This window comes from Uloborus diversus, chromosome 1, assembly GCF_026930045.1.
Source record: "Uloborus diversus isolate 005 chromosome 1, Udiv.v.3.1, whole genome shotgun sequence".
In the NCBI taxonomy this organism is placed as follows: Eukaryota; Metazoa; Arthropoda; class Arachnida; order Araneae; family Uloboridae; genus Uloborus; species Uloborus diversus.
This window is the reverse complement of record NC_072731.1, coordinates 125,508,722-125,652,900: the sequence shown is the minus strand read 5'-3', so window position 1 is coordinate 125,652,900 and position 144,179 is coordinate 125,508,722. Positions and strand designations below refer to the sequence as shown.

General features: G+C 33.4%; 2 protein-coding genes across 2 annotated transcripts; both read left to right on the top strand.

Annotated features, from left to right (window-relative positions):
- The first annotated feature begins 45,685 nt into the window (after positions 1 to 45,685).
- Positions 45,686 to 49,913, top strand: LOC129231867 (negative elongation factor E-like). The gene has a single exon (XM_054866257.1). The coding sequence runs from the start codon at positions 45,868 to 45,870 to the stop codon at positions 46,756 to 46,758; it is 891 nt and encodes a 296-aa protein (XP_054722232.1). The 5' UTR covers positions 45,686 to 45,867; the 3' UTR covers positions 46,759 to 49,913.
- A 9,173-nt stretch (positions 49,914 to 59,086) lies between these two features.
- Positions 59,087 to 139,417, top strand: LOC129234812 (uncharacterized). The gene is made up of 27 exons (XM_054868746.1): positions 59,087 to 59,214; positions 70,029 to 70,142; positions 88,072 to 88,130; positions 93,474 to 93,586; positions 93,671 to 93,771; positions 95,457 to 95,495; positions 95,639 to 95,766; positions 98,242 to 98,312; positions 101,650 to 101,714; positions 103,039 to 103,186; positions 104,414 to 104,531; positions 106,922 to 107,022; positions 112,436 to 112,507; positions 115,142 to 115,248; positions 118,596 to 118,668; positions 120,156 to 120,260; positions 122,526 to 122,687; positions 128,037 to 128,171; positions 128,334 to 128,418; positions 131,070 to 131,158; positions 131,252 to 131,314; positions 133,099 to 133,191; positions 134,953 to 135,012; positions 135,520 to 135,617; positions 136,335 to 136,398; positions 138,061 to 138,234; positions 139,325 to 139,417. The coding sequence occupies exons 1-27, from the start codon at positions 59,087 to 59,089 to the stop codon at positions 139,415 to 139,417; spliced, it is 2,658 nt and encodes an 885-aa protein (XP_054724721.1).
- The last annotated feature ends 4,762 nt before the right edge of the window (positions 139,418 to 144,179 follow it).

Here is a 144,179-nt window from a genome sequence, read left to right as displayed (position 1 = left end):
TATCAGATAAAATGTTGAATCACCTTTTTCTAGTTTAAATTTAATTTTACAGGTTCATTTACTGAGATATGCTGATCAATGCTTATTCTCAGTGAAGGAAAAAAAATGCATTTAATAACTATCCATTTATGCTGTTTGTTATTGAAGGTTGGTCGATTACATGCATTGATCTAAAATGCCTTCAACGCCAGTAATTAACAAACACGATCTACCTGTAGTAATGACATAGTTAAATGCTAGTTTTAAAGCTTTTTTCTTTATACCAAAGTAATTACAAACATTTTTATGCTAAAGATATGAATGTGTACAGTACAACTTTTATTGAGAAAAAAAATATTTTAACCATTAATTGACTAGCTTGGTTAATTACTAATGCTCCAGATCAGCGGTTCCCAACCAGCATGTTGTGACTTCCAAGGGAGTCGCGAAGAATTTCTTATAAGAGAACACATTCAAAAACATATCATTAAACAGTTTAAAAACTAAAATATGTAGAGGAAAAAAAATCATCTTTAGAGAAGCATCAATACTTGAGCGTAGTGGCGAATTTAAAGAGCCTGATGATCCCTCAGCATTATTACATTTTGGTTTACGGACTTGCATCCCTACAAATTGCCGCGAAAGAGTCGAAAAAAACCTCCCTATAACATTATCTAAAATTGTCTGAAAGTTCGTTTTTGGAACTTCAATATCGAATTTTTTTGTGAGACAGTCTCTTAACCCCAACTCTCATCCTGAAAGATGTCATGTAATTGCGTTTTCAGGACTTAATTTTGGAAATATTTCGAGAAGTTCCTAGAACCCTATCCCATTCCCTAAAAATAGCAATGAAATGGATTTTTAAGCTTTCAATTTCGGAAATATTTCACAGGAGTGCCTTCTATTCCTTTTGCATAATTAAAGACCGTACAAACATTCCTTTTCAGGATTTAAATTTAAAAAAAAATTCCGGGGTGAGGGTCTCCGATCGTTTCGCCTTGCCATCAAAGATAATCTACTATTCTATTTCTGAAACTTAAATTTCCAAAGTTTCCTTCATATTACCCCCAATCATTTCTCCCCCCCCCCCCCCCCCCAATCACTAAAACTTGATTAAAATACGTTTTGGTAACTTCAATTCCGAAAAAATTCCGGGGGAGAGGCTACCTATCCAAACATTTGCCTAATATTTAAAGGAACAAACAAAAAATACGAACAAAAAGACTACTTTTTTTAAAAATATTTCTAAAATCCAGGGGGTTCCAATGGCCCCTCCTCACCCTGATTTCCCTAATGACGGGACCTGAAATAAACTTTGAAACGAAATCCAGGAAGGATGGATCGTTTTATTGATTTTTAAAATATTTTTGGGGGAATACCCCATTGGATCTCTCTTTTTGCTACATATTTTCCTGGTTTTAACCTCTCTAGCCCTTCCGAAGAATGCTCGTAGTCATAGTATATATTCCATTCTCCTCCAAATAAAAATGATGACAATCAAATGACTACTCATCATCGAAGGGGGGGGGGAGTTCACTAATCTTGCTAAAACAAAAGGAAAAAAAATCAGTATTTAGTTAAAATTTCATCACGTTTGGGAAGCAGAGAAGTGCTTGAACTAAATCCAATAAGTAACTTTTCTAACTTGGTTGTCCGTTTTCTGCTCAAGTCATTGTGGCAAAACAAGACGCATGTTTTATTCTGATCAACGTTTTGAATACAACCAACTTTAAAACTATAATACTCAAAAATATACTGTCGTGAAATGTATGATAAATTTACATTTCCCCCAATCAAAATTTAACATTTATATCTCTCATATACAGTCGGCTTCCGCTCCAAAGCGATTCAACTTACGCCAAATGCCTATAACGCGAGTTTTTCTCGAGTAACGAATGTTAGAGCTAACGCAAATTTCTCACCCACAACACGAAAACTTTTGGAAAGGAATCGTGGCGCAAAATGACGGCTTCGCTATTTACTACTAAATATTAGTTTCGTGAATATACTTTCATCCTTTTAGCATCACTAACTGCTCTAGTTCCCACCCAGCGCTAGTCAAAACATCGCTTTGTTAGTGTGTATAAATAACAACTCCACAATTTTCTTTTAATATTTTAAATTCTAAATATGAAAGGTGATGAAATATTCTGCACCAAAGCACGCTGTTTCATGCTATGTTTGTGAAGATAGAAAGAAAAAGTGAAAATTTGTGACAAGATAAGGAATTCTTGAACGCTTGAAACTCTAAAAAATGGTTCGAAGGCAGTGGCGGATTTACCAGGGGGGTGGTGGAGACGACCGCCCCCTCCGTAACTGTCATCTTCGAAAACAAATAATATAGAATTAAAGGAATTACTAGCTTTCGCTATTAATTTCAATCAAGTACATTCCACAAATTTGCTTTAAATTAAGTTGAGACAGTGTAGTCGAAGATGGACAGCATTACCCACTTTTTAATTTGAAACCGAAGCTCGCCCCTCCCCTCTTTTTTGAACATTAATAATTTTTATATTTCTATATGTATCTTCCAACCTTTTTCTTCCATGGACTACACTATACTGGTATGATGATACATTTTGCTATGATTTAGAACAGTGGTTTCTAAACCTGGGGGTGATAGCCACCAAAAGGGAGATTTAACTCTTGAGGGGAGCGATAAGTTTGTGAGGGGCGATAGGGGGTGATTAAAATTTAAAATACAGGCTAAAAGGGGGCAATTTTTTCCCTCCCCCCTACATCGTGGGTTGAGGGGAGGAATATGGCTTCCACGTTTTTCAACCGCCACCCCCTTGAAAAGAATGTAAATCCGCCACTGATCGAAGATAGCACAGCAATACTGTATAGTACTATTACAGTGTAGTGCTTTATTATTACTGCATACTGTATATGTACCGTACTGTTTTTTTTTTTTTTTTCATGTCTCTCTCTCCCATTGATAATTGATATTGTGCATCGTTTGAATACTGCTGTTTTTTTTAAAATACGGTAAAAATTCAGCTGTTTATGCAAGAAACGGTAATATATTGTTAAGAAATGGTCTGGAACAGTTAAAAGGGTGTTTAAAAATGTCTTAAATAATTGGATAAGTTAATACAAAATTCGTATATTGTACACGTATATTTGTATATAACACACACACAAAATCAACTCCTTCAAAGTTTCAGTAACGATACTAAAGTTAGTTGAAATCTATGATGTAATAAACTTTAATTTTAAAAGCACCAGCTTTGATACGGTGCTCCAAAACTTGAATTTGTTTATATATATATATATATATATGTTTTTGTTTTTTTTAATTATAAAATGAGAAAAACTTACTGATGATCAATTGGGTGACGGAGAATTAAAAACAGCAACAATAGTGATAATAATAATGAACAGAAATTTAAAATTAACTTTAAATTTCTTTCTATTAGAATTATGTTGTCTGAAAATTAATTTTTTTTCTCTCTTTTTTCTTCAAGTCCTTATTCTATTATACCCTTCTCAAATAGTTTCAATTATGCGTGCTCAGTCATTTAAAACGAGGGGCATCATGACCGGATAATTGGACAGTTCGGGCAATTAGAGTTTGGATAACTGGAATCCTACTTTGATATAACACAAATGTAATGTATCTTCAAACTCAGAAACCTGTAATTCTGTTATGGGGGAAAAATTCACTTCAGAGAACTCATAATTTAAAAATATTGATTTTATTTTTAAAAAACCATTTTTTGTGAAGTTATTTCTGAAATTAGATTTTTTGGAGTTTTAAATAATAAAAAATGTAATAAACATCCATGGAATGACACAACCAATGATTAAAAAAATTATAATAACGAAAATTTAAAAAGAATCGCCGTTTTTGGTTCTGGACCAAAAATGGCAGCCAGGGGGGGGGGGGATTTTGGAATGCCTCCCCTTTGTAAAATTTTTGTTTATACAATGTCTACAAGCATGCCGAGTTTCATAATTTTATCACAATTTGCAGTTTCTTCCTCCGTAGCCCCCCGACTATTTCCAAGTTAGGCGAAAACTAAGATCGATCTCGGGGGGGGGGGGCTGTTCCTCCCCCTCTTTGCACGACTGGGCCCTGTTAAATGCCGTAAAAAACTATGTTTTCTTCTTCAAAATTTTAAAAGATTCGTACCACCAAGTTTTCTCTGTAATTCCATGGTAATTTTTGTGGACCTTTGTCATGAACAAAAGGTAAAATTCCTCGTAAAGATTAAAAAAATGTGACCTTTCAAACACAATTTTCTTTTAAACTGTCCAAGTCTGATTTAACAAACTTTCCAGTCTTTTCTATTACTATTTAGCAATTTCTATAAATGCAGCATGAAGGAAACAAAGCTTCTAAAGATTAATATTTAAAAAAAAAAAAAAAACTACATTAGATTGACAACTTTTATTAGTAGATTTAATAGCCAAAAAGAAGACATTTCTAAAATATGTTGCGATAAATTTACCGAAGTTTCCGCGGTTAAAAAGATGAACCCTTAGTATAACGAAATCATTTCTGATCTAAACTTCAAATCGAAGCAAAAATGCTCTCATCTCATTTCTCTGCAGCGGTTTTGTTTGCTTTTCCGATTCCTTCGCGCTGTCAATGCCTGAAGGCACTTGAGGGGTGTGTTTCGAACAATGAAAGACATTCCTCACTGACTCCTCTGAAGAACAATATCTCCTCCACACAAATTCCGGTTTGTCCCCTTTTCTGGATGTCGCGTAAATCCTGTCAGTTGTAAAACTAGTTTGCGGCTAAAACGTACAACGAGCATGATGCTTTCGTCACAACCAGGGTGCAACATTTTGCGCCATCTATTGGGTAAAGGAAGTTTTTTTTCATAAAATGGGACAGTCTTAAGGGTGATCGACAAATTCAAAAACGTTCTGGCGCGAAAGCACGAATCCAAAAGATCCAATGAAAAATAATCTAATGTTTTTTTCTTTATTAAGACTATTTCTATAAGCTTGGTTCTCACTAAAAAGTATGGAACAAAATAAGTGTAAATGATTTCTTGATTGCAACACTCAATAATTGCAGCTAATCTTAAAATCTTAATATTAAGGTTAATTCTAAAGCAGACAATAAAATTTAAATTAAAAATTTAGCGAAGAAGAAATATAGGTATAGTAAAAGCTATTCGTACAAATTTGTATAGCGGCCGCATTTTGTGTAAAATTAGCTCCTGATGTATATGTGCCCTATTTTCGTTGAAATTTGATTGATGAAATATAATTTAAAATATATTCGAGAAAATTTTCAGAATTAAAGTATTTATAAACTCTGAAATTAACTTTGGGTGTCATCCACCTGATGGGTGTCACCCAGGGAAAACCACCCCCTCTCAAGAACTTGGATTTAGAAAAAAAAAAAGCTTTTTTTCTCTCAAGTTACAGCTTTCAAAAATTGAAAGCACACGATTTGATCAATATCTATTTGTTAAACATTAAAGGGGGCAAATTGCAGATAATCCTTTTCAAATTTTTTAAAAGGGATTTTTAAGTCATCTCACTTCTTAACTCGTAACTGTTGGAAAATTTGATTTTTAAATTGAATTTCTAAAGTTGTATGCGTCTTGGGTTTACAATAAAAAACAAAATGCGAAATTTTCATGAAAAGGAATCAATATTTCAATCTCTGTTTAGAGGTTTTCCCCCTTCCCCTGAAGGGAGAGAGGGAGTTGAAAAAATACAATTAAAAAAAATCAAAAACATCCGGAGTCGGAGTCGGAGTCGGGCGTTTCAAAATCCAGGAGTCGGAGTCGGCCATTTTCCTTCCGACTCCGCAGCCCTGTATGAAACTACAAAAACAGCAGTTGGTTTATTTCAAAACGTGTTTGGCATACATTTTTTGGCATTTTTTCAACAAAAATGTTTATCCTCTTACTAACAATGCAATGAACATTTTCAACAAAAAATGTATGATTATAAAAAATCAAACCAAAGAGTACAAACGTAATGAAAAAATAATACCAGTAACAAACTAATTGTTTCTTAGAAACAATACTCATTTCGAATCCCAACACTTAAATAAAAATTTCAATAAAAGCTGATTTCATCAAAAAAAAAGAAAAAAAGATTTTAGAATTGAAAAATTAAAGAAAATTTGTGAGAAACCTAATTGTATTTATTAAAATTCAAACCTTTTAAGCAACGAAGGAACTGTAAAAGTCTTATTTTAGAAAAATAACATCGTCTTCCAAAAAAGAATCATTCTTGCACGTTTTTATTTTTCAGAAGTATAAAAGCAATAAACTAGAAAAACTGATGAAGTAGTCAGCGAAACAATAAAACGAAACTGCCGTAACACTCCACAAAAGTTAAATGGAACTAATACTAAAAAAAAACTATGACCTACTGTTTCGCCGATGTACTTTTCAGTTTTAATCATGTCAAATTAATAATTCGAATAAAACAACTAATAACACTAGTCAACACCAACAATGCATTCGGCTCAAAAATATCTATTTCCGAAGTATTTTGCCCCGCTAAACACGAAAATCGCCATAAAAAGTTGAGATCAGCTCTAGTTTTCAAGACACAGAGCCAATCAGGATAGTGAATTCTCACTCAGTGGCGGATACGAGGGGAGGGTCATGCGTGTCATGAGCCCCCCTAAACCGTCGACACAGTATTCGTCCCCATAGTGTTCCAACTCGGTATGCATAAAATGTAAACTACAGTATCTCTTCAATTTATTAAAAGTAAATATTTAAACTACAACTTCGTTTAATCGCTTAAGATATTAATTTGCAACGTTTATACCCAATTCCGTGTCTTATTTCTGGCGATTTGGTGCTTTTTATTGAACCCCAAGTCGTTTCAGAAATTTTTCGTGCCAAAAACCGTACGTTCGTTTATGGGGAGGGGCATTCTTCAGCAAGACCTTCCCTAAAATGGTTTTCTGTATCCGCCCTTGTTCTCACTGATGCTCTTTTTCCCTAATAAATAGAAACAGCCGCCTCCCCCCCCCCCCCCATGGGACTGACTGTCTTCTAAACTTCGACCCTAAGTTGGAATAGAAAATCTCACTACATTAAAACCAGTGATGTAAAATACCCGGGTGTTTATTTTTAAGGGTAAAGCGTCCTGGAAAAAATCATTACATTACTTGTGGAATACACATTGTATAACCAACAATATACAAAGCAATAAATTTTTGCCCAAAAATTGTATTTTGATCACATAATTAAAGAATTAGTGTGTGAAACAACTTGGCAATCTAATATGACATTCACATTAAATGTGTTGATATGCCTAATCAATGTTGATAGCCAAATTTCAGATATAAAGAGCCATTCTACAAAAAGTAAAAAGCCTAAACTGGTTACAAAACGAGCTGATGTGTGCATCACATGACTTCCTTTTACACCAATTTAATGTTATTTCTCTATTATTGCAATTTTAATGTGATTCTCTCTCTAACTCTCTAAATATCACCAACAATGGCTACATTAAAACCAGATTTTAAAAAAAATAGCCAAATTTGTCGCCAAGTTGGCGAAAAAATTTGGCAACAAAACGGCTACCAAAAGACTGGCGATATATCGCCAAGTGTCCGCCAAATTGTAACACCACTTGAGTTTGCATCGAAATTAACAATGAATTCCCCCTAAAAAGGGGCAAAAGTCCCCGTTAGAAACACCCGAATGCAACCAAAAAAGGAGGTGCACAACTAAACCTCACTAGGAGTCTACGTACCAAATTTCAACTTTCTAGGACATTACGTTCTTGAGTTATGCGACATACATACGCACATACGTACATACAGACGTCACGAGAAAACTCGTTGTAATTAACTCGGGAAACTTCAAAATGGATATTTCGAGCGTCTATACGTTCTTAGGTACATATGTACGTGTGGTCGGGTCGAAAAAAAAAACTCAGCATTCATTTGGGGGTGAGCAAAATGGAAATTAAGGCCGATTTTTGAGTGAACATTTTTTCGCGAATACAATACTTCCTTTTTTGTAAAAGGAAGTAAAAAAGAGTCACCACTGAGCTGAATATATGTTTTTTTAATCTCATTCTTATAAAATAACAAATCAGGAATGGCTAGGTATATTTGGCAGGAGAACAATTAATTTATAAGAAGCACAAAAAAAAAAAAAAAAAAATCGTCGCCAAGTTGGCGAAAAAACTTGGCGACCAAAAGCTTGGCGATACGTCACCAAGTGTTTACCAAATTATAACACCACTTAAGTTTGCATTGATATTAACAATGATTTCCCCCCAAAAAAGGTGCAAAAGACCCCCTTAGGAACATCCGAAAGCAACCAAAAGGGGAGGTGCACAACTAGACCCCACTACGAGTCTATGTACCAAATTTCAACTTTCTAGGACATACCATTTTTGAGTTATGCGAGATACATACGCACATACGCACATACGCACATACGCACATACGCACATACATACAGACGTCACGAGAAAAGTCGTTGTAATTACCTCGGTGATGGTCAAAATGGATATTTCGCGTGTCTATACATTCTTAGGCACTTTTCCGCATGTGGTCGAATCGAAAAAAAAAACTCAACATTCATTTGGGGGTGAGCAAAATGGAAATTAAGGGCGATTTTTGAGTGAAAATTTTTTCGCGAATACAATACTTCCTTTTTTGTAAAAGGAAGTAAAAAAACAAACTTCATCTCCAATTATGACATTGAAAAGGAAGATTCTTTGGTTCACGATATGTTTCTTTCATAATTTCACCAAGACTTTCAATAAAAAATATTATTAACTGTGTAATACATATGTATGTATCAGTTTTACCAATTTTTTCATATTTAGATTTTTTTTTAATTCCCATTCATTTTTTGCAAAATACCCAGTTTTTGGGTAATTAGTGAAGGGGATCGGGTACATCCCCCCCCCAGGGTAAATAAATATTTTTTAGGTATTTACCAGAGGCCTGGGTAAATACCTAAAAAATATTTACCTACCCTGGGGGGGGGGGTATTTACCCGATCCCCTTCACTAATTAAAACCGAAATGGACTTCAAAAATTTAAATTCTGGAAAGAGTAATACCCAAAATCTAGTAGATCCACCCATGTCTGCTTTCACCCAAGCTCATTCTGCTGGGCATAATGAAGAACCTCGTGAAAGCTGCGAACAAAGACAATTTTCCAATACCCTAGACAGAAATTTCCAAGATATATTGAAATGAAACTAAGGTTAAGGAGAGATTTTTTAATGGTCCTTTAAATACGTGCAATTAAGAAAACTACTGTTTTTGAAAAAAAAAATGAGGGGAGAAAAAAACGCTTAGGAAGCCTTCAAGGGTTATATTACAAGTATATTTCTAAGCAGCAGAGAAAATGAGAACTAAAAATAGTTGATCAAACAATCCCTACAGAAGTTCTGTGAGAATTGATGAATGATGTGTCTCTGAAACTCTATTTTATTCACTTTTTCCACGATATTTTGCTGAAAAGCTAAAGCTATGAGCAATGAGCATGAGAAAAGATTTCACTAAGATATCTTTACAATGGAACACAAATATCATGGTCACTGGGCTGAGTTAATGCTCACCAAATGCTGCTGAAAAATTACAAGAGATGGTCCTTCTTTGACGTACAAAAAGCGATCGAAAATGAAGCGTTATCAGCAATAAGCCAAAAACAACCACTGCTTTCCGAAAAATAAGCATTGTTTAATAAAACAGGACCCATTTAATAACATTTATGGCACAGGATTTTTTTTTTTTTTAACAGTACCTTTGAATCAATGTGTGGTTGCTCTGCATCTTTCCCCAGTCGGCTTTTATGTATCTTGAAAACAAGAGCTAAATAAAAAAAAATCCACTACCATATTCGTTTTTTTCGACCCAAAAGTAGTAGGAATGGACTATTTAAAACCTGGATGCAGAAAAAAGTTACTTTTTGTTGACTAGTGTCATGTGTGAATATATTCTTTGTCAAATAAGTTCTTTTCGAGTTCTTCCATACATGCACCTTTATTTTAGAGTGAGTGTTAGTATGAGTGGCAATCTGTAAACTAAGACAAAATAATCAGTCTTTGACTTTTTGTTACACTCATTTTTCTCTTTTCTCAAAATTTGTTTCATTTTTATATGTGCTCATTATTCAAATTTTTGCAAATTTGCACACAAAAAAGCATTTTAATAAACAAATTTCATGTTCAAAAGCGCTGAATTAAAATGATAGATAACACTACCTCGTTACATCGCGCATTCGGATACATCGCGCTTTTCCATTGTTTCATGAAAAAATATCTTTCCAAAAAAGAAAAAAAAAAGTTTTATTCCTCAGAAAAAGCATTTTCTCCTTTTTTTTTATGAGTGAACAAAACTGGCATGTTTTTCATACACTTAAATCGTTGCAGCTTAAGATGAAACGTCCGATTGGTACTCCACCATAAAACAATATAAATATTATATGATTAAGGCTAATTCCGTGCCTGAAAAGAGCGTTCAACTTAGACAGGTGGTCGACTTACAAGGGTGGTCAACTTCACAGGTTTTACTTACAACAAATTATTTTATATTTTATTTTCAAAGAACAATTGGGAGTCTAATTTTCTTTCTTTTTTTTAAAAAAAAAGTCGTCATAATATGGTAAAAAAATTAATCGTGTTGTAGATGCACAATGTCATTGATTTGTACGTTAATTGAATCGTTATTTTTTTACTTCGGTTATATCGCGTTTTCGGATACATAGCGCTTTTTTGTTGTCTCCAGAAAAGCGCGATATAACGAGTAGTTACGAAAAGACGCTTGAACTGTTCAATTATATTTCTAAGCAAAGTTTTTAATCATAGAAGTAGCACCACCATTTCATTGAACACAATTTTACTTTCACTAACGTAGAAGGGGGTGACTATGGTACAGTTTTAGTACATTTCTGACTGTAATTACTCAACATTCATTCGATAAAAAAAAATAAGTAACGTTATTATTATAATTTAGACCTTGATTTTCGATTCCCATCCTGAAATAATTTGGAACTTTACCCGCACAACCTCCAGAGCAGTTTTTCTTTGTACTATTCTCACCCTCTCATTGCGGGTGAAAACGGTACAGCATATATTTCAACGTTTTCATACAGGTTTTGGTGGTTTGTACCATACTCTACCTCTCTTATATTTTAGAGTTGTAGATGTAAGTTATGCTGAAAATTGAATTTTGGAGAATCAAGTACATCATAAAATCAAGATAAAACAAAGGCTTTATTTTCTTCATAATTTTTGAAGATGGATACCAAATCTCATCATCTTTTTCAGGCCACTGCCAAAATTTACCTCGCTTCAACAATGTTGAAACTTCTAACTCACTTGCATCTACACCCATGGTTTTTCCTGGGTACTTTTTCCCCTGATAACCCAACTTACCCTCCAACATTTCGACTAATTGCTGTACCACACTCACCCTCCAAATTGTAAACTTGACACATTTGTAACTATAGCAACATCAAAATATTTTATTTTGAAATGAAAATTGGAGGTACCTCTCTTTATGTGATACTAGTAGACCCGTGCGGAACTCCGCACTATGCTTCGAATCGTTTCATTAGGCATTTCGCTTTTTAAAAATTTCAAAGGAAGAACATTATGAAGAAGAAACGAAAAAAAAGTAAGCGCAGTTGAACTGAGTCCGTTTTTTAAGAGTAATTTTTCGAACGTAGACAAAATATATTTTTTTTTTCAGCAGAAAGCAGAGGAGTAGAAAATGATTTCTTGCTAATGAAGTTGATAATAATTTTAATGCTTTATATCGTATTTGCGCGAATAAAAAATTAAAGGTTTACTGGGTGAAACTCGTAGTTTTAATTTGGCGTAGTATTTTTTCATTTGTACAAAAGGTTGAACACTGCTATTAGAAACATCTACATTTCAGCATACAATGAAAATGTTTTTCTGCACAAAAAGGATTTCCTATAGGTAAATCTAATACTTTTTATGCTTATATTATGCTGAGTGATCTGGATGTAGTCAGAGCTTAAAAAAAGGAAGAACACCCTTCGATTAACAGTCAACTTATCTGAATAATAACTGTAGCTTGCATAAAGGTGTAGAAACACCAAGTAGCATTCCCACTGCATTTATTTTATTACGTTTGTATGTTATGAGTACATGTAATGCGTAATACTAATATACATTTGATATTATTTCGGACAGCCCAAGCTTGCCCGAAGTTCAGATAGTTTATAGTCGAACGCTCTACCGAAAAAAACTTATCAATTTACCCAAACAACTAATTCCAGTGCTTTTAAGCTTTATTAAAATATGAACACACACACACACACAAGCTTTTTTTTTTTTTGCCGAAAGCGACGTAAAAAATTAGAAAACTGCATTAGAACTTTGCAGAAAAAAAAAAAAAGGGAAAAGAACTACAGGCAGCATCAAGGTTTTCAAACAGCAAGGTGCGTTTCCGAAAACTTGATTTTTCGACCGTAAGTCTATTTTTCGTCATTAGTCAGCCTGATAAGTTTTAAAATGAGAAGGGAATAATTTATAAGATAAGATATTGAAGAGAAATGTTTTTATTTTTGAAAATTTTTACAATTCGTTACCGCAGGCTGCTTGAACCGTTATAACTTAGATGGCAGCACGCGTTCATCATTTAACAAAACGGTTAAAATACAAAATAAATTGAACTATGCTCTATTTTAAGCATAGCTTTTCGAATGTAGTAAAAATGTGATAAGCTATTTTTTTTTTTTTTTTTTGCAAAAAGAAGAAAAAATATATATTTTACCCTTCAAATTGAGGTAGTATTTTTTTTATTTGTACAAAGAGTCAAAAACTCATTAGAAGAATATATATTTCAATATACGATTTATTATTTTTTTCTGAACAAAAAATAATTCTATATTGTAGTCTGAAATCTTAAACCTGTTACTTATATTTTCGCTTACATTATGCTTTAATTTTCTTACCAGAACCAAAGCTTTAAAAAAGAAAAAAAAACGCACAATTCCGAAGCAATTGAGCACAAAGTCACATCAAGTTTTCATAACAGCAAGGAGCGTTTCCTTCTCATTTGTTCTATTCCCTCATATTTGTTATTGACTTAATTACGTGTTCATGCAATGCGCAATATTTCTCCAATTTTTTGATGCAGATTGTCCGGACGTGGGCCCGAACACTCATTCTCCAGGTTACGAGGAAAACGCTCTGCCGATCAAGCTATTCAGCTCTGTCGGTCATAGTGCAAGTTAAGGTTATAAGTTTAACCGAAAACCTCATTCTGGTTCTTTAAAACAGGTTTTTCGGCTGAAAAAAAAAACTATTTTCAGAACGTGTGTCTATTTTTCGTCAGTAGCCAGCACCATAAGCTTTAAAATAAGGTGTAAATGAAAGAAATCGATCAAGAATTGAGGAAAATCTGGCGTAGAAACCAAAAACAGGCTACAGAAATAATATATAAGGATGAAAGCGAAAGGTTGATTGGCTGAGTTGAAAGGAAGCGAAAGTTGAAGGCTGAAGCGAAATTGTGATTCTCTTTGCACTTTAAGTCCAACATAAAATTCCGAGCTACCAACAAACACGTAGCACCAATTGTTCAGCACAAATAAATTCACAATCACCGGGTTATTCGTCTGGCGGGTCGTTTTGACAGTGATAACCTCTCACTACCAGAAAAGGTTGCACAATAGTTCCTATTCAAACTGGGCTAGCCCAGAGTGCACTACGAACACTTATTACGTCAAAACTGGGGTTTGTATCATTCTCACCCGCTTTTACGGTACTTTACTAACAAAAAAAAAAAACCTCAAATTTTAGGGCACTTACCTTTTTTTTTTTTTTTTTTTTTTGAGTATTTTTAAAATTTCTAGTATTGTTAAAGAATCCATAAACTGTCTTTTAAAACGAATTTGACTTTTCTAAAATACTACTTTCAATCAAAACTCCACTGTAAATATTTCAAACTACATAAAAAATACAGTCAATCCATAAAACGTAAAAGAGGGCAGCAATAAAATTAAACGAAGTTGAAATACTAACCTTTATTAATGTTTTCCAACAAATGACAGTCTTTCTTTGTGCGGGGTCCAATCACGTTGTCGTTCTCATCTACGGCGATGCACATCTCATCCAGCAATTTAACTTGTACTGGATCAAAGTTGGACAAGTCCTCTTTGAAGCCAACTGAACTCTGCACTGATCTTTCGAATACTCTCTGATTACAAGCATGGGCATTTTTCAAGCTCCCTTTCACAAAACTATACACAAGAAAAATAAACGAGAAACTTACTCAAAAGCGATAGTACTTGATTAGATTTCGAACACTGAGTCTTCAGAAAAGCAAATTTAAATTCTTAACTTTTAGTTAACCTCCTGCAACATGAAAGAGATTCCTAAAATGGCTTCATGTTGGTAAAGTCATCAAAGATGCCTCTCCACCTTTATTATAAGCATAAAATTAGTTTTCATACAGGGCCATCCAAAGAGGGGCAATGCGGGGCTACCGTTCTGGGGGCCATGATAGCTAAGGAAAAGCAGGGAGCTCTTATATTAGTTAATCCTACACAATATAGTATGTCTTAGGTCAAATTCTGTCAATTTGTAAGTCACTGGCGCAGCTATATAAAATTTAACTTAATTTAAAGCTTTAAATGGCTAGAACATCGTTACTGTACTTGCTCAAAATCATATATCTTATTTATGTTTTGTCCTTACAAAATGTTAGTTTAGGTTTTCTGCTTGAAATATTATTATGACATAAATTTTCATCAAGGTATTTAAGAATATATCTTGTGGGAGGAGAACTAAAATAATTTAAATTACTTTTGCCTTAGGCAACGTCAGTTTTCAGGACTACTTTTTGACAATCCTAACTCTTTAAGCGCTTGTTTTTATAGAAAAGACAACGAAAAGAGGCATTTCTTCTTCTTCTTTCAGCTGTAAAAAAATCCTTACAGAAACCTCTGTTTACCCATACTTTTGACTGTTATCATTGAAGTGTGCATGTAATGAAGAAAAGGTGATTCTTGTCTGTTAATGATTTCCTTGCTGAAGCATAATACTGTACTATTGCAGACAAGAGTGGATCCAGCTTATGGTTTTGGAGGGGAACTCATTTTTCCCCCACACCTACTTACTGAACAAAAGCTGAACATTTGAAAAATATGAGTATTCCAGATTCACAAGTAAAGTTTTAATCATGCTACATCCAGCATCAATTAAGGGAAAGCGCTTTTTCTCCCAGCATTATTACTTTCTGAATACTTAGATCGCTAGAATTCATCATGACTTCGTGCAATTCCATGATAAGGTCAACCAGATGATCAAATTTTCAAAATTGAAATTTCCAAACTAATGAGGTGTCATTTTAAAGGTAAAGAGTTGTATATTTTGAAATGCCTGTCTAAAATTTGATCACTTCAGTTATAAATAAGGTACAGGAGGTTAAACTAAGGTTAACATCTTGAGTATTTTCAAACCATATTTGGTGACTCTCGAAGAAATTCTGTTTTTTCCAAAAAATACATATTAATATTATGAATTAAGATGAATAACTATTTAAAGATACAATGTGTTGCTAGTGATGTTGCAAAAATGTGTCAAAATATAGTTTATTTTGATTTGTAAAAGAATGCCTCTGGGGTACATTAAGTGTTTTACTTCTGACACCAAAATGTGCAGTTAATTATGCTGAGCCAACAACTTTAAAGCTACATACATGTATTTTTGGGTACAAAGTAAGAATTTCAATCTCTTTGATGTAACCTATTTTCATTTTGTAACAAGTGAATATTTTTTACTACAATCTAGGTGTCGGACGTAAAAAATTTTTACGTCCGACACCGTTTACGTCCAACACTGTTACATTCCTTTAAACAACATATATTTTCAACTGTGTTTCTCCTTTTTATGCCTTCCATTTCAAAGTTAAAGTGAAACATGCATAAAAAACAACTTAGTGAATTTATTGTATATACATTTAGGGTTGATAGGGGTAAGTAGAGGGTAAGTAGGGGCCCTTTTGAGAAAAGGTGTGTTGAATGAACGTAATACAGTTGATTAAGATCAATTTTGGCAAATTTGCCAAAACTATAAGGGGAAAAAGAAATTGGAAACACTATATGACTGCGTCTGTGTAAAGTTGGCTGAGGAAGAACCATTATAAACATTCAACCCATATAAATCTTGATGGTTTTCTTTCAGGTAAGTTTCACAAATAACTAATCACCAGCTTTTGTAGCTGAACTATCAATTCCTACTAAGTCATCATAGTTGTTGTGTATTTAACTAATACAAATATTTCATCAGAGTTGCTTTTGATTTTCAAATCCTCACTGTTATGGGGGGAACCACTTACCTAATAGTGTGGGGACCTCTTATACCCAAATTGTGCAGGGTAAGTGGGGCCCCTACTCTAAAACAGTTTTTAATAAGATTTCATTTTACTCAAAAATTCTGATTGCAGTATGCACTTTAAGTTAAACTGTACTTGAATGTTTAATGATCATAAAAAAATAAATGCTAACCGGGAAACACAACTTTGAAAAATGCTGCTTAAACTCGCCAAAAAATATTTTTCAGATTTTTTTTTTTTTTTTTTGACTAATTTCTCTGACCTGGAAAAAAATTCCAGGTAACCCAAATATATGCAAAACTAATCATTGTGATGAACCATGACATTATCAATGTAAAAAAGTATAAAAACCATATGGATATTTAAGTTTTTGGGGGTGACCCACTTACCCCAGTGTCCCACTTCCCCCAATCAACCCTACTTTTGAATTTGCTTCATAAATTTTGTTTCAGTATATGTAACATATAACTTACATATTTATAACTGTAATCATTGCTATGTATTTACATTTACGTCTAAAATGAAAAATTTACGACCGACACTGAAAATTTACGTCCGACACCAAGCGAAAAAAAAATTTTTTTGATAGTTTTATTTTTTATAATATAATTTGAGAACTGAGAAATATGCTTCTGTCATAAGTATACTTTAGAATTATGCTGTTTTTAAAGTTAAAATGTAAGCCAATTCACAGACTTTTAATAATTTTTAAGTGAACCAATTTTACTATTTGTGTGTTTACGTCCGACACCAACTCTTTAAATTTTTTTAATTTATACTTTAGGGATCTATTTTGAAAAACTAACATGAATTTTTATTCAGTGGGATGTAGTAAGTATCTTGCAAATAAATTTGATCATTTTGGAACAGTTCATGTCTGGTAAATGGAATTAAAACTGAGAAATTTTTCTTCATTTTTCACGTCCGACACCATGGAATTGCCCTGTCGTAAAATGGAGGAAAAAAATGCATTTTAAAACAAGTGGGTAAAAATCAACAGTTTAAAAAAGGTGGATCTTAGCAAAGGATTAGATTTTTAATTTCAACTATAAATACGTAAATTTATAAGCAAAAGGTTAAAATCTTCGGAGAAGATCATTACCAAGTTGGTACTAGTGCTTTAAAAACAAAAAGCTCTTGAGTTCGAAGCAGAAAATTTATCGATGTAGAGAAAGCGCTATAACAGTGGTTCCATCAGTTTCATAGACCAATAATTCCCATCAGTAGTAGTCATCTGCTTATTGAAAAAGCAAAAGAAATTTAGATGAAGCTAAATGGAATGCAATATACATAGTTTTCCTCAGGGTGGCTTCACAAAAATTAAACTGTAACAAGGCAAAACAAGAAGAACTATAACTGAAGAGTCTGAAACATTTTTTGCGAAACGGTGGGTGAGTAGATTCAAAACCAACTGACAACTAATAAAAGGAGATGAACCAAAGGACATTTTCAATGCAAATAAAACATCTTTTCTTTATAATCTTCATTCATCTACAGTTTTAGATGTGTCGTGGTGGAAAAAAAAGAGCAAAGTGCAATTAAATGTGTTATTGAGTGTGCCAATGCAGATGAATCTAGAAAATTATTTCCTTTGATTACTGGCAGAACAAAAATGCCTCAGCAGCTGTTTCAAATGATTAAACATCCTTCGTACATAAATACCGTTGAAAACATATAATTTAAAAACAAAATATGAAAAATAAATGAAAGTAACATTAATTCCTTTGTAACAATAATTAGGGATGTACCAAATACTGTATTTTTCCAAATAACCGAATATTTATTCGGTTAGAATTTGAAACAAATATTCCATGAAATACCAGACACTTGGTTTAAAAAAAAATTAACTGCAATATTTGAATTCTATGCCAATTTAAAATGAAAAATGTTGTCTATTTTATATATCTTTGTGAAATGTAAATGTACTTCCATTTTGGTATACCATCATAAATTTATCTACAATAAAAGCATAATTATTAATTTAAAATAAATAACAAATAAACAAAAACAATAAATCATTCCAAAAGTAAAAACAAATTAACTAATTTTGTTTGTTTGTTTACAGTTCTGTACAGATGGATATTTCATTTTTTACTGGTATTATAATTTGATTATTGATAATCAACATAATGTTATGTTCTAAATAAAGAAACTTGCATTTACTTTACATACAAATACAAACCCAAGTTGTTAAAATATCATTGCATATTACAATTTGTTCAAATGATTTTCTGCTATCTAAAGTCACTTCAGGAACTGATAAAAAATTTTAACAAACTGAAGAGTGAAATTCAAGCATTGCTAGTTTTTTTTTTTTTTTTTTTTTTTTTTTTTCTTTGCCTTTAAGTGCAAACTAACTTTGATTAAAGCAATTAACTTTAATTTAGTTGTTTTTAAACAATATGGTGCAAAACTTTAGGGGGAAAAAAGTGTTTTCATTATTTTTTATCAATCACATTTTTAAATATTTGGCAAATAGTAGAGGTTTTTTTTCTTTTAGCTACATATTTTATTTAAAAAAATTAGCAGCTAATGTGAAGTAGTAATAAATTGACCACACATACATTTATTACTATTTAATATCATGAGCTCCTTTCAGGTTACTGTGTCATATTTAACTGAATGTAAGAATAATATGGTTAATGTAATTTGTGGTGTCATAGGATTAAGGAAAAATTGAAGAACAGCAAAATTAAAGTTTAACATCTGAGAGTTTTATCTTACAATAAAATTACTTTGAATGTCATAATATTGATAAGAACAAATAGTATTAATTTTGTTCTGTGTTACTATACTATCACTTCCACTCACTGAAAAAAAAAATTGTTTACCAATCATCGAACATTAAAATGTTTACTATTCAGTTGCCGAATATATTAAAATTTTCAGCGGAACCAAATATTTGGATTGTCTGCCGAATGTGCATACACCAAATTCAGACATTCCAAATCCAGACCTAACAGAACATTCAGTGCATATGTAAATATAACAATATAGGAAAATGCACAACAATGTGATTCAAGCATGCAGTTACTATTTACAGAATTTAGTTTGTCGTAATCGAAAATAAGATAGATATTATTGCATGTTAACCAGATTTCATTTTATCCGATAAATTATTGACTGATAGTTTACTACAGGACCAACTGAGTATTTTATGCATAGCGATATTTCATGTCAAGCGGTTTCACGTTATCAGGTTTGGCTGCATTGGATACTTTTAATATTTTGGAAAATATCAAAACATTTTCAAACCCTGTGGAAATATCTGATCATCTTTCCATTTCTCTTGTATGGAACATATTGAAAGAAATATTTTTAAATATTTATATAAGTCTTTTGTATATGCATTGGTCATCATTAATGTAGGGGCACGCCCATAACTTTGCCCCCCCCCCCTCTCTCTTTGGAAAAGTTCCAAATGACAGCCTGCATTCATGAACAATATCAAATCTCAAACCTAGCTGAGTTTTAGAAAAGGATTTTTTGAACATTCTACTATTTTGTAGAACAAGTATTATTCTAATCATGAAACAATCTTTTACTCAAATATATTTGGCTAGTTCATATGTTTGATTGAACCTGGCAAAAATTGCAACATCCATAACCACTCATTTTCTTGTAACTTATTCAGGGCACGTTTTTTTCCAATCAAAAACATTTCAGTTAAAAAAATGTGGTGGAACCAGTGGCCGATTTCCCATATCACGAATGCAAGGGGCTCTCAAGACCATTGAGGCCCCGAAAAGTATCAAAAAGTTCACATGATGTTTTACATTGCTCTGTGGTAAACAGATGGGCCCCCTAAACCTCTAAATCCATCGCTGGATAAAACACTTCCACAACTTAATCAGTGTACAGCAGTATAATACCGAAGATCATTTTTCTCTGACGCTTCAAAACATTCACGGAACTGGGGATAATTGAACAAAATGATCTCTGACATAATTGATGGTTGAAAACTTCAACAGCAGTTAACAATTCTGATAACTGTAAACATTTTACACAACAATTAAGTGTTGATGATTGTTTCAATATATAATCAGTTGTTTTTGAACCAATGTCTTTTTCTAATGCCTTTATAACAAGAGCAACGACATCTTTACATTGTACATATGTATTACAGCTGCCATAAATAGTTATGCTCTTAAAGTTATTCTATTGCAGAACGCTTGAATGACATTTTCAACACCCTTTTAGGCATGAGTACACCAAGCCTTTTTTTTTTCCTACAGCCAATTGAAAAAGTAGCCTCAATTGAACCCACTTGCTCTCAATTAAAAAAAAAAAAAAAAAAACACCATCTTATATAGGGTGCCTCAAAGGGTTAAAATGGTCATCTTGACTGGTCATGCTGTGGGTGTTGTGAGGGGTAGAAATTCTTAATTCATTCATTTTACAATTTTTATCACCTAGATTGGCAACATTATATACTCTTCTAGCTATTTTTCGAAAACAAACAAATATTCTTTAATACATTTGCACTTTCTGGGCGCATCACTTCTGGTGTTCCAATGATGTACTACTGGAAAAATTTTTAAATCAATGCAAAGCTAGCTGTTCATGCTTTATCCAAAGAGCCACACAATAACTTGAACTAGCTGCTTCCCCTAGTTCATTATTTATTTTTACAAACAACACCTGCTGAGAATTTTGGTTGCTCTTTAGTTCGAATTTCTCTAAATTTCAAATGATTTTAAATTTGTTTAGCGTTAACTTCACCCTAATGTTCAATGCTGTATTCCTTTAGGATTGTCATGGTCTCTTTGCATATAATACGGATAACTTCACTGTGTTTTCAATGACAAGGTATGGATGTAACTATTTATCCCTTATGATTTGCTAATTTCTTCTTCTTTATAACAAGACTACATTTGCAGGAGCTCCCAGCTGGGAAAACATGGTCTTTGTCTTCAAAGAAGGGCCCTTTCTTACGACTGAAACATTAGGAAACTAAGAACGTTTGAGCTTTTGCAAAATAAAAATAAGGATAAATCTGGTCCACTCCTTATCACTACCTTTGTTTTTTCTAAAAATAACTGGCTAATTTATTTTAGTTATATGAAAAAAAGTTCACCAGATGGTTGCAACTGTTATACAAATTTGCTTTAGCACAGTTAAACTTGCAAAAATCAAAGTGATTTCTTGATACATAAAATACACCGCCAGCTCATACTGAGCTAGCAGTGTATTTTATGTATTTCTGCCTTAGCCCTAGTTTAGGGTGCTAATTTACTGCAAAATGATTTCTTGATGTTTTTATTATCATTTTTATTTATATACAGTGAAATCTCCTTACAACAAATACCATTATAATGAAATATCCATTTCAACGAAATGAATACAGTAGACTCTCGTTTTACACGGGTTTATTTTACGCGATACAAGACTTGACATCTTTATTTCATTTTACGTGGATGAGTTTTGGTTTTACGCGTATGCGGCAAAGCAAAAAGATAACATTTTCCTCTCTTTCAAAATCCAAACTCCTAAAGATTGCATATTACACTTAATTGCATTTTGGGGTGCTAATAACTGAACTTGGGCCCCTGGAAAAATTTTATGCGATTGGTTCCAGAGCTCTTTCCAGAAGTAAAGTTATTAAACTTACACAGTTCAGACCTCACTAGAAGAAGAGTTTTTAAGAGTGACAAAGGAGGCCAAAACCAACGAGAATACCGACCAAAACCAAAAAGGTTCTTATTGAAATTTTTGAGCCATTCCCAGACAATAGAAATGGTCTTTCTGATTTGTTAGTGAAGGAAGATTCTATCATGGAAATGATGCAAGTGATCATGGATGCGTTAATGCTCTGCAAAGAATTACAGAGGAAAATTCTTAATGACTGCCAAAAGACTATCATAGCCAGCTCTTCCTTATGAAAAGAACACAAAATTAGTTAATCTTTTCTTTATGCATGTCTTGCATAAAAATCGATGTAAGTATACAATTAGCCATCACTAGAGTAAAGTTTATTTATCTACGGAACCTAACCCCTATTTTAACATTAGTACTATTAGGTCACAATTTACGTGATTTTGATTTACATGGCATTTCCGTGGAACGTAACTCCCGTGTAAAACGAGGGTCTACTGTATTCAGTCCCAATTCCATTGCCACTACATTGTTTGAATTCTGTTTGAACGAAGTTCCGGTTACAATGAACAAAACATGTGGTCCCTTGAGGTTCGTTGTAACGATTGGGATTTTATTGTACTTCGTTCTATGTCAGTTGAAAGATGAAAACGGTGCTTTACTTTGATGATTTTCACATTTTAAATAAATATGGCTATTGGGAGATTAAAAAACTTATATGGATGAATTTGTACTCCTGCTGAATCTTATCTATTGCATACACAGAACTTTTATCAGACATTGGACAGTGGACTTGTGACCAGGGTTCGAAAATATGATATTTTCGAAAATATCCGATATCTTTATATATATCGGATATTTTGTTATATATCCGATATTTTTAAGTACCTCAAACTAAAGTCTTCACTCTTTAAAATAGTAAATGCACACATCCACAAATCACTTTATTTTCTTATATTATAATTACAATATGTAGACTTAAAATTACGGTTTCTTTCATTATTAATACCCAAAATTTTGTTTTACATTTCTACCAATTTTAATAGTTAATTTAGCACTCTAGCTGTTTTATTCATTTTTCCCCTGTCAGCTACTTTTACAGTTATATGATTCATCAGAAATGAATAATATGTATTAGTCGGTGCAGTCATAAGACATTTTCTTCTTTTCTGACCAATGTTTAATGGTTAATTAGGCACTTTTAATATGAATTAAAATTGCTACATTACTGTTAATTTTATGAATATAAAACACGAGTAAAAAGGAATATTGTATTACTTTGTTATATTATTGATATATTAATACATCATAATAATATAGTACATACTTTTTAAACTATTTTTAATAATAAATAAACAATATTACTATGATTAATATGCTTTTTATATTGAAAATACCAAAATATCATGATCTTTTCAAAATAAATATCGGATATTGTGATATATATCATGATATATATTGGCAAACTCTGCTTGTGGCAAATATTCTAACTTGGTTGTGTTAATAAGTTTTCATGAATCAGTCATGAGACCAACTTTTGCAATCTTGAGCAAACTAGCATTCTACAAGAATAAAAACTAAAATGAGAAGATCAGATGAGAAGTGGAAAGCTCCAAGGAGGAAAAAGTGATGTTATTTTTAAATAGGTATAGTAATGAATTTTTCTGACACTGGTTTATATTTCAGATATTAAACTATTTTATCACTCATTCACAGATATATTCTTAAAAGAATATAAAATGAATTCTAGTTCATTGGCCTGAAAAAAAGGTTAAGTTGATAATCACTACAATATGATTCAAAAACTCATTCAGGAAAGAACAGAATAATTTCAGTCTTAGTAACAAATGTGATAGAGGAAGTTTATCATATATATGATTACGAAAAATGAAATTCAGTTAAACCAGCTCAACTAGAGAATTATGAACCATTTCACTCAAAAACAGAGCTGTGATGAAAATTCAACTTATGCCGATTTTCAATTGCGTTAACTTTAGAAATTCCGACGATACAAAATACTTGGAATTTTTGTGAAATATTTCAGATCTCTTTTTTAACATACAGATCTATTATAAACATAAAAGAACAAAGTAGTACATAATAAGTCACCAACACAAATAGTATTACACACGAAATACACATATGTAACTTACTACAAATAGTATTGTTTACTTTTCGAATTTTTGTGGTTAAAGAACAATCAAAAACCGCACACAGAAAATCTTTATAATGTAGGTTTCAAAGTATATATTTCATCCATCAAAAAGTTGCTTTGATGCTTTAAATTATTTAAATTCTGAAATAAGCACATTATTGAAATTTTTAACATTATTTTCGTCGGCAAATGAACTTACTTGAAAATTTTCGTTAGAGACAACGCCATTTTGACAGCGCTTCAATACAAAAACAAATCAATCATTCGGATAACAAGCTTAAAAGTAAATAATTAAGAAGAATAAATTCACTGATTTGTAACAGTACCGTTGTAGATATCCCAATAAACTCTTGTCTGCTTATCAAGGTCGGCGTGGATATGTTTATAAACTTCACGAACAGTTGTACACCCTGGTGTCGAAATTTGTAGTTAGTGATGAGTTTTTGTCGTTTTCCTCCATGAGTTTCTTTCAGCTGGAGTCCCTATACGAAAACGAACGTTTTCATATAGGGATTCTATTTCGTAGTCGAAGGGAGAGTCACTGCTTAAATAATTTAAATCATAAGCGTGTACGTTGAGTGGTCATGAAAATTCATTTTATGGTACTAGTAGAATAAAATATATTTAACGGGAAAGCCCACACCGCATATGGCTTTCCAATCCCTTGAGTAAATAAAGATCTCTTTTCTAAGTTGAAAAATCCTTTTGTTTGATTAATATGTTTACAGCTTTTAACCCAAAATCCAAGCGTGTTCCGTCCTTATCTCTTACCCCCAAGAAATGGAGATTTAATAAAATGATACATTCCAGTTAGAACAAAACAAATATTTGTCTTCCGTTGAAAAAAATTAATTGAACTCTTCCATAACAAAAGTTCCAATTCAGAAACGACAACTGTCCCAACCTGCAAAGCAGTGGCGTACATAGCACCTCCGCAACCCCCGTAGCGCGGGAAGAGCGCAAGAGGGGAGCAAGCTCTAGAAAAAAAAACACTATGTTAAAATAAAAATTTATTGTGTCGGGGGACACGTTTTTAAATCTTGCGAGTGGGGGGGGGGGGGGGGAGCAGCGAAATCTATGTAAGCTGCTGCTACAAAATCTATTCTTTAGCAAAACGGCCTTATTCTCTCTGAAACATCATTTTTAAATCTGCGGTCTCTAAACGTAGATCAATAACAACTCAGTTATTAAAGTTATTAAAATGAGTTTCGCCAAGTAAGATTTAATAATTTAATTTTGTGCCGAATTTCAAGACTAAATACTCTACATCATTTCCTTACTCTATCTATGTGTGGAGATTACATCACGTGCAAACAAACAGACATCGTCTCCCTTATTTGATTTTCTCTGTTTTTCAATAAATGAAAAGAATTTTGCCTATTTACTGCGAAAACATGACATTTTTCTGAAAAGACTAAAAATTCCAGTCTCATCTTCTGCCTGATCCTGACTAATTGTGTACTCGAACATCTTCAATTTTAGTCGCCAAATGTTTTATTATATTATTATTATTATTATTATTATTATTATTATTATTATTATTATTATTTTGTGATTTTCGTTTGAGAGATTATTTCTCTAAATATGATTGCAAGGGGTCGACGAAGCCTTTGGGGTCAATAGGATATCGATGAATATTTAGAGGACGATAGGGGACGCTAATTGTGTATCAGTGAAAATACAAATCAAATTTAGCTTAAATGAACTGTGCATTTAATTAAGAAATAAGGACCATAATCCAAATGTAATTGCGCCCAGCAGAAAAAAAAACTGATCTTCGTGATCACTATTGAAGTTGTTTTTCGAATGGCTCTGTCAAGGTTCTCTCATAGTTTTAGTAGTCTCCTATCAAAGAGATCTAAAATGAGGGAATGGGAAAGGTAAAACCAAAAAACGTTTTTGAGGTTTTAGTTTCCCCATATTCTCGCTCTTACTTAGTGAAGTATGCTTGGTCATTTGAAGAATTACTTCTAGAAATCTAGAAATAGATTAAATGCTATGGGACGAGGTAATTTGTAAAGAATATTAAGTAACTTCAAATAAATACAGGCGTCCCTCGTACAGGACCGCGCTAAGCCTGATCGGCGCCGCTGTGCAAATGTCTTTTATGCGTTCTCCCGCTTACTTTTTCTGAAATTACAATTTTCAAAGCTCAAGTTTCGTCGTTCTTTGGTGTTATAACAGGGCTTGGGACAACCCTCCCCGAACATTTTTTGAAGTTCAAGACTTATAAACGCAATTGTTGACTATTTTCTAGTAACGTTAAGGTCTCGGCAATTTTTCGAAATAAAAGCTCTAAAAAGACAACCTATATCTAAGACTATCTTCAATGTTGTTAGGTGGCTCTCCTCAAATTGAGGACGATCTGTAATGATTTTATTTTGATTGGGGGGGGGGGGGGGGTAGGACCTTCCAGGGCTTGGCAGTTGAAAATATTCGGTACGGAATCATCGATACGGAATAAAAAGGTTAAAAAAGGGAGGAAATAATATTTAAAAAAAAAGAAAAAAAAATGTGGTTGGAGCGTAATTAGCTGACAAATGATCTACAACATGGAAATTTTTTATTAAAAGATTTATTTTAAAGAGAACTACGATTTTCCCTCAACATTTTATAAGCCGAAGTGACATTTAAAAATGATATGTTTCAACATTTTCCTATTTAAATGATTAAGAATATAATAAAACATTTCATGAGGAAAATACAGGAAGTTAAAATCTTAACTAATTGACTAATACTACTCACGAAAGTGTTTCATATGCATTTAAATCACTTTCAAGTATTCTGTTTGGTTTCAGTGCGAGGCGCATCCCTACTCTTTATTGACACTACGTACTTATTATACATATTAAACCGTTAAAGTAAAAAATGTGAACTAATAATACATACCAAATGTAACTCAAGATGGTGGTGGTCCTCTCCACATTTTTTATTTCAAAAAAATAAATAAATAAATAAATCTAATTTAAAGAATACATTATAATAAACGAATGAAAAAAAATTTCTCTGGTTTTCCGTACGTCCCAAAACTAGGAACATTGCAAATATTTTATTATGGAATACACTGTACATTTTTATTTCATATCTCAAAGTTATTTCGAGTTCAGTCAGTGCCGGATTAAGCCAGCGCGGGGCTCGTAGCAAATGTTACCAAGGGACCCTCGTTTTCATATGATAATAAACAGTAGCGGACTTCTTCAAGGAGTCGAGGGGGGGGGAGGCGTATAGGGCTGGATTCAGACTTAACGGGTTTCTAAGCGATTTCAGGTATGGGGCCTATTTTGTAGCCCAGACAACTGTGTTGGAGGCAAAACAGGATACCTTTATCGCAGTGCGCTTCTTTTTTCTTTTCACTGATACTGAACGTGTCTACCATCTTTCGCCCCAATCCCCAAGGGGATTTCTGCTTGAGAGTATGATGGATGGGAATTTCCCAGCGAGGGGTGTGGGGTATATGAATTCAAACTAGTTGTAGGGATTTTGGTTTAGGGGACAATCGTTTGAGGGAAATTTTATGCGGATTATTTTTCCCTGTTCAGAGCACGTACGTATTTTTACTCGGACTTTTTACTTATTTTCCAAAATCATTGTTCAGTCCGAAAATGGGTAAACAGCATTAGATTCATCGATTTAATCGGAGGGAAACTAATATTACACAACTAACATTTATACGGGATTCACAATAAATCCACGAATAGAAGGTACTGGAAAATGCACCAGCATTATAAACTGCAGAGTAAGGGTGGTTTTAAGTAAAGGACAATTTGAAAGTATAATTGGAAGTCGTAACCCGTTCAGAGTTTTTATTATGCCTAACGATTTTTTTGGGGGGGTGGGGGGAGTTTAGTGCCTAAAATTGAATTACTTTTGGAAAAAAGACGTAACTTTGTTCGTTGACTTACGCTCTTTCAACAAAAACTAATTTAATTGTTTTCCAGGCATTCAAAATATTGGTTTTAATTTTTTTTTCCTTCCGTGTGCGTTTTTGCCGATGAAGGAAAACATATTTTTTTATATTGAATGAGCCGACTAAGTGAAAGTGAGGCCCACAATACCAAGGCCCACAATAATTTGGAGACCCTTCTCCATTCTATCACTTTATGTCAACACAAAATATTGCTTAATTTCTCCTCAGTGGAGAGTCTTTTTTTTTTTTTTTTTAACACCATGGGGCCTTGTGCAGTCGCTGTTTGCCTATGTCTAGCACCAGAACTGCTTTTTTATAGTCATTTTATAAATTAATCCTATACTGCTTTTTTATATTCATTTTATAAGTATATTATAGCTCAATTAAATGGTGAAGGGGATATTGCCCGCCCCCTCTCACGCAAATATGCAAATGAAAAAAAATGGTCATGTACCAAACAGTTTTTTTTTTTTTTTTTTTTTTTCAGTCTTCTTCGTTATACTAGTCAGTTTATTAATGATAATAAACTTATACTTTGGATGAAATTTAAGGAATGAAACTTTCGTACTGATACAGAACATCTAAATGAGACAAATGCTAACCAAGCATCAAAGAAGTTTTTTAAAAAAATAATTAATCATTGATTTTCCCTAGGCCCAGGCATACTTGACCTGTGTGGTATTCAGGCCTTGAGAGGAAGTAGGAAGAAATCAGAAAGGTGCCAAGCTATTAGTGTATAAACAGGCCCGGACTGGCTATAGACTTGACCGGGACTTTTCCCGGTGCGCCCTTCTGTTGTTTTCTTATTTTCCAAAACAATGTTTTAGAAATATTTAAATAAAATTATGTGGAACCAAGAAGTGATTTTGCATGTGAATATTTTCACATGCAAAAGCAATGTTCTTATTTATATGAACGTTCCTTTTTATTACCCCCATAAAGGCAATTAGTCCCCTCTCGTATTCAAAACATATTCCAGTTTTTGTAAATAGATTTAATTCCTTCACTGTCTCATTGGCCAGATGTGTGCACAAAGGAAGGGGGTCACGGCATAACCTTTGGCGGAAATTAAATAAAATGTTAGGTTGAACTGCAAATCTTTAGTAGATATGTGTTTTTATTTCTGCCTTGCTCACCTTTGGTATATTTTTGTAATCATTTATGTTTTTCCGTTCATTCACAGAGAAATGTATGAAATTTTTTTATACAGTCAAACCTTGATATATCGAACCTCCTTATCTCGAAACCCTTGATGTCTCGAAACAAAAATTTTCCCAAGCATTTTCTTTAAAAACCCCTATGTATCTTCCATAGTTATCTCGAAATTTATTTTTCGAAACCCTTGATATGTCGAAATTTTTGCACAGAAACAAGTTTCAATTGTCGTTTTGCTTTGGCAATTTTTGTAGTAAAACCAGTTCCAGAGACAATTGCTTAACGTTTTTCATCCCTTTTCTTCGAAATATTGTGAATAGGGGAGTGTTGGCATGAAAGGGGGGCAGTGTTTTCCCCAGAGTTTAGAATCTTTGTGCCTTTCTCTCGAACATGTTGTCCACTTTGATGAAAGGGGTTCGATTTTTCGTCCGTCAGTCTTCAAGATAAAACGGAAAATGCGTTCCTCATTTTCATCATTCAACTTTTTTAACTTCTACAAAATGGTTGCTGAGAACTTTTTGAATGTGAGGTTACTGGGTAAAGATAAAATTAGAATTTTTAAATTTTTAGGTAAAAAAAACCCCAAGTCGAAATTGTTGTTCATTTTAAAATCTTATCCTGTGCACTTTCGACAATTAGAAATACAAAATACATAAATGCATATAGCGTACGTGTGTGTAAATGTGAGAGTTAATAGTGTAATTTTTTAAAAACCTTGATAACTTGAAAACTCGATATCTCGAAATTTTTCCTCGTCCCGAGCGATTTGAGATATCGAGGTTGTATTGTATTTCCAGATAAAAAATATTCTATATGCATTGAACTTATGTTGTACATAGAAATTTAAATAGAGCAAAATATTTTTTAGATTTACAATGTTTTTTATGGTGCAGTTTATTGATTAATTTCATTTAATCGACTGAATAAATTTACCGTACACCGCCACCGTCAATTTAACAGTCTCAGCCATTATTTAATCGAATTACATAAAATCGAATAGAACATTTTAACATTTTTTACTCTCAGTTTGACGCCACTATTCCAGAGTTGCCCCCTCCTCCAGGGCCGACGAGAGCCCATGTCAGTCCTTTTCGGAAGCTATTAGGAACCGTGGCCCGGCAATTCAGGTGAGGGGGTCCGGCTCGGGATCGGAGAAGTGAAATTTGATATGTTTTATGAACGAGGGGGACCCTACAACCAAATTGGCAAGGGCTTTGAATCTCGCCCCCCCCCCGGCCCCCGAAGAAAGAAAAAATACCTCTTAAAACAGCCCTCCCAAAAAAAATTTTCAACGGCGCAGACTATACCATAGTCCCCTTTTCCCCAAGGGTGGCACCGCCGACTATTCTATATAAGTTAATTCCTAGCTCCTTTGCATGATATGAATAGCCTTTGTACAGGAAGCTTTATTTATTGATATGAATTAATCGAATCAATATTTATTTCTGAGCCAAAACCGGTACCAACTGCTGCGCACACAACACTTTAAGCAAATTATCTCAAACGCTGGAAATAGATAATCATTTCACAACAAACCTGCTCCTTTTTCTGTGCCAATCCACATGTCATTTAATTCACGAGCACTAAAATTTAAAAATAAAACACAGCACGTGTTGGACTGCGAACCATCCAAAGTGCAGCTATCAAAAATAACACCCAAGGTCTCAAACAGAATCTACTAACACGATAGCGATTATAATTATCATTTTATCTTAATTCATTGAATTATGAATAGAACGGATGTCGTGCAAAATGGTTTGGCTCACGTTATTGAACTTTGGACAACAGAAATAATATCAGTGCATGTTTTAACTGAAACTCTATCTCTGGTCTTGATAAACTCTGATGAACTCAGTTTTCAGGAGGAGAACTTAATGTAAACAAATTATAGTAAAGTAGATTTAAGAGAAAACAAGATTCAACTCTTATCGGACATGCTATATTTTGAGATAGTCAAAGTAAAAGAAAATGTACACATTCTTTTTTCTCCTTTGTTTGAAGGTCAGGGCTATCTCTATCTGCAATGTACGTCTGACGGGACAATGAAAAAGTTTTAAACTGAGACCCATACAAATCGTGGAATAAGAAGCAAAAACCATTCGTTATGTGCAGAATTTTCAAAACAAGCTGTCCAACTAAAGACAAAATGAAACATTAGCAACCATGAATTTCAGTTGCTGAGGTTATTCACTGGATATTTTTGTGGAATAAACCAGTGATGCCCACTAGAAGGGACAGGTGAGGATCCGGAGCGTGGGGGGGGGGGGGGGGATCATAACCCGACCAAAGGCCATGCCAGCCTAGTCGGAAACTATGTGCCCGACTCTTGAGAAGGCCCGACTCAGAATCGTAGGCGAGGGGGGGGGAGGCAGTGACCAAACTGACAAAAGAGACCCGCATTGGCTACCTGCGGCCCTGATAATGACCTCTCTTTTAAATGACCTAAGGGTGCCTACAATTACGAACTTATGAATAATATTTCGAAAAATTCACCCCAGACCCCATACTAAACTTAAAAAGCAGGCTGAAGAAAAACTAACTGTTCATTCAAAAATTCTTAGAAAAAAACCCCCTAAATCTCAAAAATCTCATTTTTTTACAATAATTTTTTATTTAAACTCTTAATTTTCACTTAAATTACTTCTGAGAGTTACTTTTAGCTTTTCGCAGGTTTCTCTCTTGCACTATTTAAGCGGAAATTTCGTCAAGGGTCACTTGTTGCTCCTGGGTTTGTCTGGTTTGACCCACATTCGTAGCGACTAACGCATAGCGCGAATTCCTAGCTCATCCTCTCCGACTGACACATCGCTCACGGAAACTTAACTCATTTTCAGTTCACATAGTCCAGATCAGGGGCGGATGGGGCCGGCGGACATACGGGCATTTGCCCGGTGGGCCGCATCGAATTTTACAACTGAACAGCCCCCCCCCCCCAAAAAAAAACTTTCTTTATTTTCTTTTCTTTTTTTTATTTTAAAAAATACATTTAAATTTCTATGACAATATTATAATATTCCGGTTCATTTCTCAACGATTTACAAGAAAATAGCGACAAGAAAAGTAATGGCTACAAATGAAAAAAAAAAAAAAAAACTCTACAAACTCATATTGTGGACAATACGATATTTTTCTGAAAACGGTAAATTCATCGGATAATTTTGTTTCATAACTGCCCAGGGCTTTCTAAGGGTTCTGGGCTGCCTCTCGTTCGTAGGGGACAATGAACTCGTTTAGGTAGGGTCGTCGCCGGGAAAGGCTGCCAATTTTAATAGTAATGAACAAAAAAAAAAAAAAAAAAAAACGAGCTGATGTTGGCATCACATGATTTTCTTTTACGCCAATTTAATGATAATAGCGCTTTGAAGTAAGCATGAAAACACTAAATATTTTCACCCCTAATTTCTTGCGAACCGAAGCAAAAAAAAAAAGGTTTACTCAAATTTATTTCCCCATTATTGGCAATTTTAATGTGATTTAGTGGTTAACTCTTTAAATATCACCAACGTTGTCCAAATCAAAACCAGATTAAAAAAAAAAAATCATTTAATCTTTCGCCAAGTTCGCGGCCAAAAGCTTGGCGATATATCGCCAAGTGTTTGACAAATTACAACAGCACTTGAGTTAGCATTGAAATTAACAATGATTTCCCCTCAAAAAGGTGTAAAAGACACCTTTAGGAACATCCAAATGCAACCAAAAGGGAAGGTGAACAACTAGACCCCACTAGGAGTCTACGTGCCAAATTTCAACTTTTTAGGACATACCGTTTTTGAGTTATGCGAGATACATACGTACATACGTACATACACACATTTACACATACGCACATGCATACGTACATACGGACGTCACAGGAAAACTCGTTGTGATTACCTCAGGGATCGTCAAAATTAATATTCCTGGTGTCTGTACGTTCTTAGGCATGTATCCGCGTGTGGTCGGGCCGAAAAAATACTCAACATTCATTCGTGGGTGAGCAAAATGGAAATTAAGGCCGATTTTTGAGTGAATTTTTTTCGCGAATACAATATTTCCTTTTTTGTCAAAGGAAGTAAAAAGAAACGAAACGTTTTCGGTAGTAAAAAATTGAAGTATTAAAAAAAAAAAAAACTCGCGGAGTTCCAGTGACAAAAAGTATTTTTTATTTTAGAAGAAAATGCGTCGTTTGAATATTAAGCAATTAAATCTTTGAGTATTAGTTAGGAACATCTACGATACTTTATTATGGTTTCCCTAACTGAAGGCCGCTGAAATTTTCATTTCGAACACATTTTTTTAAGGAAAGAAAGTATTCAGTATGTAGTAAAAACACATGACAAGCTTCAGCAGAATACAAAAAGATAGGAATAAATCATGGGCTTGAATCATATGTTTCGTAGGGACCGCCGAAGCATGTTGAAAATGGAAAAAAAGTTTAACTGCACTAAGGGAGATTTAAAATATTGTAACGAATAGTCACACCAGTTTAGCAGTAAATTACCGAACCTAAACCAGGTCTACGGCAGAACAACATGCATTATACAAGACAGCTCAGTTATCACATCCAGAGACTGCAATTTGTTCTCGTTAGGAACATCAGCCTGGAATAGTGAATAACCGAGATAGCCTTCATTTACAAGCCTTGCCTTCAATTTGCGAGTTGAACCACACCATGCTGTGGACAGCAGCTGGTGAGATAAATTTACTTGCCAGTTTGTCTGCGCTCTCTGCTTCAAAGAAATGACGTCTGCCAGTTATTCACTATTCCAGACTGATGATTTCTAACAAGAACGAAACTGCAGTCTCTGGACGTGATCACCGGGCTGTCTGCTATATTGCATGTAGTTACACCAGCAGTTTTAAGAGTTTCAATGTACAAAACGAAAGTAAACCAAAACTTTATCCAGAGATTCTGGAGGAATGATATTTTAAGTAAAACAAAGTTAGGAAAAGAAAACCTACGATGTCGCAGAAAAGTTTCACATCAGTTCAAAATGCTAAAAGATTATTTTAATGAATTCCCAACGCCTTAACTTCAAACAAGTACAAACATTAGGCTGCAATTTAAAAATTTCACTGTTTAACATTACAAAGAACTATTTAATCTTACCAACGATCGGTTGAAAACTGCGTTTTAAAAGCTAAATCCGAAAATTTTTCGTTGGAGCCTCCCCAACGCGCTCGCCAGCATCATTAAAAGTCGTTTCAAATTTTGTTTAATGGGCTTTAGTTTCGAAAAATTTTCAGAGGAGATCTCCCGAAAATTCCTCTCCGTCACGTCATTGAAAGTCGACTAAAATAAAGTGTTTTAAGCTTCAGTTTCAGAAAGTTGTCGGTCTTCTTAACGTTATCAAAGAAGACCTACATTCCTATTTTTTAGATTTCAATTTCGAAAAATTTTCTGGGGAGCACCCCTGAACCTCTTCACTTCCTAACAGTACCGAAGGACATCTCGAAAGCATTTTTAAGAAAACAAATTAAAAACTTCCCGAGGGGGCTGGCAAAGGATCTTTGCTCTCATTAACATTGTCAAAAATAGACTAAAACTGTGTTTTGGAGTTACAATTATCAAAAATTTCCAAAGCGAGCCATCCTATGATTAACATACTTAGTAATCTAACAATAACCTATAAAAGTAACATCATAAAAGTTAACAATAACTATAAACTTATAAAAGTTTTTATGCATACCCTTTTCCACAACGCGAAATTTCAACTTACGCGAGGGGTCTTGGAACGCATCCCTCGCGTAAGTCGGGACTCTACTATATTCTCTCAAAAGTTTGGAGGATGAGGGGGAACTGATAGACATATGTACGAGTAACCATCTCATAACCTCCTATTTAAAAAAAACACATTAGTTTAATAAACTTTTTTTAAATGATTGATTTAAACTTTTTTAAGTATATGCTTTAATTATTATTCCTATTAATTTATCATTTCATGTTACCTTTTGTTGAAGACAATTACATGTGTTTATCGTTTAAGAACTCATTCAGTATTGTTTCTTGTACTAAGCACTTTTAGTCATTTTAATTAAAAAAATTTTATCCGCTGATTAATAAGTGGAAATTGGCGGATCATAGATAATCGGCAAAGTGGTCTATTATAGCCGACTGCCGATAACTCAATTAAGCGATGCATAACTGGTTGGAACAAAAGTCTCCCCTCCATTTTTCACTTTATTTGTTATGTTATGTATATATTTTTTTTAATTTAATTTTTAAAGAGTTTATTTTTAATGAGAAAAATAATATCAAATAACCAATTTCCTTGTTTGACGCTAATGCATAGACATGCAAACACAAAATGAAATTTTTCTGTTTCTTATGTAAAACAAGTACGCAACAGTTAATTTTCCCTTTCTTGAACGGATTCACATGTAAAACAATCTAAATTTAACAAAGCATGTTTAATAATTCTGAATGCATCAATGGAAACTCGCATGAAGCAAACTGCTGTTACAATCCGATCTCATCAACTCCTCATTTGACCTTAATTTAAGGGCCAATTACACCCACTGAGGATATCCTCTTTAATTTTTATTCGAAATGTAAGTCTGCTCAGTCACACAGCTCGGAATTTGCTTGTCGAGTAAGTCGAAACTAAAATCATCATAGTATTTTTAGAAAGCTGCTGAGTTTTTAAAAAATAAATACATAAATGGAAGATAAAATAGAAGAAGATGAGATTGTTTTGGATACTGAACAAACACCGAACCAACCTGAACCTGAAAAGGAAGACAAAACAGAAGATGCAATTGTGTTGGATATTGAACAAAAAACAAACCATACTAAACTTAAGAAGACATCTTGTGGAAGTAAGTTTTTAAGTTGAATACATTGAATATTCCGCGAATCCTGATTAAACGAAAGAAGTCAAGTCTGGTTATATCGATATTTTTTAATATCTTCCTGTTTTTAAATATAAACTAAGTTTTTAACTCTTTTATACTACATTATTTGTACTTAATACACGTTTTTGTCATTTTTTACTCATAAACTAAGTGTCCAATTCTTCTTCCACACAGCAGATATTAAAAAGGGGGGGGGGGGGAATGATTTCGATTGATTTTTCAAAATTTTTTAACATTAATATTTTCCTTTACTCACGTTTTAAATCCACGGTCTTAAAAAATTTTCGTTTGCTTCCAGAGGACATTATTGAAGCTAGAGGGGGTGGGAAGAGATTCAAATTCCTGCCGCTGCTGTAGAACGTAATACGAAATAAAAATATGCGTTAATGTATACATAGTATAAATAAATTGCATTAAAAGGTTTTTTTTTTAATTATATTCGTTTTTCATTCCCCCTCCCTCTCTGAAATTGTTATGGAAGTTTTTGCTTTAAACAAAAGCATTAGGATTAGGAATTGCGCCATGTACATAACGGCTTCTCCATTCCAGCCTGTTACATATATGCAGTAGCGTCACTACGGGGGCGGTCCACCCGGAGTGCTACCCGCCTGGGGGTGAAACCCAAAATGGATTTGCGAGCTTAGGAAAAGTATAAATACTTGACTCTTAAAAATGTTTCCCAACATTTTATTTTGTACTTAGTACATAATATCAACGCAGTAGCATCACCACTGGGGGGTAGGAGTGCACCAGTTGACAGTCCTGGGGGGGGGGGATGATTTAAAGATTTAAGAATAAAAGAGAAATATAGGTTCTTCCATTCAGATTTTTTTTCCGCAACGTCTTAAATGGGGTTGTTTCCCTTCAGTCAAAAGTAGTACTTTTAGTCACTGAAATCGATAGAATAAGCAAAAAAAAAAAAAAAAAGAAAAGAAAAAAAAAAAATAACATGGACCCAGAAATTTCTTTCATTTTCCCAACAGTTATTTTTTAATTAATTTTTTAAAATGTCCGATTTTTCAAACAAGGCGTGGTCTAGATGACGTCACAATGATGCTTTTTGGCGCATCTTTGTACCGCGTTTCCACGTTATGATAATCAAGAAGCTAATTAAAATTGCGCTCTGCGCTTGCTATCAACCATATTGTTGCCAATACACGTGAGTACAGATACGAATTAAATATTTTGCTCTGTGAATGGCAACTCAGAATGGCATTTCATCATTTGTGATGTCATCGGCAAGAAATGTAAACAATGAAAAATCACCGATTTAAGTAAGTTTTTAAAAATATTAAACTTAAACAAATTATTTAAAAAATGGTTAGATCCTATGTTTTTAAGCATGTTCTTTCAGAAAAATATACTTTTAAAATATTGGAAACGACCCCATTATGCAATATACCAGACAGCCCGCTTATCACATCCAGAGACTGCAGTTCCGTTTTTGCAGTGCAGTCTCTGGATGTGATAATTGGACTGACTGGTAAATTGCATATGGTTCTTTTCTGCCGAGCCCTGACTTAGAGGCGGTAACTTACTGCTAGTCTTAAACTATGTTTAATCAATCAAACACAGTAGCATCACTGCGGGGCAATTGCGCCAGCTGATTAGTGGCGCAGCCAGAAAATTTTTCTGGGAGGGGTTTTCAAAATCGAAAATTGTTGCTTTCCTTCCCATTCATTTACAATGCATAATTATTCAATATCGAAGAATTTCTACAGATTAGTAATTATTCATTCAAAGTAACTGCCTAAAAACAATTTATAATTCGTATTGATATCACTATGAAACGAAGAAAGTGGGAAAAAGCACATAATATTTACTATTAGTTTTACTTTAATCTTATATCCCTTTTTTTTGTGTGTGTGTGTTTTTGCGAGATCATTTAAAACCTCCTTCTCAAATACATTCATGTCTTTATGAATGTCAAATGCTAGCTAATAACGGTTTCGATCTTTCGAAGAGAATAGGGAAGTTGCAACCTATTAAATGTTCATATTTTGGCTATTGCATATTGTTAATTGACCCTCAAAACTAAAAAATTCACCATCGCCGAATTTTAAAACACCGTGGTTGATTTTTAATGAATTTTTAAAAATCCACGCGCAAAAGTGCGCTCTTCTGAAACGTCACGAGCCTACGTCACAGGGCGCGAATGGGCAGCCTTCCGCCGAAGATCCCTTGTTTTCGCTAGGGACATTTTGAGCGCGCTGATATTTTTATTTTTTAGAAATTCAGTAATCCTTTTGAACACACTATGGAGGTCGGATTCGTTAAAGCACAATCTAAATAGTCTTCCTCAAATAATATCAATGGTGATATTCGAATATTTCCGAGAGGATGAGAGGTTTAATGTTCCAGAAACGCGAGGAGATAAGCCTTTTACGTTTCATCTTCGAAGTCGAATGCACGTTCTTCGATTTCTCCCAGGACATGGGAACCGGTTCGCTAGCGTTTCTCTCCTATCGGACGTCACTTCCTATGCCATCTGACGTCACAGGCGCTTGAACTTTAAAAATTAATTTAAAAAAAACTACTTATTGTATCGCAAAAATTTTTTCACCTATGATGTTCATACATGTTACTCTATCATATAAAAATAAAATTGAAAAATCCAAAACTTCCCTATTGGTTAAGAGCCTCAGAAAATCCGGTGCGGAAGGTTTCCTCTCTCTAGATATCCCTAAAAAGGATTTGTGCAGTGATGGAAGTGCTGAGGGACCATGATACCCTGTAGAGCTTTACTGACACCATTTTAGCTATCTTATACCAGGGTGGACGTGGGTTGCTCATCATGAAATACAACTTTTATATTTAAGAATTGAAAAGTAATTTCTGACTACTTCCCGATCATTAAAAGCAGTAAGATATTTTGTTGAAACCTATTCTGCTAGGAAAAACTTAAATACTCTGTTTTTTTCCCTTGATTTTAACGGAGGAAATGAATGTACTTGTGTTCTGGAAGGGGTTTTAACCCCAAAACCTCTCCCGTGACTGCGACACTGCAGCTGATACACTTCTGGGAAGTGACCCCTAAAATACAATTAAAAATCTAACAAATATAAATACTGAAATTTTGATATAGTTTAAATTATATTTAATCTATCAAACACAATATCATCACTACGAGAGGGGGGACACGTCTGCACCACGTGATGACACTCTCTGGAGAGTGACACCCAAAATGTATTTAAGAGTTTCTGAAAAATATAATTACTGAAATACCAATATATTTTAATTTAAACTTGCCCCATCAAATGAAGTTCTTCACACATCATGTAAAATCATTTATTTCTCCCCCCCCCCTTGAATTTACTATCCGTTCAGAGAAAACGGGTGCCCTCCGATGGTACCAGAATACTTGAAGCCAATTTATTTATAACTACTTTATTTGTTTATTATTATTTTACTTCCTTTTGGAACATTTAGAATTGTGAGGAGTATTTATAAATGGTATACGTATAGATGAGTGGACTCCTTTTTTTCTTTCCTGTACAAAGTGGGAAATAGTGGCGTACGCAAGTCTCCAGGAGACGTTTGCCGCGGGCGACAGCACTGTCAGGGGGCGGCAAGATTTTCATTTATTTTCAGTTATATTGATGCATGGCCCCACTGAATACTTAAGCGCCAGCGCATTCAGTGGGTCCATGATAGATGTTAAATTAACGTTTCAAACACGTCATTCTCGAAAGATTGCCGGAAAATGAAGCTTTAAAGTCTCATTTTCAAAAAAATTACGTGATCCGGCTCCCAAACCTATCATCCTTCTACTAACATCTCCTAATACTGTCTAAACCATAGGTTCCCAACCGGTGGTTCACGAACCCCGGGGGGTTGGGGTTCGCGAGAGGTACAAAGGGGGGGTGGTGGGGGGGTTCGCGAAAATAATATCATAATGGCGAAATTTTAACGTCCGTTTGAGATTTAGTCTCATGTACAAGCGTTTTGTGTTCATCATTTTTCAGTTGTCTCGATACTCTTTGGATACAAATGTTAGCACGCGTGTTGATATTCTATTTTGTACATTTAAAGAAAAAAGTCTGTCATTACGAGACACGGGTTTTTACCGTTTTCGTAAAGCATGTTAGAATTGAACCCTTACCGAAAAAGTTCAACTTTTGATAAAAGCATATGAATGCTCCAGTTTTCTCAGTTAAATCGAAAAATTCAATTAAACTTGATGGAAACATTATGAAACATCTTTAATTTTCGATGTTTAGTTTCTTTTCCATTTGAGCGCGACGAAAAGCTATCGCACTTCTCTTGTGCTTCGCCGAAAATGCGAATGACACAAGTGCAATTGCGCTGCTGTTTATTTGCTATAATTTTCAATTATCAAGACTAAAACATACTTGAGTTTTATTGGTGAAAAAAGAGAAGAAATGGTTAGCTATCCCAAAAATTTAAAAAAAAAAATAAAAAATACGTTAGGAAAAGTTCGTGGGTGAAGCTTGCGTACGTCGTCAAAAAAAAAAAAAAAAAAAAAAAAAAAAAAAAAAAAAAAAACGGAACTAAAAAAATTAAACTTAATTTGCTCTGTATGTAAAAAAGGAACTCATGAAATTTTAGCAGAAAACTCTCTAATAATAAGTGCTGAGCATAAAAATATTTTTGTTGGCAAAATGTACCGTTTCTGTAATAGTTAAAGTTTATTGCAGGCTTTCCTATTATTTTTTAAGATGAAATAAAATAAATTATTTCGTACATTTAGCATAAGGATAAGAAAATTCTTCTGCACCCAAACGATTAATGTGCGCAATAGATCATTATCAAACAACTAGATTCATAGTCCTTTTCAAGAAGATGAAAATTTAGAGAACTTTCTAATTTTACTGGAAGAAAAAACATCATTTAGTAAATCCGAGGCATTTTCTCTTAAAAGATCACTTTTAGTTGAGTGATTTAGTGTTACAAATAAATGTACTGATGTGTCAGAAAAATACATTTTAAATTTTATTGCTCCTATTGGACAAAGTTTCCGAGGGAATAATGAATTTCAGCTTGTAGAGATAAATGCAGAAGGAAATTAAGTGCTGAACCTAATGAAAGACCAAAACAGTGAAGCAAAACATTGGAGCCAAACTTTTAAAATCTTCGCTGAGTTTGTTCTGTTGAATTTGTTTTGAACCTTTTTTAACAGTCATTTTAGCTTGTAGCAATGTTTGCACTTCTATGTTTTGCCATTATTATTTTTGTTTCTGAAACTAAGAACCTCCCAAGTTTTATTGTGTGGGGGTGGGGGGGTTGGTGCTTTTCACTTATTACTTAGTGCACGGGTTCGCCAAACTCATACAGAATTTAAAGGGGTTCGTAAGGCAAAAAAGGTTGGGAACCGTTGGTCTAGACTAATGGTTTTCAAACTACAATTTCAAAATGCTTATATAGAGTCTTAAACCTCACCTCCGCTTAACATCACCAAAGAACGTTTAAAATTGCGATTCTTAAGCTACGATTTGGAGAAATAGTCTAGGGTGTTTCCCTGAATACCTTTCCTTTCGTTACGAAGATGAACGATGGCCAATTAAATTGCGTTTTTAAGATTTCAATTTCAAAAAGGCCATCGAACTTCTCCTGTTTCTAACATCACCAAAGATCGTAAAAGTGCGTTTTAAATCGACAATTTTGAAAATTGCCTGGAGTTTTTCCATATGAGACTTCAATTTGGAAAAAAAATTCCGGTTGGACCCCCCTAACTTGAACCTCTCCTGTTCTTATCATCATCAAAGATCATCTAAAAAGTAGTTTTTAAAGTTACAACATTGCAAAATTGCCATCGCTGCTTTCTTGAACCTATTCTCTCCATAAATATTAGCAAAGATGGTTTACAATTTCGTTTTTTAATTTTTTTTAACTGACAAAATTTATCTAAAACTACTTTTTTTTTTTTTTTTTTTTTGCAACTATAACTCTGAAAATGTCCGAGGGAAGTATTCCTGACCCCTTATTTCTGCTCAAACCTGCAATTACAACTTGGATCATATTACTAATGTGAAGGAGTAATTGAACTTGTTGTCTTTGTAGTAAAAGATATATTAGTAATATTTTAATTTTTTTTCCTTCACAAAAGGCTATTTGAATATTGATAATTTTGAACTTGATATCAAAAGTAAATGGCGGTAAAAATTGTATTTTCCCCTCCAAAAAAGTCCTTTGTCCAAAAAAGTCCCATCGCTGGTATTGCATTAGCCACAATTTTAGATCTTGTTTACTTTTGGAGGTGAAACGGGTTTACATATTTTTTGGGAAAAATTGAAACTCCCCCCCCCCCTCTCTGGGGAAAAACTACTGATGGGAAGAGAGATACATTGGACTCAAAAGTTAAGGTACAACCGCTTTTTTGCGTCTAATTTGCAAATGAATGAATGTAGAAACAAAAAACTTGGAGGATATGTGCATTAAATAGTTTGTTATTGAATACGTCATAGAAGTTTATATAAGTGTACTGCAAAAATGATTTATAACAAAAAAAGCAATCTTTTCGGAAAAGTCCATTCTTGAAGGAAAAATGTCATAGAAACAATGAAAAAATCGGTTCTAATAAGGAATGTGTCCCCCCCCCCAACTAGAACGCATTGGCGGCATCGATTTTCCTTGCTGTTTATTAAGTTGTCGGGCACCGGAATAGGAGCGAAGACCAGACACAGAGTAAGCCTTGTTCCAGCTCGTGTAACGATCTTGGAGGAGGGTTTAAAGCTGCAACCTGTCTGCCGACATAGTCCCAAAGATATTCTGTTGGATTCAGGTCTGGAGATCGAGCTGGCCATTCCATTCGTTCCAAACCGTGGTCCTCAAAATGCTCCTCAATAATCCGAGCTGGGTGAGGTCGTGCATTACCATCCATTGGAATGAAGTCATTGCTAATAGCACCAGCATATGGGCGGACATATGGATCAAGGTTTCATCCCGATTTCTCAGACCAATCAGAGTTTTTCAATTAGTCTTGGCCCCACAATGTAGTCCCGTAAAAATTTTTAGGTACAGAGAATTTCTCTTTAGAATCTTGATTTGTAGATGTTCTAATGTGAGAATATCTTGGGTAGACATGTTGAATCCTGCACGAAATACTTTTACAGGCCATCAAAGAAAGCGGCCATTTTGGTTCACTTGCTCATTACGTTATTTGCAACGGGCGTACCTACAAATTTATTTTTAGTTTTGAATTGCAGTTTTTGGAGCCTAGGAAGTCAATCAATGCATTATTTATGTCATAAAAATCGCTCTGGCTGTTTCCACAATTTTACGTGGAGATATCTCTGACACTTGTTGTTGAATATTCTGATTACTAAAAAGTAAAAAATTAATAAATAATCCAGAATGCTCATTTTAAACTTGTGTTTATCACATACATGTTTCTTTAACAACAAAATAAACTACAAATACAAGATTAGTTACATTTAAAAGAGGTTACGATCTGTTTCTGCATTGCATTTTATTGCACTACGACGTCTGTATCTTTTGATGCCGCAACCGCTCTTTTTGAATCATTTCTATGAGCCCAGTCTATGTGTGGAACGATTCGTAGATCCACTTCTTCTAATGAGTTATTCTAATTAAGTACTTCAAAGATCTGTGTCAAGTCTTCTCTGAAAAGTATTGCAGGTTGCTTCTTCATTAACTGTTAAACCGCTAGCCATCGGTTAAGATGTCCAAAAATGCTACAAGAACTAGAAAACGGTCTTCCACAGTTGTTGTAGCTCGTAGTCCGCCTGGAACAAGTCTTCTGGGCACAGAATCTTCTGATTAGTATTGATCCAAAAGTCGCTGAACAACACAACTAGACACATTGAGACATCTAGCAGCATCAGCCTGAGACAATCTCATTTCCATGCATCCAACTGCCCGTCACCTTAACGAATCGGACAAACGACGTCTCTGAGACATTTTCTAAACTCTATTGACTATTGTTACCGAAACTGCCAACAGCAGTTTAAAATCAACGCAACTTACACGCAAAAGTACGAAAGCTTGATATTTGCATATTTTTTTCTCACTCATAAAGATACGTTCTTTTCTATAAAATAAAAGTGGCAGCTATCGTTTCTTTATAAATGGTTTTAAAGTTCGTTATTATCATTCATGCAAACTATGCATTTTATTGTTACTGAGATTTTTTTAATGGTGAGCTTCGAAAGGCATGTTGTACCTTAACTCTTTTAGGCCAGTGTATAAAATAGCCAGCACAGCGAACTTTTTTTAATTAGAGACCTTATTTAAATCTTAATTTAAGGCTTCAGCCAGTTTTGTAAGATTAGTCAGAAAGGGTGGGACTGATTTGCGTGTGTGTGGGTAAACAGAAAGAAAGAAAGAAAGAAAATATTGGTGATTTTTTTTTTCTTTTTTAAATGTTTTTCTTTACCTGTAATGTACCGTCCTCCCGTTTCATGATTCAACGTTTTATGTCTTTCAACATTTTACAAAGACTCCACATTCCACATCATTTGAAATTTTAATTACTTATTTTTAAATCGTATTTAAGATCATATGTTCTTTGACTAAAACTCTTGTTTTGGAATACATTGCTAGGTTTATACGCGTGAAGGCTTGATGCTACTAAACAGAGGTGGATACCTGGGAAGGTTAGGGTCATGAGAGTCATGACTCCCAACCCCCCTTAAACCGAGGACAATATTATCCATCATCCATCATCATTGGATGTGAGCATGAATGTAGAATATCAAGCATATATATTTCACATTTTGTTCAAATACTATATGAATAAAATGTAAGTTTGCCTTAATCTTTTTAGTTTATTAACAATTTGTTTAAGTAAATATTTGAAATTATACATTCTTTCATTGCTTCTGAAATTAATTAATGAAATTTGCTTAGTAACTAGGCTCCTTATTCCTGGCCGATTTGGCACTTTCCATACATTAAATATTTCTACGCGCTCATATACTATAATTATCCAGATTTTGTGAAATTGAAGTCTAAGAATACAGATATTTCTTATTTTGTAGTAAGTTACCAGCCCTAAGCCAGGGCTAAGGCAGAAATACTTAAAATACACCACCAGCTCAGTTATTCCATCCGAGGACTGCAGTTTCGTGCAAATTCTGTAAGAAGTGTATTAAAAAAATCAGCAATTTAATCATTTTTTAAGCGTTTTTTCTCCTCACGAAAATTTATTATACTTCGGTCCGAATTGAGAACGGCGTTGATTAGCGTTCTTACGATTTTGCGAGATCAATTTTATTTTCACTTCTGGAAACAAGGGTTTCAGAAATGTTTCAAGGAGTTCTATATAGATTAATGCTTCAAAATATAATATTGATTGAAGAAATTTATTTACAACTACAGAAATATTTCCTGATGTTTGATCTCTTGCTTTCTTAAAATGGGAAAGGGAACAGTAAGTGGAGTTCTGTCCTACACGCAAAAGAATTTCTTGTTTACAAGTTTACTGAAATTACCAAAGCTCATAGTTTATTTATTTATTTATTTATTACTTTTTTCTTTTGTATAGTATGGATAAGTTCGGAAAGTCACCGCAGTCGCACCGGTGCCACCGCAAGCGTTGGGAAACGCAATCAGCTGATTTTTGGTGCCACCGACCAGCGTTCGGAAATGTTTGCGGTTGCTCTCTAGCGGTCGATCAGGTTGCAACTGTTTCTACCTAGAGTCCCTATATAGGGACTCTAGAAAAATTCCAGTGATGTCATTACCGCAACCATTGAATTTCAACTATTTCAGAAAATGAGAGACATGATCTGAAGTGAACGGAAAAAGTGATGTAACTACTTCAACTTCAACTTCTTCCTAGTTTGTTTGTTGTGATGGCGGAGTGCAATTGTCAACAAATATTGTCTTAAAGAGTTATTTCATTGTTATTATTTGTTTGTTTATAGAGTATTCATTTTTAAAACGCCGTTGAAGCAGTTTTCCATTGCTTGCGTCACATCACCTATTATAACATCGGATACTTTTTAGATTACTGTAAAAGTAAAAAGTTGAACTCCACCTGAAGATGGTTTATTTGCATTTTCCCTCCCAATTAACTGAAGAGGAGGAAATGTTGAAAAAGAAATACGAAAAACTTAGGCGTAAGAAAAAGGCACTTCAGAATTTAAATGCACCCAAGCAAGAGCCACCTCCACCAAAACCCCTCATACGTCAACATGACAGCAATACTCCCAAACCGGACGCTAAAGAAGTCGCAAAGAAACTTTTGAAGTCTGGCGCTATTAGTGCAATAAAAGTAGAAACTAAGGAGCGCCAAGGATTCAAGCGTCCCAAAGCGCTAGAAAGAAAACGAAATGCTTGCGAACGAATGAACTCCTCTGTTACTGGTTACCAGCCATTTTCTGCTTCCCACTCACTGGATGAGGACCCACCTAGTGTTGCACCACCTGCAGAGGTGACTTCTTCACCCGGAAGTGGGCGACCACCAGTCAAGAAACTCTACGAGAGTTTCGTCAGCTCTCGTAAACTTGAGGATGAAGTCAAAGAAGATCGTGTTCGAGAAATCCAAAGACGAGAAAGGGATCGAGATGGCCGACCAGAGAGACCACGCCAGGGCAACACCGTCTATGTGCGTGGATACGGTGTCACACAAGAGATACTCCAGAAGGCATTCAATTCCATCGGGAACATCATCAATATCTCTATGGAGATGGACAAGAATTGTGGATTTGTCACATTTGAGAAAATAGAGCAGGCTGAGAAAGCCATTAAAGAGATGAATGGCATTGTTACGGGTGGTGTGCGCTTGACTGTATCGCTAGCTAGACGACAACCCTTGATTCCACCTTTGGGTGAAGACTCCTCATCCGTATCCTGGGCTTCTCTTGCAGTGAATTTTCCCCAAAAAGGAAATCATGAAGACAGCAGAAGTTTAATTGTCTATGATGATATTTGAATGCCTTCGACATTTCCAAGTGTTTTATCATTTAGCTGTCTATAAAATTCTATGCTATACAAGGGGAAATTTGGGCATATTGGTCGGCTTCTTTACTTTTAATTTCTTATTTTATCAAAAAATTAAATAAACAGTTTGATTTTCTTCTACAAATTTCATTAAATAGTACTCATCATCCCAGATTTTTTTTTTTTTTTGAAAATGTTCAATTCATTAACATTTTTATGTTATCTTTTTAACAAAATTCTGTGAAATGGACCTATGTGCCCCAGACATGGGATACGTTGGTCCACAGTTAGAAAACATCTTACTACGACAATTTTAATGAGAAGTAATTAAATATTTTTGTAGCTAACTTATGGGGATCTTCGGCGTAAGGCTGCCCATTCGCGCCCTGTGACGTAGGCTGGTGATGTTTCAGAAGAGCGCACTTTTACGCGTGGGTTTTTAAAAATTCATTAAAAATCAACCACAGTGTTTTAAAATTCGGTGATGGTGAATTTTTTAGTTTTGAGGGTCAATTAACAATATCCAATAGCCAAAATATGAACATTTAATAGGTTGCAACTTCCCTATTATGATAATACAGATGCACGCCGTGTGCGGATACATTTGATGCTATGCAGATACATTTGCATAGATATGTGCTTTGACTGAAAATTGAAGAACATCCATATTAAACACTGATTCCCTTCAAAATTTGAAGATAAATTTATGAAAAATGTTTGTTATTGCTTTCACGAATACATGATTGAAAGCCAAAGGCATTTTCTTACTAAACATTTCACCTACCTACTGCATGTTGATTTTTATTCCTGCAGATAAGTTATGTGCACAGATACTTTATATTTTTATATTAAAAGAACTTCCTTTAGAAGAGGAGCTCAATTTATTACCTATTCTTTTAAAAACCATTTTAAAGGAATGAAGTTGCAGACTTCTGAAAATTAGTCAGTACTGAAAAATGGCAATAAAATTTGTTTCTGAAACAAAATTTGTTAAATATAACTGCCCTTATACTTTGCTATAGGATTTGTAGAACTGTAGGCACTATTTGTTGATTTTGAATTAAATTATTGCACCGGTTCAACGTGCCCCAACTGTCCTAATTTGTTGTGAATAGTTTTGATACCTACTGTTTTTCAAAAATCATGCCAAATCATAAAATGCAGTTTTGTGAATTCAATAGGGTGGTGGAATAAATGAATGAGGAAATTACTCTGATAATCCACAAAATAGCTGAAATTGAACAAAAATTCATTTAAAATGCATTAAAAAAAATTTTATGTGTAATATAAATTCTTAAATGTTAATTTATGACTTTAGTTTGTGTGAAAAAAGTCATTTAATTGTTTTTTATTTGTTTTAAAATGCTTCTTTATTTGAGATTTATTAGCTACAAATACGAAGAAAGGCATTTTGGATTCCTTTTTAACAACTGAAAATGCTGAAATGAAATTTTTGCTTTTAAATCGAAAGGAAGAAATAATGTTGATTTTTGACAATCTGGTGCAAACATTGCATGCTTATTTATTTAATTTTTTAAAAGAGAAATTGGAATTCAATTTGAGTTTATGTTGTATGAACTTCTCGGAACTTGTTTCAAAGATTAAAAACGGAGGAGGACGACATTCCTGTTTAGTGGGACAAAATATAGTAGCTTACACCTACTGTGCCACCCTAGGCTAAGAACTTTAAACTATCTTTTTGTTCTCAATCATTATAAACAATGAAATTTCTGTGATGTATAATATTTTAACTAATTTGAATTTGAGTAAATTTTTTATTTTCTTTCAAGAAAAGAGGAACCTGCTCTATGCATATATCAATCTAACATTTTGTTGTATTTTATGATGAAAATTGCATTTACATACATAGTGTTGTAGAGGTCTGCTTCATTTACTACCTTTCAGCACATATTGTTTTGGGAAAAGTCAACTTTGAAAGTGAGATAGCTGTTTTGTTTAACATTTTTGAATCATTGTTCATAAATTAGATAATCACTATACAAATCATTATCATAAAACAAAGCATTTTCCTTTCATCAAATTTTTTGAATTTTTTAATGAAAAGTTCAAAGTTGTACATTTTTAGTACTTTCATAGAGACCCAGCATACACATTAAGTTGTTCATTTTCACATTTTAAAAGAAATGTCAATCATATTCAAAGATCAAGGCAAAATGTGATTAATTCACTTCAGATTCTGAGTGAAGGCTTTGGGTTGGCAATTTTACTGTTATCTTTATTTCTTGTGAAAATGAGATGAATTGAAATTTATCAATTAGTATTGTAAATTTTGTTTTGCTGCTAGTAAAGATGGATTTGTTGTGGTGGAAATTTGGTTTATACTTATCAAAGTTTATGTAATATGCAATGCTATTTGATTTTCATGACTCTCACAATCAACAGAAAGCCAAACTTAATTTTTTACTGAGGATAGGGTTGAATTTTTGAATTTAAAAGTGAATGTTTAGTGCCTTCCCGTGGTTTATAATCTGGCAGTATATTACAAGAGGCCCTGAAAGCCAAGTCAGTAGTGCTATGTATATTTCTTTAAATATAATCCTCAAATTATACAAATTAATTCTCTCATTTGTTTTACAAAAGCATTGCATTAAATATAATCAGTCACTTTTTTTCATCTATTTTTTTTCTGCATAGAAAAAAGAAAGTACCTATGAAATGACTCTTTATGTTTTAAATTAATAAGTTAATCTATTGCATATTTAACAAAACATTTCATAAATGACCCAATTTGATGATTTTTGTCCTTATATGTGTTTATTGATGATGTTAGTGTTATGATAAAATCTATTGTGTGTATAATTTAATATTTATTTTCAATTATTAATTTTAATAGTGAATGAACTTTGTAAACTAAACTTAGATTAATCTACTCAATATATAGTATTACAGTAAGCTTTCAATTACTTGACTTGCAACAAAGCCTCTGTGCTGTCCCCCTTGTAAAAAAAAAGAAAAAAAAAGAGGAATATTGGAAGCGGCTGTGCGCTATTACTTTTTGGTCAATTTTTGCACATGGCAATGCTTGTTTTTACCAAGATGAGAATTTCTAGCATGAAAATTTGTATTTTCAATTAGGAGCTGTCTATAAATGATGTCACACTTCATTTGAACATATTTGATCCCCCCCCCTTTGTCTCAAAGTGTCATACTTAACCTCTTGTCACATATGTCACCATAAGCATATTTTTGGAAAAAACGTAAATAACACATTTCTTGTGTCACTCTCCTCTGCTCCGTAGCCACAAACTCAATATTTCATGAACCCCCCCTTCCTCCTCCCACAAAACATGACATCGTTTGTGGATGACATCAAGTAATTGGGTGAAGTATGGAAAGATCATGTAATTTAAGTATTAATGGCTGTTTGACACTTACATTGTTGCATTTTTCAAGTATTCTCTCTAAAATATGCTTCTTAGATCTCTCTAGAAGAGTTATATACAAAAAACTTACACTTTCACTGCAAAACTTAATTTTTAGGGATTTTTTTTTATGTAAGGCATTTTTGTAATTCTACTTCCGACACCAAATTGTCTGAACGTTTATATTAAGTAAAACTGAGTGAAGATTTTTACAAAATATTTTGTCTGCAAATAATGATTTTACATGTAATTAAAAATAATCATTTAAATTAAGTTTCAAGTTATGCTTTAATTAATGATCAGAAAAATGTCTACATCCGACATCAATATTTTTGTAACTAAAACTAAGTTTATAAGTCTACGAAAATTCCTGGTTATGTAAACAATTCACACATGCCATGCATGCCTAATTATGTATTTATATTTTACATAACATAAATTGAAAGAACATATACACAATATTTCGACTGGAGGAAGTATCTGAAGATAAGAAATGAGTCTCATATTTATATCAATAGCGATTAAGGTAGTTATGCTTAAAATTATGAATATTTAAGGAGCATTAGGGGTCTTAGTTCAAAAATAACACTCCCCCTTCCCCCAGTTTTCACTTAAAAACTCTCAAGTATTTTTGGGGAACTCACAACAACCCCTTCTTGTGCCTCAAAATGCTCAGTTTTGCTTTCAACAATTTGTAACCAACATCCAAATTTCTTATTATTTGTTAATAAGTTATATTTTCCTTCATTAAAATTCTATAAATCAATCTTCATTTCTTTTTCACCCTAGAGATTAGTTTTTTTATTGTTCACCTAGAGATTGCATAAAAAAAAAACCCTTGACAAAATGCGTCTAATCTCTTTTGTTCTTGTTATAGTATTTTTCTTATTTTATGAGTGATTTTGATGAAGACTTAAAATACAAATTTCCTGGAATGGTGTATAGATATTGATATATTAAAGGTATCCATCTTCCCCCAAAAACAATGGCATCCCCCTCCCCTGCCTACCCAAAAAAAATCCCCCCCCCCCCGAAGAATAATATTTTGACAGAGAAAAAAGAAATCTCTTGAAAAACAATCCCTGTAAAAGGGTTCTACACCATAATTTGCACCATGACCCCCCTCCCCTCCTCCACACATTCTTTTTGCATAAAATTTGGAGTTTCAAATCATTTCAATTTTAACAAAATTATTTGATTTTTCACAAAAAAATGGACCCTGGTGAAAAAATCTGCACAGACCCCTGTTATGCATATTTTTCCGTTTTTTATGCTTTAAAATGCCATAATATATAACTCTATAAACAAATTAAGAGTTAAACAGCTTTTTAAGATGTTTATTTCATGTCAGACGTTGTCTGCTTTGCACATTCTATGTCCGACACCAAGGGAAAAAAATTTTTGTGCTATTTATTCGTGAATTAATTTGGTGAAAAAGGAAAAATTATTCATATTTCAGCTTGCTTTTAAACATTCAAGTAGTCAAAAAATTTGAAATCAGTTCATTGGGCTGAAACTTGGGTTTTTTCAACGTAAGCAATTTTCAGTTCCCCTTTCATCTGCGTGTGACGCCATGAGGTTTTTTATTTTTAATATTTATAGTTTGAATTTTTTAAAGAAATTCCAAAAGTTTTTATATTTTTTTCTACATATATAAGTATTGAGAAAAAAAGGGCTCAGTTCATCCATTTTAACTCTAAAAAATATGAACGTTTATTGGTAAATTTCGTTGAAATTCTACGTCCGACACAGTGGAATCGCCCATTGGGTCACAGTAATTTCAATAGAATGAAATTTTGCTGCTACGAAATAGTTCAATAAAATGAAATTTAAGAATGAACTTTTAGAATTTACAGAAAAAAATCATCATATCCCATTACAAAAAATTACTTTTTTGAAATAGTTTAACCAAGTTTTAAAAACCCGGTGAAAGCCTTTGATACTTTAACTTGGATAGAATATTACTTAACAATTTTTTGTTACATTTTTTGCTCTCTGGTTCATAGAATAAAGGTGTAATTGCTATGCACTTGGCTCTCCAATGGCCTGACTTTTATTTGGAAATCTTAATATTAATTAGCATTGCCATATGGTACAGGAGAAGCGGTGGTTTCCCAGGATGCCAGGATTAAATGCAGCTACCGCATTAACCACAGTGATACGCACAGCAGCTGAAATGATGTTATCAATTTTCCCACTTAGAAACTATTAATTTTATTATTATTATTTTTTTTTTTTTTGCTATTTTTTAATGTAATTCCTAGCAAAGCATTGAGGAAATCTAGAGTAGCTAAAAGTATTGAATGGAAAATTCCCTGGATATGTAAACTACAACCCTGGGTTACTAGGCTATAGTTTTACTGCCTAAAATTTCTACTGTATTCTTGAATCTCTCGTAGAATGCAAGCTTGAAAAATCTTCCAGTTCTGTGTGGTTAAAATTTTTCTATTTATTTTTGATTTTTAGCTGATGATTTTTTTTTTTATTTTTATAATCTGCTTTTATTATGTTATCCCACTTGTCATTGGAATGAATTAGGACCGTTTCTTTTTTCCTCCTAGTTAGAAAGGTAGGAGTCATTATTTATGAGAATTTTCTGTGCGTTACAAATTTTAATATCTAATTACTTTTGTTAGTGTTTAGTTTTACAGTTATTAAAGACTTGGATCCTCCTCAATAACTGCAAACAGGGCCCACAATTATGTAAGGCATTAATTGGTAGAATACTTACAAAGATTGAGCAAAATGTGTAGCTATACTCTTTATTTTTTCTAGTACCTTCATGTTTTACTTGAATTTCATCATTCTTGTTGTGAATATTATTAGTAAAAGATGGCTAGAATTAATAATTATATTATTGACCGATCAATAACATGCTTTATCTTTTATACTGTGTTGCATATAATTGCTGTGTATTACTGTCTACAATTGATTGTTAGCTAATCAACCAATTATATTTGTAAAGTTGATGTAAAATAATGTATAATTTGTAAAATCTGTTGCATTACTGAAAAAAATGTATTTTCTTTTATTATGAATTTAAATAATAAATTTATGCTTAGTTTATTTTTTCTCTTTTCTGTTCACACCTCAATGTAGTTTTTTGTAATATTAAAGATGCAGTGTTCTAGTTTTTGAGGTTTTACAACTTCTTTACTTAATTCGGCATAAATGATTAGTTAAAGCTTTAGATTAAAACACAAGAAAATTATTGAGCCAAAACATAAGAAGATTATCACTTTTCTATTCACAACTCAATAAACTATAGGGGGCGGTGCAGTCACTGTCTTATGGTGGATGAAAAAGATAAAACAAGCACACGCCGCAACTTATAACTTGCTTTGACGCTTATTGAATGACAGTACTCTTTCATCGTGTTTGTGGGAAGCTTTCTTTTCCATTCTTCTGAAATTACATTACATCACAAACTGTCTGAAGCCTGTAATTTACCCCAAAGAAAACACGTGGAATGGAATGTTTTACCTTTTTCTTTAGTATTGTTAATTACCGTAAAGCAGAGTATCCGAGCTCTGGAGTTGGGAATATAAATAAGGTCCGTACGTTTGAAAAATTTCGTTTCATTGTAACAAACTCTTGGTGAGTGGAACTTTTTTCTTTTTTTTTTTGTAATCTATATTATTTTAGAAAAAAATGGCGAAAACACAATTTTATCGTTTTAACAAAAATTATTGAAAACGTTTAAATTTTTTAGCTTTCCAAACTGCAGCTTTCAATTGCTCTAAAAACTGAAAAACAATTTTATTCTTTGAACATCATCGATACTATACTTTGACACATATTTTTTGAAGATGGAGCAAAAAAGGTAAGTAAAATGAAGAGAGAACCATATTTCGTTCAAATTTTTCAGAAAAACAACTCAAAGTAAGGTACGAAACATTAAATACCGTTGCTTAAATTTTCCGTCAATGTTATCCTCGTTGTCATGGTAATCTGAAAAAACAGAGCAACATCAACTTTGGTGAAGTGAAGATGATAAGCAATTCGTAATTGCTCAAAAAAAAAAAAAAAAAAAAAAAAAAAAAAAAAAAAAAAAAACATACATACGGTCAGAGGCGGATTTACATTTCAGCTAAACAAGCTATAGCTTAAGGTCCCGCTTTGTTGTGGGCTTCCAACTCCCGAAATATTGCATGATTCGTTCCTAAAAAAATGAAAAGTACTTGAAAAATATAATTTCATTTTAAGTGTTTGAAAATTTGAAAAGCTATTTAACTTCACCGGATCCTGCCCCGATTTTGTAAAAATAAAATAAGCGTCAAAAAGAAAAAATTTCAAATTAGCAAAAAAGAAAAGCAAAATCAAGCGCCTTTTTCGGAGTTACATGCACCTCTTTTTAACCCAAAAAGACGTGACAGCTTATGGGTGTTAAAACAATTGACATTTATCTTTTATCGAATGTCTTGACTTGACATTCGTAAGTTCATATCGTCTTGCATTAAAAGAGGGGTTCCACTCAACCCTGAAACATGTAAACAGGTGTCCGATTTCTTTCCTTTTTCTTTTCTCTCGCTCTCTCTTTTTTTTCCTCTGCAAATTTGTTATTATTATTATTTTTTATTTATTTATTTTTAGTACAAAGAATTTCTTTGTATCATATTTTGCACCATTGTTGTTTGTACCGCTGATGTTGCTGTATAAAATATATTTTGTACCACTACTTTGCTTCAATGTTCGATGATTTAACCATCTCCAATAAATTGTGTATTCTTAGGCATTGTTCATTGCATGAAATGGATTTCCACCTATTTGACTCGCAAGGTGAAACAAAAGACGGACTGCCGAAGATTCGATCTGTACGATTTGTACGCTTTCAACGAGCCCGTGAGATTAGGGTTTCTCTTACCCAAATTAGAAATACAAACAGAATCTCCTCTTCCAGAAAGTCACGTTCAAAATGTGAGTCCTTTCCATCAAATTCTTTTTCTGTTAATTATCTATCTATGTGCTGTGAAATATGTTTATCATGGAATGATAGTTGTCCGGATATTATGCTGGGAAATTTAATACAGGTCTTTTATCACGAAAATCATTCAACATGGAAAAATATTTCGGTCCTGTCAGTTTCGTTTTAGTTTTTCCCTTTATATACGCACTTTGGTGACTAAGTTAAGGAATTGCAGTATGCAAATATCCAGAAGGCAGCAGTATCGGGCACAAAATGCATGAATGGACAGTGTAATGGCAGGACTTCGCAGTCAGGTGGTTCGTGTCAAAAGGTTTTTGATGTAGTTATGGCCTCACGATGGGCATCAACACATTTTGAATACAGAATGGTAGTAGGAGGTAGACGCATGGGCCACTCTATTTAGGAAATTGTTACAAAATTCGACATTCTGAAATCACGACTATTAACCCCCTCTCCCCCTACCTAGGAGATAATTCTGGTTTCGAGCTTCGTCATTCAGTCCTGAGAGTCGACGACGACGAGTTCGTTCGGATCAGATTCAGAGAATACAACTCATTCTATTTCTGTATTGACCAAAAGAGATTAATCTGTAAGAAAAGACGTGGTTCTACCAGCGCATAGGGCCAAGGCTGAGAAGGTAGCTGAGTTCATAGTTCTTTAGCAAAAAATCTAAAAATAAAGACAGATTTACCAAAATGCTAAATTGTCAAGGATTAATGGATATACGCTTTCGTATCTTTCTAAATGCCTCAGTCTTGTTTCATCGCCAGTTGAAAATTAAATTGAAAATTCACTCAGGAAATCTTTAAAGAAATAAATACATAAAATATATATATTATTTTTATTTGAAATAAAAAAAAATTAAAACTTTACCTCCCATTGAGAGAACACAAGTTCGTTTTATAAAGCGGCGATAATCTCCTCACAAAATAATGCACTTGTTGGAGGGGGGGAAGGAAATAATGCCCCAATTAGACTATGCATTGTTGAACTAAACAGTAACTTTAATACCTTAGCTAAGATTTGTAATAAGATTATGTCACTGTTGCCCACCCTCTCCCCAAGAGCAATGGTGCATCTCCTTAAATGCTACTAGTCCCCCCCTAAAAATGTCAATGGCATAGTTTACGGCTTAGCCGCCCCCCCCCTCCTGGGCATGCCTGATTAAGTTAACTATCGCCATGCCTGTTTCCTCTTTTGGATCGGGCATTTTTTAATTTGTTTTTGCTTTAGGAAAAAACCCAGGCTCAGGGATGTTTAGCGAAAATCGACCGTAAATATTAAAGACTGGCTGTTTCAATTTTTAAAAATAGCAATTATCAAGTATGAAATGGATGTATAAGCAAAGTAATAATTTTAAAAATGCGCATTGGGATGAAGCATTGAAATTTAATCATACATAGGGGAAGCTGATGTAACGCACGGACAAAATTTACTTTTCAATTTTTGCTGGTGTCTGGGAATGGATAATCGATCGGGAAAAAATTCTGGCAGAATATACAACTTATCATCTAATTTGGCAATTTTTGTCAGATGAAAATCTCAAAGCTTTCAACCTGAAATTTTTTTTTCTTAAAAACTATCTTTTTTGTCCGTGAGTACAACAACCCGTTCACCCCACGAACTGGTGCCTTTGTACCCATGGACATGTAAAAAAATAATATATAAATATGTCTGAGGAACGCAATTATACTCAATACATTTTCATAAGCCATTTTATATTGAAATACTTCAAACATAAATTGAAAATAACATTAAATAAAATATCCAACAGAAACTAAACTTTGAAAATTAATCGAAGGTTTTCCCCCTTTTTTTAATTGTCCTTAATCTTTAACATCAGTGAACTCTTTAAAAAGTTATTAGTCTTAAGAGAGTTAATGATATTATGAATAATTAATATGTTTAAAAAAAAAACTAGATTCATGATAGTATGGCTCTCTATGTACCTACATAATAACTTCAATTTATATGCAAATTGAAACTTTTAACCAAAATTAACCCATTACAACAAACTCAGTTTAGATTTAAAAAAAAAACAAAAATCGAGAAAAGTCGACTTCAAATGGAAACAGGTGGGATTGACGGCCTGTAGATCCTACAAGTGGGGGTTACTTCAACACTAGATCTTCAAGCTTTACTTCAAATTCATCATCATTGTTGAAAGCAAATTTCGGACGTTGATGACAAGGCACCATTTTGAGGTACTTCACATTGTAAGAAGACTCAGGTGTGACCCAAGGAGACTAAAAATTGCTGTCCGTGGGTACACATGGTTGTGTGTCCTTATAAGTACAAAGGTTTTGGTTTTGCAACGCAGTCACATCGACAGGACCACAATTTTACAACATTAAAAATCAGAAACAAAACCTTCAAAATATAGGGAATCATACCTACAAAAAGAATAAATAATACAATCCATGATGGACGACAAAAAAAAAAAAAAAAAAAAAAAAAAAAAAAAAAATTGCTCATTTTTTTACTTAGATCCTACTAAAACCGAAAAAATGTGATAGAATCTTAAATGATCGTTTGATGACATTGAAACTTTCTGGGGTAATGTAGAGGGCTGTGACGCACATGTTGAACCCTAATTAGGATTTTTCTCGAGGATATCCGGAATTTTCCGACCAACGTTCGTAGGTACAACCGTCCGTGGGTACAGCAGCTTCCCCTACTGTAAATTTAAGAAAGTCTTCCGAGTCGGTGATAGTACTTTACAATTGATGCAGTGAGAAGCAAAGGGATGTAGGGGAGACCGGAACAAGATGACTATGTTAAAAATTTTTGTTGTTTATTAATTTATTTTTAAGGATAGTAAAATTAATTTCACATGAGCTGTTAGAGTAATCCTTTGTGGTATTAAATATATTACCATTTAATTTTTCAAATAAAAATAACGAAGGATATTTTTATTTTTTCATGACCTTAACAAATCGTCATCTTGCCCCAGTTGTGGGGCAAGATGACAACGTTGAAAAAGGTTGAACACATTTTATGTTTTGAATATGTTACCTAGTTTTAAAAATGATAACTGTGTTTTTACATATTACAAAGCATCAAATTAAGCGTAATCCATTGAAGTGTAATGTTGAAGTGTTAAGTTGTGCAGCGAACAATAGACACAAATAAAAATTCCATTTTCATAACTGGAACATGCCTCATGCCACCACTCTTGACTTTTACAGCACTGGGTCCGTTCTTCTGTTGGAGAATCACAATATTCCTCTTCAGGGCATCTTATAATACCATTTTTTGAAGTTGATGTAACTGAATTGCTTGGCATGAATTGAATAGACTTGGACCTAAAGCAACTTAGTTTGAGTTTTTTTTACTCCTTTTTTAGCTTTACGAGCTTATTTTTTCTGTTTTTTTAAAAAAATAATCCTTTTCGTCCTTTCGCTTTGCTCTTTGTTCTGACATTTCTTTGATGGGTGTGCTTGTAAAAATGTTTGAGCTCAGTTTTCTGCTTTTTTTTTTTAAATCAAATTGTGTTGCTTTAGGCCAGCGGTTCCCAACCGGTGGTTCGCGAACCCCTGGGGGTTCGCGAGAGGTTTTCAGGGGGTTCGCGAAAAAAATATTGTAATGGCAGAGTTTTAACATGCCTGTTTCGGATGTTCAAGTGGTTTCAGGCAAATTTTGTTCCTTTTTTATTCATTTGTCTCTCGCACATTCGATAGTCTTAACATGAAAATATTTGCATACTTCCTGACACATTTTACATTTAAATGGTTTACTCTGTCATTGCAAAGTGCCAGTTTTAGCGCTTCCATTGACAATGATAGCCCTGAAGCCATGCTGAAAAAACTCTTTTTGTGAATACAGTGTCCTCAGATGAAAGAATTTGAAAGCTTTCGTCTCCTCACAAGCTTTTGACAGAAAAGTTTGATTAAACTTGATAAAAACATTACATGGAACACATACGAGTGTCTAAAATATTTTGTTGTTTGGTTTCTTTACCATTTGAGTCCGACGAAGAGCTATGGCTCTTCTTTTGTGTTGAGTCAAAAATGCATAGAAGTGAGATTACGCTGTTGTTAGTTGCTATTATTTTCACACTACATCGACTAGAATTTACTTCGAGCTTTATTGTCGAAAAAGGGAAAGAATGGCTAGAAATCCAAGAATACCACGGGAAGTATGAAAAATTAGTTACTATAGAAAATTTTCGTGGTTGAAATTTTGGCAGTGTGAGGTTTACCCAGTAAAAAAAAAATCAACGGAATTTAACCATGCAACTTAATTTGCGCTATATGTAAATAAGGAATTTATGAAATTTGTGTAGAAATTTTCTCTTGTAGTAAGTGAGCTTAAAACTATTTGTCTTGGTAAAAATTATGTAAGAATTGGAGTAAATGCGTATATTGGAAATAGACGCTTCTATTATTTTTTAATATACGCCGTTTATTCACGCAGTATATCTTTATCAAACAGTTAGGCTCGTAGTCCTTTTCAAGAAGACTTAGACCTAGAGATCTGTCTCATTTTATTTTAAGAAAAAAAGTTCATTTAGTTAATCTGAGAGTTCCCTGAAAGGTATTTTAAAGATCATTTTTTAATTGATTTCTGATTTAGTTGTTGGAGATAAATGTATCCTAGGTCAGAAAAATGTCAGCCAAACTTTATTTTTGAGCCTCTTTGTTCCACAAATATCCCATTTTCAAAATTTTTTCATAGTCGATGGAAGCTCAACACAGAATAATCACTGTGTTTATTTTTCGGTGAATTTGTTTTGTATTCATTTTTTGGCTATAGTAAGTTTTCAATGGGCAGAAAAATGACGCATCAGGAGCTAGAAACGATGCGATGTGTGAGGTGGCAACCCAACCGCATGATAATGTTTTTTTCACTGCAATAGAAGATAGTTTGCAAAGTTATGCGAGATTTATGATTGTCAATAATCAACAGAGCAGAAGATTCTTTGTTTGGTTTAATTTAGTCAACTAGTCATTTGGTCAACTAGTTTATAAATAGCCTCTGTCACCGGCTTTCGAACGACACCTCCCTTGACTCAATGCGTCCTTTAACCTCAGAGGAGATAGAAGCGCAAGGTCGCGTGAACAGACACACAGACAAATCAGCGTTTTTACAAGATTTAATAAAACGTTCAACATAGTAACTTTAATAAATTCCGAAACACGGGGCAAGATGACGAGCTCGTCATCTTGCCCCGCGTTTCGGACCGACATCTTACCCCGAACTGCCTGTTTGAACGGATTCTTCTCCATTGCCATAAGAGAAGGCGATTAATTAACATTTATTCTGGTAATAGGTAGTATTTAAACTAAGTTACTCATGAATACTAAAGAGACACAATATAACTTATCTGTATCTGTAGCAGAGTTTATTTACAAATGCATAAAAGTTAGATCGTAGCAACAGTGAACAATCAGAGCTTCAGAACTAACACAAATATGGCGATTTCAGCGTCTCTATACTATTGCTGAACGAACAGCAGATAGGAGAGCCAGTAGTGTGCAGTAGATGCTGTTAACTGGGGGGAAACGGAAAAAATAAGGCATTCCTCATTTTGCCCCGGTTTCCCCTAAGTTTATTTTTTAAAGTTTCGAGTAAAACCATGGGCGGATATATGGGGGGAGGGGGCTCAGTTTTCGGAGGACTTTTTTTTGTATTCAGAAACAACACACCTTCCAAAATCTTTTTAAAAAAATCATGATTTTTTTTCCTTTGAATATGCTTTAGTAGTGAAAATGAAGGGAATAGTGAATGTCATTTTCTGATGGGAGAGGGAAAAAAAGTACATTAAAAACAGATAGTAAAGCTGTCACTGGAGTGCTGAAAATGTGTCTAAATTCACAGTTTTGGACTGAAAATCATTAAAGCAAGTATTTTCATTAAAATGGAAACATATTTTAAACGAGCTAAGCACTCAGCTGCAATACTTAAAATAATCAACTATTATTTTAACAAATTATAAGCTAACCCACCCCCTTCCTCCTCTAACAGAACGGTTTACTCGTTGTGATTTGTTTTCTTTATCTTCTGAATGTTTTTTTCTAATGTGCGTGATTTCAAAAGCCAGATATTTTGAGATTTTATTGACGAAATATTTTGAAGAATCTTCTGGTTTCATATGTTCAAAAGAAATTGGCTCACTTGAAATGAATGCTATTCCAAAAGAAGCATAGAGCTAAAAAATTTTTGTACTGCAAAATACTGTTACGTGTAACTGTTTCAAAACTTAATTTCACATTTTCCAGAATCATGCATTGTTAGAAAAAACGTCTGAATAAAAGAAAAGGTGAGAAAGACGAAAGTGCACGAAAGTTTTGCCTATTTTTTGTAAGATTACTTTACTACCTTATGAAACGTTTTTATAAGAAATGGGAAGCATGTTACCTCCTTTCTAGCTACCTATTTCTTGAATCTGTACACACTTTCTTTTAAAGCGTATTTTACTATTGACCATTTTATCTTTTAACTCATTGTTGTATTTGTCGGTGGGTTGCAGGCGTTATCAAAAACCAATTGTACCGACAGTCGATGTAAGCAAGTAATAATGCATTATCTTTTCTTCTCCCTCGCTCTTTCTCTCTGAGGACTGCTGTCATTGATTTGTCAAAAACAATTTTACTGTGTATTATATCTTGATTTGAAAAGAATATACAGGGTGACCAGTAATTAACGCGCTGATGTTAACAATTAATTCCTCAAAAACTACTGATTCAAAAAATTATATTTGAATTCTAAAACAAAGTACAATACATGGGAATTTGTTTGATTCATGATCGATGCGTCTTCCATCTCTAGCTAGATTACTGCGAAACGAATAGCGAAGTTCTACATCACCCGCTGAAGTCGAAGTTTCAATGCTTTCAATTATAAGTCTGAATCGCAGTTTTCAAGTCTTCAATGCTCTTGGGGGTTTCTAGCGTAAACTGTGTCTTTGATATAACCCCACAAAAATGAATCGCTGGGGTTTAAGTCAGGAGAAGAGGATGCCCAATTAATTAACATATTTTTTAATTTTGAGTACCCTAAAGTGAAATTCCCCCTCATTAAAGTGAACTTCAAGCATATCAAGCACTTCCTTGGTATGTGCGGTAGTGCGCCATCTTGCAGAACCACGTGCTTTAGAAATTCAGCTCACTTGGAATTTCTGGAATGAACATATTTCCCAAAGTTTCCACATATCGTTCAGAAGTGAGTCTGGGTTCGTTGTCTTAAACTTAAACTCAGTCGTAAACTTTCTTTGAGTCACAACTTGGCTGTTGTTCTTCGAGTAATACGTTCGATCCATGAAAATGTGCTCATAAACGCTATATCTCGACATTTTTACTGAAAAATAAACAACTAAAGCCAACTCAATGAGACTGCCCCCCCCCCCCCCAAATAATAAAATCCGCCAACGCACTGAATTTAACCGTTAGGTTTGTACTTGATCCGACAAACAGTTTTCGAGAAGTTGAGATTTCTTTTCAACGCGTTAATTATTGGTCACCCTGTATAACTTAAAACAACTTTATTTGGCTATTTTTTAGAGAGATTTTTGTCAAGCCAATTACCCCTTATAAGGCTTCAAAATGCCGAATTTTATATCTTTTTTTTTCAAAATTTTTTCCGGGGGAGAAACCCCTGTATCCCCTGAAATTAGATGTTCTATACCTCACTTAAAAGGGAGCCCTGCGTTCCACAGTTGATACTATTCCCCCTCTTAAGGTCAATTTAAAAGAACAGCGTTCACCATATTAAGAAAAAAACGACACAAAAAAGTAAAGCACGACGTCATATATCACAGAAAAAAAGACAAAAAACATGGGGGAAGTGTGGGGGGTGGGGGTGGGTAGAAAGAAAAGTTGTCAAATGTACAAAACGGAATTCATACCTAAAATAGTTTTTGGGAGCTGGTCAAAGTGTAAATTCCATCCTGATTACAACTAATATTGCTCAAAAAAAAAAAAAAAAACTTTTCCCTCCCTCAGGTTTTCAGTTCTAAATCCGCCTATGAGTAAAACACGTTTTTAGTTCAGACCCGAGGTACGCTTTTATTGATTTTTTTCTAAATCATGTTGTGTATTGTATAGCAGCGCTCACCAGAGCTACTGGTGCCATTTCTTGGCCTAAAACAGAGGGGAGGTTCTCCAACCGTTTGTACTGATTGTCACCAAAGGTTTAATTTTCGCTCTTTCATTCCTTTGCTTCTCACTGCCTCAATTGAACTTTATTGTAATTTATGTTAAGCCACTTCGGGAAAGCTCTCGTATAAAAACCTGCAACTATGTACCAAAAATGAGAATTGATTTAATTTATTTAAAAAATAAGCAAAACCCAACATCATGCTTGAAATTAAAAGAAACTACTCTATTACTTCTTTTTCTGATTTTTTTTTTTTTTTTGCAAACATTTTTCAGGCAGCGGATGAAGTATTTTTCTATGGCGGAAATTCCAAATCAGAATACCTCATTGCTCGCATTGCCAGAGGATGTAATCAAGAAGCAGAAGCTTGGATCTATTTAAAATTGGACAACGGGAAAACTTATCAACTGGCACAAACGTCTAACTATCAGCAAGCAAGTAGTGCAACAAATAAAACATTTTCTTGTGGGGGTCTGCAAATGGAATATTTGTGCCCAATGAGAAGATGGAAAATATATTACTGCGGAATGCTTGAGTAAGTAAATTCTTACTGCTAAAGTTGTTTGCATTAAAAAAAAATCTTATTATTCTCGAGATGAATGTTGATACCTGATATCTTTAAAAATAATTTTCATCAAAGGGAGGGGGGGGGGGGGGGAGAAGCAAAATCAAGAGGGCCTAGAAACAAAAAACGAATAATTATTTACATTCATGAATATAAGTTCTTGATTGCTTAGATTGATTTGAAATTAAAGTTAATTAACAGAAATTGAAATAAAAATATTTATTTTGCTACGAATGCATGAAACCCTAATAACAAAAATCAAATATCATTTAAGCAGACCAGATGAATGTCTTTTGCATTGTGCTCTTTGTATCACCTATTTTTAACATTGCAGAGTTCGAAATATTTCCGTTTTTTATGTTGCTTGAATTTGAGGAAATAAAAAAATGTGTGTAAGTTTCTCTCTCTTTTGATCAGTTTTTTCCTCCAGCGATTTTTTATTCCAGTTTTCGACTAAGATAATTGGAAACATTCACAGTTGTCCATCTCCACCATTTTTTTTAATTTAAAAAACTTATTATTATTATTATAGGGTCATTCCATAGTGACTAACGTAACATTCGCAGCAGATTTTCTAACTCTTTTTACTTACACCGGGAGTAAAAATAAATGTGTTTTGGTTTAATATGCAGATTTAAAATGTACAAGGTGACTATTTTACATTTCTATCAAGAATTTGAAGCAAAATAAGCGCTTGCAGGTGTTTTTTCACCAAAAAAGGCATCGTGACTAACGTAACATTTTTACAACCCTGAGAAACAATGCTTATGTTACGAGGCAAATTTTTCTGAAACTAACGCAGGCATTTAAAATTGGCCGATATATTTGTAAGAGGTGAACAATCTATTTTTTAAAATGTACTACAGATTTATTACAGATGAAGCTTTTTTGGCCCTTAATGGTACTTTTACGAAAAACTGTGTGTGACTAACGTAACGTGACTAACGTAACCATCGAATAACAAGCAATGAATGCATATAAAAAACCTTTTGTAATTAATCTCTTGCTCTTATATTACTTTTACACTTTTTAGTAAACTTCTTTGGGTTGCATTATGGTTCTTTTTTTACTTTTTTTCTATATTAGTGTAAGAAATTGAATGGAAGGATTCAGTTCAATTAACTCAATTTGAATGTGCAAAAAAAAAAAAAAAAAAAAAAAAAAAAAAAGAAAGAAAAAAAAAACTGCTTTTACAAACTGAATAACATCATTTTGGGCTAATTAAATCTTAAATATCTCTCTTTTAAAAAATTAACTTTATGCAAGTTGATAGTTTCATCGAATTCTTGTATTTTGCAGATATACTAGTTATCGACATAAGAAACTCCTAGTACTTTTCAATGGCATATTAATTTTAAGAGTTTACTGAATCATCGAACGAATAGTGTTGTGCATCCTATTGAATTAAAATGTAATGTTGAAAAAAAAAAATATTTGAACGTTTTTCCAGATATCACCGCAAATGCTTGAATTTCTAAATGATCATTCTTGCATTTTCTGAAATATATGGCAGCAGCGCTTATTGTCACTGTATCATGTAACATCTTAAAATGTTTTCCAACGAGCAGCCATTACTTCATTTTAATAGGTGGAAATGTATTTTCTAAAAAATAGAGACGTTCTCCTTTGTTAAGACTGTATTTCTATTATCTTAATTTTTAAGCTTGGATTCTTGTGTTGAATACACATTCAGCAAAGTACTCATTTTGCTTTACTCAGATTTTTTTTTAAAATAATTCTTTAAATTGGAGGTATCTTTTTAAAGACTTTTAAAAAGTATTTTTCTAAGTAAACAGAAGATCTACAATGTAATATTTTTCACCCATTAAATTTTTAATCAATATAGAATGCCTACATATTCAAAACTGTTCATGAAAATGTACATTAAATTAAATAAGATTTAAATATTAGCAGTCATTTTTAAAATGTTACGTTAGTCACATGCAAACTGTTACGTTAGTCATAGCTCAAATGTTACGTTAGTCACACTAATTATTTTATATCTACTAATACTAAAATAAATATTTTGCACTTTTTAAGTAGATATGATACTGATGTAAGAAAATAAAAAGTGCTGTTTGGTTCAATCATCCGGTTTCGTTTCTAAGCAGAAAATAGTACATTTTCGTGACTAACGTAACGTAAATATTTTCAGCGAAATAACCAAATTAATTAAAATACTTATCTTATAATGTATGCAAAAAGAACAGTCAATTTTATTGGGCCAACATCTAATAATTTAGAATAAACATAGTTCTTTTAAAAATTTGCAAAAATTTTTACATTACACAAGAAAACGTAGACGCATGTCTTTTGCACATGCTAACACTTTTCTACAACCTCGCACGTTTAGAGCCAGACGAAAAACACCGAAGGAAATTTTTGCAAACTGTTACTGGATTTATATACTAGAAAGTATGTAGAAGGAAATGATAGGTCACAACTAAGGCTTTGTGGAAAAAAATTTTCTGAGGTTGAGGTTGACATTTCTATGGAATGACCCTATATGTTAATGATATGTGTGTGTGACTTGTGAGAGGAAGAATTCGTTTTTCGGAAAACAAAGCAAGTTAGATGTTTCGAGGGCATTTGGATCTTGATTTAGTGATTAACACTAGTAAAGTAGAGAGTGGGACATTATCAAAGCAGTAAAAAGTTGTATTTTATGATTTGTTTATACTTGTCTCGAATCAACTCCTTTTTTTTAAAAATCCAATTAGCAAAAAACAGTTCGGGGTGAATCTTTCTAAAATGTGCAATTGAAGAATAATTAATTTAAATCTGCATTTTGAAAGTTTCAAAATGTCAAGTGTTTGAGGGACGGGACACCAAAAGAATAATTACCCTGAGGTCGGAAAATCGTTCCCTGTTGATATCTAAGAAATTTTCTTTGTAAAATTTTCATTATTATTAGAATACTTGATTTAGATTTTTTTTCCTTTGATATTCTTCAGCAACTATATACCTCAAGACTTTGGAATGACTTTTTTTAATGAGCTCTTAAAATTATTTAAAATGAATTCATTTATTTTTTTTTCCGTTTGAAAATATTTTTGCTTTCTTTCTCTTTCTTTCTGTTTCAGCTCCAGTATTGATTTTACAATTAGTTTTGAAACATGAATCTTTTTTTTTCCCCATAAGAATTTTTTTTTTTAAATTACTAGTCTGTTTTTTTTTTTTTTTTTAAATCCCTTCAGAACTCACCTTAAAATGAGTGACCTGAAAACGCGGAAATGAGAGTTTTTTCTTAAGCTAATTCCCCTCAAGAAAAAGTAAATGAAATATTTTTAAATGTAAGAGTTTTTTTTTTAAATTCTAAACACCATTAAATATTTTTAGGGAGGAAAAAAAAATAGAACCGACTTCAAAACTGCAGCTGGAAATTATTTTAAAAAGTAAAAAATAGCTTTATTCTTAGAACACCATAGATTCTACTTTTAAGCTTTATTTTTTGAAGTCGGCGCAAAACCAATAGATGCAAACTTATGCAGCCATATTCCGTTTGTATTTTTCAAAAAAAAAAAAAAAACGCTCAAAATTAAGCACGAAACATTAATACCGTAACACAAATATGTTGTTACCAATATACGATTGCTGTAGAAGAACCTTGGTCCATTAAATTTATATTTGTAATAAATTATTATGGGGGCGTATTGTGTTTTATCTGTCGTCTTTGCGAAGTCTTCAAAAATTATGCTTAAAAGCAGTATTGGTAAAAACAATTATCTACAAATACGATTATTTCTTACTTTTTAGAGCAATTTCCAGCTGCAGTTTTGAAGTCGGTTCTATTTTTTTTCTCTCAAAAATATTTTTATTTCATTCTTTTTGGTTTAAGTGTATTTCAGAAATAATGTGATGTTTCGATCACGTAATTTCACCTTATTTTTCCGCATAGATACTCCCTCCCCCCCAATTCAAAAAAAAAAACTTAGAATTTTTGACATCTTGAATTCATAATATGCTTTTCGCAATCACAAGTGTGTGTATGTGCGTGTGTGTGTGTAGACGTATGTGTGTGTAGGCCTGCGTGCGTGCGTGCGCACGCGTGTGTGTGGGTGTGTGTAGGCGTACATGTGTGTATATGTAGGCGTGCGTGTGTGTGTATGCAAGCGTGCGTGTATGTAGGCGTGTGTATGTATGTTGGCGTGCGTGTCTGTGTATATAGGCAAACAAATAAAATATTTTGATTAAACAATTTTTTTTTCTTAAGTTTTTTTTCTTCTAAGTGTAAGTATTTCGCTCACGGCATAAAGGGCTACAATTGGGGAGGATTCTTTTTCTCTTCATTTCTTTCATCTAAAGATATGCTCTTTGCCAAAAGTAAACGTTTATTTTAAGAATTTTTTTATAAACTTCATGGATGACATACATCTATTTCATTGTAGAGAGAAATATGAAGACGATAATGATGCAGTCAGAATTGCTTTTGTGAAGTTCACTTTTCTGTAAGTATAAAATTTTAACTGTTCAAGACAAAGGGTTTAAAGACAAATACGCGCTTTAATTTTATTATAATTACTTCCTTTTACATAGTAAAGGAAGTATTGTATTCACAAAGAAAATTTCACTCAAATATCGTTCTAAATTTTTATTTTGCTCACCCCCGAATGAATGTTGAGTAGTTTTTTTTGGTCCGATCGCACGTGCATATATACATAAAAACGTATGGACGTCCGAAACATCCATTTTGACAATCCCCGCGGTAATGTGGTTGTTTCCTTTAGTCAAAAGTACTACTTTTAGTCACTGAAGTTGATGGAATGAGCAAAAAAAAAAAGACATGGGCCCAGAAAATACTTTCATTTTCCCAACAGTTATTTTTTGATTAATTTTTTAAAACTTCCGATTTTTCAAACAAGGTGTGGTCTTTATGACGTCACAAATGATGTACTTTAGAGCATTCCACAAGGCATTCCACGAGGCACAAGTGGAATGCAGGCTGTCGTCAGTGAAACGCTTGCTGTCTAGAAAATTCAGAAGCGAATTAAATATTCCGCTCTATGCTTGCTATCAACCATATCGTTGCAGCTATATATGAGTAAAGAAGTGAATTAAATATTGCGCTTTGCGCTAATGGCAACAGGGAATGGCAGTTCATCGTTTGTGATGTCATGCGCAAAAGCGTAAAAAAATAAAACTGAGTACTTTCGGGAACGACCCCATTACCACGAATTTTCTCGTGACGTCTGTATGTGCGTTATGTGCGTATGCATGTACGTAAGTATCTTGCATAACTCAAAAACGGGATGACGTAGAACGTTGAAATTTGCTATGTACATTCTTCATTGACGTAAAAGGAAGTCATGTGATGCACATTGGCTCATTTATCTGAAATTCGTCGGAGGGGGGGGGGGAACAGCATAACGAATGCAGAAGTCCTTCGAAAAAAATGTTTGACCTACGGTCCCAATATCTTAATCGGGCTCTAACTTTTGGTAAAAAACTTTTTTTTTTTTAATTTTTTTTTAAATTTTTTAAATATAATTGATAACATTAAAATGTTACTTATTTTTTGTTGTCTCACTGCATTTATTATTCCATCATCGATAACTTGGCATTTTCTCAAACTCAGTTACTTTTCGATCCGCAATAGGTCGAGTTTTCGAGATTCTAGGTTAACGGAACAGTAGCAGACAAGGGTCCTGTAACAGACAGTCGTAAGTTTGGATTTAAATGATAAGAATTTTAGGCAGGTAAAACTTATGTTGCTGCGACCCATGAATACGATGTAACCATCTAGTGTAATGAGAGTGAATTTTATGAGCCAGTTGGTATTTACAAGGCAGTGGTGGAAGGTTATGAATATATACCACGACGTCTGCCGGTGTTTCTTGTTCATTTCAATTGAATAAGGTTGTTTTAGATCCAAAAATAAAAAAAAAAAACTTTTGCAAATTTTGAAGAGAAAAGGGGAATTCTGTACATTACTCATCCTTTCCTCATCCTATCTGTTACTGAGTATCATCAGAATTGTCGGTGTCTGTTACTGGGGGTTGGATCTTTTTTCGAAATTCAGCAAATAAAGATAGAATCAATTGATACAGAGGATCCAGAAGTAGCCAAACGTTAGATGAGATGTAGTTGCATGAGAGAAAAATCGTTTTAAAAGTGTAACTACATTAAAAGTTTCAGAAAATTGAGTTAACCTGAGAGAGATGTCTTAAGCATGTTTGTTACTGGTGCCGTTACTCTACTGTATTAAAAATCAAATACTAATTTTAAAAGTTTTATTCAATTTTCCTGTGATTGTGCTGTTATTATCCAGTTTCCATAACTTTGTGTTTCAGGTGGAAAGCTTCATCCGACCTTTATGATTTGAGCTACGACCTGAATTCGAGTACGCTCGCCAGTTGTCGAGCCGATATGGAATGGAAGTTTCCCTATTACCCTCGTTTACGGAGGTGAGTTTCAAGACAAGTTTCCTTTATAATTGCCTGTTACTGTCTTGGACAGTCATTTAGGTTAATTTGAACTGATTAATGCTTCTTAGAAAACTCTATAAAAAAATTCCGAAACGTTACAGATTTTTTCCCTGGTAACGTTACGGTATTTCACGGGTTTCCACCAGTTTCCTGAAGAAAAAAAAGCAAGTATCTTTGCGTAAAGTTCCCAGAATCACTACAAGTTTCATAGATGCAGCGTTTTCACTGTTGTGAAAAACATTTTTAGCTACCAGTATAAAGATACACTCAGTTTCTATTTTAGGTGTTTCGCCGCCAGCTCAGTTACGGCCCTACCAGAGTGACTGAGCTCTAAACGAGGGCGAAATGCAGTCTCTGGCATAGATATACACTATTAAAACTACAGGTTTCATTTGTCAGGGGTGAAACACTTGTTCACCAGCGGCACCCAATATGAAGCCGAAATGGCACCTCTAACTAGGGTGAAAAATAGTCACCTTTTAAAAAAGCTGCGGGGGGTGAAAAGAAGGAACCTACGAAGAGAGAAATGGCACCCTTACTAATTTCTACTGTAGATCCTCCTCTCCTCTCCCCCGTATTGTGTACGTTTTTGAATACAGTTGTGAAGTTTTTTTTTTTTTTTTCATCTTTTTAAATAGTTTTTATTCATGATATTCTACGTTTTGGACATTTTTCACATTGAATTCAGTACTGGAAATGATTAAAGCTTGTTATTACAGTATTTATCACATTTCAGAGATTTTAACATAGTTAAGAAGTGCTCATTGCTTTAATTCATCTGATCGTGCTCTAACTCAGCGTTTCTCAACCTATTTTGATCGACGGGCCGGTGAAAGCAAATGAAAAACATTGCGGACCAGTGAAATTTTATCCTTTTCTTAAAAAAATAATAATAATAACTCTGGGGTCTTTTACAAAGTAATATTGTAAATAAATAAAACAATAAATATCTACTCCCTTTACTTGATATCAAAGAGCTGTCACAAATATTTTTTAATTTAAAGACGAGTAATTATTTCAATTATCATAGTTAAGTTAATCATTTGTGAGAAATAATACGTTTACTGCAACATGACCCGTACCGAGAGTAAAGTGTAGAGGTACTTATGGATTATTTACATGAAGAGCCAAAAGTATTCTGGGATATTACAATTACGGAAAAACAAAATCGTTTCATAAACGTTCAAAATTTCAATCAAGAGTAACAATAAAATAAAATGCACATAAAGTTTTTTGACAGTTTAAAAACCTAAAGAAATTTCTAACGCTATCGAAATATTGACCGCTAACAGGACATAATTCAAACACTTGAATGAAAAAGCAAAAAAAAAAAAAAAATAAATAAAAAAAATAAATAAATAAATAAATAAAAATAAAAAAAAATAAAAAATGCTAGACTGAGAGAGATTTCTTTTTTATTTTTTTCGCTATTCTACGACACACAGGAATCATTTTTATTCAGGTTCTCACTTGTTGATTATTAATAATCTTATTGCTGGTTATTATTTTGATGATTAATTGTTGCTTATCGAGTACTCAAGAAAATAATGATAGATAATTTTAGTAGTGTTTTGAATGATGGAAATTTCACGATAGTAACGGTAAACTGAAACTTAACGACAGTAACGGTAACTGAAAAGCAGTAAAAGTACTTTTATCTATGTTTGAAAGCCCTAAAAGCTACAAAGTGATCAAAAGCTGTACTTATTATATTGGAAATTAATCCTAGAAAAGTTGAGTTTTAATCCAATAGTGTACTTCAGTCAATGTGAAAGACATAGATGCAACCTATCATTCGTCCACTACATTGAAGTGGTTGAATGTATGCCAGAGCGCTTGCGCCAGGAAGTCATTCTGCGATTGCCCTGCTGTTTTGGCAACCATGCTGTATTTCCTGACCAGTATGGCGCCCTTGGGCACCATGCTTTCACCTTAGGGGAATATATTCACTCGTCTTTAACCCCTGGTTATAACAGTGTATGGTCCCTGGACGTTGCAGCTTTGCAAAAATTGCAGGTAAGTGAGCTATTCGACATTTGCTCGCAATTCCGCCTTAGCTTCGGTTTTGCTTTAGGAGCCTTCGTGGAATGTCAGGAAGGAGCCAAGTAATTCCTATGAACGGATCTTCAGTTTTTTTTGGAAAGTTCCTGGTTTATGCCAGAAATATGACTAGCTTTTATTGGGAATGTTTCTGAATTCTTCAAAAGGATTGAAGATTAATTTCAGGAAGATTACTGACTTCTAGCAGGAAACATTCTTGTTTTTTCCCAGTTCAGAAAAGTTGTTTATTTATTTTATTTTTTTTAAATATTTATTACATTGAAAAGCCACGCTGCATTCCACTGGCACGGAGAAAGTTATTAGTTTTCTACTTTTTATCTTAAGAAATGAATTGGGAAATACTGTACTGTACACTAGTTACATTTTCGAATAATTTTGGAGTTACTTTGAAGAAGTTACTCTCGAATAATGATTCAAAGTTGATAAATTGTCTTATCTTACGTTGTTATATTCTTTACAACAGAATAAGTCATAGAAATTTCGTGATGCTATGAAATAAAAATATGAGGATTTTTTAAACAGAGAAGATTTGTTTTTCTGGTTCAGACTTCAGAGTTGTACCATTATCAAAATAATTTCATTTACATCGCATTTCTCGCAGCTTAAAGTTACTTTAAGTGACAGGAAGTCAGATTAATAATTTCGAAAACCGGTATGGTAGCTACGAAAAAGTTTAACAGTTAAAAAAACTTCAAAAATTTTAAAACCACAAAAGTTGCTCCAGAGATATTCTGTTCTTGTTAACGATCATGGATGACAGCAGACATAGATTTTTCATCAGGCTCAATTTCGCATTCAAATCAGCCCAATTTTTGAACTCATAAATGGGAATCTTTGAAAGATTTTTAAAATTTTTATTTGCACTTGAACGGTTGACCGTTTTTCTTCATTTCCCCCCAGGTTTTCAATCATATTTTTGTAAAAGATTTAAGCTCAACTTTTGAGTGAATGAACACGTTTTTTTTTATGCCCTGGGTGGGCAGTGTGAACAAATGGAGGCGCTACCCACTGCAAAAAAAAAAAAAAAAAATCTTAAAAATAAAATAAAATAATAATAAATAACTGTAAAATCTATGTCTAGATTATAAATTAATCCCACTCAAAGTGTTTTTTCATTATATCTTCAAAATTTAAATAACTTACGTCGGAAAGCTTTAAATATTTATGAAACATAATGCTTAAGATGACTGTCATCGTATTGATTTTTATTTTAGCTTGCCTGAATCCCTGAACGCATACTTTCAGTCTGGTGTTTTTTACGGTCTGGTTACAGCAGATGATGGCCCAAACCATGAAATGTTTTTGTACGGTGAAAGGGTGAGACATTTGGGTAAATATATGCTTCGATAAACCAGTTGGTTTGATAGTAATGTAACAATTTTTGAATGTAATTCTTATTTTTGTCAATCTTTTAAAAGGCAAAAGTGCACATATTGTTGGATCTAAATTCAAGCACATTTTTGGAAATACTCCTAAAGTAAGTGAAATGTTTTTATGTTTTCGCAAAGAAATTTTAATCATTTTTAAAAAATAATTATTTATTATATTTCTCATTCTTCATTATTCATTATTTATTATGTTACTTATAATATTTGTCTATATTTTATCAAACAATGCACGATAATTAGTTATTATTAGTTAATTACACTTAATTTTTTTAGGTACCTTATTAACAATACTGAATAATTATAAATTAAAATTCTTCCTCTTGTTAATTACTCAATAAACAACAAAATCATTAATTTATTTATTAATTATTAAAAGTTCTTAATATTTGGCCACTCTCACAAGCGAAATAAGATGCAATATGTGTATTTGAATTTCTCAAAGAAGTTTAATTTCAAATATTGCCGCCACCTTTTGAAAATTTCTGACCCAAGCATTTTTGATTTCCACTGGAAATAAAATCTAGTTATTTCAAAAGTACTTTTATCGCCGACGTGCTTGCCGTAAAATCTACTAATGAATAACCAACTGCATAGCTATATAGATTTGACTCCATATGTATGATTTTGCATTAATATAAATGCAGCATTGTTAATTCTTGAGTTAAGCAGTAGCTTCGAAAATCCATTCTACCAAATCAAAGCAAATACTGAACGTTCAGTAAGTGATACAAGTAAGGCGGAAATAAGAAATACTGAATACTGAGCTGAAATTGGAAATAATAAATAATACAAATAATCTCAAGTATAAATGCTTATTGCGTTAAAAAATTGAAAAATGAAATAATAATACATTTATGCAGTTGAACAAAGGATCTGTCGCGTCACTTATTATTATTTCCAGCTGATGTTTAACTAAGGTGATGTGTAAAGTCATCCATTCTGAATTAGATATCTACAGGTGTTTTGAACAGTTAATTTTATTTCATTATAATATGAGAGTTTCTGCAAAATTTGACCGATTAATATTTATTGTGGCTCAAAAAAATTTAAAAAAAAAAGGGCTAATCTGGAGGAAAGCCACTTTAGAAGCAACACTGATTATTTGTATTGCTTTTCAGAAAACATTTTAAATCGCTTTTATTCACATTGAAAAATAGTGAGCGCTGTATTTTTTATCTGTATTTTATGTACAATTCAGAAGATCAAAAACTTCCGATCTGTGTATATCACTATTATCACTTACTGCTATAGTATGGCTCTAATAAGCTGAGCTATGACCTTGACAATGTTTACTTCTTTTGGGGGGGGGGGGGTAATCGGGAAAGGTAGTGGGCACTGAGTTGAGTAGGATTACTTTAGTGACAAGTTGAGCTAAGACCTTGATATTGTTCACCTCTTTTTGGAGTAATCGGGAAGGGCAATGGGCGCTAAGTTGAGATTGATTACTTTTACAGTTGCTTTGCAAAAGTATTCTAACTCAAATCCGCGCTATTAACACGTCCTTTTGTCACTGAAAGCCCCAAAAAGAGATAAACATTGGTAAGGTCGTTGTTCAACTTATCACATGCACACCATGCCATCGAGTTTTGCTTGTGCTCATATTTCATATTAATGTCTTTCTCTTTAACTACTTAGAATGGACTCAGCTTCCACGCTGGATTATCATCTTTGCCGAACATGTTTGAAGAGTACGAAGAATAGATTTTTCATGAGTATTACTACAAAATAATTTCTTTGAAACAATTAAACTAACTTATGTTTAACACTTGTGTGAGCTTTCTTGCTTTGTTTTTGCAGCCTGTCTTTTGGTTTTGTAGTCACTTCAAATGGAAATTTAAAAGCTGTGAAGAAAGCGTACATTGATGTTATTGATACTGAAGTACCCACTAACATTAATGCTGGATTTCTTGCAGGTAAAGTAATGTTATTTCCTTTTGGAGGGCAGTTTTCATTTCTTTTATTACCTATTATACTGCAAAAGCACTTATTTTCGCGAGCTCGTTGTAATTGCGAAAATTTAAGCCCGCGAAATATTTTTTCTTGGGGGATTTTTCAACTTAGCGTTCTGAATTTTCAATTCGTGCAAGCGCCGATATCTTCACTTTCGCAAAAATGACGGGTCGCGAAAGTAAATACTTTTACAGCAATTAGTTTCTTCTCATTTTTTTTCTAATATATTTTCCAGTGTACAAAATGCACTTTTTTTTCTTTTGTCTTGACTTTCAAATGTAGTTCGCCTTATATAAGAAAGATAAAATTTGTTGGCAACTTTTCTAAAACATTCTTTTTAATTTTTTTTATCTTGCAAGTGGGTTGTAAAGTGAATGAAGATACTGTTAGCTTTTATTAAAAAATAAGTTTTTTTCCGTGAAAATTTTACTGAAAGTCGTCTCATATAGGGGTGCCCACCTAGGGGGGAGGGTCATGGCGCAGACTGCGACATCGAAATTTTTAGGGGGGGGTTGAGGGGTGTTTTTCTCAATTTTGGGGAATGTCTTGATTTTTTTTGAGGGGGGAGGTCTTAGGGATATTTAGGGGGGTGCGCCCTTACTCTTAGGAGGTGGGTACCCCTATTTCATACGTACCTAAAAATATAGTATTTTCAATGCAATGCATTTTTTTGTTCTAGTAATCAAAATAAATAAAGAGAAATATGGGATTTTTTTTTTTTTGTAGTTTGATAACTATTTATATTGGGAAGAATTTTCTAACGTATTTAAATTTTGAATAAATCAAAGTTGATAAGGCACATATTTACTATGAAAATTACATTCTAAGGTTTGCAAGTTACCCATTTTTACGCAGAACCTCTATAAAAAGAAAGGAGTCACATGAAATCATTCTCTTACTCTGTTAGGCATTATGTTTCAATAAACTTCAAAAACTAGTACATTTTTCTTAAATTAGGAAAAGTTTGAGTTCAAAATTGTTTTCATTTAATTTTTTGTTCTTTTTTTTTTCTATTGTGTGTTTTCATAATGTCAGTGGTTAGATACATTAGGAAAAAAAAGAGCAATTTTCGAATTTGAGTAAGTAAAAAAAAAAAAAAATCAAAGCAGGGATGGCTTTTTGCACAACAATTTACAAAGAAGACTTTTTTTTTCAGATATCAAAAATAAAATTCTTCTTTCCTCAATATTTGTTTTAATTTTAACCAGTTCCAAACTAAAATAATATTAATATAAATAATAATCACACTAAAACTTTAAAAATCGATTTCAAAAGTATTGCTCCCTTCCCTCTTTCTCAAAAGAAATTGTATTTTCACAATACAGTTTTTTTCTGATTATTAAGAAGTAAAGATTGAACATATTAATAATAATTTTTATCGACAATAAAATCATTTGCAGTTTTCTTAAGCTTTGAGTTTTCTTTATTTCGATCTATCAACCAATCTCCAACTTTTGTTAACGTTCAGTTTACGAGCTCACTTCATTTTTTTTTAATCAAAAACTATTTTCTTTTCATTAATAACTTTTTTTTTAAAATACGCCAATAAAAAAAAATCTTTAATGTACATGTTCTTCTCAAAAGCTTTTTGCAACAAATTTAGGTTCGAAACAAATGCTGCTTTTAATTCGCGATCTATATTTGGCTTAACTTTTCGCTTAATGTTAAACGTTTTGAACACTTCAAAATTGAATCGAAAATTGTTCAAATTAGGATATGAGAAATGGACATAAAGTGTCCTTATTTCCTCCAACTCTCTACATTTCAGCCGAAATCTTTCGAGTAAAAATACTTTGTTCGAATCCGACTATTCCTTCTAAAGTTATTAAAAAGAGAATGTCGGACCGACAGAGAGACCCACAGACAAACTAACTGAAAAACCGATTGACCGACATTTCTCCATCTCAACACCACGATTTCAAGTTTCTTATTTTCGCTATTTATTTATTCATTTACTTTTTATATTTTTATTTATTTATTTATTTATTTATTTTTTGACATCAAAACAAAAACATCGATATATTTACGATGTACAAGACTTCTTTCATACTTATTTACTTCTTAACAAACTTTAACGTTGAAGTTGGGTAAAAAGGAAAGGTATATCCCCCCTCCCATAAAAATAACAGTACTTGCCCAATTTATAAGAGTTTGTTTACAAAGAGGCGAACTAAGAATTCTCGAGGGTATCAAATTTTGGGGAAAGAAAAAATTTGCGATACGAAAGAAGTGCAAAGTCAATTTAAGCACAAGGTCTTTTCAGTTAAGCACAATTCATGTTTTTGCAGCAGGTACTATTTTTGGTTTGGAAAACCTTACAATTCTACAAAAACTTAGAAAAAAACTTTCCTTTTCAGGAGAAATATATGAGCTGGTGGGAAAAGTCATTAAAAGTCCTATCGTGCTAAAAAGCAGGCATGGTTGGATAGGATCCGTTGAAGTAAATTTTATCAGTTTTAAGATGGGTGATTACGAAGGGAATGGAGTCTTTGTGACAGGGTATGTATTGGTTAAATTTGGTTAAATTGAATATATTTATGTATATACAATGTACTGAACACACATGTTGTTTTCTTTTTTTCCAAGTGAATAGCTGTGTTCGTATTTATTAGTTTTTCTAACTGTATGTATATTTTTAATAAACACCATATAGCTTTGTCTTTCTTTCATTGATTTCAAAAAAAAAAAAAAAAAAAATGCTTTTGTTTAATTTCTAAGAAATATGTGCAAATAAAATCAATACATAATGTTGTAAAATGCTCCGATTTTTAGGCTTTTTTTTTGCGCCTAAAATTGTCAATTGATGTCTAGCGTACGTTTAGGATATCCAAACTTTTTTCTAGCATGATTAGCATGCAACATGTAGTTGTACATATTCATATTATCCTGAAAGCCTACAACTCTAAAGAATAATGCGCTGCCACAACATGATCTTTAAATGGCGTTTGCTCAAATGCGTTAATCTTGGGGTTCAACATGACAGCAATTTTCACTGTAAAATCAATAAGTTCCTTTTAAAAGCAAATAATCATTTGTTACGTGACACAGAAGGTAGTGTTCTCTCAATAGTCAAGGAAAGATGTTCATGAGACGTGATTCATCGTCCTAGAGTTTTACAAAATTATTTTAACTCGCTTTCCAGCATTTATAATGGATTCACTTGACGCGGTTGTTTCAAGCAAACTCAGCTTTACCACTTATTGTACAACTCATACTTATATCTATTCAGCAGTACCCGCGCAGCGATGCCCGTGCTAAAAATTTAATGGAAGTCCGTTAAATAAAGAAAATTAACGCCTCCTCCCCCTCTGATGTGAAATGATCATTTTTCTTTTAATAAAATGCGTATACACCTTTCCAAAAAAAGAAATTACAGTTTCTTTGGAATTTAAAACTTTCGTCAAATCATTAAATTAGGTTTACAGTTGCTTTAAAACCCTATTTTAGCGAGTGAAGCGGTTTTTACTGCAATTTAAAATATTTCGCCAAAATAAACAAAAAAAGACATCAAATAATATCGTTTCAAAATGTAAAAATAATTTCGCAACTCTATTGTTTATCGCCAAACTCGCCCAGCAACCACCCACGCTATCATAATCCATCCGTCTAACGAAAAAAAAAATACATTCAGTGGAACATTCAAAAATCATCGTCAGAAAAAAAGAAGAAAATGTCGTACATTTCACTCGAATAAAAACAGATCAAAAGTTTCTTTTCTTTCAAAACAAATCGCCAAAACAATGAATTACATTTACGGTTGCTTTTAAAACAATAATCCTAGACTGAACTGCTCAGCGCCTAACGCGCGAAGCGACCACACTACCAGAAACCAGCCCTTTTAGTCCAGTCAATGAGTGCTCAAAACAGGGGTGTAGCGTGCATGGAATATGCGATAATTTTTGACTTCAGAATATTGTTGGGGGGTAGTTAGTAAGTAAACATACTAAAAGTCCCCGACCCTGGAGGGTGAGCTAAAGGTGGGAGGGAGGGGGGAAGAAAAATTTTGGGTTTTTCGAGAAAACGTCGGAAACGGTGGAAAAAAAATGCGTTTAAAAATAAAAAGGTAAGCAAATAAATTTACTATGAAACTGTTTCTACACATATGTGTCAAATTTCCAATAATTTTCCGGGTACACGTTAGGAAAAATCGATGATTTTCGGAAAAATTCTCTCTTTTTGTCAAACATTTGCTCCTAGTTCCTCCCAGTGACAAAGTTGTAGAGCTTTAAATTTCCTTCAATTTGATATGCTATTTTGTTATATTTTATTCAACCAATCAATAGTTACAGTATTTCAAACATGCACTTTCATGACAAAAAATGGAACACTTGTCATTCAAATTTCAAACTGACTCAAAAGGAGCGCGCACTTTCTCTTTCTTCAATGAATTCGACAATCCTGATGGACAATAAAGAAGTATTTGTGGATTTTACTACACCACAAATGATGTTTTAAGGGTTGGGGGGGGGGGGGGGGTCGTAAAATTATGACTTTGTGACAAGGGGAGGGGGAAGAGTAAGAAGTGTGACATCAAGCATTTTTTTAATACGAATATGTTTATAAAAATTAGTTTGTGAAAAGCACTTTGTGACAAATGGGGAGGGGGTCAAAATGTTGAGAAAAAGTGTAACATCATTTATGAACAGCCTCTTGCCAAGAAATCAGACGAAGATTTGCAGAAGTACGTTTTATGCAAGTATGAATTAGCTCCATACCCATTGCATTATTTAACGAAAGTGAACTGCGGAAGTGTAAAAAGCCAGCATTTCCTCAGTAAGAAATTTGTTAGAAGGTAATTAATAAGTAAACATACTGAAAGTCCCCGACCTTAGGGGGGGGAGGGGTGTCAAGTGTGGGGAAGGGGGAGCCAAATTTTGTGGGTTTTTCGATTATATCTCAGAAACGGCAGGAAAATATATGTTCCGAATAAAAGTGAAGTTTAACTAAATTTATTTTGAAATTTTTTTTCTACGTATATGTCACATTTCCAGTGGTTGTTTAGATATGCTTTCTTATAAAAACAATATTTTTCGGGGGGAAAAAAACTTCTTTATTTTTGTCTCAGATTGTCTGTGCCAAGCAGGCGCTCAAGTGATCTTGTGCAGCAATCATGTGGCAAGGACCCTGACGGTTTTCTGTGTCTTGAAAATCCACCGGCTGAGCACTTGAACTGCAGATTCAAACCTGATACCAAAGAAATACGAAGCCTATGCTTAATCACAGCGACACCCAGCTGACAAGCAATCAAAAACTATGAAGTTCTAGCATGTACTCAGTTTCGTTACTCTTATTGAAATGAATATGTGACGCTATAACAGGATAATGAAAATTTTAATAATAGAAATAAGGTAAATGTAGCTGACCGGTAGCACCTTTTAGTATTTATAGTTTTTCTTACATTATTATTAATCATATTTTGAAAGTGTTTATATGGAATATGGACTGACAGTAATTAGAAAATGAAATCATCATCTTTAGGGTGACATCTTGGTTCTATTCTGAGGCGGAAGGGTCATGTCACCAGCAGCGGAAAAGTTGTTCTTAGAAACTGGTAATGTATTGATGTCATCGTCGTCCCCTTCGTCCTGGATAAATATTTTGATTCCGTTGTTGCAACTGCCCTAGCTATGCAAGCTTTCGACAAAGTAGTCTAACGATGATTTTCTACAAGTGACCTCCTGGTCACTTGCAGACAAGCAATCTGTCAAAATCATCTTCCAGATTCCGTCAGGAGCAACATCCGATTCCGAGAGTTTCAGCACAAGTTAGCCATTCCTCCTTTCCCAAACCCCCAATCCGGTATTTCACCATTAAGTTCCTAGCTACAGGTAAACTTGGTGGTACGGCAGAGTTAGAGATCAGTCTTGATGTTTGCAGCTACTTTGATAAATGATCTGTAACGGAACTCATTGAGGGAATTTTCTGTGGCTAGAGCACCATACCATGAGAGACAGATCTGATCCCAGCAGCCTCAATGGATTCAGGGGACGAAGAACTGTTGATATAAACCTTAGATACATGTTGTATGATTTTAAAATTCTGGCAGAATGCTGTGATCAGTTGAGGATTTGGCTATCAAAAGGACAACCAGGAGGACTTCCTCTCAAATGATAGCTACCGAAGAATTTTGCCATCTGATGATAGCCATCTTTGCAATATTAACGTCAGCATCACCTAAAGCTCGGAGCGTATTTGTCTCGTTTTTCAGCAGCTTCATCAGTAGCAGATTTGTCAGCTGACTGTTATTATGAAAGTTGGACAGAAACCTTCTTGTTTGACCGTCATTTCAATTTTCAAACTAACGTTGATGTCCATATGGTTTATACAGTCGTCTCTTTTTGCCTAACAGTTTTGCAGACTATCCTCAGTAACAACTAATTCAAATTAAATTAAACCAATGTCGTTATCAATTTAATTAAACAGTATGTATAAGTGCTGACTTTCTGCACGTCCTCAGTCCACCAATTCATACTGCATATACGCAATTTTGCAAATCTTCGTTCGATTCCTTGGTAAAGGGCTGTCCATAAATAATGTCACACTTTTTTTCAACATTTTTAACCCTCTACCCCCCTCCCCCATCCCTTTGTAACCCCTCCCCTTTTGTGTTCCCCTTCGTTTTAAAAGCTACTTTTCATAAACATATTCGTATTAAACGAGCTGATGTGTGCATCACATGACTTCCTTTTACTCCAATTTAATGTCATTTCCCCATTATTGGCAATTTTAATGTGATTCAATTGTTTACTCTCTAAATATCACCAACAGTAGACAAATTAAAACCAAATTTTTATAAAAAATCGCCAAATTTGTCGCCAAGAGAACGAGAAAACTTTGGCGACTGGCGATATATCGCCTAGGGTCCGACAAATTATAACACAACTTGAGTTTACATCGAAATTAACAATGATTTCCCCTCAAAAAGAGGCAAAAGACCCCCTTAGGAATATCTGAATGCAACCAAAAGGGAAGGTGCACAACTAGACCCCACTTGGAGTCTACGTACCAAATTTCAACTTTCTAGGACATACCGTTTTTAAGTTATGCGAGATACATACACGCATACGCACATACGCACATACATACGTACATAAGGAAGTCACGAGAAAATTCGTTGTAATTAATTCGGGGGTCGTCAAAATGGGTATTTCGGGTGTCTGTACGTTCCTAGGCATATATCCACGTGTGATCGGGTCGAAAAAAAACTCAACGTTCATTCGGAGGCGAGAAAAATGGAAATTAAGGCCGATTTTTGAGTGAAAATTTTTCGCGAATACAATACTTCCTTTTTTACTTCCTTTTCCAAACGAGCTGATGTGTGCATCACATGACTTCCTTTTACACCAATTTAATGTTATTTCTCTATTATTGCAATTTTAATGTGATTCTCTCTCTAACTCTCTAAATATCACCAACAATGGCTACATTAAAACCAGATTTAAAAAAAAATAGCCAAATTTGTCGCCAAGTTGGCGAAAAAAATTTGGCAACAAAACGGCTACCAAAAGACTGGCGATATATCGCCAAGTGTCCGCCAAATTGTAACACCACTTGAGTTTGCATCGAAATTAACAATGAATTCCCCCTAAAAAGGGGCAAAAGTCCCCGTTAGAAACACCCGAATGCAACCAAAAAAGGAGGTGCACAACTAAACCTCACTAGGAGTCTACGTACCAAATTTCAACTTTCTAGGACATTACGTTCTTGAGTTATGCGACATACATACGCACATACGTACATACAGACGTCACGAGAAAACTCGTTGTAATTAACTCGGGAAACTTCAAAATGGATATTTCGAGCGTCTATACGTTCTTAGGTACATATGTACGTGTGGTCGGGTCGAAAAAAAAAAAACTCAGCATTCATTTGGGGGTGAGCAAAATGGAAATTAAGGCCGATTTTTGAGTGAACATTTTTTCGCGAATACAATACTTCCTTTTTTGTAAAAGGAAGTAAAAAAGAGTCACCACTGAGCTGAATATATGTTTTTTTAATCTCATTCTTATAAAATAACAAATCAGGAATGGCTAGGTATATTTGGCAGGAGAACAATTAATTTATAAGAAGCACAAAAAAAAAAAAAAAAAAAAATCGTCGCCAAGTTGGCGAAAAAACTTGGCGACCAAAAGCTTGGCGATACGTCACCAAGTGTTTACCAAATTATAACACCACTTAAGTTTGCATTGATATTAACAATGATTTCCCCCCAAAAAAGGTGCAAAAGACCCCCTTAGGAACATCCGAAAGCAACCAAAAGGGGAGGTGCACAACTAGACCCCACTACGAGTCTATGTACCAAATTTCAACTTTCTAGGACATACCATTTTTGAGTTATGCGAGATACATACGCACATACGCACATACGCACATACGCACATACACACATACGCACATACATACAGACGTCACGAGAAAAGTCGTTGTAATTACCTCGGTGATGGTCAAAATGGATATTTCGCGTGTCTATACATTCTTAGGCACTTTTCCGCATGTGGTCGAATCGAAAAAAAAAACTCAACATTCATTTGGGGGTGAGCAAAATGGAAATTAAGGGCGATTTTTGAGTGAAAATTTTTTCGCGAATACAATACTTCCCTTTTTTGTAAAAGGAAGTAAAAATGCTTGATGTCACACTTCTTAGGCTTTCCTTCCCCTTTGTCACAAAGTCGCAATTTCACGACCCCCCGCCACGCACCTTAAATATCATTTGTGTTGTAGTAATCCACAAATACTTCTTCATTGTTCATCAGGATTGTCGAATTCATTGAAGAAGGAGGAAGTGCGCGATCCTTTCGAGTTGGTTTGAAATTTGTGAATGGCAAGTGTTCCATTTTTTGCCATGAAAATGCGTGTTTGAAATTCTGTAACTTTTGATTGGTTGAATAAAATATAGCAAAATAGCATATCAAATTAAAGGAAATTTAAAGCTCTACTACTTTGTCATTGACAATTTTTATGAATACTTATCCTGGGAGGCACTAGGAGCAAATGTTTGACAAAAAGAGAGAATTTTTCCGAAAATCATCGATTTTTCATAACATATACCCAGAAAATTATTGGAAATTCGACAAATATGTGTAGAAACAGTTTCATAGTAACTTTATTTAGCTTGAATTTTTATTTTAAACTCATTTTTTCCACCGTTTGCGACATTTTCTCAAAAAAACCCAAAATTTTCTTCCCCCCTCCCTCCCATCTTTAGCTCACCCCTCAGGGTCGGGGACTTTTAATATGTTTACTTACTAACTACCCCTAACAATATTCTGAAGTCAAAAATTATCGCATATTCCATGCACGCTACAATGTGTTCATTGACTGGACTATTTTGCGAGTGAAGCGGATGTTTTTTCTTTGGTAATAATTAATGTTTCGCCAAACAAAAAGAAAAAAGTATAAAATCACATTAACAGTAGCTTTCAAATCTTTATGTATTGAGAGCTGCATTGCCCGGCCTTGCCTGGTCTACCTTGAGAGTAAAATTTGTGTCAAGTGACATATATTCAACAATCAGGCTTAAAAAAAAAAAAAAAAAAAACTATGCAAAATAACCTTTCCAAACAATGACGACAAATATTCGCAACTCCAACACATTATAGGGGGCACTGCAGCCACCGTCTAATGGCGGATGAAAAAGGTGAAACAAACGCACGCCGTAGCGTAGAAAATGCTAATAAGCCTAGTAATTTTTGTTTGTATGCATGACTTTTTGTTTTATTCTTTTTAAATCAATTTTCAAAATCTTATGGATATTCTGGCCCATGTAAAAAGAAATGAGAATTCAAGAAGCATTACTAAACATTAGAAATTAATACAAATTTCTTAGTTCGTAGTTGTAAGCAGCCATTTCCACGATGTTGAATTCGAAACTTATCAATTCTTGATTAAGCTACATTTTTATTGTAGCCATATGAACACTATAAATATTTCATGTAAATAGACCTTTGTTTATCAGTGTTATCAAAAGAGGAAGATGCAAGTTCTTTGTTTTGTTTGGCTAGCGCTAATTGTTTTACATTCGGTTTCGTATGTTTCTAATTTCTGAATTATGATTTAATTCTGTCATGCATCATCAATAAAATTCTCACGGATACATGACGTAGTTTTCTTTTTAATTGATCTTCCATTATTTCTTTAAACTTATCGGATTCTGTTATCTTTCTACCATTTTAATCTACACATGATAAAAAAATAAAAATGGTTTACAACTGACATGCAAAATCTCGCCAAGTGTTCTTCGCTCGCACAATACTAAAACTATAACCCTAAACTATAATCGCACTATTTTGGCGATGAAAATTCTCAGCGTTAAACATTTTTCATTTCGTTCTACGATAATGTATATTCAAGGAATTTAATTTCGATCCTTCTTTATAGCTTAAGATTTAAAAAAAAACATATTCTTCAAATTCACACAAAGCAATAAAACAAATTACCGGGTACAAAGTTATCCTCTTCCAAAAAAAAAAAAAAAAAAAAAGCTTCGAATAGACTTGCAAATGCGAAGTTTATTAATCCAGAGTTTTCTTGTGTTTAGGATTTCACGCCATTTACGACAGTCAACTCCCTTTTTAGAGGGAAATAATAAAGACTAACATTATTTTGAGGAGCTCGAGAATACCATTAAGAGACAAAACACTTTCTATTGCTGAAAGCAATCCAAGACACATCGAATACGTTAATAAATACTCATAACAAACTGCCTATGTTTACGTCAACAGACACACGTGGAACGCAATGTTTTAGTTTTTTCGGCAGTTATGTAAATCACCGCAAGGTAGCGTATTCGAGCGCTGGAGTTGCGAATTAAAATATTTTTAAGAAATTAAAATGTGGAAGATGGATTTAAAAAGCGTAACCATGGAAACACAGAATAAAATAAGTTTAAGGAATTAAAATAAGAAAGAACAACAAGTTAACAATTTGAATGGATATGAGATTTTTTGAAACTGATTTAAAAACGCTTGTAACTTTTTTTCCTTTCAAGATAGAAGCTAAGTTTTTCGACCAAAGGTCGAGAGAGATCTGGAGTAAAAACTGTCGCTTTTTCCAATGGTTTTAAAAGGAAAACTGGGACAATTCCTTCACTTTTTATTGATAGATTTAATGAAGAAAGTAGTGCATAACTTTCAGCTAAGCCTATAAAAGTTCGAGCAAAAAACACAAATTACTCCCGCCGATGCAAGAGAAAATATGGGCGGGAGCAGCCTGAGTCAAATTGCATTTTGGGCACAAGGGGAAAACCTTAATACCAGCCACATGTCGCTGTGCTCGAGTGTGTCCACTTCTCAGTCGGGCTAGGACGGTTTGATGTTCTCTACTACTTGCCCGAAGTAAAGCAGCTACCTGAATCAGCTGTATTCCGAACCTTCTGCTGTTTTGGAGGGACTTCGTTTCCACGGCTTCATGGACTTGGTATGATGTTTCTGTCTGCCAAGTGGGACAAGCAACAACAACATAAAACACAAACTCTAAATTTGTATATCCGGGGGAACTCGAAAACTACCGGACCTATTTCGTTGAAATTTTAAGTTTGTCTAGGTTAGAGCTGAGAAAGTTTATAAACCGTTTCAAAAAAAAATTCGTTGAATACTTCTTTTTACTTCTTTTTACATAGTAAAGGAAGTATTGTATTCGCAAAAAAAATGTCCCTCAAATTTCGGCCTAATTTTTCATTTTACTCATCCGCGAATGAATGTTGAGTGGTTTTTTTCAACCTTACCTGCATATATGTCTAAGAACATATGGACGCCCGAAATACCCATTTTGACCATCCTCGAGTGAATTACCACGAGTTTTCCCGTGACGTCTGTATGTACGCATGAATGTATGTACTTATGTATGTATGTATGTATGTATGTATGTACATGTCTCGCATAACTCCAAAACGGTATGTCGTAGGAAGTTGAAATCTGGTATGTAGACTCCTAGTGGGGTCTAGTTGTGCACTTCCCATCCTTGAATTCAGATGAGGAATTCAAGGCTTTTACTACATTTTGGGAAAAAATGGAAACTCAAGTGACGTTATAATGTATGGTGAACACTTGTCAATATGTCGTCCAGCTTTTGGTCGCCAAGTTTTGTCACCAATTTGGCGATTTGTCACCAAGTTAGTGACAAATTTGGCGAAAAAAATATTCCCCGAATTTGGTTTTAATTTGGCCTTATTGGCAATATTAAGAGAGTTATCAATTGAATCACGTAAAAATTGTCGATATTGGGAAAATTATGAGAGAACAGAGAGAAATTTTCATTGTGTTTCACTGTATCGAATAAAATTACTTCTGCTCTGATTTGTTTTCAGTTATTTTATAAATAAATTGCTAAAAAAGTCCTTTACCTAAGAATGTTGAGGTTCAAGGTAGTAGCTCTGGTAACCCATGAGTTAATCAGGCCTTGCATATTATAATTAAGATTATGCATAACTTCGTTGATCGTAGTCACTATAATGTACTGTGTACTTACCACTTACTTCGAACTTCTCTAATATGTTTATTTTATATTTTTAGGGATGTCACAAAAGTTCCTGTAAGAGATTTTGGAAGTCAAGCTATCAGCTGTCCGGAAAGTATGTTCAATTAAGCGCAGAAGACATTCGTTAGCATTATTTTATTTTTATGTTAAAATTAATTTAGTATAAAACCAAGCACATACTTTCCTTGATGATGCATTCCTTGAAATAATTCAATACATTTAATTATAATATTATTCAGTAATGTTTTTTTATTGACATTGGGAAAAATAATTTTTTTTTTTGTAGGCATAGGTTTCTAATTTAGTAAATATGATGTTCACTTTCCATTTGTTTTCACTTCTAAGGCATTAATTCAAACTAGTTGACAATTCGTGCTCGACAGCTGCATAATTCAATAATCCGATTTCTTTAACAGTATTTTTAATTCGAAAAACAGCCAAAACGCGAATTGTTTGTCTATTCTTTGTCGATAGTGCTGAAAAAAAACCTTTAAAACGACACCAAAATTTTGTAGTTTTTGAATGTTAAAAAAAGAAAAAAAAAACATATACTTAAGAAATACTATTTATGATACTACGAAAAGAGAAACGTTTATTTTCTGACTTTAATGCAGCAAAACAATTGGGATTCGAAATACTTCAACGAGTTCTGATTACATATTCTTGGAAATTTGGATCATTGTTAATATGTTTAGCTTTAATTTGGAGTACATTTTTAGCTTTAATTTTGAAAAGAATAACGAAGTTCAATTTAATGTTAACGGAAACTCTTGCTAGTTGAGGTTTATTCTTTTCATTCAAATTCTTACTAGTTCATGATGTCTAGAGCTATTTTTTTTAACTATAATTCTACCCGTAAATTTTCATAAAATCACAAGCCCCTTTTTTTCTTTCGTTGAGGTTTTTCTCAAGAGTTCCAAATAATTCAGTTCTATAGAATATTTATTGTTTTTAATCTTCTTTCTTTTGTCTCGTTTGGTTTGGAACATGAATAGTATGAAACATTCTCAAAAGAATGAAATCACCTACCATTTCAGTAACAGTTTATGACTTGTAATTACTTGTAATTGTACATATCATTCCTGCACTTGCAAAAAATCGGACGTATGTTTTATCTCAGTGTTATAGTAGTGTATCTCAAACTTCAGGCGCAAATGTAATTTTATACTTCATGTTGTAAATATCATTAAGGTAAATAAACTTCGAGTTTACTGTAGAGTACTCGAGTACTATAAAGTAGGGAGGCTACATGAATGTATTAAAGTCGATGCTTTTCTTATATCGATGTTTCTCCAATGACAATATTTTATAACTAAACAAAATGTATAAAAAAATAAAGAGGTGAGGATAATGAGGGAAAATTTCTCCAATTAAAAAAAAAAGAACAATAACTTAGAATTATACTTAATCAGTCCTAGTAACACAAATTTTTGATTTATATGTTTGAATGTAACCTGTTTTCAAGCTTTTGGTAACACTTTCTACAAAATGATTGTAGTTTTAGAAAGCTTTTCAACAATTCATAGAATACTAAGAATTAAAAATGGGGCAAAATGTTTACTTGAATTCATTTCCACATTGATAAAAATTCCGTCCCAGAAGGTTAAGGAAATTAAAATTTAAAGCAGAAATATTTATAGATCCTCTAAAAAAGTATCTGAAAAAGTATTTATTTCTGTCAGTTCGAGCTTTTGAACTCACCGTTGGGTCTCAATCCTCATGAGAGCTCACGGGAGTTTAATTCCAACGCTTCTCTTCCATTTTACATGAATTTTCACATATAAGACGGCACCAGGCATTAAAACTCGTTCTGAAGGTTATATGATTTCCCTCACTTCTCTGAGCCCTGACTCCACAGTTATTATCTTAAGGGGGTCCAGGGCACAAAAATCGTCAAATTTCGCATTTTTGAAAAAAAAAAAATACTATTTAAAAAACTTTTCCGTTTTTTTTTTCTGCTTAAAAGGACGCTTTCTTTAATCTCGTTTCTATCTTAAATTAGAACTAGTGATTGCAATACTGGTATACCGGAATACCGAATACCGGTATCTGGAGCTATTTTGATAATTTCGTAATACCGGTATTTGCTGGGTAGAGTATCAGTATTTTCGGTACTAGCTAAAAATAATTAACAGTTTGTAATTGAAGAGTTTTCAATTTAAATAATTGGATATCTACTGTTATTTTAAACATAAATTTCTTTTTCAATGAGGCGCAAAAACCCAATTTGACCAAAATCAATCTATTGAAGTAAAAATTTGGCTTCAAAAGCACGAATTTATTGAGCATCAATGAATAAGTAGCAGCAATATTGCATAATGATATTTTTATCACTAGATGGTGTGATGAACCGTACTTACGTGAGTTTATGTGAACTACGTTTTTTAAATCTATACTTTTTAGACTTGCCTTCTTATACAAATTAATTTTAAATGTATAAAAGTATTGGAATTTAAGTGTTGCGCCATGAGAAGTTTATTCCAACAATCAATTGTAACTATTCTTCATAATATTTAAAAATATGTATATTTATCTTGACTGTACTGAATTTAGAGAAAAACTTGTTCTTGTATAACAATCAGTAATTGGTTTTCATCGATATTAGCGTGCTGTTCTGTCTCGCTACTCAGTTTTACACTAAGCGAGATAATATTTATAATGACTTAATTATTTGCAAAGAAAAAAGACATAATCAGTTGGAACATATTTTCAGATATTTACATAATTGTAAAGAATTTCGAAAAGAAAACAAGAAAACGAAAAAAAAAAAAAAAAAAAAAACAAGATCAAATTCCTTGCAAATTGCAAACCAGAAGTTAATAAAAAGCAAACTTAAAACTATTCTGACCAAGAGGAAATTGCCGAAAATGATATTAATACTGAAAAAAAAAAAACTGTCGTTTGACAAACAGTTACAATAAGCTACGTATAATAACGATAAAAAAAAAAAAAAAAAAAAAACTACTTACAATACAAAAGAAACACCCACATTCACAAAAGTGATTATTTTTTCTCAAAGCAACACGTTATAGACCGAACTATTTGAAGATCGAAGACTTTCAAGCAACTACAGGAGGTGTGACGCGCATTTTTAAGAGTAGCACCGGCCTGCATAAATTCAGAGGAAAATATTCAACTTCAGGAAATTTGTTCATTACAATGAGTTACAGACTTAGTGAAAATTAGCATGTTTTTTTTGTTGCTATTATTGATTTTTTGTTATGATATTTGCTCCCATATTTTACACTAGTAGCACCCACACGGCAATGCCCGTGCTAAGAAGTCAAAGGAAGTCCGTTGAAAAAATAAATAAATAAATAAACAAAATCCCGCCCCCCGCCCCCTTCTGGTATGAAACGGTTATTTTTCTTCAACTAAAATGCGTACCTTTTCAAAAGACCTATTAAAGTCTCTTTGGAATTTAAAACTATTCGCCAAAGCACATAAAAATATTAACAGTAGCTTTGAAACTCAAAATAATCCTTCAACTACATAGTTCATTGCTTACCGTGCCAAGCAACCACGCTACCGTAACCCTGCCCTTTAGCGAGTGAAGTGTTTTGCCAAATAAACAATGCTATAATAATAACTTTATAAAGAAAAATCACAATTGAATAATACGACAAATCAAATTATTTACTTAAATAAGTAACTATCTTCAAAAAAAAAAAAAAAGTTGAAGAAATAAGGAAATCAAAACCCAATAAAAAAATCCTACAAAATCAAATGATTCGTAACTTAACATCGATAAAAAAAAAAAAAAAAAAAAAAAAAAAAAAAATCCGCATTCAAAAAAACTTCAAAAACTCGCTGATCACGGCAGCGTAACATGGGCATGGTTCCTCGCAGCTGTCGACACTATCGGCCAGCGCCCTCTCGAAAAATTAACTTACCCCGCCATCTATCAGGAATTCATAGAACTAAACAATTAATTTTATATTTAATTTGCAATATCAAATATTTTGGTCAATCTTATTTAAACAAATAGCCTATAGCCTTCTTCAATAAATGAACTATTCAACACAAAAAGATTTTTTCTATTCGAACCAGTAGTTCCTGAGATTAGCGCGTTCAAACAAGCAAACTCTTTAGCTTTATATTATTAGTTAATTAATAAGAAAAATATAACATTGATGCGTATATATATATATATATATACATATATATATATATATATATATATATATATATATATATATAATATACATATATATATATATATATATATATATATATATATATATATATATATATATATATATATAATCATTTTCAGCATCGTTTAGGATTTTCTCTGAAAAGTACTCTCGGTTACGCCTTATGGCTGACTCGAACCTACGTTCACTGGATTACAAAGCCCGCGCTTTCAGGTCAAGTCACCGTGGCTACGGATGTTCTGCGTTCAATCATTTTATATTATGATGTACATTTTCCCGTTTTCATAGCACTTTTTATTGCTGCATATAACCTATGGCCTTCCTCAATGAATGGATTATTCAACACAAAAAGAATTTTTTAATTCGAACCAGTAGTTCCTGAGATTAGCACGTTCAAACAAACAAACTCTACTGCTTTATATTATTAGTATGGATTTGCTCACAATAAGTAAATAATGCCCTTTTTAGACGAAATAATGAAGTATGGCAGCGAAACATTATGTTTTTGAATGCTTCTTGAGAAATTTCTAATACCGGTATTGATACCGATATTCCGGTGTCACGTTAAAAAAAAAAATTGAATACCGGTATTACATTTTTGGTTCTTTATTGCAATCCCTAATTAGAACGAAAGGTTTAATTATTTTTGTTGCATGCATTTAATTATATTATATTTAACTTTAAAAATTTAAATTACATTCAAACTCTTATAAGTCATGAACTGATAAAGATAAAGTAATGAAATTTAGAGCTTATCTTTTTCAAACAGTTTACTTCAATTTTTATTCTCCAAATTTGAAAAGAAAAAAAAAGTTTACTGCAAAAAAAAAAAAAAAAAAAAATATCAATAAAAAAAGTGTATATATTCGAAATTTTCGAAATTTTTCTTCAAATATTTTCTATTTTTTATTGAATTAATATTTTTTTAAGCCGCCGAATAAAAATTGAAACTTAGATATTTGTACATGATGTTTTGAAAAAAAAATTTGAAAATTGTTAAGGATATTTTGCATTTTAACGATTTGAAGTAACTCCATTTTTTAAATAACATAAATTAAATTTAAATATTTTTTTGACATATTTGTCTTTTGATTTTTCTTATTAAATAGATGGTGAATTAATGCAAAAATATTTCAAAACTCTAAACTGTTTAATAATTTTTTTTCTCAAAATGTATCCCGAACCCCCTTTAAATAGCAATTTAATTAGTTTGTATTTCTCTGTCTTTAACGTTTCCTGTAAAAAAACTCACTATATTTATTTTATATGTTTTCATGCAGTTACACCACTGATTGTTAATTTCCATGACGAGGTGTCGTATTTTCCTGAACTATCAGGAGGAAAAGGCTCTTCTCTGGGGAAACTCATAAAATTGAGCAAAGAAGAAAAAACAGTATGTTTGTTTTCCTGCTAATTTATTATTATTTTTCATCAAACACTGATTAACATTTAAAAAACTTGTTTTTTGTCTGTGTAGTTTATAGTTCCCAAAGGAATCATTATAACGACTGCTGCTTACAGTGAGTTTTTAAATCAAGAAATTGAAAAGGAAATTCAGAACTTAGAGGATGTCATTTAGTAAGTAACATTGTATATTTAGTCAAGAAACACATAATTTAACATCAAATGTAAATCTAAGATTAAGTATAGGTAAATTGCCCACCCCTCAGAGTTAACCTAAATTTGTGTTTCCTTTTTTTCTTCTTAATTTTCAAGAAAGCAGTTTGTAAGCTTTGCATCTTATATAATTAAAAACTGAGCGTATGTACCTATGTATGTATATATCTATGTATTTATCTATGTCCAAGTTACTTCTTCCGAACTCTAGTGTACAGACCATCGAACCAAGTATCGTCTTATATGATTAAAAAACTGAGCGTATGTATCAATGTATTGATCTATGTATCTATGTATTTATCTATGTCCGAGTTACTTCTCCCGAACACCAGTGAACTGACTATAGAACCAGGTATTGATAGATTCATAATCTTCCCGTCTTTATATTTGACTATTTAACATAATCCTCTGATAATAATTAGTGGAGATATAAATTAAAAACTACTTGGATTTCGACATAAAATCCCTATTTTTTGAAGGCTTTCCTCCATTCAAATTATTATTCAGTGCTTCAACTCAACTTTCCGTAACAATGCTTTTATTAAAATTTGTAGCGTGAAGAAAATCATTGAGAAGAAAGATCTGTTGCCATTTTTTTCTTGAATATGAACAAATGAAATACTGGCTTTTGTTTTGAGGATTTTCCTCTAATCGGGGGATTTAAAATGTTTCCTTTCTGGTTATTTCTCTTCAATGTGCCGCAAAATTTTTCTGATTTTTTTTTTTCATTTATTTATTTATTTATTTTGTTGAAGCTGGATTGTTGAACGCCGGTCACTTGACATAAGTTTTATTTTCCAGGTAGACCGTGCAAAGCCAGGCGACGCAGCTAGTTTTTTACTAGATTTGTATAAAGATATTTTTTTTGTACGCATGCACATATAAACACACACATACTTATGTTTTTTTTTTTTTAAATAATATTTTGCATACCCTAACTAAATATAAGAGTTTAATGTAGAGATATGAGTTACCGTGCTTCTTTTTTATGCTTTTCATTTCACCATTTAAATTTTTATTCATCTTTTCTTTTTTTTATACAGTTTCTGTGTTACATTTATGTTCATTAAAGTGAATTGCACTTTTTTATGTATTTTTCAATTATCGCTGTATGCTATTAGTGCTATGTCTATATATTTCTGAAAATGTAAAAGCTGCAACTATCAAAATATATATGAACTCATATTGTACTTATATACTCAATGCTTCATAACTTTTTTTTAAAATCGAATACGAGTAATATGAAATTAACCTTTTTTAAATAGTATATTTTAGTTTTGGAAGACGGGTTTAATTTGTATTGATAAAAGTTGTTTAGAGAAAAATAATGTTCATTTTGAGCTTTTTTGAATAAAAACAACCATTTAACGCCTTCTATAGTTTTATTGATTATTTTTCGATTAATGCATCTTGTTGACAAATGCAATGGTAAAAATTGCGAAATCTGCTATTCAAATCAAAAATGTGTTAAGTATGTACATAAGAATATATTCAAACTTTTGGGGTAGGTGCTTGATCTAATTATTGTGTTTTAAAGTTATGGTGTCAATGTGCATGGCTTTTGAATTTAGAGTATTCTGATGGGAAAAAAAAATCTCTTTTCTTTTAAACATACTATTAGAGCACTTATATTTTTTAAATTTTAGTGGAAAAGTTGTGGGAGATGTGGAGGAAACATGCGATAAGTAAGTTTGAGCTACCTGTCTTTCCTAAATTTCATTTTTTTTATAAGATTTTCTTTCAAAAAGATTATTTTACTTTTGCCTTCTCATATAAAAAATTTCGTGAAAAGTCTTCCTAGAGCTTGAGAGTGCGTCTTTTGTTTCAGAGTGATTTCTGTCATCTCTCGAACAACACTGCCTCACAAAATTTGCCGGGAGATTGAAAGTCACCTGAATGTTGTGTTTGATGGCCATCACCATCATCATAAGTTTGCTGTCAGATCATCTGCAACAAGTAATTGATTTTAAATTTACCAATTCAGAACATAATTCTGTTTTTTTCTGGTAATATTGCATTTTGCGGATAGGTAATTTTTACAATGGGGTCGTTTCCAAAATTTTAAAAGTATTTTTTTCTGAAAGAGCATGCTTAAAAACATAGGATCTGACTATTTTTAAAATAATTGAAGTTTAATATTTAAAAAAAAAATACCCTAATCGGTGCACTTTCATTGTTTACATTTCTGTGGTGTGACATCACAAATGATGAAATGCCATTCAATGTTGCCATTCACAGAACAAAATATTTAATTCGCATCTTTACTCACGTGTATTGGCAACGATATAGTTGATAGCAAGTGTAGAGCGCAATTTTAATTCGCTGCTTGATTATCAGAACTTGGAAACGTAGTACAAAGATGCGCCAAATTTGTGACGTCATAAAGACCATGCCTTGTTTGAAAAACCGGACATTTTAAAAAATTAATTAAAAAATAACTGTTGGAAAAATTAAAGTATTTTCTGGGTCCATGTATTTTTTGAGCAATCACGATTGCTTATTGCTTTCATTTGACAGTCCTTGACGTTACGGTTCCTTTTTCAGCTTGGACCAGGGCTGCAGCACCACCGTCCACCGGCGGCGGCGCGGCTGGTCCTGAGCGCTGTCCCCCGGAATCCACTTTTGCTGGGCGGTGGCGTCCATGTCCTACACACGCATGGTCATATACACTCCCCTACGTGCACACACCTTTACACACATACACACGCCTACGTGTGCACACGTGAGCCTACACACACAACTATACACACGTAACCACCCAGGAGGAGGGACATGCTTGGGGGGGGGGGAGCCGTTTCTAGAAACAATAACTCTATTCAGTAGGGTCTTGTCGCAACTCGTGATTGCGAAAAACATAATTTGAATTCAAAGTTTCGGAATCCAAATTAGAATTAATTGGGGAAGTAGGTCACAGATTTTACTTTTTTTTTTTTTTTGCTCATTCTATCCATTTCAATGACTAAAAGTAGTACTTTTGACCTAAGGAAACCACCTCATTGTTACTAGCAAGACACTCAAAATGTTTATCTCAACTCAAAAAAAAAAGTGTGTGCTACATGTATACTTTTGTACACCTATTAAACAGTCGATCTTTTACTAACTTAAAAGGTTGTGCGTGTACTCATGTATGTGCGTTAGAATCAGTACATGGACGATTTTCGAAAAACGTCCCGTGCGTAACGCTAAGTTTTTTATTTTATTCAACTATTAATGAAATACAGGATTACATGTTATGCTTTGATAGTATATTAAAGCATGTATTATTCACCAACAGCATTATTTTTTGAAGACTTTGGTTACCTGGAAAAAATAAAAAACTCAGCGTTACGCACGGGACATTTTTTCGAGAATCGCCCACATGAGGTTTTTTGACACTAATCTAGTTTTCAACTGTAAGGAAATTTGTGTTTTTGTTTGTTGGTTTCTAAGATATGACATTGTAACTATTAAAACTAAGTGAAATGTGTAAAAGGAAACAAAATATAATAGTGCCTTAGATGGATCAAAAACATATTTTAAATAATGGCAGCTCTAGTGTTTTGCGAAGTGATAAAAATGACTGCTTTTCAGAGGTTCATGTTACAAATAACGACAATTTTAACGTTGGTGTACTACCTCGTTAATGTTGAGAATTTTGCAAATATGACACTGGTTTTGACATTTAATTTTTTGCTGACAAACGGGCAACAGAAAATTGCCATACCAAAATCGCCAAGATATCGCCAATTTATGACATTGCATCAATCTGCGCTGAAATTAACATCGATTTGCCTCACTTACTAAAAATACCCTCAAATGCCCCTTTTAGAGCATCGGAATGTAACTAAAAGAGGTAGTGCATAACTCTACACTACACAGAATCTACATACGTTTTTCAACCTCCTACCGCATACCGTTTTTATTTTTGTGATACAAGTACCTACGCACATTCGTACTCACATACGGATGTCATGAGAAAACTCGTGCTGATAAATTCGGGGCCAAATTGATATTTCGATTCTCTATACATTCGTAAGTATATCTACTCGTGCGGACAGGCCAAAAAAAAAAAAAGACCACTCAACATTCATTCATGAGCTGGGTCAAAGTGAAATTTTGACAAAAAGTTGAGGGAAAACTTTTTTTGGCAAAACATACTTGAATCGATCGTTTTAGAAAGTGCGTAGGACCTATTGGTTTTCATGGGAATAACATTTTTTTTAATCGATTCACTTGTACTTCGAACAAGGAAGTAAAAACTAGGGTAATGGGAAAACAGGTAACTTATATATACATTGTATTCGATCCCCTATTGCAGATTAGGTTAATTTTGAATACTAAAAAATATATATATAGTTTTGCTAATAACAATTTTAATGTTATACTGGTTAATGTACTAATTTTTGGTTCTTGATCCTTATCTATTTCTTGAAAGAACGCTCATGTTTTCAGGTGAAGATACAGAGATGATGTCAGCTGCTGGCCAGATGGACTCGTTTTTAGGTGTTCATGGACTGAAAGAAGTAATGTTTTTAAAATTTATTTTTATAACCTATATGCAAATTAAACTAATAAATAAAAATACTTACAAATATTTCTGCAATAAGAAAACTTCAAAACGTGAGGACAAACAATCAAAATACGCATAAAACAGAACATGAAATTTCTTCTGTGATGCTATTGTCAGATTCGATAAAATGATTTTTACCCTTTAACTCAAAACAGTATACTTTCAAAAAAAAAAAAAAAAAAAAATTGTAAAATACGAAAAAACAAGTAAATGACGAAAAAAAAATAATTAAAAAAAATTCCAACTCTATTCCTTAAAAAAGTAAAAAGGCACATTACACTAACATAATTTCTAATTTCAAACACAACTATCATTAGAATAATACCTTTGAAATCAAATAATAAGCTAGTAAAATAAGTTCACGCAGGAGATCCTGGTGTTGGGCACGTTGTATACAAATACTAAGTGGATCCGAGGATTCTGCGACAAGGTCAGCGCTACTCAGACAATCAACGTGTGTTATCCGTATTCCTGGTGTATGAGTTATGGATTAATGAAAGTCTTATGGTACTATTGTCCATCTGTTATATTGATAAAATGCTGCCATTAAATGTGCACGATTTTTTTTTATAACAAGTCAACAACTCAGTCAGAAGAGCTTATTATACTTCAAACAGCCAAAACCAGTAAACAGATTAATCGGTATTCACTAACACAAAAGAGCTCAATTTATCCTATGCATGATGTTAGAGAAATGTTACAAGATGATCAGTGGCAACTAATCCAGTAAATTTATTTCTTTAGTATAGTTATTCTATACATGATGTTAGAGAAGTTTCACCAGATGATCGGCGTCAAATAATCCAGTGAATTTAATTATTTAGTACTTTTATTTTATGGCATGATGTTAGAGAAGTGTTACAAGATGATCAGCCTTAACTAATCCAATAAATTTATTTTTTTTAAGTATATTTATTCTGTACATGATGATAGAGACGTATCATAAGATGATCAGTATCAACTAATCCATTAAATTTATCTATTTAGCATATTTCTTCTATGGCGTGATGTTAGGGAAGTTTCACAAGATGACCGGCGTCAACTAATCCAGTAAATTTATGACTGAAAATCGCCACTTTCATACATAACTCCAGAAGAGAGCTTACGTTTAGATATTTGTACTTCCATTTGCAACAATTATGTGTTGATAGTTTCTATGGTATTCATTACTTTTGAGACCACATATGCCGCAAGAAAATCATTTAAGCCGCGAGAGTGATTTGGACACGTTTTTGACAAATGACCCCGATTACTACAGTTAGAAAAACAAATTTCCTTCATAAATGATTATTAGCATTAGATTTCAATCCCGTCTTTGTTGGTGATTTTTTATTTGTTGTGTCAGAACTTCTATGATCGTCACGTAGGGTTATCTACAAATGATGTAACTGTTTGATGGGGAGAGGATTCTTGAAATAGCAACAGTTTGTGACAAGAGAGAGGAAGAAGATAACAAGAAGTTAAAATTACGCTATTTTAATAGCAATATGCTTAAGAAAAACAGCTTGACTTGTGACAAGAGGAGGGAGTAAGGTGAAGTGTGGCACTTTATGGCAAGGGAATGGGGATCAATTTTGTTGGAAAAGACTGACATCATTTATGGGCAGCCTTATGAAGGAGGAAAATTTGACCGAATTGAATTACTAAGTTGAGCTTTTATTTTCAATTATCGCCTCTTATATTTGGAAAATTTTCTAACATTTCCTATCTTACTTTTTGCTAGAAAGACGAATTTTAATGGAGTACTAGCCTGCGTGCCCGGCGTTGCACGGGCTACTTAAAAAATGAAAGAGCTGTTCAATTGATGTTTTTGTATTATTCTGACATCAGTTTCTAAAGCGCTAAGGAGTAAATAATTACGCGTAATGCAAGGTTTGCAAAACACCAGTAGAGCATATTTTTGGCAAAAACCTCTTTAACGTTAATCATATTTATCAATAATACAAGTTATGAGTATTTTCAATTAGCACAAAAGATGAAAATATATGCATTCTCAACTATAATATGTGCTCACTTTAAACTGAATTAAATCTGATAGAATATATCTGAAATATTTATGTACAATTACAATCAGCTTTTTACATAAAATGACACATACTTTTTTGTTGATTACGTGAAACTAAAGCACTAAGACTTATTAAATACTAATAAGCATTAATTTTATATCAAGCCATCAGATTCCAATTAAGCTTTAGTTCAAATCCTTAAAAACAATCTTCTTTGTTCAACTCTGTTTCACTTAAAGAAATCCAAACAATCTTAATTTAACGTGTTCTTTTAACGATACAAACTGCATTGCAAAAATCGAAACAGGAAGGAAAAAGAGATTTATTACAATTCGAAAACTCACCCATGTGACGGAAAAAAGTCCAACAAAATAAACATAATCAGTCGCACATCCTAAATGTACCCAAATATGAGGCCGGTGAACTACAATCAATAAACATTACTAAAGAAACATTTTTCATATGCTGAAAAGAGTTAAGAACGTTGAATGTGAAAAAATAAGAAAGGGCAGACGATAAATGTCCGAATAGAGCAACCAATTTTTAACTAATTAAAAATGAAATTCTAGATGGAAACGTTGTTTTAAGATTTGGACAGCAGCCAAAAAAATCTCTTTTGACACAATTATTAGAATTTTATTTGCTCACCCATATGCAAAATGGCAACAGGAAAGAAATAAAAATTCCTGAATAGCGTTATGTTAATTAACGTTTTAATTAATATCTCCGCTAATTAAAGTCGTACAATTATGAGATTGGTCCTATTGTTTTCTTTGGAAAATTTCGAATTGATCGGTATCTCGTTTGACTTCTGATTCGCAGTGGTTCTCGAGAAGATCGATCTTCAGACAGACAGACGGACGCGAACAGATTTTAATATTATAGTGGATGGATACTAAATATCAAAAGATTCATCAATAACGTTGTCATACTTATTGACAATCTCAACGCACTTCTGATCGTCAAGCTGTTGATGAATTTCTATGGATATAATTTGATTACTGATTCCACTATTCAATAAATTTTTAAAGCCATTGCAAAAATTAAGTTTTCTCGCATATGAGAAAAGTAAAAAAAAAACAAAAAAAAACAGAGAGAGAGAGAGAGAGAGAGAAATATAAATTTTTGCCGAGCCTGTAATAAGCTTGATACGAACACCAATTACTCTTAGGATTAAAAAAAAAGAAATCACCAATTATGTTTCATTTCTTACTTTCTTTTCGAAAATGTTACTTCGTATTGTAAATTATTAGCCTTATTTTTAGTCTTTCTTTTTATTTTAAGGTATTCTCCGCTATCAAAAAATGTTGGGCATCACAGTTTAGCTATGTTGCTGTTGAATATAAAAGGCGAGTATCGAATGTTGGTATTACTTTGTTTTGGATATTATTATTACTGTTATTATTAATGTATTGTTATTTATTGTTATTATTATTATTAATTATTATTAATGTATCATTATTTATTATATTAATTATTAATTATTATTATTTATTTTAATTATTATTATTATCATCATCTTTTTTGAGCAATCACGATTGCTTATTGTTCTCACTTGACTGTTTTGATGTGCTATCATTTTATTTTCGCGCCAGCACCCTCTGCAGCATCACCGTCGACCGACTCCTCACGATGCTGCTCCTATAACAAAAACCGTCTCCAGGTTGCATCCATATGCTACACACACGCGCATAAATACACAACTACACACACACACACACAAATACATACACCTACACACATACACAAACACATACACACACAAACACACACTCAAACACATACATACATACACACACAGGCATACATATAGACACATACACACACACCTACACACAAATACCCACACACTCATCCCTACACGTAACTACTCACACACTCATCCCACTCATGCCTGCACACAGACACAAACACATGCCTACACAAACATACACATTCCCTACCGCACACAAACACTCATACACACAACTACCCACACACTCATACCTGCACACAGACGTTAACACACATGCCTACATACCCATACCCCCTACATGCAAACACACACACACCCCGCACACACATAAACACACATGCCTACACACACACACACACACTCGTGATTGGGAAAAAACATAATTTGAATTCAAGAGGTCAAAATTATTATTATTTCTTATTTTTTTTTTTTTTTTTTTTTTTTTGTGCTTGCTGCTGTTGTTGGCCACAATATGAGAGCAGAGAGATAATCTATATTTTTCAAATGATAGTCATCGCACAGACTGCACGTCTGAAAAAAAAAAAGAACGCTAAAAAGGGCAAATTTGCAATGACTATTCTTATGCATATTTTGGAATTAGTCACCTTTGGCGACCGGATCATTCGGCTTTTACAAAATTTGCTCTGGTTGCTTGGCATAAATTTGCTTGAACAAAATTTGATTGGAATAAAAAATGAACAACCGAAATAGAACATTAATTTTTTTTATGCCAAGAAGTCACCTGCATTGGCTGCTTAAATAAAAATAGCGACGATATACAAGTTATTTTTATCAATCTATCGCTGTATTTCTGTATATCTCTTTACTTCTATAACTTTCTCTCTCGTATATTTACCTCCGTGTGTCTATGTATATTTGTATTTTTTTTACCTATCTTTCTCTAACACAAATATTTATTCATTTATTTTTAATCTCAGACACAATGGCCAATTACTTAACTGTCCCATGGCGGTGATTGTGCAAGACATGGTAGCATGTGAGGTGGCGGGAGTGCTTTTCACTTGTGATCCAGTTACCAGCAATCCATCTATAATCACCATCACTGGCAATTATGGTTTGGGTGAGGTACCTACACATTTCTTATGAAAACAATTCTATGGTTCTTATAAATATTTCTATGTATCACTTGATTTTCAAAAACTGTCGCATATCTAACATACATCTTTTTTACTTAATCCATTACTTCAAAATATTTATTTTGTTTTAAATATTATTTTATGTGTTTATTTTTGTTAATTTATGTATTCTTATTTGTTTTGATTTATTTGTGTGCGTGTTGGTTTTGTGTTTGGGTCGATATACGTGGTGTTGCACGGGTTTTAAATTCAACAAGTCAATCCGAACAGAGGAACAAATAATAAAGACAGAGACCTACAAAAGCAGCACTCAACCTTTTATTTTTTCCTCGGCCACACACAAGTGACAACTATTTCACACGGGCCGAGCATAAAATTAAATGAAAATTTGTGCTCATAATAGGTAAAAACAGTTTTTAATATGTTGCTAAATTCATTTAAGAAACGCAGTCTCAGAAATTCATCGCCCATTTTCGAGGATTCTTCAATATTTAAGAACAATGTCTTCATTTACGACGATTTTTTCCTCGCTGGGTCAGAAGCTCAAGCTCAGATGTCACAAACTTTTCGTCAATTCAACGAAAAGTTTAGTCGGAGAATTTCCCCTGGAGCTATTTCGTGAAATACGACGAAAGTTTCATACGATTTGAGCATGCGATTGTGTGTCATTCTCAAAGCTAATTCAATCTCCATCTGCTTGTCAAAAGGAAAAAAAAATATGATTATTGCATGACTAGTAAAAGCTTTAATTCATTTTACTGATTATGACCGGGTCAATGGAAAAACATTTCAACGGGCCACATGCATTCTGTGAATCAAACGCTGGTATTGTTGACGAAAAAATTAAAAAGGTTAAAAACATCTAAATATATCAAAATTAAGCCTTTCCGTTCCACTAAATTTCACTCGTTATGGTATACGTAGAGCAGGAATTAAAATGGAGGGAGCAAGTCCAATCATTGGCGCAGCAAAAGCTGACCCGAAGACCTCAAGTCACGTGACTCAACAACGACGAATGATTGGCACGTTTTGCGTGATACAAGCGAAATGAACCTGATTTCTTCCAATGCTTTGCGGTCATGACTTCCCGAATGAATGTCTTCACCCCCTCCATTTTATTTTTTCTCAATGGTGGTTTATGTTCGTTTCAGAGGAACTTTTGTTGGGAGGGATTCACTGCATTTTTCATTCAACAGTATTCTTGTCCTTATTACAGTCGGTCGTATCTGGATTAGAGGAGCCAGACACGTTCTTCCTTCATCGGTCCATGGCGGATGAGATTACTCTGAAATCTTTGACCATTGGGGCCAAGAACCACCGAATCGTTATGCAAGGTAAGCAGATATCAATTGAGGACGTGATATCAATGGAGAAATACTCATGCGAAAATGTCAGTTATAGATTTAGATAGCTTCACGTGGTTAATTAACAAAAAAAGATCTTTGTATTGGGACTGCTCAAATAAATTGGAACATGAAAAACTGTTCATGTTCTTCCCATTTTGAACCCCTTCTAAATGGGAAAGAAACCTCATATAACACTTGTGGTTATTTTCATAAGCGTGCGCAGAGGTTCAGACCAGGAGGTTTAAATTACGCTGACAAAGGCTCCCGTACTTGCTAAATTTTAAAAAGTTTAAAAAAAACCGTTTTCAAAGAGAATGAAGTACAAAATTAATGAACGTAAAAAAACACATACAATGTTATCCGCTTTCGTAGTAAGCTTCGTTTCTATGTGCTAATAAAGGTACCACTGTACCCCTAGTGACCTCATGCGCATGCCTAAGATTATTTTTGGGTTCTAAATTAGTGTTGAATGACGACTAGAAAATCTAAGGAAGACATTTTGAAAGGTTCTAAAAGTTTTCCTAAAAATAGTGTAGGTTTCATCACTAATGTAAGCACATAGAAAAAAATTGTTTGCAAAAGTTAAGCGATTTTACTTTAGTTCTAACATAATTCCAAATGGTAATTACTTCGGTATGTTATATGGAATGTTACTAAGAATAATTGATTTTAAATATCAACGTTCCATGTAGCTTTGCTGTGCAATTTCAGTGTTTTCATTCATCCCATACATATTGCACCCACCGGTAAATGGAAACAACTAAATGTTTTATACTCTTTGTGTGTTTGAAAGACGATATTAATAGCTTTTGATAGAAACTTTTTTTTTTTTTTTTTGCACATTTTATATGAACTTGGCATGTAATTTGTTCTTTGTGCGATTTTTTTCCTCTTTAAATGATTTTATGGTATGTTTGGACGTCGCATATGGCCCACAGACCGCAGGTGTTGTTAATTGCTGCTCTAAAGTTTTTAAGGCTTTAAGCTGAGCGTCTAACTCACGGTTTTCAACGTATATCTATGTCATAGGAAAGGAAAGCAGCTTTACTTTACTTATCTCTATAGACAATCGGAAACACGCTGAGAGGCTAATGAATATAAGATTTCATCTGCTAACAAAGTCATATAGTTAAATTTTTCATACGCAGTTGCACTTAGAGAGTATAGTCTTGGATCTGGATGCAATGCATATAGTTTTATTTCTCAATTAATCCAAAAGGTGGGGACAGATTTAAAATTGAAACTTTGGAAATTTTTTTTGATTTAACCCAACTAACCCTACGTTTTAAAGGCGATATATTTCAAATGAGGCTGTGAGAAGCAAAGGGATGTAAGTGGACATTTTCAGGGTTTGAGTAAAACGCGTTTAAGGTTGCGGTCCTAGGCAGGCTTTTATTGAAAAAAGTTTTTTAAATCACGCTGTATAGCAGCAACAACCAGGGCCACTAGTATTATCTCTGGTCAAAACACAGGGAAGAATTTCACCTTCCATTTGTAAAAAGTTATGATAAAACAAAGATAGCCGAAAAATTCAAGTGGTGTGGAAAACAAAAACACGATAGAAAATTCTGTCCCTCAAAAGGAGTCTGTATGTCAAAAATGCAGAAAAAAAGGACACAGGGAAAAGGTTTGTTTATGTCCCCTCCTTAGGATGGATCAAAAATACATGTAAAAAAAAGTTTCTCCTAGATAGCAGGACACCCCTCAATATTTTTAGATTTGTGGATATGCTGGAAGAATTTTAGCTTCCAATTTCAACTGAAAGAGGGTGCTCAACCCCCTCCCCCAAACTTTATTAGTATGGGGAGAGGGTTAAAAAGTACATTAAACTGAAAAAACTATGCTACATATTATAATATCCGCGAGTAATATGCATATAAATTGCAATGAAATAATTATTTACAAAAAAACAGCTGGGGAAATTATATAATTCTAAATTTGTGGAATTTTCTATGTTACAGCTAAGGTTAAATTAAGGGGTCATTGAGCACCGTCTTAAAATTCGAGCAAGAAACTAAAACTTTTGCAGCATAATACTGTTAGTAAGTCTAAAAAATAGGGGTTGTCCTGGATTCTAGCTGAAAAAAAGTGGTTTTGAACCACCCTAGTCTTTCTCTACTAAGAGAGTAACTGAAATTCATAATGAAGTTTGCTCTACAGGCTTCGTGGCAGATAAACAAAACTATGATGAATCGGCGGTTTCTATTAAAATATTATTTCAAAATTTCTAATTTTGGCATTTACGTCCCTTTTCTCACTGCCTCAAATATATGTATATATATTTAATTTGCAGTTCTGCGTTCTTCTTAATAATTTATTGCAAACACCTAGGACTTCGTATACCCCTGATCTTAAAGTTTGCATGATTTGTTTTTCAGATGTTGGAGGTGTGGTTAGAGAAGATGTTCCAGAAGAGGAGAGGAACCATTGTTGTTTATCGAATGAAATGGCTGAGAAGCTTGCGAGAATAGCTATCAAGGTTGAATTAATTTATGAGATCATTTTGTTTTGGGGAAATATAATGTTTTCATTAGAAAATTTCGATCTTTTAAAAAACGAACTCCTTTACTATATCTATGTCTAAAGTGTTGTAAAAATAATGGCGATAACATAAGAATGGAAAAGTTAAACTTAAATATTTTGAAATGTATTACTCATCTTCAAGGTAGAAAAGAAGACAGTTTTCAAAGCTTATTTTTGCGCGTAAATACTCTGAATGTTGTCTAATTTTTAACACTTTACGCATAGGGAAAATAACTGCTGGAGCTAAGCTCACGTGCGCTCCCCTCCAAATCAAGCACTGTTCAACACTCATACTGTAGGGTAGACCGGGGCACGTTTACGCAGTGCCCTTTTTTCAAAACAAGTTATAACTGGAGACCCAACAGTCATAACAGATTGATGCTACTCCCTAGCAAATATATTCTCACAAGTTTTTTAGCATTAGTCAAGATTCGGTCCAGCATGCGGTTATTGTGAATAAATAATACTTAGTTAAGAAAAAATAAATATATATAAAAAATAGCAGAATTTTTTTATCATTTTTGAGATTTGTGTTTGTATGAACTGAAATGTTATTAATTTTATTTTGCACGTTAAAAATAAATCCAATATTGGCGGCGCGGCAAGTTTACGCGTTGAACGTCAGAGCACCTTTGCGATTGTTCTTACTGTGTCTTACTTTAACGTACCCGACACGTTTTTCACTTCAAACTATCTCAAACATTTTTAGTATTTTCTGGGTGTTTAATTTTGAAAATTACCATTTAATTTTTAATTGAATTACAAATTCGTATCTTATAGCTTACAATCATGTAGGCTGTCTTCACGCCCGTACAGCTTTTACTTTATACACTATTCAGTCTGTACTAAATTCGCTTTATTTTAATGGTGGTAGGACATTATGTTCAAAACACTAACAAAACCACGTTAGGTGTCAAAATAAATATGCATAAACGTGCCCCGTGTTCGGGGTAAGTTTTGCGCAACCGACTTCGACACAAAAATAATTTTTTTAACGGTTAAAAACACAAGCTGAGTAGCAACTGAATATACCAATTTTGACTCCATTAACTGCTTTATAAAACAGAAATGTCTAAAATTTCCTAAGTTAAAACATAAAAATTGGAAAATTCATTGAAAAAAAATCTACGTAAAAGTGCCCCGATCTACCTATCAAATATATTGAGGCAGTTGAAAGGCATTAAAAAAGCCCTTAAAATATAAATTTACAGTAGGGAAATTTCCTGTAATTCGGAGAACAAAGTATAGGCTTTTTTTTTAAAATCATAATATGAGAACTTTTTTATTATTATTTTTTCAATGCTCGAATGGTAGTGAAACAAAAATACCGTGAATATCAAAAAACTTTAGCTTGCAGGTATGTTGGAGTTCGCATCAAATACTATTTGCTGAGGTCCAACAAACAAACGACTATCTTTCGACTTGGTTAAACAACTTTAAAATAGCAGGTCTTTTGCTTAAAATTGTAAGAAAACTGAAAAACAATACATAAACTAGGAGATATATTGTAAATTATTTTCTAATAAAGTGAGAAACAAAAATAAATACGACACTCATTAAAATTAAATTACTTTACTTCCATTCGATGATGCAATCTTTGTCCGAGGGGTTTTTTTTTTGCCGCACTCTGTATACTGCCGTGCTAAGCACAAAAGTAGAATCTGCAGTTGAGCTCAAGCTGAGATATTGTTTTTTGATGTTTGGTTCTTCCATGCATTTAATTCAGATGTCTTTTTTTCTTTTCTTTTTTTTTTCAGAATTTTTCAACAAAATAGTTCCTGATCAAATGACTCTAAAATATTATTACTTATTAAGTAAAATACGAATTAGAGAAAAACTTGGTTTTATAACTCAGTTATCATGTTTGAAAGTTAAAAATTACAATTATTATTTTAAATTTCAAAGCCAATCTAAAAACGAAAATGTAATTGTTATGATTGGACATACCTTACCCAATATTATTGGTTGAACGACTACTTGATTTATTTCTAGTGTTTGACCAAAAAAGCTCTCAGTTATAAAACAAAAAGTTTTTTTTTTCTAATTAAACTTACCTTATGTGTACTTCTGTCAAGCAGAAAAAGAAGATGTTTGGATTGTATGTATTTTTAATGCTTAACCGTGTATATGTTACCAGAAATGAAGAGCTATTAAGAAATCCTATTTTTATTCATTAAAAAAAAAAAAAAAAAAAAAAAAAAAACCCAATTTTTCCATTTTTTCCAATTTTTCCCGAAAAAAGCCGGTAACAAAACCGGGTTTTTTTTCACCACTTCAAAATTTCCGGAAATTTTACATCTCTATTCATCCGTTATATGCTGTCATTCGATTTCTACACGTGCTAAGTGGTTCAGTACAGCAGAAATTCATCGAAAAATGAGTAATGTGTCAGTAAAAAGTTTTAATGAGTAACCGCAACTTAGGGAATATGGAATTGAAACTTCGAAAAGAACCTAAAGATGTTTACGATGCGCCCTCACATTACGGAATTGGCTTCTTTTTTTACGATTTTCTTATTGTGATTACATGAAAGTCTGGCTCAGAAGACAAAATTTTTGTTCATACCAGTGAAGAACATTCGCTATATGACTAGGTGGTTGCCTTTTTTTTTTTGACGAGAGTTGGGAAAGTTGGTGTCTTTCTACGACAAATGCCTCAATTAAAACGATGAATGTGAACAGAAGTAGTTTGATGATGTTTCTAAATATTTTGAATCGAACAATTTTCATTTTCAGTTTGGTTTTCAATTCACAACCGATCGGACCTTGAAAAAAAAAATAGCCTTGGTATTTGCTGCAGGACTTATCTTTTAATAGCTATTTAATAAAAAGTTCCATTTTAGGAAAATGTTATTTCTTTTAAACTCATACAGTCACTACTTAAAATTTTTATCTCTTAAACCATCAATTTGATTGCAATGCGATCCCTTTGGAACAAGTTCTCACGTTATCTAAGGATGCACCCACATGTTAGAAATCATGGAGTTTTAAGTAGTAAAGTAAAGCAACTTCTCAAAAAAAATTTCGGTTATATTATCTCAAAAAATACAAAACTATTTTATCGTTCCTTTTTCATGTCTTGAGTGCCCTATCTCTAACTTATTTTCGCCTCTTCTGTTAAGAATTTTTTTTTTTTTTTAACCGACTTCAAAAAGGAGGCGGTTATCAGTTCATACCGTATGTATGTTTTTTTTTTTTTTGTTTGTCCACTCATAGCGTCTCACCTAGTGAACCGATTTTGATGATTCTTTTTTTAATGGATAGAGGATGGCTCAACTTAGGTCCCATTACTTTGTTTGACCATATTTGTTCTTTAGAAAAAAAGTTATGGGCAAAAAACAGTAAATTTCCCTATTAAATGATTAAAATGATATTGTAGCAAAGTTCGCACTTGACATCAGTGGATAATGGTGGCTCAGTGGTAGAATTCTCGTCTTCCACACAAGCAACCTGGGTTCAAATCCCGACTAGGACAAAGTGAATTTTACTAAAATTTCGTTTCTACTGTTTTCCGTATTTTCTCGAATGTTCTATTAATTTCTGTATCTTTTTAAGTCTGGAAAGTTCCAGACTTTTTCAAGTTGTATATAAGGAGATGTAACGTTCATTCGTGGTTCTGAATAAAGATCTCGAGTTGAGAGTAACGAGTATTCGCTTCATTTGGCTTTCACATTGTCTTCGCTATCTTCATCTACGCGACAATATGAAACTCATTGTTACAAAAGTTTGGTGCCATATAACTGTAACATTAATAGTAATTGTAATGATAATTTTGAATAAAGGCTTTTCTAAAGCAATACAGTGATATAGAGCTGCACTTCTTACTAGGTAACTTCTTACTTTTACTGAAATATCTATATTTACACTAAAAAGAATGAAATAAAAAAATTTTTGAAAAAAAAAAATAGAACCGACTTCAAAATTGCTCTAAAAAAGTGAAAAATAATTTTATTCTTTAAACACCATCGATAATACTTTTAAACATAATTTTTGAAGTTGGCGCAAAAACAAAAAGTAAAATCCATTGTAACCATGCTTCGTTCATATTTTTATCAAAAAATCATCCATACTTAGGAACGAAACATTTATATCGTTACTCAAATATGCTGTCATCAATGCGTAATGCATGTGGTAGTGAAGAAACTGGACGTGGTTAAATTTATACTTGTAGTTGAGTTATGGCTGTGAATGGTTTTATCGATCGTTTTTGCGCCAACTTCAAAAATTATGTTTAAAAGTATTATCGATGGTGTTTAAAGAATAAAATTATTTTTCACTTTTTAGAGCAATTTTGAAGTCGGTTCTATTTTTTTTTTTCAAAAATTTTTTTTGCTGCACTTACAGAAATTTAGGCCATTACTCAATTTATCGAAGTTCATTTTGTTATTACATTTTTTTAATTATTACGTTTTGGTTATTTTCTATTTTAAACACAGAACTTAATCTTCCCTTTCCCCTTGAGAGTAAAGAAATATAATAATAATAATTGTTTACAGGGTCCAACAAGAATGTCACTAAAGCCATGCTATACTTAATTTGTTAATAAACCCTGAAAATAGTTTTGTTTGGTGTCTAAATTCCTTCCAGGCTCCTAAGAATTTTCTTTTTTTGTCGGTCTCTGATCTTTTTTTTTTCTATAAAAAGAATTCGGAGAAACTAGTCATGGTCCCGCTTGTAAAAGCTGAAGTTTTTTTTTCATTTTACAGGGTACGGCAATATTACGCACTGTCGTATTTAAATGGTAATTTTTATCTCCTAACGCATTACTTAACATTAAATAGTATTTTTGCGTTAAAAAAATAATAAATGCATATAACTAGGTGCAAATTAAACGTTGCTTTATTAAATGTTTTTTTTTTCATCTATATCATATCCATTCGACCTTTGTATTTGTATGGCTTTTACAGTTCTCAATCGTATCGACTCATTTCTGTCTGTAATTCAGAAATATAAAACGTTTATTCAGAAACCAAAAGCTTTGCCTCTGATGACTAAAACGTCGGATCTAAGTAACATGCGACTGGATCGAAGATCCAACTGACAGAAATTTTGAGGAACTAGAGTTTCGGCGTAATTTTAGATTCAGTGAACGGATTTTGGAAAAATAATGTAATTAAGCATTTTTGTACGTATTTTGTTGTTTTTTTCTCTATTAAATGTATTGAACACATATCCTTTGCGCCTCTCACTGCCAGGTATTCTTGAATTGATGTACCTGTCCGGTGCACGAAATACCAATGGGAGCAAGTTTACGAATTCCAGCATTCATAGAACGACACCTGATTTCATTGTAGTGGCATAATTTATGTAATTTTGCTGTTGTATCAACATAAGTGCATAAATCATTATTCAGTTTCAATTATCTTTCAGATAGAAAAGTATTACAAGTCTCCCAGAGACATAGAGTGGGGAATCGAAAATGGAAATATTTATGTTTTACAGGTAAAGCATGTTTTTATATCTTGCCCATTTTTTGTTTCTTCAACAAGGTATAGCTAAAAGCAAGTATGGAAACACTATCTATACCCAATCTATTTCGAGTTTTTTTTTAAAATAATTTTTATTAGAAAACTAATATTAACAAAAAACTAACTATACATACTGATTTGTATTCACAACTTGATTTGTATTTTTATGTTCTCAAGTGTGCTATAGACGAAAAAATACAATTTTGCCTCTAGTTTAGATCCATTTTTCCTAGTTTTAGATTTTTAACCGACTTCAAAAAGGAGGCGGTTATCAGTTCATACCGTATGTATGTTTTTTTTTTTTTGTTTGTTCACTCACAGCGTCTCACCTAGTGAACCGATTTTGATGATTTTTTTTAATGGATAGGAGATGGCTCAACTTAGGTCCCATTACTTTGTTTGACCATATTTCTCCTTTAGAAAAAACGTTATGGGCAAAAAACAATAAACTTCATGCAATTTCCCTATTAAATGATTAAATTTAAAACCCATTGTTATGAAAGTTTGGTGCCATACGACAGTAACATTAATAGTAATTATAATGATAATTTTGAATGAAGACTCCTCTGAAGCAAGCATTAAGTTTCTTCAGGGGGATATTTCGATAATAATCGGGAATCTGGCGCTGTCGTCTCATTTTTGGCGTAAATAATTTTATTTTGGTAACCTTGCTGATTTATAGAACCCTATGTGAATTATCGAAATCTTTCCTTCTTCAGTGCTATTGCTCCATAGTGGGGGTAAACCTAACCTGGAAGCGAGGTGATGCAGTGATTAGGATCTGCTTAGCCTTCACAATGCTACCATTAGGTTTGCCTCAACTACAGTAGTATTTTTTTCGTTATCATTTATGCCAATAACAAATGATGAGAGCTAAGTAAGAAAGTACAGAATTGCATCATGAGCAACTTAAATGCTGTGAAATGTAAATTAGTTAGGAAAAACGTAATACTTAAATGGTTATAATTAAATTAACTACACATTAATTCCAAAGAGGAACAAAGATAAGTTTTTAGTGCCAATCGCTTAAAGTTTAAAGCGTGTTTATAGTTTTTTTTTTGTTTTTTTTTAGTATGGAGCATTTTTATGAAAAAAAATAAGGTGAAGTTTCGTGATGGTGACTTCTTACTATTTCTGAATTACCTACATTTACACTAAAAAGAATGAAATAAAAAAAAATTTGAAAAAAAAAATAGAACCGACTTCAAAATTGCTCTAAAAAGTGAAAAATAATTTTATTCTTTAAACACCAACGATAATGCTTTTAAACATAATTTTTGAAGTTGGTGCAAAAACGATAGATAAAATCATTCACAGCTATAACTCAACTACAAGTATAAATTTAACCTGGTCCAGTTTCTTCACTACCACATGCATTACGCATTGATGACAGCATATTTGAGTAACGATATAAATGTTTCGTTCCTAACTTTGGATGATTTTTTGATAAAAATATGAACGAAGCATGGTTACAATAGATTTTACTTTTTGTTTTGCGCCAACTTCAAAAATTATGTTTAAAAGTATTATCGATGACGTTTAAAGAATAAAATTATTTTTCACTTTTTAGAGCAATTTTGAAGTCGGTTCTATTTTTTTTTTCAAAATTTTTTTATTTTATTCTTTTTAGTGTAAATGCAGATATTTCAGTAAAAGTAAGAAGTTACCTAGTAAGAAGTTCGGCTCTATATCACTATATTGCTTTAGAAAAGCCTTTATTCAAAATTATCATTACAATTACTATTAATGTTACCTACTGTTATATGGCACCAAACTTGTATAATAATGAGTTTCATATTGTCGCGTAGATGAAGATAGCGAAGACAATGTGAAAGCCAAATGAAGCGAATACTCGTTAGTCTCAACTCGAGATCTTTATTCAGAACCACGAATGAACATTACATCTCCTAATATACAACTTGAGAAAGTGCTGGAACTTTCCAGACTTGGAAAGATACAGAAATTAATAGAACATTCGAGAAAATACGGGAAACAGTAGAAACGTTTAAGTAAAATTCACTTTGTCCTAGTCGGGATTTGAACCCGGGTCGCTCGTGTGGGAGCCCAGAATTCTACCACTGAGCCACCGTTATCCACGGATAAAAAGTGCGAATTTCGCTACAATATCATTTTAATCATTTAATAGGGAAATTTACTATTTTTTGCCCATAACTTTTTTTCTAAAGAACAAATATGGTCAAACAAAGTAATGGGACCTAAGTTGAGCCATCCCCTATCCATTAAAAAAAGAATCATCAAAATCGGTTCACTAGGTGAGACGCTATGAGTGGACAAACAAAAAAAAAACATACATACGGTATGAATTGATAACCGCCTCCTTTTTGAAGTCGGTTAAAAATGTAATTTTCCCCGAAAAATGACCAACATAATACAAAGTAAATAAATTTTAAGGTAGGAAAACTTTAAGATAAACCGCTTCAACTGAATTTATTAATCCAATTTACATTTAAGTTTCAAAACTCAATCAAATTTATCTACTTTTGATTTTTCAACATCAAATTCTGATTACCACTAAGTGTGCTTGCTTCTCTAGCAATAATTATAGGAACTTAATCACTTTTGATTTTTTTTTCTTCTTTTACCGCAGTCCCGACCTGTGACAAATCGTAGTGGTGAAATGGATTTTGAAATCAAACATGAATTTGATGCTCCAATGAGATGTGAGCGCGAATACTTTTCGGTGTGCAATATCGGGTAATATCTACAGTATTTGTTGCTATTATTGTGATTTATTGCTAGTATTGTTGCTATTATTATTGTTGTTGTCATTATTGTTGTTGGTTTGTTTCTCCTCGAAGAAGTGCAAAACACATTCCTCCCCATGAGCACAAAATTAATAGTTAAGTAATTTAAATTGAATATTTTAACAAGCCCATTTTATTTCCAGTTTTTAGTATGAGATAAATCCGAAAGACCTTTTTCAGTATGATAACATATATCTTGAAGAAATTTTAGAAACAGGAACTTATTGATCACCATTACACATTTTGTTAAATATTTTAATTGCGACATGATTCTGATTGGATTTTAAAAATGCATATTTAAAAACGGATTGTTTTCTCCCTAAAATAACTTACTTCAGCTTATGTTTAAATTTGTTTCAATGACTTCAGATCATGTGATGTAGGTCTGATTAAATTGTCTGTGTCTCCTCTCCATACCGTCATAAATTCTGTAAAAGTTTTTTCTCTGTCAGTATAGTGTCAATGCAAGAAAAACAAAATGCCCTTACTGCTGTATTAATATCCATGGTGGCTATAAAATAATGTGAGGCGTTTAGAGCCCTCTAGCGAGTGAAGTATTGGACGAAACATTGTCGAATTTCATGGGCGCACACAATACACCATGAGATTTTGATTTCTGAAATAAAAAAATAATACCAAAAATCATCACTAGGGGAACTTTTGGCGCTTAAAAGTTGTATTACTGTGAATATTGAAGGATTAAATGTTAACTGACAAAATATGCATCAATTCTATTCACAAAATATGGTTTTTACTAACAAATGTGGTTTAATACGACCAACATCGAGGTACTTTCAAGGTACTGCATACAATGAACAATTTTTCCACACATCCGGGGGAGGGGAGGTTAATTTCTACTACCTGTAATGTTATTTAAGTTTTCGAAGTTGAGATATCGGGAACATTCCGTAGATGCACAACACCATTAAAAAATCCTCATTGCGAAACGTCACAAGGCAGAAAATTGGGCGACCACAGTGGCCATACAGTAGAAAATGCATGACTAATAAAACTGCTATCCTAGAAATGTTGCCGCCATACACTTAGTACCTACAGCCCAACGTGCAATGGTGCACCATCTTTTTGAATATTATTCAAGAAAGAAATCCTTGCCGCCGCGCCGAAATTTCTTCCTGACGGTTTTTGATATTATATTCTTCTCTTGCTACAAATTGAAACTTCTTGTTGGTTTTATTGAACCTTATTTGGAAGCAACAAACATTTGTAGGAAAAACTTGATGTGTGCTGAATTTTTTAGCATTTAGCTTTTTTGCAGCTCCAAAATTCAATTCCAATCCTATTTGCAGCGACAAAAAAAAAAAAAAAAATTCTGGTGGTGACTCTTGGTACTGTTTTTTTTTTTTTTTTTTTTTTTTGCAGAAATCGAAATTACACGGTCTGCTATGCACGCCTATGAAATTTTCCAAAGTTTCGTCCAATACTTCACTTTCTAGAGGGCTCCAAACACCTCGCGTTATTTTATAACCACCCTGTAATTTTCGCGGTACAAATTTTCAAGGTTCTTACTTCTCTAAAAATACTATCTCCGGCATTTAACTCTAATTCCATTCTTACTTGCACGTATGCATATTGGAGTGTTCCCCCCCCCCCAAAAAAAAAAATAAAACGAAAGTCGATTTTCCAAGTCGCACAACCTCTTATATTTTTCCTTTTAGGTCAAAACAAATGTAAAAAATTTTTTTTATATTATTTGAAGAACGGCAACCCGTGCCGACTTGCACCTGAAGGTGTAAACCAGCCCTATGCAATGGGCCGAATAAAAAAAAAAAAAATAAAGTGGAAGTTCGAAACTTCACGTTGATAAAACGTTGCCCTTAGCCCTATGTGTACCACAAAAATATTTATCCAAATTTAAAAAATATTTAGGTGTCCAACAAGAGGCCTAAAATTGATAATTCTCCTCAAAAAATAGATTTTTTCGATTTATCTTTTGAAAAATTACATGCAAATTTAAATAAAATATCAAGTTCAAAAATTATCAGAGAACGCATTTTCAATCATCATTTGCAACTGAATTATAAAAAAATAATGTATTTAAAATGAAAAATTTAACTTATAATTGAAAAAAAATCCATATTTTGAGTACTATGTGGGAGACTTAAAGATTGCAAGAGAGCAAAAATTTCTATTTAATGCTAAGAATCGATTTTACTGTTTACATTTTTCAGCTAATTAACTTCTTAAAATTTACTTTTACGAAGTTACTTAAAATTACACTTTTTTTTTTGAAATGTATAGACAAAAATCACTTTATTGAAGAAAATGACAAATTTTAGGCCTTTTGCGGGACACCTAAATATTTTTGGATTTGTTATAAATATTTTTGTGGTACATGTGGGGCTATAGGGGTAACTTTTTATCAACATAAAATCAAACTCAGAGCCAGGGGAAAGTAAGTCACATTATGATAATTTTACAGTAGGATGGAAAAACTTGTTTCTGGCGCATGCAAAGGATGTGACACGCGCTCTTTTATCCCTGGTAAAAAAATTGAAAAAGACTTTTTTTTTTAAAGAATTACGTTCATCTGCATGAAATACACCGCCAGCTCAGTCAATTCTAGCCGAGGACTGCAGTTTCGTGCTTATTAGCACTCATCAGCTCGGCATGGGAAGTGAATGAACTGGAGGTGGAAAACCTCTTAAGGAAGCCAGGAGTGCCAAACAAACTGGTAGCTAATATAGAATTAGCACTGACCAGACGAGTGACTGAAGCAATGTTCGGTTCAACTCGAAGATTGAAGGCAAGGCATGGTATATTCAGTAAGTTATTGGCCCTACAACCAGGGCTAAGGCAGAAATACATGAAATACAATTCTATTTCCTGTATTTCTGCCTTAGCCCTGGTTATAGGGCGGTAACTTATTGAATATACGTTCACATGGCTCGATGCGGGATAGGCTTCTACGTACAATGCACTAATGAACGGAAAATCGCAATTTTTGGACTTACGTCCTTCTGGGTCTGAGGTACAGAAATTTCGAACTTCCAAAGAACTTTTTTTTTCTGATTCGGTCTGGTACACAGGGCTGGTTTACACTTTCAGATGCAAGGTCGGCACTGGTTGCCGTTATTCATAATTTTTTTTTTTTTACCTAAAAGAAAAAATATAACAGGGTGTGCGACTTGAAAAACCGACTTTTTTTTGGGGATACTCTAATGCATATAATAGTTCACATTTGCTTATTGATGAGAGATTTAATAATAAAAAATAACGAACCGATAGTTTTCTTGATTGAGAATATCACTTGTCTTTCCTAATTGAATTATTTTTTAGTGAGGTCTTAACTGGTGCCACTACTCCACTGAGCATTGATCTTTGGTTCAAATACTTCCGAACTACCCTTACTGTAAGTGATCATTGTTTTGTTTTAGCTTTGTTTTTTCTTTTTGTATGCATTAATAGCTGCGTTGCGCGGTTTGAAAATCTTCATATTTCTTATTCTAAACCTATTAAGTAGTAAATGACATTGCCTCAGGGTAGAGGTATTACCGTTTAATGCTGATTTTGCAATTTCTTTCATAATATCAATAGTCAAGATTTATTAAAGCTCAATTTGAGTTTGCAATAGGTAAAATATACTATAGGTAAGCAATTTTACATGATCGCGTTTCAAATTAAAAAAAAAAAAAAAAAAACTAGTTTTATGTTCATTTTTCTTTAGGTGACTGCCATTACCCCAGTCTCCCCTAATACTAGTAGCCCTGGTAAGTGCTACTGTACACCATAATTTAGAAAAATAAATTCAATGAAAACCTACCTAGGACCGCAACTTTGAACTCGTTTTACTCAAAGCTTGAAAATTTCCACTTATATCCCTTTTCTTCTCACTGCCTCATTTGACAATTGTATGTATTTATTTGAATAACATTCACTTTACTCAAATCTGGAGTAACTTAACTGATATAACAACACCGCTTGTGGAAGGTTACACCATTAAAATTAACTATAGCGTAACGTTTCACTAATTTCTGCGTAAGGTTGCATCATAATTTTCTGTATGCTTCCAGAGAAATTGTTTGAAAGGTTACAGATTAGGAAAAATTAAGCTTTCACCTGACTTTTTTGAACGAGAACCCATTTTTAAGCGTGTATGAATTCTCTTATGCTTCAAGTTAACTATTTGATGTTAAAACTATCCATATATATTTAATGATCAACTAAAAACTTCTTCCTAAACGTTTTAAATTGAAAATATTAAAAAAAAAATTAGGTTATAATACTTGAAATTTCGCTAGTATAGTGTAAAAAATAATAGATAAATAATGCTAGAAATTCCTTATTTTTGGTCTTCTTTACAGCTTTTACTTTGACTATTTAACAAGTTCGCACCTTTTCACGTACAATTTACACCAATCCGAAATTTATTTTAATTTTCAAACAAATCATTTTTATAGCACTAAGAGAGGAAATAACACTCAGAACACATAAGTGGGATGGAACCCATAACGCAAGTCCACGGACAGATCGCAAAGCAAGAGTTTTTACCGCTCGGCCACCAAAGCCGGTCTTCGCTTCGCTAATAAGAGTTTACCAGCTCAGCGCCGATGCTGATTTTTAAACGTGCGTTTTGAATTCTACTGAATGCAGGTGGGACTTTACCCAAATAATAGTGCAAGGTTCCTCCAACATTTTTTTTTTTTTAAAATGATACTATACACTCCAGAATTCGTGTAACATTACACCCATTAATCCAGGTAACCTTACAAAATATTTTTACAGTGTAATTTTCCAAATATCTGGAATTGGCTCTAAGCAGAATAACATTAGGTAAAAAGCTTTGTATTGATGTTTCCGAAATTATAGCACTTCCTCATGTTAATATTTGAATTTCAGAAAGTTGCTGAAACAAAGAAGCAGGTGAACACTTTGCTTCCACACAGATATTTCGAAAGCGGCTGCGTGTCCTTCTACAACCACATGATGATCTCTGTCATTGACGTACGTACCTTTTCTCTGTTTCCGGAAATTTTCTTTTTTAAGTGAAACTTTTTATACGAGGGCTTAGAAATTCTGATCGGCAAACATTTTGTGTGACGGAAGAGACGTAATTATTTTCCAATTGTTGCCAAAAACAATGAAAATTAGTGTTATCATAAAGTTAAAATACTTCCTGTTTTTAATTGTTGCCAGAAACAATGAAAAATATTAGATCATTCTCCAGAAAATGTAACTTTTGAACGCAAATATTTTTCAATTTCGAAACCTTTTGTTTTCTTTTTTTTTTTTCATTCTTACATGAAAGTGTTACCCGCTAGAAGTAACCAGAAACAATGGCCCAGCTAAGTTCCAATTACTTTACTCATATGTTTTTACTTCATATGTTTCGGGACAAACTAATGATTTGAAAGGGTAATGACGAAATTTTTTGCTTAAGAAATCACACACAAGTTTGTAAATTGTTAAGCAGAAAAAAAAATGTTCACCATTATTTTAAAGTATATTATTTTTAATGAAATATATGAGGCGTCACGTGTGGAACTAAATGACCGTTTTCCGTGGCCCTATGGCTGTTTGCCTTCCCAAGGCAGTTTTACAAACAGATGTAATGTGTATCAAAGTTGGTATGCTGGTGCTTGATGAGGTTTAAATAAATAAATAAATGTGTATCAACGTGTATGGGCGTCATTCTTACCAGGAAACCGCACAAATAGTATAATAGCGAAAAATTTTGGGAAAAGTTGCAATCGAAAAAACATATTGGGACTTTTTTTACGCAAAAATTATTTGCCTTCGTGTCCCTGGTAATGAGATGTAAGCAGGTTTCGAAAATATGATATTTTCGAAAATATCCGATATTTTGATATCTATCGGATATTTTGATATATATATCTGATATTTTCAATCAGCACAAACTAAAGTCTTAAAAATAGTAAATGCATTCTCAAATCACTCTTTATTTTCTTCTTACAATATGTCGTTATTATTACAATATGTCGACTTAAAATTAAAGTTTCTTTCATTATTTATATGCAATATTTCATTTAACATTTTAACCAATTTTAATGGAGTTAATTTAGCATTAGCTGTTTTACTCATTTTTCTTCTGTTAGCTCCTTTTGCACATCCATAAGACATTTTCTTTTTTTCTAACCAATGATTAATATTTAAATAGGCATTTTTAATATGAATTAAAATTATTACATTTCTAATAATTTTATGAATATAAAATAAAAAATTAAATTTTTTGTTACATTAATAATGTATAAATACATTCTAAAAATATAGTACATAACTTTTTGGTTATTGTTAACAATAAATAAACAATATTACTATGATTTATATAATTTTTATATTGAAAATACCGTAGTTCAAAAAATAAATATCGAAAGTATCAAAATATCATGATATTTTCAAAATAAATATTCGATATGTATCATGATATGCATCATGATATATATCGACTGATATTATGTCAACGAACCCTGAATATCCAAACAATGCCTGTTGAAATTTAAAGCAAAGCTTTTATTTAAAGAATATTAAATATTATCCATTTAAATGAAGAAATTGTAGGTACCAAGCGATTTCTCCGTCCGCATGTGGCAAGAAATCTGCAAAGCGTGTGATAGCCGTTTTGCATTACTCACCGAAACTCGCTAAACTTGGCAATTTTTTTTTTTTTTTTGAATTTCGGCAGATTTTAAGACTTTACATTTCGATAACGGGGACACGAGAGCAAATTATTTATCTGCTTACAGACATGCATTATTTTGCTTCTTTGATTGTACTGTCCACCTCTGGCAAGTTGAGCTCCGCTGCCCAACTGATTCAACGATTAAATCAGTTGAAATAGGGGTGAGGGAAAAACGGCTTAAGAACTTTTAGTTTGCAGTATTAATGCCCATTTGGCCAACAATATAATTCAGGCAATAAATAGCAAGCGGTACAGGATTTTCTCGCCAACAAAAGGGTTGCAATGATAGCCCAACTCTGCGCCTAACAATTCCTCTTCTTACTGATAGCTCTCTCTTGAAAGGAATGTACTTGCTCAAGGCCATAGCTCAACTTCTCGGAGGTGGACAGTAACTTATTTAGTTTTTTTTTTCTTTTGAACATTATCACATGGTTTAATATTTATAATTTAAAACGTGATCGATAGATTTGAGTAAATGTATAAGTATGCACTACATATGAACACGTATAATCTTTTTTTTTCCATACGTGTTCTGTTTCTAATTCAAACTTTTCTTCTAAATTATTCAGGTGATATCTCGAATGCATAGCCACACCTCTCTGCGATCCCAGGGCATCACGATCGGGATTTTTGGAAAGTTATTGGAAGACGAAGAGATATTCCTAGCTGCAGATGAGAGATATAAAAAGAAGTCAGGGAGGTCTTTAAAATCCTATTACCATTTCTTGAAGGTAAGAGAAAATAGTTGAAAATGAAATGCCAGTTTTTCCCCTCGCGGATTTGAAACGCTTATCCTCATTGTACGATGCTTCTCCGTTCAATTTAGTTTAATTTTAAATTGAGAAAGAGAACATCTTAAATAACAAAATTCTTCTTTTATTTACACTATTTACAATGCCGCTTCTTGGCTAGCAAACAACTGAATAGGGTCATTGAATATTTACTTTCTTTTGAATGAATATAATTGCCTTAAATTGAATCTAGAATTAGAAAAGCATAATCCTTTGTTCTTACAAAGAATAAATGTAAAATTACTGTCCTGGGTCTCCTTGCAGTCAGTTGAATGAAGAATACATATACTGTTGACTATTCGTTCCCAACTACAGTCAGAATTGCCGGTTGAAATCCAGATAACCAAAGAATTATGCGTTTGTGGCGACTAAATGGAACTCCTCGAACAGTCGACTTGACTTAAATTAGACTGATGGATCTGAATAGCTGAACGAACTGAACTGGCGACGACCAGACTCATAGCGCAACTCGCGTTTTTAACCAGTTCGCTTACGAGACATATCCTCTTCATTTGCATTTCGAGACGGAGACTCTCCACTCATATAAATAACCAAAAGCTGGGTTTTTGGACGCAGTCTTGTTTTTCTTTTTCAAATCGAAGGTTTCTACTTAGTAAATCTTACTGTATTAAAAGATGAACAGCAGAATCTCTTTATTTTAGTTTCCAGTTACACGAGGGTCGATCCAAAAGTAAGGTTCCCATCAGTTTTACAAATATCCAGCACAGTCAATTCTCGTTGAAATTTACATCGTTGGAAAGAAAAAAACGTTTCTCTATTTTTATACATAACTGTCATTTTTTTCTGTGCATTATTGTCGACGGTGCCTTAATTTCTGTATCGAGTGTCACAGAATTCCACTGCCAGAGTGGGACATAAGAATCAACAAACCACTCCGTTCTTGATTGCAGTCCGGAGCTGAAATCTAGTGATTACCACTTGTTTCTTAAGTTTAAGGAACACTTTGATGACCAACGTTTCCGGAGCGACGACGAAGTCAAAAAAAGGGGTGAAACGCTTCCTCAACGGGTTGACGGTGAACTTCTGTGACACTCGATGCTGAAGTTAGGGCACCGTCGACAATAACGCACAGAAAAAGATGGCGATTATATATAAACATAGAGAATCGGTTTTTCTTTCCAACGATGTAAATTTTGATATGAACAGACAGTGCTGTATGTTTGTAAAATTCATGGGAACCTCACTTTTGGATTATATAATAAGAAAGCGATACGTCGCAAATGTATTGCGAGATGTTATGCTGGATAATGTTCATCGTTTTAGGGGGGCTTAGGTCCCGACTTTCTCTTTACGGACGACGATACATGGAGCATTGAAGTGTAAGACACACTGCAAAGTGAAAACATTCTCCGTATGCACTGGCCTGCTTACTTTCCCGACTTAAATCCAATTGAACTTGCCTGGGAGGCTCTTGGCAGACGTGTTGCGCGAGGAACCGTTCGTCTCAGAACAGTACAAAAACTCAAATCCGCATTGAGAGAGGAGTAGGAAAACATCCCCCAAGCACTCCTCAGTGATTAGTGGGGAGTATAAAAAACAGATGTAAATTGTGCTTTAGTGTCCCTGGCAATCATACATCATATCAAGGTACTCATGTCTCCATCATTCGGACCTAGATCATTTTCTTATGGTTGTATGAAAATCATCTAAGTAGAATTATTTTTTTATTTTAAGTTTTTACTTTATTGATGCAGTAATATCTGTATGATTTTGTACTTATAATAAAGGCACATCCTCCCTACTAACTATATATTTCGTTCTGTTTCTTTAATCATTATCTATTCTTAACTATTCCAAAAAACGTAATTGTTCCTAAGCAACTGTCAAACAGTGTAGTAGTAGCAAAATAAGTTACTTTTTCAACCAATCAACGCATTGAAGTTCACTGCCTTTTAAATTAATTCGAATCATTAGGTAATATCATTTTTAAAGCTTTATGAATCACCCGTTAGTTGAATATCTTTTTGACTGCATGATGAAGCATTAGTTTTTAATTGAAGGAGTTGAAACTTTCTCTAAAAACTCTAGAGTAATAACATTGGAATTATAAGAAAAAACAGAAAACAAAATGCAAAACACATTAAAACTTGTTACAAGTTTTTAAAAATCAAGATAATAGCAAAAAATAAAGGGAGAAATTAAGAGAGGATTAAGGAAAATGTTTTTGATTTTTCTGAGAACTTAAAACCAATTGCTCAAAATTGTAATTTAGACGGTGAGCTACAGTATGCTTTGCTTTTCAAATAAAACATAAAATGTTTTTTAGTAAAATTGTTGATTTCAAAAATGCCTTAATGAAAGTAAGTTTTCGAAAATTGCTTACATGCTACACAAGAGCCATGTCAGCTAAGATATGTCTCACTGATTTTTATTCATTTATTTTTTAGCAATCACATTGTTTATTCTCATTTGACTGTTTTGAATTCCTATGATTTTATTTTCCTCCCGCCTCCCTCTGCAGCACCACCGTCGACCGGCCTCACGATGCTGCTCCTCTAGCTCTATTTTTTTGGTAATCAAAATATATTTAGATCCCTCACCAGTCCCTTTAAATTTCACCAAATATGGAAAACTTGGCATTTATTTGTTATTTTTTAAATTTCTCATGTTTGATTTTTTTAATCACCCGTAGTGAAAATGATTGCCTAGTAAGATTCTTCACTCATAAGAAATAATGATAATAATTTTCAAGCTCCGCTCAACCGGTGAAATTTGGAATATTTTCATAATTTTCAAAAATCTTGACGTTTTAAAGCAAAAATTTTATCCAACACTTTTTAAAAAAAATTTAAGCATTTTTTATACTTTATTTTTTTATAATAACACTATAGAATTCTTTAGAATTAAAACATAGGTATAAAAGATTAAAGTACCAGAAGTCCATCGTCGCAGTTTTACAGCAGCTCTTCGCTCATTTTCCCGAAGTATTAGGGGAAAATGACTAAGAATTCACCTCGGAGTTTTTTGTACTAACGAAGTTTTACACCTTATACATTGCTTTGTTCTCAAATTTTGGCATTAGTTTTCGGGAAGCCAATGTTGTACGTAGAAAGTCATCATGGTGTATTGCTCCACACACAGATAAAGAAGCTTCTGTCACCAACCTAACTGTTCTTTCTACCGCTTGTGTATGACGTGGAAAATTCCACAACTCACTTTCAATAACGTCACCCTTTTCAGCTACTTTCTCAAGTTCCGCATTGGGTATATGTTTGGTGAGTGGAGGGTCTGTAGGGACACAATTTTGCTAATTTATCAATTCTGTATAGTCTTTTGCTTGAAAATTTAGAGGTGGAATGACAAAATCACGAACAGTTTCATTAGTAAGAGTTCGGGCCTTCAGCATTGTTCTGTAGCCTAATTTCCTTACTGAGGATCGCGTGTCGTTGATCATAGCTATCAGCAGGGTCTCTGGATGACCAAAAAAAAAAAACCATTTCTTTATATTACAGAGTCAACTACTTATTTCAGATCATCGCTAAGATATCTTGAGTAGTGGATAACTTCCCAAAGATGCTGTGCACCGGCTGTGCATGAAGGCTCAGTTTTAATCAAAAACCAAACTTTTGCATACACTTTAATAATGTATTCTACAATAATCCCTAATTCCAGCGATGACTCTTTTGTACAACATACAAAGGAAGTACTCTGTTCGCTGTTGTAAGCAACCTATCATGATTTAGCTTTCCTGGTGATTTGGTGGACAGTGATGTTGAACCATTTCCTGAACATATTGCTTGACATATTTGATACAAGTATTTTTGGTCAGTGCCAAGTCCGTCTGTATCAACTGTTGACAAATCAAAAGCGATTTTTTTTTAAAGTTGACAATTGGTAGCTGCTTACATGTGCCAAGAAGCTTCCCTATAGGTATGACTAGGTAGGTTCCCCATTATATGTAAAAGGACCTGTAGTGCTTCCATCAAGATGCCGTAACAGATAGCATAAAGGTAGCTCATTGGCGTGCAATTGACATATGAGCCACTGCAACGACCTTTTTAAATGCAACTCAAACATTCTTATTACACCACCTTTCACACCAGTATCGACTGCTGTACCATCTGATCCTACTGCAATTAAATCCACAGTAGATACTTGGGTTGTTTTGAAATAGTCTAATATGCTTGATAACACTTCATTCGCTGTACCAATTCTACTGCTCTGAGTTTTTCGTTACGATTTCTATTTGGTTCATATATGCTTGGCTAAGTGCCAAGAACAGGTCGATTTGTCAAACTGGGGGGTGGGTGATTTAAATAGTCTCATTATATCACAGAGAAGAAGAAAAATAAACATTCGGAGTAATCACACCATCTGTCTCTTTGACAGTTAAAACTAAGCAGAAGGAGCAAAGAAAAATGGCAAGACGCGCAATTTCAGATTCTTGGCAGGGGTGGTATATGTAATATGATATGATAATTATTTTGTTCACAAACAAGATGTCTTACTATTTACACCACAGGTGATTAAAAAAAATACATAAGAAATGAAAAAAAGTTTTTAAAAAAGTCAATTTTTACATATTTAGCGAAACTTTAGGGACCTGGCAGAAGGTATAAATATATTTTAACTACCAAAAAATTTTTTTAATGAACATCAGATGTCAATACACAACTTTTCCCACCACAGGTGATTAAAAATATTATACATAAGATTTTTGAAAAATAAAATTTAAAATGTCATTTTTTACATATTTGGCCAAACTTTATGGGGCTGGCGGGGGATCTAAATATATTTTGATTTCCAAAAAATTTTTTTTGCGAGCAATTGATGCCAATACACAACTTTTCCCACCACAGGCGTTTTCGATTTCAAAAAAAAGTCAAAATCGACCCACCCTAATATGCATGCCTACACACACGCATGCATACACACGCCTACACACACACGCGCATACATATACACACCTTCACCCAGACGCATACATACACATGTCTACACACACACGCATACATACACACACCTAAGCACACGCATTCACACATACGCACGCACATACGCACACACACACGCACACACAATACGCACGCACATATGCACACGCACACACACACACGCATGCACACACACTCATGCACACACACTCATGCACACACACACACACTCATGCCTGCACACAGACGCAAACACACACCCCTGCACACATACACACACACACACACACACACACTCGTGATAACGAAAAACATAATTTGAATACAAGATGTCAAAATTCAAGTTAATTATTTTTTTTCATTTTAATTCATTCACAATTTTATTTCATTTCAGGATCTCTTTTTTGCTCCATACGGAGAAAAACTCCTGAGAAAATATTTGGAGCGAGATTTTTTCTCCGCCGATTTCTGCACAACCTCTGAAGAAATTTTTTCGGCCATCTTGAGTTCATGCTCTGTATTTGACGAGGTAACTACCGAAAGGGAGAAAAATAATTTTTCTCCTGCCTCTGCATTTTTCTTTGGTTGTTTTCTTCACTTTTCTTCGTAAAAATAATTTCAGCATTTTGTGACCTTCTCTATGTGATCGTTGTTATCATTCAGCTGATATTTCATTCGTGCTTCTTTTTAGGCTTTAGATATTCACGTTAGTTCAACAGAAGGCTCCTCTGCTTGGAATATGTTTCTTTTCACTCTGCTGGGAAACGCTAAAGGAGGTAAACGGCTCACTGGAAATCTGAAACACTGTATTTTTACTTTTGAATGTTTCTGTAAATATTCTGTGTTTTTAAGTATGAATTTGATGATTCTTAGAGTTTGCCTATGAAGCGCTTTGTCCTCAATCTTATTCTCTGGGAAATGAAATCAGATATAGGGGAGTCTGGGGTAATGGCGGTCAGCGGGTAATGACGGTCATTATGATTTCTCGTTAAGTGAATAACGCAGATTTAAACTGATTGGTGCCGCCGTTTCACAGTAGTTTATGGATACACTACTGAAGTGCTTACCATCTTGCCAGTCGTCGTTTGTATGTTGTGTAAGAAAGACTATTTTGACGTTTCACCTAATACGAAAGATAATTGTTTGATCCACTATCAGCTCTTACTGTTTACCTTTCCTGGAACGAGACTGATCTCGCAATAACCATGTAAGCCATATTATTGTATCACGTAGTCTTTTATTAAGGTTTTAAGCAATGGTACTTGTTTTTTTTTTTTTTTTTTTTTTTTTTTTTTTTTTTTTTTTTTTTTTTTTTTTTTTTTAAAGCCGTTGAATGAAAACATTCGGTTGGGGTATTGGTGGTCACCGGGCACCACACTCGTTGTAATGGCAGTCATTTTGTCAACTGACGGCATAACCTCATTAGTACCCATATGTTTACTCTATGCTTCAGATGCCCAGAAAATACATAAGGAAACCAGATAAAGCTAAATGGACCGCAGAAGATTTGAAGAAGGCTTCGTTGACTTCTTATTATGTCCATACTTTCAATTTCTTTTTGTAATATCTTAAAAAGGGAATTATGTAATAAAATAAACATCGAAATTTCAGTTTAATGTGCTTATGTCATTGAAATCCTCGTATCTCTTATTTTACAACCATTAAGTAATAAATGACATTACTGACTGCCATTAGGGTAGGGGTAATACCGGTCAAAGATGATTTTGCAATACTTTTTTATTTTTCCAATAGATAAGATTAATTGTCTCAATTTGAGCCTGCAATAGGTAAAATATACTATAGTTAAGAAATTTTACGTGATTACGTTTCAAATGTTTTTCAAAAATGAAGTTTTATATTCATTTTTCCTTAGGTGACTGTCATTACCCCAGTCTCCCCTATAGCGCGTCCCGTACAACCTGAAAGACTTCTACTTATTTTCGCAACTGTTACTATTAGATACATACTTTAAATTGCAAAACTGGTCAAAATATGACGCAGAGTTAAAATATTAAAAGTTTGAAGAGAAAAACAAATGTAGTGAAAAAATACGAAATCTAACTTTTTATGTGGTCCTTTTGTCCCCCCGTTTAATTTAGGGAAATCACAAACTTAAAAAAACATTTCGGAAGCAAAAAAATGACATTAATACGACCAATATTCACTAAGGTATGAAACGCAGCGTTCTGTACTTCAGGGTTTTCAGAGACAATATAGCGGTTTAATAAAACTGATTTTTTTTCTTAACAAGTAAGACCTTTTGTAGTGTTTTTGCGTACCTCAAGAAACATTTCTCTTCATTTTTTAATAGCAATGAATAGGACAAATACACACTGTTTTTTTTTTCTTTTTTTTTTTTTTTTTTATAATTACCAAATTTAATATTCTTCTTCTAGTGCGATGGGAATGTATCGACATTTCTGTTTCATTTTCAGCACGGCCCCTCAGAACTTTGAACTTGAATATCTTCTTGAATTTCGGTCTGAAATTCTTTAAATTTTTTGTGTTCGATTTTTTTTTTTTTTTTTTTTGTGCTTATGATTATCCTAAATATGAATGGGAGAACATTGAGATCATATAAAAAGTTAGATTTCGTATTTTTTTTTCTAAATTTGTATTTTGCTTCAAACTTTTAATATCTTAACTCTAAATTATTTTGACCATTTTTGCAATTAGAAGTATGTATCTAGGACTAACGGTTGAGAAAATAGAGGTCTTGTAGATTAAAACACACTGTACATTCTATTTTTGATAATCACTAACACATTTTTTAAAAAAAGTTGTTTGACGTGATAATTAGCGGCGACCCTATATTAATGAATATACTTCAATTATTCATTCGTGAGTGAAGATTTGCTTATTTCATAATGAATTTTATAGTGGACAGAGTGACGTGCGGCTTCTGAACTTGCGGTCGAAGATGGGTTTGGGAGGTGCGGAAATTTGCCAACGCCCATGTCGTTAGATATTTCATCATGTTAGATTCCTTAAGTGCCTATATAACCTATTTGGTTCTGGCACTCCGGAATAAATTTAATTTCTAGTGCGTTTTCGCATCATGAGAACCCAGGTGCCTTCCTCTAGTTGGAAACTCTGGAGATAGGGACGCCTGGAGCAAAAAGAGGGGACTGGAGTTGCGATTATGTTGCTAAATTTGCCGAATCGATAGACCGAATTTGCTGAATATGGAAAATGTTTGGGAGGTCGCAGTGGCCTCCCATCGGAATGCACTGACTGGGCGTCTAAAGTCTCTTGAGCCATGGGCACATGAAAGACTGGATGCCATATCATGGGATCACACGAAGTCTACGAAAGGCTATGATCCTTAAAGCAGTACCTTTGGAGAGTTTTTTTTTTTAATTTTATCGATTTCTTTTTCTTTATAGAACACTATAGTGGTCAGAATAAGGATGTTTCTCCTTTTCAGGCTATGATACCGATGTGTATAGTGACTTCGCTCGCCTGCTATCTGTTTCAAAGAATGTGGAAAGTGCCGATGTCCCTTCCACTATGCAGGTAATAATGGCATTTAAATTTTTATTATGCTCTTTGTTATGTGAGTAACTGCTTTGATACTTTTGTTTTTAATGCTCATGATTTGTTCTCTAGAATTTGGCTCACTTGGTGCTGTTAGAAATGACGAGTGACGAATTTAAAGCCATGCCGTTAGAGGTAAAATATGAAAGTCATGTTAATTGATTTTAACTGTTTGATAAATTGAAGATGGATTGAAAAATGCAATCATGTACTTTATTGGGTACTTGAAAACTTTATTCTAATATGACTCATGTGCGAAAAACATAAAAATATTATTTAAATCGAAAAATAAAACAGAAGAAAACTAATCTGACAGATAGAAATTCAAAATATGCAGGAGAATGTTTAAATTGAAACTAATTCAGCGTAGCATTGAAAATCCTTGTATAAATTGGTTTATTCCATCTTCATTTCAAATAGCTAAATATTTTGTTCATTCAGTTTAAAAGCAAAGTAAAAGATGCTGTAAGGTATTGATTTTGAAATACAATGTATTTTAGTACAATTTGCGTACTGTCTGAAATTAAAATTTTTTGGAATTAAGCAACTGGGTTTAACTGTAAGCACATGTACATTGCATGAACCTAAAGTCTTGAGTGACCGATAAAAAGTGTTCAATGCTAGTAATTTTTAGTTCAATTTGAAGGAGATTCAGTAGCCAGATGGAACAATTTGCGTAACTTTAAGGTTTGTGGATGTGATAGCAAAAGCTGTTGAGTGCTCGTATACTACAAGTAGATGATAGGAGTTGGGTCAATACAGGCTCTTATAGAACTTTATTTCCCGTGTATGTGATGTGTTTAGTGAGTGTGTTAAGTTAATGTTTTTTCGTTTAAACAATCTTCGTTGCTTATTGGTAGAATAACACAACATTCACGAAGAAAGTAGGACAACGGCACCAGTAACAGGCATGCTTAAGATATCGCTTTGAGGTAAACTTAATTTTCTGAGCCTTTTGATATATTTAGAATTTTAAAACTATTTTTCTCTCGTGCAACTACATCCCATCTAACGTTTGGATGCTTCTGGATCCACTGAGTTAGTTAATTCTATTTTTATTTTCTCAATTTCGAAAAAAAATCCGACCCCCATTAACAGACATCTAAAATTCTGATCATACTCAGCAACAGATAGGATGAAGAAAGGATAAGTAATGGTCAGAATTCCCCTTTTCTCTTCAAAATGTGCAAAAGTTCTCTGTTTTTAGATATAAAACCTTATTAAATTCAAATGGACATGAAACACCGGCAGACCTCGTGGTAGCTGTTCATAACCTCCCACCACTGCCTTGTAAGTACCAACTGGCTCATATAGTTCACTTTTATAACACTAGATGGTTGCACCGTATTCATCGGGCACAGTAACATCAGTTTTACCCGGGCCTAAAATTCTTATTATTTAAATCCAAACTTACGACTGTCTGTTACTGGACCCTTGTCTGTTACTGGTGCCGTCACCCTATAGATTTCTAGAAAAAAATAAGTTCAGATATTTTTCTGACAGCCTTCGCCTGTTTATGTACTGCCGTGGGCAGGAGAACGGCAGTATCTGCGGAAATGAGTTTTCGTGCCGTTACCCTACTGTTCAACCACGGATTGTATGGAATTTTCAAACGTCCAGATAAGACGAATCTATCTGAATGAAGGGGAAAAGTAAAAATTCGATACCGGTATTCCGCTCATTTGAATGAGACTCTGCTTCTCCAAAAACTGGCATCGCTAAAAAAATAATAGATTCGTCCATTTCCGGTTGTAAAACGGATGTTTGTCTTTCCATACAAGCCGTGGTCAGACAGTACCTTGATTGAAATGAAAAGAAGGGAAACTACACAATATTAAACGTGCGAAGCAACTTTGAAATTATTAGCATTGTAACAGTGACACTCAGATTGCCTATAGTCTTTTTTTTTTTTTTTGCAGAAAGCCTTAGCATGGTTTCAAAAATCAACTTCTGAAGCTGGTATCCAATTTCGGCAGTTCCTTAAAAGGCATGGACACCGATGTCTAAAAGAGGTGAGATGCGCATATTGTAAGGAGCTACGTGTCTCGGAAAAAGCATTTTTAGAAAGCTATTTACAAAATGTTCAGAATTTTCAAACTTTAAATTAACTATTGCTAATAATCTTCATCTACAGGGTGATTATAATTAATGTTCCACTTTCAAAACGCTGTAAAAATAAAACCACTGGTCAGAATGACCTCAAATTTCAACGGAATATTATCGAAGAAGGGGGAAAGCGTATGGGAAAAGAAAAAAAAGTTTGAATTTTTAGCAATAGATGGCGCTGCAAGTGTCAGAATATGTAAATCAAAACACCTCTCATGCGCCCGACTCATTAAATTTTTTATAAAAACGCCAAATACACGTTTTTTTCCTTATTTCGCATCTGAGAAGTTCACTATGACTGTCTCAATGAAAGACCTGGCCGTTCCGATCACCTGATCTTAACCCATGTGACTTCTGGATATGGGGCTATCTGAAAGCTGTTGTGTTCAGTGCTCCGATTGCAAACTTTGCTGATCTAAAGGCATGCATTGCGCAACACATTCTAAACGTGACCCCGGAAACACTTCAATCAGTCGTGGAACATGCTGTTTCTCGATTTCAACTTGTTACGGAAAACGAGGTACATTATATTGAACATCTTTTGCGCCAGTCTCACGAAAATTAAAGACCGATTTGATTTTTACTGATGCTTTTTATGCGGTTTTCGGTCTCAGGACAATTTAAAACCCATTTTTCCCATCCGATGTGATTTGACCTTTCCGTGTTGGATGGGCTTACTTAACTAACAGTATCACACCAATACCCTCGTGCACGCTGAGTAGTACGGTGTTTTAACGTATAGTTTACACCTTAGGTAATATTTCATGATTTATTTGTCATTTGTAGTCGATCACTAAAAAAATTATGATGCTTACAGCGCCATCTATTGCTAAAAATTCGAACTATTTATTTTTCTTCTGCCATCAAGTTCCCTCCTTCGATAATATTCCGTTGAAGTTTGACGTCATTCTGACCAGTGGTTTAATTTTTACAGCGTTTTGAAAGTGGAACTTTAATTATAATCACCCTGTATTTTCATAGATGCGTACATGGAGAACAAACATGGATGAGTTGGAGAATTTAAAGGTTACTTGTCATTTCTCATCGAATATGATATTTGACTCCTTAAATTGCGGTTGAACTGCCTAAATCTGTTAAAAATTTCCGAGAAAGTATATTTTAAGTGATAAAGCTATAGATCAGTTACAAGTTTAAAAAAATAATATGTGAGTGTTCAAGTATATTTTAAAAATCGGATGCAAAGTTTTAAATTTTTATCCTTGGTTTCTCAAATTTTGTGCTTTAATATACGTAGAAGATATCTATCTTTGAATCCTCGAAATGATTATTTGCAATTTTTTTCATCTATTTAAAATGTAATTAGTTGCATTTTAGCATCACTTATGATTACTTACTAAAATATTACGTATTAAATACCACAACTCAAATGGATTTAAGTGTTCCTATACATGAAATTTTTAGGTTACACTTAAAAGAAAAAATAATGCGCTAAATTGAGCAAATTTTTTAAACATTAATTGAGTAATTTAGAATAAGCGGTAGCGGAAAAGTTTTCTGCAAATCAGATGATATTAGTTTTAGTAGAATGTTCTTTATCACTAATTCATTTTCGTGCTAATGTTAAGCGAACATACTCACAGAAATATGTGTTGTTTAGAAATGTGAATCCATAAGCAATAATTAATTTTATAATTCTTATTTTTCAGTTTGATATGCAGTCAAAATCATGGGCTATGGATCCAAAACCTTTGGTTCAGTTTTTGCAGGTAATTTAACTTAAAAAGACTTTTATTTCTAATAGTTCATCTTATGGGCATCAAAGTTTCATCAATTCCTCAATGATTACATTTAGCCTTTGATTTTTACTTAATGAAACAAAATGTTCCATAATGATAATCTAGAACCCTTTATTTCCTACTAAGGATACCCTTAAAAATCGTCATTTACAAATAAAAATAATTAGTAAGCCTGTTTTGCAACAAATTCAAAATCGTTTCCGTGAACTACTATACGCAACACAGCAGTTCACGTGTGCTCTTTTCAGCCGATTATTATACTTTTTACTATGAAATTTTCTGGAAAGAGAATTGATTTCTGAAATTTCCTTTCCTCCAATTTAATTACATTTGACTAAAATACTTCTAGAAGTACTTTTTCTTTTCTAAGTTGAAATGTTGAATTCCGTTATAAATTTTCGACATTATCGATGTAAATAAAAATTTTACTCATTATTTATTTTTTGCGATAATTGAGTTTGCATTTCTTCCCCACAGAATCTTTCTGGCACGTGCGAGAGTCCTAAAGAAAAAAAAGATGACGATATTGAGAAAATCTTATCAGAGCTTCAAGTGCCTTTGGATTTCAGAAGAAGGTATTTTAGCTGCACTTATGATAACAATTTCCAAATTAACTAATTTTAACTATACACGCTGATTGAATATGCATTTTGTTTTACAATTAGCATTTTTATCGAAGATACGATGATAGGGTTTAAACATTTCCCATTCATAGTGCAGAGACAATTTCTTAACTTTAATTGAAGTTAGTAATACGTATTTGTTAATAGCTACCGGTTAAATCAACAAAATATTTCATTGAAATGGCTACACGTTTTGCAATTGATTGCAAAATTTCTTCAGGAAAAGAATTTTGGCTTCTTTAAACAAGAAACATTCGTATTTTTCCTCAGTTATTTCACAATTTGAATTTTGAAAAATGTATGCCAAACTTTCAATGATAAAGTATCGATGTGCAGCATCTCTTTTCAGTGGGACACTAAACAGTCTTTTGCTTTAGAGTTCTACTTAAAATTCTAATAATAATAATAATTAGTACAATAATAATAATTATAATTACAATCATTATAACTATAATAATTATAACTAAAGTAATTCTAATAAGTATAACTGTAATAATTATAATTATAAAAATTATAATAATTTCACCTAATTATTATAATTATTACTGTAATAATAATAATAATAATAATTATTATTATTATTATTATCATTATTATTATAATAATTATTACAACAGAAATATTATAATTATTATTGTTATTATTATTACAATAAGGATTTCCTTTCAGATGCCTGATAAAATTTTTGTTGCCGCATTGTCGGAGAGCTGTGGGTGAACGAGAGAGATGCAAAGTAAGTCTTTACACTGTAGATTTACCAAAACATTGCTTTAAAAACAGTATTATTTGTATACTTTTATCCGTTTTATGCTATTTTGAGAATCCACTGCTGGTGTTCCTAGAACATCGATTCCAAACTTTATATTGACAATACAGGACAAACCTTCCCATTACTGGTTAGGTGTCAATAACTAGTAATTTACCCTATATATAAATCTGTAACTTCATCAAAGTAGCTAAAAATGAAAGATACACTGCTAGTCACTCAAAATACAAAATGCAACGCCAAGAAGTCAGAATTTAACGAAATTTTATGCACGTGAAAGCAGTGTTTGGGAGTTTACAACGGGTTCTCCATAAACGTACAAGAAAGTCATCATTGCCCTAATTCAAACTGAATTCTTCGCTAAAGACGATCTGGATCCATTTGGTTGCAAACAAATCCCTTTGAACTCGACACTACTTAAAGAGGAGGCCACAGTGTTAATGCTCTAACAAAGCCTTCGCTTATTAGCGGCACGCCGCACCCACAGTTGGAATGACGTTAAGGGGTGCTATGGTGTACATGGGAGTCCCTAATATCCCATACTATGGCAGCCTAACGTTACATTTGTGTCATGCTTCAGTCACATGTGTTGTCACTCGCAGCGGAGCTCCAAAAAGCCATTTTTTTTTAACAGGAAAATGCTCGGTCGCACACAGCAAGAGCCTCGGGGGCTTCCTCTTCTCCATTATCAACCTCTCTGGCCTGTGCAATGCCCTGATTTGTCCCAAATCGAGCATATCTGAAGTCACTTGAGAATGTAAATTGAACCGCCTATGAGTTTGATCGAATTAGTGGCGTGTTTACATTAACTGTGGTACGAGTTGACGTTGGACATCGTGCTAGACTATTCCTCAATGATCGACTGTATCGCCTCGTATATTCACGCTAGAGGTGGGGTCAACAGGGTGCTTAAACCTCCATTTATTTGGGATTTTTTTGCTATAATTGATCATTTTGCTTTCATTAGGTAATCTCTTTCTAATATCAATGTTGCCGTCGCGTGAGTAAAATTTCGTTTCATTCTGACTTCTTCTTCTTGGCTTACGTTTGACGACCTCGACCGGTTGCTTGATCAAGTGACAGCAATGACGTCAATTAATGCTAAAGCATTGAAGGTGACGTCATTATTTTAACCGGTGAGCTACTGGTCGCTCATCGAACACAACCTTGGTGTAGCATTTTGCGTGGCCGACAGTGTATATTGACTTGGGTATATGGCTAGATGCGTCCTTTTAAAAAGGTAAAAATTAAATCGGTATGCCGCTCTCATTTTTCAGGCCGAAAACTTCTTTGTTAATACAATTGAAACCAATAACCCCATGTTTTTTTCTGACTCAGAGAGATGATCTAAAATCAATTGTATTACAGTTTTTCGCTTGATTTTACATAATCAAATTTAGGAACTCTCATGATTATACCAGTCTTAAAAAATCTATTATTGAAACAACGCTATTAAATTTTATGAACTCGTGGTTTTATGAACATTTCACGTGGTCCGAAATAATTCGTAAAATCTAGGGTCACCAATAGCATTCAGTTGAAATTTATAACAGACGCGTTTTAGAAACTAGCAATCCTCCAGCTTTGTAGATAAGTTGAACAGCATTTTGTTATTTTTCTTTATTTCAGAGTCTTTTAATAAAGGCCTTCGACAATTGGCGAAAGGGCTTCCGAACTTTAAGCAGACTGATGGTGTTCGAGGGTCGAATTCCTGATGCTGACTTGATATATTTCTTGACCATTGATGAAATTAAAGATTTGCTAAGAACTAGATCTCCGAAACTAATACAAAGGTATTTACTCGTAATTTAAAATTTTGTATTGTGAGTTTTAGTTTCTGCACGTATTTTCAGAAAATCTGACTAAGCAAAACACTTTTTCAATCCCAAATGATTTGTTTGAAATGATTGATTCGTATAGAAATCACGAAGGGAAGAAATGAGGCAAGATGCGGACCATAACAGTTTTTACTATTCACTAGCATAAAAAATGCCAACTGAAACTTTATCATCTGAAATTCTTAAAATGAAACTTAATATATAAAACTAATGTGGTTGACGTAAAAATAATTTTAAAATTTCATAACATATCGAGTCATGAATAAAAATGTGACAACGTGTATGCATGTACAAAGAAAAGTATTCAAAAAGAGTTCAAAAAATTTTTGAATGCTTTTATTTGTACATGTATACACGTTGTCATATTTTTACTCACTTCATTGTACAAAGTTTTCGACTGCTTCTTTTACATATCAAGTCATTTTTGGAAAATGAAACTATTTGTCATCTTGCCCATAATACAGATCAAGATAAAAATTTTGTTTAAGATAATATAAAACAAATATATTTATAATAATGGAGCATTTGGCATGTATAATTACGATTTTTGCATAATACCTAATAAAAGAACATATAAGGGGCATTTAAATGAAACGTGGTCACTATCTTAAAGTAACGGTTACGATTTTATTAACACAAAGATAGTCGCCAAAACTGTTGGCACATTTATCCCACTGCAACACTAGGCGGTCAATTCCATCTTTGAAGAAGCTAGTAGGTTGCTATCGGATCCAGGACTGTGAACCCAGTCATACACTTCGTCGTCCATTGTGATATCCGCTATATCCGGTGTATCATCTGCGAATAGCTTGTTTTAGAGGTCCAAAAACATGAAAGTCACCCAGTTAAAGGTCTGCACAATGAAAAGGTGCACAGTGGATGTTCCAACTCCAGCGTTTTCCACCCCATTCCCTATTGCAATGTTGTCTTCACCGCATTGGCCGTATGTGGACGCCTTTGGACAGCATGCCTGGCCGTTTCGACTTAATGGCTCGTCTAAGGCTCTGTAAAGTGGCTTGATAATGCTGGACATTGATGGTGGTTCCCCGTTTCAGGAACTCGACAAGAAGTGGGCCCAGGGAGTGGACCTCCTGCACCTGAGTGGACCCTTGTGGTCAAAAAAGGACCTGTATAGTAGTGGACAATAACTTGTGTGACCACCTTCTCTTCGGCGTTAAACCACACTGTTACTGTGCAACATAAAACGTTGCGCATGCGTCAGTCTCTCTACCAATATATGGTGTCTCCAAACATGCAGTTACGTGGCATCGTCTAACGTCAAATGTGAAGTTAGACGCACTGATCTGGTTTCATATGAATGCACCTTATAGCAGTTAGGACTCGACCGATGCATCGGCCTGGCTGATGCATCGGCGCCGATGGTTCAACAATTTAGCCATCGGCATCGGCGGCCGATGCTAACTTGCAGGAAACATCGGCCCATCGGCCTTAAAAAACATCGAAAAGCCGATGGAATTGGCCGATGTTTTTGAAAAAAAAAAAGACCTGTCGTTTTATTTTTTAATACAAAGAAAGGGAGTTATTGTTTTCATATAAAATTTTTTACTTAAATTTCAGTATGAATTTCTATTTTAGTCACCACTGAAAGAGTTTTTAATACTACATTCAGGTACCAAACAAGTTAATTATTGCGTTGTTTCTTGCGACTGGATATACGAATGTATCTCTCATAAGTTGTAACTCAAAAATGGTAAACTGTAGATGACTAAATTTCCGCATGTGGGGTGTGAGTACGTTCCAGTTGTGCACTTCCCTTTTTCTTTCCGATCAGGTGTTCTAAAAAGCCTATTTATTCGTTTTTGGTGGCTATTAATTACTTATTTCAATGAAAAACTAATATAGCGTCTCAGACTGACGATCATTTGGTGATATATTGCCGAATTGGAGACTATGGAAACAAATATGAGATGGTGAAACCGGTTTTGTTTCATTTTGTTAGATTCCCGTTAAACCTATGGTAATTTTGATTTTTTGACATTTGTAATATGAATCACAGTAATGCAGTCTTTTCTGTATCGCTTCGGCGGAGCTATAAGTTTGGGGCCCGTCGAAATACATTTTGGGGCTCTATTTCTCTATCACAGAAGTAGAAAAACATTTATCATAGGCATTTTTGTAACTTTTACGGTGCCCCTATGGTTTTGGGGCCTCTTAAGCAATTGCAACATTTGCTATATTTTAAATCCGCCACTGCACGTCAAAACAAACTCGGGTGCAAGTTTTAAAAGGGTTTTTCTGCTCAATGTTCATGATTATTTTGAACTCTATTTTTTACGACTATTTTTTGTATTTCCGAGAACACTTGCGTGCCTCTCCTCCCACACCCTCAATTTCTGAAATTAAACTCTAGTTATACTTCTTGGTTGTTTAAAACTAACACCATTCATAAAATTAGAGATTTTTGTTTTTCAAGCTTTATCTATTGTTTAGGAAGAATTTAGAGCATTAATGTAAGAAATTGATTAAAAACGTTTTGAATGGTGACATAATTCGGAAATCAAAGAAACTTTTGAATTTGAAGACCTGAAGTAGATTCAGAAACTCTTCCGAGGCGTTGGTGGTAGCGGTTCTGTACTAAAAAAATGAGGCAGAAGTTTAATGTTGTGAGTTACTCCAAAATCAGAGGGGGACCCCCCTAATCCACCCTCGTCGTTTCAAGCATTTCTTAAATATTTAGCGATTATTTATTTTGGTCAAGAAATGTCATTTTGCGTATTTCTTATACTTGTTTCACCTGTATTACGTAATTCGCCATCTTTTTCGCATCATTAATAGCGATCGTTTTTTTTTTCTGTTGTAAGTAACTATTTTTATGTATTTATATAAAATCAGTGAATAAGTTATTTTCGTTTTCATCATATTTTTAATAATATGTTATAGAAAAGTTCCAAGGATTTTCTATTATGCATTTTTTTTAAATTTCAGAAAATTATTGTTAAATTGAAAAATTTAATTTGAACTTGTTTGTAGTGCTTCATAAGAGATTAAACAATCAAATTCTTTAAAATTACGTTTGCAAAAATCAGATCAAGTAGTATATGTATTCAGTTATTAACTTGTTGTAAATATTGAGTTTTTTTGTTGTAGCTGCGTTAAGATCCTCGCTCCTTTCATCGCTATTTCCTATTTACGCAAAATTTATGTCACTGTTATAACTTATATGAAAAATGCAAACTTCCCTATTCATAAATTTTAAATAAGTATAAAAATATTCCTATTACGATTTAATATTTTAATTTATCTGTCACCTTTTTTGTTTAATTTGATGAATAAAAAATGTCTACGTACAATCTTTCCACTTTAATTGCGTAATTTGTTGACGGTTTAATAGTTTTAATCTTAATTTTTTTTGAAAGATTAAACAACATAATTTAATGTTTTTTAACTATGATTACTGTACCTAAATCCATGCATTATTACAATATTACTGAAATCTTAGTTATATGTTCAATTAAAAAAAAAACAAATCAATTGGTTATTAAACTCTTTCTTTTCCTTCCTTTTTTTCCTTCCTTTCTTTCTTTTCTTTCTTTCTTTCTTTTTTTTTGAGCAATCACAATTGCTAATTGTTCTCATTTGACCGTTTTTGATGTTCCGTGCCTTTTTCAGCTTGCACCAGAAGCCTCTGCAGCACCACCGCCCACCGTCCTCTGCAGTTGGCGCGGCGCGGCTGCTCCGGTCTTGAGCTATCCGCTTCTCCTGGTCGGAGGCGTCCATGTTCTACACACACGCACGCTCACACACATACACACACACGCCTACGTGCATACACACAGGTCTACGCACACACAAAGCCTACACACTTACACACACAACTATGCACACGTAACCGCCCAAGTAAAGAGGCAGGATTGGGGGGGGGGGGACAGAAGCTGTTTCTAGAAACAATAACTCCAATGAGTAGAGTCCTGTCTCAGTTCGTGATTGCGAAAAACATAATTTGAATTCAAAATTTCAGAATTCAAATTAATAAAACTTTTTTTTTTTGACTCTTGTTCTTTGTCTTTTATCATACAGCAGGCAAAAAAGGAGAAGGATAACTACACCTTAAAAAGAGTGTACGTAGTACGATCCAAAAGTTCGGGGGACAAGCTGTATGAAACCTTACCCAGAATAGTTCACATTATCGAAGCACATCCACCTTCAAAACGTCACCTTGAGGGACTATGTATGCCAGTGTTCATATAACTTTTAGAAACATTCCTGGAAGCCATTTTTTGCTACATTCTGTGCAGTTTTATCTTCTCCTGACGGAAGAAAGTACCGTCCATGCAAATGTTGGTTTTTTTTTTGCTGGGAACAGGTAAAAGTCACACGGAGCTAAGTCCGACGAAACTTTATGTTATTCGCTTGTCATATCAGAATATTAACCGATCGAACCGTGTATCCTCAACATGAAAGTCACCATCTTCCCCACGATGAAGTTAAAGCAGCAGCGCAAGAGGTCAACCAGCACAGGAGGCTGCGATAAATGTCTTCCAGGAGTCCTTCTAACAGCTATAGGAACTTTGGCAGAAGTGCATAGTCGTCCAAGGTGACTATTTTGTAGATAGATGTACTTCGGTAATGTGAACTATTCAGGGTAAGGTTTTATACAACTTGTCCTCGAATTTTTAGATCATACTACGTACGTATGAGTTTTCAACTTACTATTTCATAACGTTATTGAGTGAGGCAAGTATACGCGCATAAAGACATCACAAGAAAATTTGCGATACTTAACTAAGGAGGCGTTCAAAATGGATATTTCGGTCATCTATATGTTCTTAGGTACATATGCATCATGCATGTACAGATGTGCCGAAAAAAACTTGTGAAGTTTAAATTGGGTGATCGTAAAATAGAAATTTTGGTCAAAATCTGATTTTTTTTTTTTTTTTTTGTGATTGTAATTCCTTATTCGTAGAAAGGAAGTAAATTGAATTGAATCAATGATCCTTTAAATCCTTGACAATCTTATCAATTTATTTCTGTTAGATTTTTTTGAGCAATCACAATTGCTTATTGTTCTCATTTGACTGTCCTTGACGTTACGCTGATTTTTTTCCCTCCCACCCGCCTCCCTCTGCAGCACTCTCGCCCATTGTCCTCTACAGGCGCAGCTCCTCCGGTTCTGAACAATGTTCCCCGAAATCCGCTTCTCCTGGTCGGTAGCGTCCATGTCCTGCACAAGTCTATGCACACACAAGCCTACACATGTACAAGGGCCTACACACACAGAGAGACACACACGCCTACCTGTATGCACAGGTCTACGCACACACAAGCCTACACATGCATGCGCCTACACACACACACACAAAACTGTACACACGTAACCGCCCGGGAAAAGGGGGCACTTTGGGGGGACAAGAGCAGTTTCTAGAAGCAATAACGCCGATGAGTAGGGTCCCGTCGCAACTCGTGATTGCGAAAAACATAATTTGAATTAAAAATATCAGAATTCAAATTAATTTTTTCTTTTACTTTTTTTTTTGCCATCGGCCAATGGCATCGGCCATTTGGAGGAAAACTATCGGCCATCGGCCATCTTTGAACAATCGGCCAACAATCGGCATCGGCCCATCGGCCAAAAAATGCCAACGGTCGAGCCCTAATAGCAGTAAGCAATGCTGAAGAGCTAAGAAACATGTTTTTCCATAACTGGTTCATTTAGATGTGACATAAAAGCAATATCGAGGACCTGACGGGGAAAAAGTTTTCAGTGGTCCGAAAAAGGTTTCATCCAGTGCTTGCCATCGATGAAACATGTGCGTTGGAAGCCCTACCATTGCAAAAAAAAAAAAAATATATTTTCAATAGATCTAAAATTTTTCATCTTTCCCTAAGTGGAAGAGATTTACGAACTGTCATTTTATTTACTTAATTATATTGAACTTGAGCCAGTTA

What these genes read in the sequence shown, in the direction of transcription:
- LOC129231867 (XM_054866257.1), top strand. Translation starts at nt 45,868, where the DNA reads ATGGTTTATTTGCATTTTCCCTCCCAATTAACTGAAGAGGAGGAAATG.
- LOC129234812 (XM_054868746.1), top strand. Translation starts at nt 59,087, where the DNA reads ATGCATAGAAGTGAGATTACGCTGTTGTTAGTTGCTATTATTTTCACA. An exon ending in GTGTTCATGGACTGAAAGAA is followed by an intron (nt 98,313 to 101,649) that starts GTAATGTTTTTA and finishes TTTTATTTTAAG; the next exon opens with GTATTCTCCGCTATCAAAAA. An exon ending in ATGTCCCTTCCACTATGCAG is followed by an intron (nt 131,159 to 131,251) that starts GTAATAATGGCA and finishes TTTGTTCTCTAG; the next exon opens with AATTTGGCTCACTTGGTGCT.